The sequence below is a fragment of the Cuculus canorus genome, chromosome 6, assembly GCF_017976375.1.
Source record: "Cuculus canorus isolate bCucCan1 chromosome 6, bCucCan1.pri, whole genome shotgun sequence".
Classification (NCBI taxonomy): Eukaryota; Metazoa; Chordata; class Aves; order Cuculiformes; family Cuculidae; genus Cuculus; species Cuculus canorus.
In genome coordinates this window covers 42,160,353-42,282,913 of record NC_071406.1, presented here as the reverse complement: position 1 = coordinate 42,282,913, position 122,561 = coordinate 42,160,353, and the positions used below count along the sequence as shown (strand labels likewise).

The 122,561-nt window shown below is 45.7% G+C and overlaps 1 protein-coding gene and 1 long non-coding RNA gene across 5 annotated transcripts; one reads left to right on the top strand and one right to left on the bottom strand.

The window, feature by feature from the left end:
• The first annotated feature begins 33,041 nt into the window (after positions 1-33,041).
• On the top strand, positions 33,042-91,015 carry LOC128852601 (uncharacterized). 4 transcript variants are annotated; one of them, XR_008450580.1, is made up of 10 exons: positions 33,042-33,162; positions 35,072-35,227; positions 46,032-46,181; positions 48,521-48,670; positions 49,097-49,312; positions 76,874-77,028; positions 77,318-77,600; positions 84,539-84,733; positions 89,483-89,644; positions 89,772-91,015. It is a non-coding gene; the product is annotated as an uncharacterized LOC128852601 (long non-coding RNA). The 4 variants fall into 4 exon arrangements; XR_008450578.1 differs by having other exon boundaries at positions 43,299-46,181; XR_008450579.1 differs by lacking the exon at positions 84,539-84,733 and having other exon boundaries at positions 43,299-46,181.
• On the bottom strand, positions 33,276-35,517 carry LOC128852600 (helix-loop-helix protein 13-like). Its single transcript, XM_054070716.1, has 2 exons — positions 35,058-35,517; positions 33,276-33,313 (listed from the first exon to the last, which is right to left on the bottom strand). The coding sequence occupies exons 1-2, from the start codon at positions 35,515-35,517 to the stop codon at positions 33,276-33,278; spliced, it is 498 nt and encodes a 165-aa protein (XP_053926691.1).
• Positions 91,016-122,561: the final 31,546 nt, after the last annotated feature.

The following is a 122,561-nucleotide window of genomic DNA, read 5'->3' as shown; positions in this document are numbered from 1 at the left end:
AGCAAAGATCGTGTTTTCAGTATGGAGCAGGAAAATAAAATAAAACAGTAATAGTAAAAATAAGACAAAAGAAACTCATAAAATATAGCTGGTGTATCAGAAGAATTATTTTGGAGTGGATTTCTTTGCAAAGTTTTCCAGTAGGTATCAACACTCATTAATGGAAAAAATAATGTCTGGTTTGATTGGAAAGTGTTCCCTGGTAGGAGAAGGAATTTTGGCTTGCCTGGGGCTGACTCCACTACTGGTAGGTAATGTTTATAGTGGAAAGACTTCCCCAGGCAGCCCCTGGGGAAAGCCTGTGTTTGCTTTCAAAAGGAAAGGTTTTCAGGTGCAGCACAGAAGTCGGAAAACGAGGCAGTTCTGCAAATAGATTTTTAATCCAATTTAAGACCCCAGCGAGTCAGATAGGACGGGTACCTCCGCTGCTCCCACCCCAAGGCCAGGTTTGCAGAGGGGCTCAGGGCTGGCAGCTGCTCTGCATCTGTGACCCGGAGGTCCCCGAGTGGAGGCAGCTGGGACGGTGCCCCCACGAGCGCGAAGGCAGATGCCACCCTCGGCTGAGCTAGGACAAGCGACAGTTCTGCTAGGGAAACCTGAGCAGCAGCCTCTTGCTTGTCCTGTAAGTGAAATAAACTGTCGATTGTGATGCTGTTGTGAAACTGCGCCTCAGAAGGCAAAACACCCCTTGGAAAAGGGGTATACAGTTTGTACTTGAGGTGTTTAAAGTCTCCTCTTCTTAGTGTGTGGGATCACTTCCAAGTATTAAGAAAATCCATTACGACAGACTGGAGGGGCACCTCTGCTTTCCAGCTGCAAAGAGCACAGTTTTCCCAGCAAACAGGTTCCCTGTTAATGGCACTGGGGCTTCTGTGCTTGCACGGCACTTATGGTGGTGAGCTGCTGTGGATTCGCAGGGATGCCTGGAGCATGGGAGCGCTGAGCACCCACGTGCACTGCCCAAAGGTGCTGTAGGTGCTTGCAAAAGGCTGCTTCGGGAGGGAGCAGGGCTGCGTTTTGGGCTGTTTGAGAGCACCTGGAGCAAGGGGAGCGGACACAAGCTTGTGAGATTGAGCAGAGTTCTGCTCGTTGCTGCCTCTTCTCTCTCCCTGCCTTGCTGACGTGTGCTAATACTTATTCTGCATCTTCCTTTTGCCCTGCTGTGACCACCAAAGTCAGGACTTTTTTTCTTGGAAAACAAGGTGTTTCCCTGGGATGGGATTTGGTCCTGTCAAGAGTGGGGGACAGAGGGATTTGGGGGGCAGATTGTGTCTCAAAATGCCCACTTCTCAGCTGTCGTGAGCTTTTTGCCTTTGGGATAACCACTGGGCCCATCCCATACAAGTGTGGCGGGAGGCGCGGAGCTCCTGGTTATCGTGCCTGAGCTGTAGTGGCATACGGATATGGGTGCGTGGTGCAGCCGTGGTCCAGGCGAGCAGCTGCTGGTCCTGGTGCTCTCAGACGTGCCTCTCCGGGCTGCCCCGTGCAGAGCAGCCCCTCGCTCTTCCGCATGCCGTGGCTTTATTAAATAAATAAATGAACAGCCACGGCCCCCTGCCTGGCTTCTGCAAACGAGCCAGAAGGAGTGTTTGCACGACAAAGCGAGGCAGGTTTTCCCCCTGAGGGGGCTGTTGCTGTGTGTAACCTCTAAATGTGCGAAGCTTTTTAGTATCAGGCAGGCTTCATTAGGGGAAATTTATGGTGAAACTTGTCTGTGTCATAATTATCAAGTTAATAAGGCCAGCTCCAACTCGAACTGCTCCAGAGCTGCTGTGTATGTGTGTACTCTTTACGGCTGCTGAGTCCCTTAGCAGCACTTAGTGCCAGAGCTAAGTACAGTGTTGACAATACTGCAAATATCGACTCTTGGAGAGGACTGAAGGCACGGTCTGCCTGTACGCACACCCGGGTGAAATGTGATCTGGCTCTCCTGAAGGAAAAGGGAGCTTGCGAGGTTTGTGGGGGAGCCACATGGTACAAAGGTACCATTGGTTAAGGGGGACAGGTGGGTGCATCCTTCCTGCTACCACAGCAGGGTGGGAAAGAGGCTGTGGAAGAGAAACTGCAATATAAAAGGATAGTTTTGGTGAAAGTTTAATGCTCTATTTAAATGTGACATCTACTACGATGCTGTTGCTGTTTCACTGCCATTACTGGGTTGCTAAAACCTCTAAATTAGAGGAAAACACTGAACACAGCCTTACTTTGGGGGCAGAGCTTATTCTCCATAGGAAGCCTGTTGTCTGGTTGCCCCCCCGGTAGGGCTTGGCCAGTAGATCACCCTTCATCCCTCTGCGCTGCAGAGGAGAGCATTTGGACTTCCACCTCTTTGTCACCGTTCCCTCTGACCGCAGCAGGAAGCAAGGAAAGGTTGGGTGCCCTGGCAGTAAGGGCAGTAACATTTCGATGTGCTCAGACTGCTCTTCCGAGCTCCTTTCTGCTGGGAGGGCTGCAGGGGACAGTAATTTTTTTTGAACAAACTGAAAGAAGAAAAAATTCCGTTGTGCTTACTGCTGTTCTCCTCGCTGCCTACTGCTGTAAAGCAAAAGCATCTCTCCTTTCTGAAACATCTCTCTTGCAAATTGCAGCCAACAGTGAATGGCATCTACTATAGCCAAGTGTAGTTAAGCTGACTTTTCCCTTCCTGCTTTCAGTGTGATTTAAGGAATAATTCCTTAGTGCTTTTGTGCATCTTCCATGTGCTGTCGTTGCAAAGGCAGTCGTGTTTTGCCTTGTACTTCTGCTTTGTGGGCTTTGTTTCCTTATTCCTCGTGCTGCACCACGCCAGTGGCCGGACGTGGCAAGAGGATGTTTCCCAAAGCATTGACTCTGCAGTGACGAGTTCATAATCGAAAGCAAAGGAGCAGTGAGTGAGCAGGGCAGAGATGAGGCAAGAGGTAAGGAGAGTGAGGCTTTAGGGATAAGACAGAGCAGAGCATGATTTCCAAGTAACTGGATACGCTAACATCGAAGTTTTGTGCTGGAATGTACATCTGTTTCTGAGCTGCTACACGCTGAAGTGCCCTCTCTTCCTTTCTGCTTCCTCAGATGTAAACCCTCAGCACAGCAGACATAAGCAAAGGAGAGGCTGACCTGGGGACAGGGAGTCCTGTTGCTTGCTAATCCTGCCGATGAATGCAGTCAAGGTCAAGACATGGTTTTGATTTGCAGAAGTGTTGGTGGGTCAGCTGGGTGCGCCGTTGCCTGCCCTGGGGGGAGCAAGGTGGCACCTTCTCCCTGTGCATGGTTTGATGGCTCCATCTGGTTTCCTCAGCTTGGTGTTTGAGGAGGTTGGAAATACAGGTCTTTTTATGGGAGGCTTCACGGGAGAACTATGGAAAAGAGAGAAGTACCTGCAGATTTTCCAAGTGGACACCTCTTCCTCCTGAGGAAGCCCTGCAGGCCTTTTGTCTCTCTCCTTTATACAGGTGGCAACTCTCTCCAAGCTTTGACCAAGGGAGGTGTGAATTGCAAGAGCTGTTTTTCCAGAACTTTATTTTTGCAGTGTATAGGGCCAGGACAAACTGTGTAATAATGATAAATGCAAATCTTAAATAACTTTCAAAAAAATCCCAGGGCGAGTCAGATGATAGAAGTGCACTGTAGTCGCTGACTTTCTAACCGAATCCTAAATGCTCCGATGTGCCTTGGAGAAGAGAGATGCATCTGAGACCCTCTAACTTCCGCAGGATATAGGCAGAATAAAGTTACATATATGCTAAACACAGGCTTGAATTTCTGACCTGACCCTTCTCTGAAATAAGAAGAGATCTTCAGTGGCTTCAACAGGTATTGGAATGAGTTCTCAAGCATTAAGCTGTTGGAGGACCTGATCACATCTTCTAGTTGTCCAAGCTCTGATGCAGTAGGAAAAGGATAGTGTAGACCAGACATGCTTCTGCCTTGAATGCTGGGTGCAGTATCTCAGGTCTAATCACCGATTGCTGACAAGGTTAGAAATGCAATTTCTCACGTCAGTAGTGTAGAGAAGATAGCATGTGTCTTGCTGTAGGAAGAAACCAAAAGGCAGTGGAATTGCAATTGTGGATTCTATTTTTAATGATACTGCAAAGCAAAAAGAAGAACTGGCTATTGGAGGAGTAAAAAGTAGTAGCTATCGTGGTTCCAAAAATAACATTTCTATTTTAGATCGTTTACCCGAAGCCACCACTAATTACAGATCGGAGCAGAATGTCTCCCTGGGAATCCGCAGGGAAAACAGATTTTTTTTCTCTCTTTTTGGAAGGTGAAATATTAATTGCGGCTGCAGCAGTAGTAACTGTAGCTTAAAACCTGGGCAAGGAAAAATGAAAATATTGTTTCGTGAGCTGGAAAATCAAAGCATGTGAAGTATTTTCTTCTCCTTGCCTTTTCCTCTCCCATCTCCAGCTACATTAAGCAGGGGTGGAAAGGCTTCCCACCAACATCAAGGAGAATCCAAAACCAGCCTGGCTATTCCAACAGCACTTGGGAACATTTGGGAAGGATGGGCTTCTGCTCATTTTTTGGACAGCAACACGCACTTCAAAACAACATCAAGTTTGGTTTCCAGCTTTTAGCATTGCTTGACAGCCTCTCCATCTCCAGAAGACTGAGTGCTGCTTCCACTGAGGAGCGAGAGCTTGCTTTTGAGGTAAAATTTTGGTTGACTTTAGCAGTGCAAGTGCACTCTGTGGTCTGGGAAGGATTTGGTCAGGCTGATGCTAGTGAGACTGACCTCATCTCCGGGATAGACCACAGATCCAGAGACTGTCCTTACTAGGTGGTCCTCATGGTGGACCCTCTCCCTGTGGATTATGAAACAGGCCTGCAGAAGCTGATGGATGGACTCAGGTCAGTGGTTTGTTGCTGTCTGTGATCTGTGAAACCCTGGAAAAAATGTGAGGGAAGGCACCGATATCCCATAAAGCAGATTTCAGACTTGTAACTCACTTGTCTTAGCCATCTTCCGCTGCTCTCTTTGAGGGTACCAGCAGGATCCCAGGGTCAGAAATTCTTGCTGGGCACTGGTTGCCTTTGTGAACACCATGCTGCTTTGTCCATCTCCTGTTTTGGATCCAACCACTGTCTGTAGTGGTGTTTTCTTGAGCACAGTCTGTGGTACAATTACCCTTTTTACAAGTCTTGAAGCCCACAGTTACACTGAATTCACATGGCTGAAAAGCCATGAAGAAAAAGTCTGAAGTATTGTTGCTTGTATTCCTGCATCTCATTATGTTTGAGGATTAACCAAGACCCTCGAGAGTTAACGCAGCCTTATAGTTAACTGTTTTGTCAGGTGAAAAGATAGCAACAAGGTAGTGGAAAGCACAGCCCTGAGTAGTTACACCGCTATTGAAATAAATTGCTTTCCCCATGGGTTCACAAGCTTTCTCAAAGCATGTTACAAGTCCTCTTTCTCCATTTATTTCAAATTAAATCACTTTGAAGGCTGTGTCAGATGAGTGCGTAGCCCTGGTGATGTGTATCCTTGTTGCTGGCTGGAGAAATGCCTCCTGACTGTACAGGTGCAACCTGAAGAATTGCGTGAGTGCAAGTGCAGATCCAGAAGCAGCTTTGTTTGCCTGTGTCACACGATCAATGTGTCCAGCGAGGAGGCGTTCTAGTGGGAGTGCAGTGGTAGGGTAAGAGGTAACAGAGGGAAGAGGGGAGATTTAGACGAGCTATTGGGAAGAAATATTTCCCTGTGAGGGTAGTGAGGCCCTGGCCCAGGTTGCCCAGGGAAGTCGCGTCTGCCCCATTCCTGGAGGTGTTCAAGGCCAGGTTGGATAAGGCTTTGAGCAACCTCATCCAGTGGGAGGTGTCCCTGCCCATGGCGGGGGGGTTGGAACTGTAATGTCTTTAAAGACCCTTCCAAACCATTCTATGATTCATTGCCCTGAGCTTTAAGTTCTGGCCATTGAGGCTATCTCTAGAACTTAATCACCACGGTTAATTCTCGCAGTTCAGATATTGGGTAGAGAGGAAGCCAAAATGATGGAGTTAGACACAGATTGCTTTAAGATAGCTCTTCCAGGAGAAGAGAAAAACCCCACCTAGGAAATGGGCAAACATGCTGGTGGTCACAGCACAGCTCCAAGAACAGGTGTAGTGGAGCACACTAGTATTTTTGAAATTGTGTGAATTTGGAAAAATCACAATTTTGAATGCCAGGGTAAAACAAAGGGACACTTTTGAAGTTTTCTGAAGTGAGAAAATCTGAATTTTCTAGGGTAAAAGGATGGGGTCAGTTAAAATAAACTATTTGTAGTTTCTTTGGTCAGCTGTAAACTTTACTTTGGTTTTGCATGATAGCTGAGCTGCTCGTAGTTTGCAGATTCTAGAGCCCTTTTAGCCCAGATAAAAGTGAGCAATATCTGTCCTCATTTGTTATCCCACAGCATGGTAATTATCTGATCATTTCTTCAAGGGTTTAAGCCCTAGTTGCATATGCATGATGCATAGCCATGGTGTTGCATATGCCTTCTGGTTAAGGGAGACTGGAGAGCTCATTAGCAGCACTTGTTGATGGGTCACTGCTGAGTGACAGGTCATTCATCATGGTTCCCATGGGTGAAAAGTCCTGCCTTTGAAGTGTTCCCGTTCCTCATCAGTCTGATAGCAGGATTCTAGAGAAAAGAACATGGTTTCCTGTACCAGAAAGGAAGAGTTCTACTGGTTGGGCCTTTGTCACTGTTGGCCCAACTCGAGTAATTGTACTAAACCTTTCCTAATATTCATCTTAAAACAAGGAGTTACGCTTTCTTCCTCGAAGGCTATAGAGCTGCTAATGAGCAGAATCACAGCTGTTCTCCCATGCCTTGATGGAAAAAACAAATGTCTATCACTTGTTTTCCCTTTCTTGGAAACAGTGCTCAAAAATCATAGCCACTCTTCCTTTCCTATCCATCTTTTTAAACATGTTTTAACTTTTTATTAAGTTCTTTCCTAACAGTACTTTTCCATGCTCTCTGTGTGCCTTTAGACATTACTGATGTTCCCACAACTGCAGTGCAAAGTACAGAATCCTAGCCTGGTTATTGCTTTTGGTTTGAAGAATATGGGACTAATCCACAGACCCAGGAGAGCTGTGGCTCCAGTTCTGTGGAGGTTGATGGTGCTCTTTAATGTCTTCTGTCGTCTAGCATCTTTGTAGGAGGGTGGGACCTGGTGTTTATCCCTTGGATATCAACCGAGAAGTGGGCTGGTTTAGATCCTTTTTGCCTTGCTTTTCTTTATTTAAATGCTCTAGAAGAGGGATGGAGTATTGCTTTGGAGAACCTCCTCAACAAATGGTGAACCCCTCTCCAAGTAGATAAAAACCTGACAGAATTAGTTATTGAGGAAAGTTGTTTTCTAAATGGAACAGTGTTTTATGAAACTTGCCAGTGTTCCTAGGAATACAATTTTTTTTTGGAAAACGAGGAACTCTGGCTGTTTTACCACTGTGTGTTAGTTTACTTGTGTGTCCAGGTACTTTAGTTGCCTGTTTGCCCTACTCCGGACATCCCTGACAGACCATGGCAGCTGAGCAGGGACTCGCTCACCATGTCCCAGATTGCCTGGCCATGAGTGGAGTGGACACAGAAAGGCAGTGCCTGGCTTGGAATTTTGCTGCAGCAATGGGCTGATACTTCCTGGTTAAAAATCGGCTGATTTGGTTTCACTGTGATATTTAATTTGATGCTGAAAGGTTGAAATCCTCCATTTATAAAGAATAAAAGAAAATTTGCTGAGTAGCGATGCTTACAGCATCGGAAGGGACTGGTCAGCCAGCTGAGAGAGGAAATTATTTTTCTTAGACTGATTAAAACTTTTGTTGTTTCCTTTGTCTTTACCAACAACACCTGTTTTGCTCAAGCACCTGAATAAACTTTGAGGAGAAAAGATAGCTTTGTTAAAAACTCAACTGGGCTCTGAAAGATCAGCTTCCATTTCTGGCGCCCTCAGCAAATCCAGGGGAAACCAGGCTTGACGTTCCTAGTGAGACCTGGGGAGAAAAAGCAGGAAAGGCCCATCAAATTTTCTTTCAAAATCAATTAGGTAAAACAGCTCCAACCCAAATAAATAATTTCTCAAAAAATAAGGTTGGTAAAATTTAAAAGAAGTGACCGTAAAACCTCATAAATCACTATCATTGGCTTTGGACTGTCGTTCCAGAAATATTAAGTGAGCTGATGGTTTTCTCAAGAGTAACAACCTTTCCCTGTGTAGACCTTGTTTTTTGATGGGATATCATGAGCAGTAGCACGAGTCGTCTTGACGTAGATTTGGTTGTAAATACACTGCTGTGTAGGCACCAAAGCTGGTGTAAAGAAATGCTCGTGTAGTAGCTGAACACTGGAAATTAAATTACTGGGGAAACAGCTGCTCAAAGGCACAGGAAGAGCATTCCTGCAAAACATCTGTGGATATGCAGTATGGATATTTTAACCTCCCAAGCCTACTGCATCCAGGAGTTAGGGTATCTTTCTCCCATTCCGCTGATGGCCTCCCACTACAGCCATCCCCTGATGCCCTTCTCCGGGATATGACATGATGTGACTTACTCAATATTATCGTGAGCCTTACTGTGTTGGGATTGGATGGTGGGAAGCAGTATTCCAGCAGTATTACAAGAAACTGTGCTCTGATTTGTCTGGCCCAACCGCCCACATCTTATTTCAGCATCACAGATAAGTGGCTTTGAGAAAAGTGTTGTACAGGGCTGTGCTACCACTGCACTCTTCACGGTGGGACACATTTTGGTCTCTGTGGGACAGAACAACATCCTTTATAGTCAAATTTGAGCATGTTAATTATAGGATGGTTTGTCTTGGAAGGGACCTTAGAGACATTCCTGTTCCAATCTCCCCTGCCATGGGCAGGGACACCTCCCACTGGATCAGGTTTCTCGAAGCCTCATCCAACCTGGTCTTGAACACCCCTAGAATGGAGCAGCCACGACTTCTTTGGGCAACCTGAGCCAGTGCCTCACCGCCTGTACAGGAAAGAATTTCTTCCTAAGATCTTATCTAAATCTCCCCTCTTTCAGCTTAAAACCATTCACCCTTGTCCTGCCCCTGCAATCCCTGATCAAGAGCCCCTCCCCAGCTTTCTTGAAGCCCCTTTCAGTACTGGAGGCTGATCTTCCTGGAGCCTTGTCTTCTCCAGGCTGAACAACCCCAGCTCTCTCAGCCTGTCCTCATATGGGAGGTGCTCCAGCCTTCGGATCATCTTTGTGGCCTCCTCTGAACTCAATCCAACAGATCCATGTCCTTCTTGTGTTGAGGACTCCAGAAATGAACATAGGGCTCCAGCTGAGGTCTCATCAGAGCAGAGTGAAGAATCCCCTCCCTTGCCCTGCTGGTCACACTTTGGATGCAGCCCAGGATACAGGTGGCTTTCTGGGCTGCAAGCGCACATTGCTGGCTCGTGTCGAACTTCTCGTCCGTCAGCACCCCAAGTCCTTCTCTTCAGGGCAGCTCTTTATCCATTCTCTGCCCAGCCTATATTTGTGCTTAGCACTGCCCCGACTCAGGTGCAGACCCTTGCACTTGGCCTTGTTGAACTTCACGAGACTCTCACAGGCTCACTTCTTAAGCCTGTCAAGGTCTCTCTGGATGTGATCCCTTATTGCACTGAAGTTACGAGGTGATGCGTGTGCTCAAACCTTCTCCAGGGGGTGACATGGGCAGCAGCCGCAGCCCAGGGATGTGGTCTAGCTTCCTGGTTATCCAGTCCTTGATTTAAAACAATAGTAGTAGCTCTCTTTGCTACGTGGATGAATTCCACAACCTGTAGTGGTCTGCGAAGTATTGAATTTTTGTGTATTTTAGCTCAAGAGGTGTTTTAACTTGCATTTAATTGTTGAAGGAGGAGAGCTATAAAGCATACCTACCCACAGCCGGAGCCTCCCTCCCGCATTTTCATTATCAGTTGAGCTTTGAGATTTATTTTTTTTTTCTGGCACCAATACTACTGTGATGTTTCATTTCCTTCTCTTTTGCACTTTGGCAAAGATAAAGTTTACTATTGGTTCCAGTGTATACTCTATCAGGTGACCCGGAGTCTGATCCACAACTTGCAAAGTCAGCAGAAAAGGTTATGTTGCTCTCAGCAGGCTTTACAGCAACCTTTAATAATTTTGCTCTCCCAAGGGGGCTGAAGTACGGATCCAGTAGGCATTTGTCATGTCTCAGGCTCCTAAAGGGCCAGCAATTTCTTGCAATATTTTTGTAGGCCTTTGATCCATCACTGTTACTGATTGTGCTTTGAAGACTTAATAGCGCCCCATATCCCGCACTTATTAAATTCAAATTCTCCGGTTAAATTTCCCTGGAAGATACATAAAAATAACACATGGAGGAAATATAACTGGAAGATGCTTTGTATGAGCTGGATTATATTTTGTATGTGCGGAAGACACTGGGACCGTTGCTTTTGCACTCGTGACAACCATCTGTATAATTTTGATGTAGCGGAGTATATCTGAAAAAGCAGTAATAGGTCGGGGAGCGGTGTGCTGGCTTCAAAGGCTTAGTTTTCAGTATGCCGCCAGGCAGCCTTCCATTTAGGAAGAATTAGCATTGGAGGCACCTCACTGTAGAAGTTGCCATGGGCTCTGACAGCAGAGGCATCTAGTGGGATTCCAGTGCAGCACTACCATTGATGAGCGGTAGTTTTTTTCCGGATTAGGATAAGAATGACATTGAAGGCTCCCAGAATCATTCAACTGACTGAAAGGGAAGGGTAGAGCAGTGTGATAAGACATTCTCTGGAGGATGGCAGATGCAACCACCAGTTTTGGGTGGAAATACTCTTACATCAAGCAGAAGGGCAGATGATCTGCTAACTACTAAAAGGACTGGGGACAGGATCCCCTCCCCGTTCAGGAGAACCCTTTACCATCCCGCTTGTCTAGAAGAGCTTACGCTCAAGAGTGACATCCTGGGGACAGCAGAGATCCACAGTGAAACTGGGAAATACATCCAGTCACTTTCTGTTTTCTGAGCTTGCACCAGGAGGCGGGTGGGACGCTTGACAAATTTCAGTAAAGCCACCTGATTTGCACACAAGGTTCCTTGCGAGTATCAAGCTATTCACAGGCACAGGAACAGCCATTTACTCGGGCCTCATCTCCATCAAACTGTGCTCTCCATTAGAAAGCTCTTCTCTCTCTCCATTGGGAAAGAAGCCTGAGGAGAACAGAGCATTTGTTTGCACTGAAAATAAAATGGGTGAGGAGCAGGCTTGGGCAAGGAGGTGGAAACGCCTCCATTTGCTTTGATTTGCCCTGTATCAGCTCCATTGACTTCGATTTGCCCTGTATCGGCTCCGCTTTGGGAACTGTGAAATTTGGGTGGCTAATAAAAAAGCCAAGGTCTCCAGTTAAGCGCTACATAAGCGCAAACAGCGCTCTCTGAACCTTTGGCGGGGCTGGCGGGACACATACCTTCTAGCTTACGAGGCAAAGCCTAAATTAAAAGTTAGAAACGTCAGCGTCTCACGGCATGTTGTGCAACCGGAGCTCGGTGATATTTTGTAATTAGAGTTGTTTTTTTTCAGTGGGATCTGACTTGTTTTTTTTTTTTACAGGAACACATGCTGAAAAATCTGATTCAGAAAGCAAAGGGGAGAAACATTATTTGATCGGAAACAAGTAAATATTTTCGAGGAAGTGGAGAACTTTCTAAAGGAACTTTTCCAAAGCATGAAATTTTATTTGGGGGAAATGGAGAAGCCTATAGGCAGCAGTGCTTTCTACAAGTATTACAAAAGATGAATCTTCAGCCTGACCTCATTGATAGAACAATTTTGAAAGCCCCAAAGCATGACTGCCCTTTTAATTTAGGCGTCTTTCTCTATACAAAAATACTTCTATGGACAAGGATGGAGGGAGGTTTTAACCTGAGATTTTTGCAAGGTCGTGTGGTCTGGCCAAGGTGCGCAGATAGGTAACGTGCAATTAAGGAAATGAGAGGGACCGTGGAGGAAACTGCTTTTGTGTGTTTTCTTGTGATGAAGGGAGTGGGTTTGTTTAGTTTTTGGGTCCGTCAACAAGTAAGATGTGCTCAGTCCGTCGATGCTGATGGTCCAGTTGTCAATCCTGATACTCCCAGACCATTCCTCCCAGCCCTTGGTCATCAGATGTGGGCTTCACGCAGGAGCTTTCCAGCGTGGGCACTTCTCTGCTTTGGCATCTTCGTTCTGCTTTGTGGCAGAAGACCATGAATGGAATGAGGAATGAGATAGGATGGGGTTTTTTTTTCCTCCCAGCGCGTGTTCCCAGCATTGTGTCTCACAGCTGCTGTAGGGGTTTCTCCCCCTGCAGCAGGAGAGGAGCGGGCAGACAGCATTGTTCCCCATACTCAACGGGGTAAAAAGCCCGGTGAACGCAGTGGGAGCAAAGCGAGGCTGGTGCAGACTGATTTAGAAATTTGCAAGCAAACATCTGTCAGGCACTCAGCACAGATGAATAACAAAATCAGACTGAAGCAGACATATGATGAAATCCTTCCATGTGGGGGGAAGGGGGAAGGCAGTCCAATGTGTACTAATATTTTCATTATAATGCAAGGCGTATCGGTAACATGCGCATGTGAAGCTATGGAAATGCAGAGTATGCTGTTGTGCCATATGTTTTAAATATCATTAAATAGGCCATATTTGCAGTATATTTGATATTCTGGCTGTTGTCGCTATGACCGGACCAACTAACTCATATGGAATATGAATTGGCCTTGAACACAGTCTAATCACTGACCCAAAGAGTTTTGCAAAATGCATTTTTAACCTGAGGAATGATAGGCTGAGTCTTACACTGTGGGAGGAGGGCGATTGGTTGCACACTTGACCTAGATACAAATCTCTGGGGTTAAAAATAAAGAGGCTGTTGGATAGCGGGGACCAAAATATGTCACTGATAAGATTTGTTTTCGTTTTTTTTATTTATGCTGGAAAACACATCTCAGACAAAATTCATGGTCATAGTTTTTTGGAAGTTACAGTTTTCATTGTTTTTCTCTGTGTTTCACAGCAAGGAGGAAGTAATGAAATGTTGATATGTCTACGATTTTAATTTGAAAATTACTGTAAATCTCCCACTTTCTTTCAGTTTCCCTGCATTTTTTTTTCAGGGAACAATTGAACGTGGAAGAAATCTTACTTCTTGTATTTTTATTTCTTACCCCTTAAAAAGAAGGGAGCCGTATACAAACCCTCATTTTGAAGTTATCCTATGAAAGTCTCCTGAGTTTAGAATAAAACCAGATAAATATTTCTGGGTACAAGTTCTTCCACTCCTTTACTTTGCTCCTTTTTGCTTTTCCTTTGGGGTGAATGATCTCTGTCAGCAGAAAGGGGGTAGAGTTGAGAAAGTCAAGGTGGGGAGAAACAAATGTTTTAATTATATTATCAAGCAATTCCTGATTATTTCCCATTTTTCCTCACTTTTGAGAAAAAAGAGGGATAAAAGAGTTGGTGAGAGGGTTAGCATGGAGCACCCGTGCGTGACAGATCATCTTCCTTCTTACCCCTGCCTCTTTGACAGAAAAATTGAATTCACGGTGTTTTTCAAACTAAAGTACCATGCTAAGGCGTTTTTTTTAGAGGGTGGGAAAAATCTACTCTCTTGTCTGGGCAGCCCTGGTGCTGCTTCGCAGGACGTGGGCTGGGACCCGAACATCTCGCAGGGCTCCTTCCTGTTCTCATGTCCGTGCCAGGAATCAGACTCCGCGGGAAGATTTCGGATAACGTGTCCTGGGAAGACGGGAGCCAGAGGGGGATGGAGCTCCCTCTCGCAGAGCCAGCCTGAATCTGCAGCTCCAAGACACCCAAGAGCACGAAAACTGATTGTCTTGCTGGAGTTGGCAGATATGTGTGCAGGGATCACAGCTGATGACTCAGAAGGTGGTGTTTTTACAGACAGTTTACTGATAACAAAGCCACTCAGAGTTTGCTTTTATCCCGTAAAACTCGTATGTAGAATTTGTTGCCTTTCTCCAAGAGAAAAGTGCCTGCTTTCAGACTTACTGTTCTCTGGTGCCTTGGTAAATACAGAATTGGCTCATCGGTGAAGTCTTAATTCTTTCAGAAACATGAAGATTTGCTAGTTCCCTGCATGTTTGTTGGTTTTTTCTCACCAGCTCCTGCTCAGGGAAATTGGTGCAAGGCAGTGGATGCAGTGGATGTGTATGGTTATGCTTAGACTGTAACTCAGTCTGCAAAAATGGCCTTCTCAGTGATGCACAACGGAAAGGGAGATGAAAGTATCCCTCATCCTGATTTTTGGATTGATCTGCTGCTTTGGATTGATCGCTTGGGCTACTTAATAACAATATTTGCTGCTGGTCACCTTGGTCGTGACTGCTTGCGTTTCGTTTCACGGGATAGTGTTGGGTGCGGAAAGCAGCACCGAGAGGCAGAGTTTATAGGCACTTCTTTGTACAACAGCCTTCTTTTGAGCAAAACTGGGGAAATATGGGGTCGGCCAAATCACGGTGATTGGAGAAAATTCAGGCTGGCCCCAGGGAGCCACTGGAGCTCTTCACTGATTTAATCAAATGTTCAGAAGCTTAATGCAAAAAGAGGACTGTCTGATGGTTTTGACCTCCTGTTCATGGCAGCATGGAGCACTTTGGCCAGTCACCTAGGTTGAGCCCAATGATGTGTTTGCCTAAAATTTGTCACTCCCTAAGTCTGTCTTTCATCTTTTCTTTTCAATTTTATCCATTGATTTTTTTCCTGTGTATTTTTTCCTTTGAGTTCTCACCTCTGTAAGGTCCATAGCAAACGATGGCATCCCTGCCATGGCAGAGATGTTTCACCCAACCCCATCCTGAGCCACTGCACAGTCTGCGACTGCGTTTCAGTCCAGTTACCAAATGTGACAAGAGCAGTCCTGGCTCCTTCACTGCAGTGACTCATAAGGACAAGTTATTAAGATATTAAGCCCCAGGACCAGTGCCAAGAGGGTTCAGACACTGCCTGCACCACTGTTGCTGTCTCCGTCCTTCTCCATGGCGTGTTTACTTATCAGCTGGAAATTTCCTAAATAAGCTTATTCTAACCGTCAACAAATACTGTTCAGATAATGTGTATTTCATGGATGTTTCCAGTATCCTGCCTACAGGAGGATATAAAACCTTCTTTTGTTATAATATAGCCTCCTTGGCAGCTTGTAACTCAGTGGGAAAGGCTCTGGATTCCTGGAGGAGGACACTGTGTCAGCGAATTTGGGTACTTCAGGGAGCGTGAGGCCTCACCGGGGAAAAAAAGGAAAGCCCGAGAAAACCTCTGCTCTCCTTTTAAGATGACTCAGTAATCAAATTAGGTCGGAAATCAAGAAGTGTGAGTAATGGGTGTGAAAAGGCGTTCTCTGTCTCGCGGTGGATCAGGTGACCACTCCTAGGAAGCAGAAGTGCTTCCAGCCATCTACTGAATGTGTGTCTGCGTCATATTTCATTTCAAAATGAAAATGCGAGAGAATGAAGGTTTCCACACACACTCGTCCCGGTGCTTTTGTCACCTTAGCGAGGTGGCAGCAGCCTCCAGCGCTGGGCAGACCCACCCTGACAGGGGGTGCCCAGCAGCATCCATCACTTGGGGGGCAGAGACACTTTGGGGACATCTGTGTTCTACCTCCTCTCTGAGACAGGCGGAAAGGTGTCCCCAGCTGTTCTTCCAGGTGCCCTTCCATCTAGGGGGTCTCCGGTTCTCCATTTTCCTGAAGAAACTTTCTATTTTCAATGGTGATTTTTTTTTTTCTGGATAGAAGCGATCCAACAAAAAGGTTGAAATAGGTTAAAGTCTCCTATCAAAGTTAGTTTCCCCCACCCAGCTGATGTTTTTGCACTGAACAGTTTTTCTGAAAAGGGTCTGCTTCCCTTAGAAATTTGGGTTTGTCCTTAAAAATAACTCGGGAGGTAAAAACTTTTAAAGTTAAAAACCATTGCAAACTTACTATTTTCACTGCAAAAATAACCCTCAACGAATCACAGGTCTTGGCTGCAAAGTTTTGACTGGGGGCGGTTTGGGAGCTTTTTTCTTTTTCTTTCTTTTTATTTTTCTTTAATCTTTAAATTGTAAATCCACACAGAGCTTTGTTTTCTGCCTTATTTACTCTCACCACCTCTGTAAAAAATATACAGTTCATGTACCCAGTCATAAAATGCATCGTATTTTTTTCTAATGATTTTCAAACAGAATGGCTTAAATTTTAGTATCTCGATGGAAAAAAAAAATACCAAAAAAACCCCGACAAAAAAGACCCCAAAACACAAAAGCAATGATACAATGACCTCTCAATCTTCCTCGTTTTCCCCTTCTGTGGCTCTAGACTGAAAAAATGTCTTTTCAGACCAAAGCCAGAGGTTTGTTGCACAGGTGTTGTGTGTGTTCACCAAAGAAAATGGTGTCAAAGTAGAAAACCTTTCATAAAACCAGAGCAGTAAGGTTTGGTTGGTTTTTTAATCACCTTTTATGCTTTTTCTTGAACCTATTTAGGTTGCACCTGGCATGATGTGCTCTTTGCTCTGAGATACACAGCTCTTCCATGTCATGCGTCTAAGTGGCGAAGGGGCAGGTGATCCCTACTCCAAGTATCAAGTTCAGATCAAGTTTGAAATGGCTTTAAAAGGCAGAAGAATGGGGTGATGAATTTAAGGTGAAGCTCCATCCATGGGTCTTCCCAGCCCCTGCTTTGGGAAGCACTGCAAAAGATAGGCTTGGGAACAAGTTGTTGTTGTTTTTTAGCCATCATATTAGAAATTAAAGAGAGAGATTGTCCAAAATGTTGGGTTTGGTTTTTTTTTTTTCAATAAAGGGCCTTCCTTCAGCAACAAAAAAAGACAATTCAAAGGAATTTTTTAGGCAGCTGGTTTTAATTAACTCATGTGATCATCTGGTGGAAGAATTAAATTAGAGTTGCTTGATTTTATTATGGGTGCATTTTATCTACAGACCAACAAAGGTAAGAGGCAAAGCCTCCATGGAGGGGCCTCGTCCAGAGCATGCTCTAGGCTCAGAAACATTCCCTCTGATTCCCGGCGTCTTTCAGCTGGGCTCATTGGTAATTTGAAATAATCTGCCTCTACATTATCAGCTCCGTATCTTGAACAAGTCTATTCTACGTGAATTTATTTTTAATCGTGTGCTGTGGTGCAATGGGCTGTTGGGCGAAGAGGCTTTATAGACCCAACGTGTGTGCTTTTTTGGGAAGATAATTACACGAGTTCAAAGTCTCGTCAGCCAATCGTATTTTGGTATTCATGCAAGCTGTTTCATAATGCCGTTTTGAACCCTGTTGGTGGCATAATTAAGATTTAATTAAATACAGGAATAGAAACATGTTGTTCATTTGACCATCTGCGAGTCAATGACTGCAGTGGTTTTCTAAGTTTCTATGTTACATGCTGTTAGTGAGTGTTCCATATTATTTTCCATCTCCTCAACCATACTTGCACGTTTTTCAGAGCCACCGAAGAGCCAAAGCTGATATTATAATCTTGTGTTGATGATTATCTCTTTCTTCTCTTCTTAGCTATTGATCGTATCTAGCAAAGTCAAACCTTGCGAGTGTAGCAAGAGCCGCTAAGATGATAGGGAATAGGAATGCTGAAGAAACAATGGCTTAATCCAAAGATAAAAAGAAAAGGGTGCAATTTTTTGGCAGTTGAACGTCCGAACCAGTGACACCCAGGATCCCATAATAGTAACAACAGCAACAGTAATGATGATGATAATATTAAACAAACAAACCCAATAATAATGCAGAAAGTCGGATTTGTTTTTCAGAGCATTCCTATAGTACGTAGCACAAAGCAGCCTTGTTCTCAGTTGCAGGACAGACACGACGGTGATGTTCAAGTTGTGGCAATGGTCAAATACCAAAAGCACACAGCAGGGCCCCAGAGTACCAGCTTCCATGCACACCAGGGCTCGGAACATGTTTAGCTGATGTGCTCAAAAAATGCATTTTTGGTTTGACGAAAACCGTTTGTGAGTTGGTGTTGAATGTAAGTTAGATTTAATTGAAAAGGGTGGGGTATTCTCTAATGAAAACTGTTTTCTTGCTGAAATTTTAGAAGGGAAATGTTTTTGTTTCAACAAGATATTATTAGACTAAATTTGGTTAAATGTTGCGGTTTTAAATAGTGCAAAATTCCCCCTAAGCCAAACCTGCAATATTTTGTTTCAGATATAATGAAATGCAGTTATTGATCTGAACATTTCTTTCCCAACTGTTTTCTGGTTTAAGGGATAAAAGAAAAAAAAATCTTGAATTGATTCAAATAATATTTATTCTTTCTGAGATTTTTCTAGGGAGGGGGGAGAAAGAGATGGAGTCAACTACCAACCCCCAAAATAAATGCTTTGCAAAGCTCTTAATTACCTAGAAAAGCATAGAAGAGGGATTTGCTTTTGCTCTTGTTGATTTCTTGTTTTACAAACTACCAAAAAAAGGTTGTACAGTTTCTATTCCTCACAATACAGCTTTTAATATCAGAACTTTAATACAGTGAATTAATCCCTCTTTCTATATTTGCATGCCTTTTATTTCTTATTTTCACTGGCTTTTTTGTCCTCTGCTTTGAGGCACAGACCGAAGTGACGTGTCAGGTCAACAACAGCAGGAAGATGCTTTCAAAAATTTTAAAAAATGCTTCAGAAAGAGAACGTTTTTCAGCAGGAGGAGAGGGAAATGCGTGGAAAAATACTAGTGGCTTTATTTCAGCTTCAGCAGGAAAGAACTCATGCTTTCACCATCGCGGTCTTGATAGACTCAAGAGTTTGTTTCAATGCTTTACAGGGGCATTCTTGCTAGCGATGTTCTCTCACGTACGTGTAAGGCACATGTCCATACCATCTCCTCTGACCCTTAATTTATTGCAGTTTCAATGACTTTTCAGAACTCTGGAAATTACTGTTAATTGCCAGATCACCAGTGATCCTGGTGCTTCAAAGCTCTCTGATGGGCATCTTGGTCCTCACCGTTATCAGAGAGTGACAGCAGCCCTGTGATCCCCCTTCTCAAACCAACCCTACTCTCCTCTTGCTAAAATAAGCCCCAACCATCTCTGGCTCTGCTGCTGTTCTTTATGCCGTTATCACTATCCACATCGCGGTGCGCAGAGCTCATGGCGAGGTGCATCAGCGGTGTTTCGACAGTGGTAAGGGGACGCTCCAGAGAGCTGCGGGGAAGGGGTTAGTAACGCTTGTCTGCTCTTGAGACTCAAGGGCATCGCTGAAGGAAGGATCTGATGGAACAAGGAATTTCTTTCGTTCTTGTGCCCGTCTCGTATTTTAAGGATGTTTGAAAGTCCCTGCTGAGTTCTGTTCCACTCCAAGGGAAGCCTTGAGGTTTTGCAGGTGTTGGGACAGCAGGAGTTTTTAAATGCTCTGCACGTTGTCTCTGCTCCTGTTGAAATCACCAGAGCTAACATTGCACAGCGCTTCGGAAAAATCCCACCTTTCTTTCAATGAATACAGGGTGCACTAAAAACGAGCAGAAAAAGTCTTTTTTTTGCAGCCGAGTTGTGTTTGCTTTGTAGCTGATAGTAGATGGCGCGTTGTCCGCCTCCAATTTCCAGCAGACGGGGATTTGGCTCAGCGCGCTGTGCTGAGCGGTGCTCCCGGCCTTGTGCTGAGGGATGGGAGTCAAGAGCTCTTACCCCCTTGGCCCCGCAGTGCTACCTCCTCTCCAAAGTGCCCCAGGAATGAGCAAACCTATGCAAAATGCAGAAGCTTATAAATACCTGAAGTCATTTTCAAAGAGCAGATCTGTAAACTGACGTGCTACTCTTGCACAGGGATATCTGTAGTTGGTTTCATGTGGTCAGCCTACAATTTGAATATTATTTGAATTTTGACTATCTTTTCATTTAAAAAACAAAAGCAAAATAATGTGTGATTATTTCTTACGATAGCTAAGCTCAAAGTAGAGTTTTGCTACGTTTCGTTAATTGGTATTTAAGTTTTCTCTGGCAGTGTGCATTTACAATGAAAACTATACACAACGTGTATTGCCATGGCTGTGATACAAAACTTCCTCCGGTAGAATTTGCCTCTGGACAGATGTGGTTAAAGTCACCTTTCTGGCTGCCGGAGCAGCTGGGCTCCCGCCGTCTCTGGCTTCCCTCGACAATGCAGGACATGATAAGAAAGGCAGAAATGGGACACGTGTTTCTGCGCTCCTCAACTTTGTATCCTCTCGCAGTTTCTGTTAGAAATGGCTGATCAATATTTAAAGATTTTTTCTGTTGTTTTAAAATTAAATTTTCCACGAGGAGATGTGGAGTTTTTTCCCCCCCTGCGTTTTGATTCCAAAATTAGGAAGATAAAAGCAGAAAACACTGTCTGTTGGAAACAAAAACAACCTCGGCTCCTATTGAATATTTTCTGTTTATTGTTTAATCAGCGTTTGACTTCTGAAAATCCAGGTGGGGAGAAGGAAAGCAGTGCATTTATTTTTGGGGCAGGTACACTCAATTGTTTTTTGTGAATAGCCTGACACCAGCAATTAAAATAGGAAAGATGATTCACATTTCTCTTGCAAAAGCTGCGATTTTCAATCAAGCAGCTCAGCTCAGTTTTGAAGTTGTTGCTTAATCTTTGACCCAATGGAGGGACACATTTAAGCCTGGCTTTATTTAGGGTTCCACTTAATCCTGCACTGAGCAGAGAGCTGCGTTCCTGGGGTGACAGGGACCTCGCTGAGGTTTTTCTCTCTAACTGCACGCTGCAAGGAGTTTCCCTGAGCTCAGAAGAGCTGCCTAAAGGGAGTAAAACGGAGCACATCAAATGAATCGCCGCAGGATTGGGCTCGCTGTGCATAAAGCACTGGTGTAAGCGGTAATGCTTTCCAGGCTCGTGGCCTCAGCTCGCCGCAGCTCTCTGCTGAACATCTTTTTAACCTGTTTTGACTCCCGCAGTATTGACAGCGTCGCTTCTAAAACAGAGTATTTTGGGAGAAATATTTTCTTCTAAAGTTTTCCTCCTCCTTGCAGTTTCTAAGTGGAAGGGACAGATGTTTAATTGCAAACTGGTGAAGATTACTGTGGTATTTTCCTTTTTTCTTTTTTTTTTCTTTCCCCAGCATGTTTTTTTGGCACAGACATGAAGTAGTTTTGAAAAAAGATATAATAGTCACAAATGCTTAAAATTCTGCTGGTGCTGTGGCTCCCAGAGGGACGTCTCCCAACTGCAGCCCCCGTGTGCTGTTACCATGACAATCTCACATTTTCCTCTAAACTCTCGCACACTGCATTCCATTTAATTTGCACAAAAAGTGTCTTTATTATAAGCAAAATCTCGTCAGTCAGGTACTTAATGTCCTGTGTCAATAAACACGCCTGTAGAGCTGACTTTCCTTTCTCAGGGACAGCTGGAGGATTGTTTTGAATGTATCTACGGAAGATCCTGAGGGCTGGTTTGCAATGGAAGTAGGAAAGGAGGGAGAGAGCATTTAGCTATTTGTTGTCTCTGCAAGGAGATATGTGGTATGTACACATCCAAACAGGCTTATATCCGTGCGCCTCTGTTTCTCTGGGCTTCCTCTCGCGGATGTGAAACTTCTGGATTGCAGCAATCCACTAACCTCACGTTGAAATGTTATATCTTTATCTCCGCTGATAAGAGCGTTTCCTGCATTTAGGCACACTTTAAAACGAGTTTTCGATGTGAGATAGATGGTTATTTCGTAGGGATATGGTTCTTATGTCACAATAAAGCTCATTTGCAGAATATACTATCCCATGTCCAAACAGCCAAAACTTAATTCCAGTTTCAGGCGTTTTCTTGAATGCCAAAAAAGCGGGTCCAGCCACGATAGTTACAGCAATACACTGACCGGAACGTGTGGGGAAACCAAAATGTACTGAAACCTCTATTTATGCCTGACCTATCATTTTGGATAAATTCTCAGAGTGGCAGGTATGTTAATCCACTACTGTCTTATGTTTATTCTTTATAAAACATTTTTAAGCGTTCGGTTTTCTTCTAGTGAAAGTTTGTTGCGAAAGTGCAAAGCATTATGGTTATATTGAATGTGAAAGAAAAATAAAGGGTGTTGAATTTTGGCTTTTCCTTGCGTGAGGCAGGGAGAGGAGGGTATTTTTATGTAAAAAATAATTTGTAGCATAAAAATGATGCTCTGTAGCAGCATAACAAAACAAAATTCCCTTGCAACCTTCCCAGTAGAATATATATTTTTTTAATTTAATGGAGTTAATCCTTGTTTGTTTACCTTCTTGATTATATTAACCAGCAAGTTAGTGATTAAAGGCAGGAGTGTAGCTCATGCTAATTATATTTGTACCCGCTGAACCTGTTTCTTTTTAGCGAGAGATGATTGCAATAAACACACCTGCACTATTTTACAAGCAGGCTTGGGGGTACCACGCTGCTGGGAAAAGCCAGGACTTACCCCTGCTTGCGGATGCCTTTGTACAAAGCGTTTTTGCACCGCAATCCGGGAGCTGCTGCGAGCACCTAGGAGGGTGCTGGCTGCGGGAGGAGGACGGGAGGTAACGGAACGAGCTGCTCGTTGGGTCTTGATTCAAAACTGATTAAATGTTACAATTGGATTCTCTCTCTCCCTCAGTGTGTAAAGCGAAGGTGCTCATGTGTGAGTTTGCTTGTGTTATCATCTGCGTTGAGTTATGTGATCTGATCAACCGACTCTAAAGGACCCATTTTGGTGTTAGGCTAAACCAGTACAAACCATTGGCCCTGCCAGTTTATACACTCGGGAGATGCCGTCTTGTTGTCTTGGAGCATATCAATATTCTTGTAGAAACTAAATTCTCTTTCTGTGTGCCGGCTTCAGGCTGATATGTGATGGATTTAAAAACAAAATACGAGCAAAAGTTAATTCACCACGGCAGAGTGGTTTGGGGAGATAACATCTTATGTTCCTGCTGTTTAATTAAACCCAGATTTTTATTTGCTATACCTTTTAATTAAAGAGGAAGAAGATATTTGCCCTTCTATGGCATCTGGTTGAGTTTATGAAATCTGTTTGTTTTTTTTTCGTTGTTGTTCTTTTTAGTTTGAGATTCTGATGCAGTGATTCGCTCCCCCGCAGTTTTTATGTAGGGGAGGATAGACAGATTTCTCCTCAACTCTGGAGGTAAGGAGACAGCCACAACCGTGAAATTCCCCTCCAGATTGAAGCTGATCTGCTCACAAAGCAGGAAAAAAAAACCCAAAAGCTCTCCCTGCAGCTGCGAACTTGAGCTAGCAATAAGTAGCAAGGTAACAGAAATCACAGAGAAAAAGAAGGGGGGGGGGAATTCGAGTAAGCCAAAAATCACTTCCATTGCTGTTTGTTCGGGGTCTTCAATTTATTCAAGCAGTGTGAGTGGATATTTAAAATAGTATTTTATTTTGCATTTAGGTGCTAGAGAAGAATATTTTTAAATCCCTGAATAATTATTTAATGCATTTTTTAACTACTTTTTAGTGCTCTGAAAAGATCAGTATTTAGATTAATTAGGACTTTGGTCTCACTCCTAACTAGTTGTGCTAAACACCTTCGGAAGAGATGTTGCTCAGCAATTCCTTAGATAACATTTGGTTATCTCAAACGATAAGGGTGAAGCACATTTTAACACCAAAATAACCAAGGTTAAGATCACTACAGATTTCACTTGAATTAGATGAAGTTTCAGGATCAAGTTATTTCGATAGGGTGCAATTCTTCCTCCGCAATTTTTAAGATACCTTGAAAGTTGGTATTTCTACTTTTTTTTTTTTAATCAGCAAAACTTTAACAGGTTTGCCAACATCCTTCTTTGATTTAATGTTGCAGTTTTATAGGATTAAGTTCCTATTGATTTTTAACATTATTAATTCAATTCACTGGGAAGATACCAACCACATATTACTTTCACTTTGTGAAGCAGTTTAGTTTCAGGCGCTGGCTCAGAGTCGTGTGTTTTGCTGATGTTTTCCCCCATAGAGAATATCTTGGCTGTTGAAGAGCTGTGCCGGGATCGGTTCATGAAGATGTAGGAGTCGGTAGAAGAATATAATGTGGAAAAGGAAAATAAAGTTATTAAAAGACCTTTTCTGGGGTTTTTTTTTTTTTGTTTGGCTTGAGGGTTTTTCAACCCCTGGAAGCAGATTAATCATTCTGCCGGGGCAGCGTAACGTTTCTAAGCCAGAAGTTTGTGTCACGATGTTGCAGAAATCCTCGCCCGCGGTGTGCGAAGGGAAGTTGGGTGTTGTCTATTGAAAATGTACTGATAATATGGAATTACCTTCCTGGGGAAGGGTGATTTAAGAGTGCAGCGTAGTTTTCAATAGCAGAAAAGAAAACTTATAAGCTACTCAATGTAAGGTGTCAATCCATCAAAACAGAGGGAGCCTATCCTTTCTACTCATCACACGTTTACCCCGCCGAAACCAGCTCAATCCAAGCACCTGCTTATAGCAATGGTTTCCTGGACTTCTAGGGTGGGACTTAAAGAGCGAAAATGCTGCAGACCAGCCTGCTGTGTGGGCAAAAATCTGTGCAAAACTTGCAATAGCTGGGAAAGTCCGCCTCGCTATTGCAAGTTTGCTGTTGCAGGCTTGTCTTGCTGCATCACCCAAAGCTTTGGGTGGGTTAGTGCGTACCTCCACAGAAGCAGGAAAACATGGGATGGGACAAATAAATAATAGAAATATCAGCTGTGATTTAGACAGTGTGAGGACAGAGGTGCTTGCAGCAGGGACGGTGTGTTACCAAACCCCTGGCAATCGTGGATCTGAAAGGCAGGTATCTGAATAGCGAGAGGATTTGATGTTTGTTGAAAACCAGGTCTCTGATTAGCTCACGAGCTGAGTCTAGCGCTGCAACATCCAATAGTGTTTGCTACAGTTCATATAACTTTATTGTACTCCAGAGAACTGTGCAAAGGTTAGCTTGGGAAATCTCTCCTGTGCACTCGAGCAGGATGTGTGCGTGGGTACACGCCTGCCTGGGCTTCACCCTCCAGGGTATCAGGTTCAGGTTGCTTTCTGAGGAGCTTTGTGGCCATTTATCAGAAGTCCCTCTCTGGGAATTCCAACTTAAATCTCGCGCTGTGACTGAGGAAATGGGGTTTTGATAAGCCTCGCCTGCGAGTAGGACTTGTTGCTGGAGGGGCAGGCAAGAGGGAAACCTGCCGGGCACCGAAATGCTGTGAAAACGCTTGCTATGAGAAAGGGTCAACAAGGCTGGTTTTACTTTGTGACGGATAATAAGAGCTGATCTCTGTATATGAAGTTTTATTATTCCCTCTTCTTCTGCCTCACATTTCCTGGAGACACGGACACACACGAGTGTGCGTGTGCGCTCCGGAGAGCCGAGCCTGTCCTTGCCTGTCCCATTGCTCCGCTCCATTTTCTAGCGGGAACTGCTTGGGCTGAAATTTTCCATTTGGTGTCTGCCTCGGCTCGATTATTTTTGGAAAGTGCTTTGAGAGGAGATGGCTTAGCCATTCGTGAGACTGTGATGAGGGAAAGAGGCGTCTCATTGCAGTGCGGGCAGCCTTCGGGATGAGAGCAGGGTGTGCAGAGGATGGTGTGCTGCTTCCCTTGGGCATTCACGATCAGCGGATGCTCTGCCTGTAGGCTGTGTGTGCCAGCTTGTGTCATCTTGGCTCTCCCAGGCGCAGTGCAAGTACTATATTGCTATTCCTGAGCAGTTAGATGCTGCAGATGGGAACATTGTGAGGCTAAGTAGTATTTCAGGCTCTTCCTGGGTGCAAGGTGTGCAAACAAGGACTTGAGAGAGGGCAGAAAGATGCATAAAAATGGGTTCAGAAAGATAAAACGTGGATTTGGGCATGAACGGGCATGAAATGTAATTTAATTGCAGAGATGGATAGCTGTGCATACGCTTTTTAAATTTTTTCAACAGCCGTTTCTATTCACTGCTTTCCTTGAGGTGATCCGCTTTGCTTGGGGCTGAGCTGGAGGAAGAAGGATGCTCGCAGGAGTCATCCTCTGCTCCGGAAGGGCGAGATTTTAGCCCTGCACCACGAGAGGGCAGTGCCTGCAGCTGGATTCCCCTCAAACACCCTCCACTAAATTAATATCTTGGTTTTATTCCCTCCTCCACTTCCCCCCTTTTCCACTCTCCGGGCAAGAAATCACCTTTGAGATTGGAATCGCGTTGGCTCTGGTAGTTCCCTGTTCAAATGTACTGGGACTTAAGCAAACAATACTGGGTACGGGTCAGAGTTGTCTAAAATTAGTGAAATTGATTGCAATTGCACTTCATTCCCACAAAAGGAGCTGATGCAGCTTGGGAGGCTGTTCCCAAAGGTCAGTGCTTGCTGGTAATCCCCAGGGCAATATTCTGGATCAATACACATGGATTTATTGAGACTATCCAATTGGGAAAGGAGGGCAGTATGTCAGATGGCTGCAAGGGGAATTCTGCAAGGCATTTTGGATGCTGACTATATATATTCAGCTTCCTCTTGAAAGCCAATACAGGCTGCTTGTTCACATCCTTATTTGTACAAAACAACCATCTTGCTCCAAGCAGTAAGGTCTGGCATTGACCAAGGAGTTGGCCCTGGCCAGGCTGCTCTCTGGCCATGCAAAGGGAGCAGACTCCTCGACTCCCTCCTGAAGTCTGACCTAAGAGAAAACAACTTCTGAGGTACACAGAATATTTATTCTCCTCTCTAACTGGAAGGCAGTGAAGAAGGGACTGCTTGGGAGCTTCTTTATTGAGTCTCCTGCTTTCAAGGTACTAAATGTTCCCATTGTGTTTCCAGACCAAGCAATGCTCAGTGTCCAAAACTGCACTGATGTGAAGACGCGGTGCTTGGTGTTTGGCTCGGGGCAGGTTTTAACACGACTGCTCCTTCAGTTTTCTCCTCCTAAAAAGTTCTAGTGGGATTTGTATGGTTCTATGAGCAGAAACGGCGACAGCCCGGGATAATTCATCATCATGGCGACAGCTGCAGAGCCGTGTTTGACCTTCAAAGATTGTTATCCGTATGCAAACTGGAAGCAGCCACTGTGGCTGATCCTGCATGGCTGAACTGAGGTTTGGAAAGACAGCCATGGAGTGCAGCAGGATGATGTGCAGGACTGTGCACAAAGCCAGTGTAAGGCCATCTCCTCTCATCCACCGGGAATGGGGCTGTGTTCTTCAGACGATGTTATAGGATGTAGTTAACACTGTAGTGTCTCCTCGGCATGAAATTGTGCCTGGCTCCTGGAATGTGATAAAAACCATCAATGTGCAGTTGAGCTGTTTCTTCGTGCTGAGAGACTTCTGCCTCTTTAGGACCATGTCTTCCTTCATAACAAAATGTGCCACAACGTTTGGCTGTTGAGGTCGAGCCTCCTTTCCAAACTCCCTGTTCCAACCATTTCAGGACAGTAGACCAGACACGTGAAGAGCACATTACAAAGTGTCCAGGAAATACAGGAGTGACTGAATCAGGGCTGGGGGTTACTGGAAGGAAGGTCTGCCTCATTAATTTTCAGATCTTGAACACCACACAGCTTATGAATAACAAGATCTTCAGTAGCCAAGCTCTGGCACCACTTGAGAAGCAATATGAAGCTGTCCAATTATTTGTCCAACCTTGTTCCAGGTGAAACATGAAAGCCTTTTTTCCGTGCTGGCCTAGTAGGGCCTTTGGAAATGGACCTTGCTACTACTGTGGGTCTGTGGCAAAAAAAAGGAAAAAGCAAATCGTCCCTTCGCCTCTGGATCTGTCCTTTAAAGAAACTACCAATACCTTCTCGAAAGAGCAGCACCTTTCTTTACAACGGGGATGTGATTTCTTTTGTTCCAGAGTTTCCAAGCTGATGAAGGAGAAATCTCGTGGTGTATTGTTTCAGAAAGGGTCGATAGTTTAGTTCTGGAGGAAGGAAGGTGTAACAAATCATTCTTACTTTCCTTGGCAAGGATCCTAGTGAGCTGGAAGCAGGGACCATATTTCAAGTGAACAATTCTTCTGCTGTTGATGGACCCGTAAGCTAGTCTTCAGAGGCTGCAATACGAGGGTGAAGCTCTTCAGCACCTCCTCGCTTTCTTCCATTGGAGGTTTGGCCATTGAATTTCTGGTGAGAGAATCTCACTTCTTTTTTTAGAGGACAAGTGAAAAGCACAGCTGATCTGTGCTGCATTGCAAAGGAAGCAGAGAAGAAAAGACCAGGAAGGGGGAGCCTTACTCTCAAACCAGGATGGTCATTGAGAGCTGCTTTGAAAGTCAGTGTGTTCCTTTGGGAACGTTCTGACGGAACTGAGGAGCCTTGCATAGGTCTCCATCTTCATAAAGTCATCTTAAAATGTTGACCTCTGCTAGGATGTAATTGACTGTGTATGGGCTGCAGTATGATTAGGTTGTGTGTGTGTGTGTGTAAGAGAATATGTATAGTATATAGGAATGTATAGTTTTAATGTATAGTTGTTCCTGGAATAAAATTTCAGGATTCAGGAGGTGAAATGAAGAATCAGAAAAATTAGGGTAAAAATTAGAAGTACTTCCCTGGCAGAGAACCACACTGTGCTGCCAATCAAGCCTGTTGACAGGAGTCCAGAAAACTGGGCAATCTGCTGTCAAGCATGGCAAAGGGAATGAGCCAGAACCGGCAGGAGAGAAGATGGGGGCACATGGAGCATCTCTGCATGCGGCAGTTACCCTCGATTGATATGGAGTGTAAATGTAATGCGCAGAAATCATTATCCCCCTGGGAATTTCTGCCTTATAGTTCATTTTCAGGAGCTGAAGTTCAGTCACAAAAAGGAAGGGTTTATTTAAGAACCGATGTACCTCAACCTGGAACTATTCAGGAATGGCTGCCCTGGAAAAAAAATCTCTGAAGAGCCAATTTGCCATTGTACCATTCAGCAGGAAGAAGGCCACGGCACTGGTGTGGCTTCCTGCAGCTGCAGAGAGCCGATAACCTCTTCATTTGTTTTTGTTCATCCTGAATGAATGGGATTATCTGAGAGGATTAAATAGACACTGATCTGATGGCATGATAGAGTAACCATTTCAACAGCCATTTGTATCTACGTGACTTAAAAAGAAGCATCCTTTGGGCTTGTGTGACAGCTGTAACAGCCTGTCAGGCTCCAGATAGGATGTGGGTTGTCCCCTCCGGCCAGCACAAATCAAATGTGGCTCCGCTGAAGGCAATGGAATGACACCAGTGTCAAAGCAGAGTGTGCGTGAGGAGAAACAGCTTCATCACTTTTAATGGTGGCAATAAATGTATTGACTCCTACTTACTGACTCAAGAGCCCAGGATTACAGTTTTAACTCCCGAAAGGAACATTTTCATTTCTGGTTTTGACTTCAACCCAAACCCCAATCCTTACATATCCTGCTGCAGGATTTATTTGCTACAGTTTTTCCAAGCTTAGAGTCATCATCAAATTCCAGCAGCCTGTTCCTCAAAGTCATGGCTTGTGGAATGATTCCTTGACAGCAGCAGTGATAGACCAGAGTGCCTCTGCAGCAAAGCATTTTGCAGAGCTTGCCAGCCTGCAGACCGCAGGCCAGCTGTGCTCAAATAGCTACCAAGTCCCCTAGGAGCTCCATGGTGGTGTTGGTGGAATTGGGCTGCAGAAAGCTCGGCAGATATCTCTGCCTTTCCTGGCATTGCTGCTTGAGCATTCATCAGTGGTGGGTGTCTGCATCCCAGAGGACTTCAGGTTTAGCTTCTTTTCTTAGCAGGAGTCACCACATGGAGGAGGAACGCTTTGTTCCAGAACTGTTCTTCCTGATTTTGTCATTAGGATGCTTTTGGTGCTAATGTAGTCTCCAGATTAGTTGTCCATCCATGGCAAGCGGTGCATGAACCTGAGAGGTTGACTGACGTTACATTTATATGCATGTGCTTTCGTGCTGCTACTGCATACACTCAGCCTGCTTCAATACTCGGGATTTCTAGGCTGGAGCAAAGGGCAAAGAAGGAGATTTCTGCTTGTAAATAACTGTCTGCAGCAAATATTTATTTGATAATGTGGCATTACTGTCTTGTATCCAGCACAAATCTCTCCTGAAATGAAAAGTAAGGCAGATGGTCCAGTCTTTGATAGCATTGAAACGGGGATATCTGGAGCCAGGGATTTTGGACACTCAAAATTATCTTGGTGTGAGGACCTTTTACAACAGATATGTTTGCAATTGGAGGCTATTCCACCACTAGACATGACAACGCTAGAGAGGCACTTCCTGCTCCCTGCTAACCACGGTGCATGACCTGTGGGGTCTGACTGAAAGCATCTTGGGTGGATGAGTCACCTGTCCCTGTTGCCATCAGTAAGGACCTTGGAGAAATATACACCCTGTTGAAAACTTGGAGAAAGCCCCATTGGGTCAATGTGGGCACCTTCTAGATGGCTGGCTTGATTCATCCCTCCCCTTCCCATGTTGACACAGAGAGTGTGATTTTTGCAGACGTGGGATTGTAGTGTTGACTCAGGAGGTGGGGACCTGCAGACTTTGAATTTCTCCTTGTTGCAGGGCTGTAGGATGGCAACAGAGCTGCACAGGTGGCTGAGCATCATATCTTGGGCCTCTGGAAGGGCTTCCTCTGACCTAAGGTGCTGGGGGCTGTGGAATTTGGACAGCCTGCCACCCTTAGTCTCCTGTGGGAAGACTTGTACATCTTTGGAAAAAGGACATGTCTCAGTGAGAGCGTGGATCCCAGGTGACTTAGTGTGATTCTGAGACGGGTATGGAGGTCACTCAGCCCTGAGAGGTTGGCTGTGGTCTCACTAATGAGGCCAAGCTTGCCTTAGGCTCACCAGGAATGTAGTGATGTGACCACAGTTCCAGTGTGTTGCGGAGTTCAGAGGCAATGGGCTCGATGGTTTCATTTCATTTAACTCCCTGCGAGGTGCTTGGGGATTCTGGACCCAAGACTGAGCTGTCGTGGACCACCCTTCACTGTTACCCTGTGACACTTGTGTCATCTTCAGTGAAAAACAGGAAAAAGACTTGCGAGTTAGAAGCTAAAGCTACAGCTTTAATGAAATTATAATAATAATAATGATGAAAATAATTAGAAAGTAATTAAATATGTACAAATTTGAGGTCATGTCCGCACTCCTCAATGACTGTGCATCACCACAAATGCTGCAGAGCAGACACACGAGAATGCGTCCATGGCCAGGAGGGAGCTGGGCTCAGGAACTGAATTCGGGAACACACAGATCTGGGATCAGGAGCAACAGACAGATGAGGTCCTCACTGGACATCGGCCATCACAAAAGAGAGGTGAGATCCTCATGGTCTCTCCTCAATTTTTATACCAAGTATGACATATATGGGATGGGATGGAGTACCCTGTTGGTTAGTTTGAGGTTACCTGTCCTGTCTGCCTCTCCCTGCAGGTGCAGCCCTTTCCCACCAACTTGAGTATGGCCTTGGTTACTGTAGTGATGAGTACAAGCATTGGCCTTTTTGCATGCCAGTGCCCTGTTTGTTATCACTTTAGAGAAGAACACTGTCTCAAAAACATGCAGTTAGCTTTCAGAGAATGAAGTTACTTAAAGCAACTGAGTTAGTCACAAAACTGACTCCAGTTTAGCTCAAACCACAACAAGGACCTGGTGCATTTCTAGCAAAGGAGAGTGACGTATTTGGACAAAACCAATGATGTCATATTTTAGAGATTGTAGAGCTATGTATCATTTACTTCAGTAGCTATTGTCGTTGTGGATTTTTTGTCTGTTTGGACTTTTAAAACCAAAATGAGCAGAGGAGTAGGTAAAAAATGGAAAATTGCATTTTCAGGTGGTCTTTTTTCTTTTTAAAGTATCACATTTCAGGCACTGTCTCCTTTAAAACTTCACCCAAGCATCTTAAGTAGGTGAAAAAACAAAGAGAGCCAGAAGTTTGAGGTGAAGTGTTTTATTCTAAATTGACTAAAACACACTGTTGCATCTGAGTTGAAGCTCTCCCTTCTGTTTTGACGGAAACATTGAAAAAGTAAAGAGATTCTTTTCAGTTTTCCCCTCTAAGGCCCCTATTCGTTTTCACTTCTGCCCAAAACCATCAGAGCTCAACCAGAGCAATCCCTGACCTGGTTTTGCTTAGAGAAGAACTAATCAGTACACCAAAATAAATAGATTCTCTTTTATCTAGATCTAGCATCCTACCTGCTAAGAAATACCATGATACGGATTAAGATAGAAAGGTTTGAGATCTCCAGGTGCACTAGCAGAGTGTTACACAGGTATGTAAGATGTACAATGGCTCTTCTTTACCAAACAGTTGATTCGGAGCCCTTACAGTATAGGACTGGCAAGGAAAAAAATGCATTCAATAGGTAAACACAACGTTAACTTCAGGATACACTCAGGTTTTACCCTATAATTATGAAAGAGAATGAGATAAAAGCTATAGGCTGTTCTTAATGGTTCCATTTTTGCTAATCTTAAAACCTTTATTGTTACCACGGGCTGAGGAATGGGCTGGCTATTCCACAGAAACACCTCTTTGGCGATCACATACCAAGTGTGAACACACTGCTTCTCCACTCTGTTTTGTTGCAGGGGGAATGTGAGTGACATTTTGTGCTGGAAGAGTCTATCAGCCTTCCCAATGTTTGGGAAAGTCAGTGGCGTTTGTGTAAAGAAATCATAATCCAGAAACATTACTGTAAAAATGTCAAAAGCCAGCTGCTGTCTTTGCGTTTAGGCTGACGTGTGGGAGGGATGTAGAGGAGATGGTGCCTAAGTGCTTACAGTTATCAGCCTTTCCATACCAAAATGCCTTGGACTCAGCCCTCTTGAAGTTGTTGTGTTGGGAGAGAGGCATGAGAAATTTTGGGGGGTGGCACACAGACAGAAAGACCTCTGTCTCATCTCCTGAGAACTGTGCCTTTCAGGGTCTCTGTGCTTTAAGTCACTGCTGACTTTTGCAGTTACAGCCCTGGATGTCTTAAGATAAGCAATGGGTTGCAGCAGGTGGTGCGTAGTTTTCCCTTGTGGTCAGGATTAGGTTCTCCTGCGCGCGGGAAATGTGATTTGAATATAGTTCACATTCAATGGAAGAGAAAATGGCATTGCTGTTATTGTAGTGACACTAAGTTTTAATCCGTTTTGTTATTTTCATGCGAGAGCAGTCCATAAGTGTGTGAGAAACTAGAAGAAAGAGAAGCAGAAGGTCCTGCACAATGAAGTAACACCAAAAGAGGCTGGATGCTGGACACGTGGAGAGAAAGCAATCTGCGACAAGAAGGAACATTGTAAGTGCTGTGCTTTTTCTTGCAGTACTGAGAATTTAACAGCCGGTGCCCAGCAGTCAGATCATCAGGTATTGCAATATGCTCCCTTTAAAGATGTTTGTTTTGTGTACCACTTAATCCCACTTTACCCAAGACAGACGGGCTGTCAGATCTGCACAGAGAAAAAAAAGAAAGAAAGGAAAACAAAGTAAAGACATAGCACATGAATTTAAAAACATTTAAATTAGCCTTTAACAAGTACTCAGCCTCTCCAGAAAAGCAGCCTCATTCATTTAGATCTTTACAAGTGGGGCTCTTCAGAAATGCTAGTTAACTAGAAGCCTGACAATAGAGGTGACACCTGCGAAAGCAAATTGTGTTGTTTTAAAACCTGTTTATCTATTAAAGATGGAGGCAGCTGGAAAATAAAATATAAATGTTCTCAGTACTTGAGAGAATTGTGGTCGGAGTATATCTGATTCACTTTCCTAGTCATGTACGTAATGGAAATTAGTAGGAAAGGAGAAAAGACTTAATTAACTTCTCCTTTAAAGAAACTGATTGCTTTTCCCCTACAGGCGCTGTCTGTTTGACACTTCCCTGTGAAATGAAAAGGGAATATTCTTTTGCAATCACTTCTGTTCCTATGCTGTACTTTTTGAAGGCTGATATGCTTCAAGACCCATTTCCAAAAAGTGATAAAATCCAAAAGAACTGCTACTGCAAGGAGATGGGATTTGAAAGGGGGTTAATTAACTTATAATGCAAAGTGCCAAGAACTACTGGAAATACCACTCTGCTCATCCCTACACTACTTAGTAACGCAAGACCTATTGCTTTCCATCTGAGACCTGAAGCCCTGTGTTAGGAACTTTGGTTATTTCCCATCTTCACCGTACAGTGGACTGATGAAGCAACATATTGTGGTGGAAACAAGCACAAAGTTCAATCCCCCACAAGTCAGGTTTGAGTAAAAGGCAGAGAGAAAACCAAATAACACTCCTTCACTTGAGGATATAAATAATTACATAGAATGTGAATTGAAAATTGTTCCCCTATACTTTGAAACAAACCTAAAATTGGAGTGAACTGTCTTGCATATCCTGGTTCTTAGCGTTAAACTGTAATATCTCTGAGAAACCTTTGGTTACTTGAACCTACGCATTTTAAGAACTAAAATTCTGTTTGTGTTCAAAGCCGGGTGTTTTTCTCAGTCAGGTACAGGAAAATGTAAAGTAAGTAAAGAAAATATCTACATGCTCCATCATCTTGCATTAAAAAAGAACAACTTTACAGATTAAAAAAAAAATCTAAAATACACTCTGAAAATAAACAAATTCTTTAATCTTGTTTGTAAAAGGAATTATAGAATCATAGAATGGTTTGGGTTGGAAGGGATTTTAAAGCCCATTCACTTCCAATCACTCTTCCATGGGCAGGGACACCTCCCACTGCATCAGGTTGCCCAAAGCCCCATCCAACCTGGTCTTGAACACTCCCAGGGCTGGGGCATCCATGACATCTCTGGGAAACTTGTGCCAGTGCCTCACCCCCCCTTACAGTGAAAAAAACCTTCACAGAATCTAATCTAAATCTACCCTTTTTCTGTTTAAAACCATTGCCCCATATCCTATCCCTGCCCTCCCTGAATAATTCCTATGAGCTTAGTAAGTTGATTTTTTCTTGCTTGCTTGCTTTTTAAGAAAAGGTTCCCTAAAAGAAATTTTTTTAAAAGAATTTTTGTTTTAATTGTGAAATTACTCAGCGACTATTTTTCGAAGGTAAGTTGTGTGTTGTCAGAATATGACATTTGAATATGACAAGTGGATGATCAAAAGCAATCAGACCAATTCACACCCACTGGCAATCCAAAGCATTGCAGTGATCCCTGAAAATACAACCCTTCACTCACTCACCACTTGTATTCCAGGTTGCCTGATGTTGACTTTGCAAACCGTTCTTCAGGCATTGCTCCACGTAGGATTTGGGATCGGACCCGGAAAGAAGGATGTCACCAAGGAGCGCGATGTAGGCAATGGCCAACCGGAGCGTGTCGATCTTGGAGAGGCGTTTCTCGTACGGGAAGGTGGGTACGCGGCACCGGAGCTGGTCGAAGGCTGAGTTGATGTTGAGCATCCTCTTCCTCTCGCGGACGTTGGCCGCGTGGCGCTGGGGCGGCGGGGGCGGGGAGGAGCTGTCCACTTCAGCACCCCCCGCCTGCGGGGCGGCGGCCACCGGCCAAGGGGACGGCGGGGCGGCCAAGGAGGAGCAGTCCAGGAGAAGGTTGTCCAGCTGAGCACTGGGGTCCACCTGGTCCCACAAGAGAAATTCAGGTATGGATTCCTCCAGCTCGAAGCCGTAACAAAGTTCCTCCATCCTCTGTAGCACGCAAGCTAAGAGAAATGTTTGCAACTTCAGACTAAACGGCTTATCAGGAAAATCATAGAGTGACAGAATGGTTTGGGTTGGAAGGGACCTTAAAGGCCATCCAGTTCTAGCCCCCCTGCCATGGGCAGGGACACTTCCCACTGGATCAGGCTGTTCAAGGCCCCATCCACCCTGTCCTTGAACACTTCAAGGGAGGGGGCATCCGCAACTTCCCTTGGCAACCTGTTCCGTTGTCTCACCACCCTCATTGTGAAGAATTTTTTCCTAACGTCTAGCCTAAATCCTTTCCCCTCCAATTTAAAGCCATTCCTCCTCATCCTATTACTACGTGCCCTTGTAAAAAGTCCCTCCCCAGCTGTCTTGTAGACCCCCTTCAGATGCTCGAAGGCTGCTATAAGGTCTCCTCAGAGCCTTCTCTTCTCCAGGCTGAGATTCTAATTTCATTAACACCCTCTCTCACCGTAAAAAGAGGAAAAGTCTTGTTTGTGTCCTTGAGGAAGACTATTGTGAAAGTTTCCCCAGTTGCAAATCCAAGTGGGAGTCATGGTTTAAATACTTCATGGCTCCTCAGCAGGAGAATGATCCTATTCTTCTCTGCTCAACCCTAATTAGTACACGTGCTTCTCTTTTTAATAGCTGTTGACTACAAAACAATATGAATGAATGTAATGAGAGAATGAATTTTCTATTAACTTTCTCCAGGAAAAACCCATTGAAACACTTATTGAGTTCTTCCACAAGTTCAGTCTCTCCACTTGCTATTTAGAGTAGGATTCACACAGGGATTTTGTTGTTATTGCTGTTGGTCTTGGTTAGGAGTGTCTGGAGTAAAAAAAAACCAAAATAGTCCTTTATCTTTTTGGCAAAGTGTTAATAGTCTCACATTCTCCTGTGCCTGGACAAACAAAATGCTATTATAATGCTGTCAGAAGCACATGATTCTGCCCTCTTTAACAGAAGAAGCTAGTGGCATCTTCTGTACTTCTGGCAAGAGAATGGTTGGGGTAAGAGAATGGTTGGGTGTGCTGCTGTGTTAAATTAGAACACGGTGGTACCTCATATGAAGTAAGCCAATGTCACTTTGTTTGGTTACTGTAGTTTTTGTATTCACACTTAAATTGCACGTTTTGTGGGCAATACAGAAATTCAGTGCCCACCTCAGACCATCCTAATCACTGGAAATTAACAGCAGCTGTAAAAACCACAGTGGAGGCAGCAGTCCTGGAATGGCTGACCAGATGGGCCACATCTTGAGAAGTGCTGGAAACTGGGAGAGTGACAGGTGTCCAGAATCCCTGTGATGCTGGATAAATGGGGCGGAAGGTGTTAAGCATCACCAGAACTTTTAAAGCAAATGCATGATATAAGTGGGTGCTTCAGTCTCTTTGAAATTTCCACGATGCTTAAGCCAATCTTTAAGTTCATTCAGAAACAGTTTGTGTGCTATTTTAGGGACTTAAATTAACGTAATGGAAACATGTTTGAAGTTAGAGAAAGCTTAAATGCTTTTCGTGAAGCATGTCGTGAAGAACTTTTATCAAGATATTTAATCAAATGCTTGACTTCATGTGCAGATTCATGTCCTGCTGCTGTGTGAAGTTTCAAGAGATGTCTACTGATAAGTTTATGATCCACAGACAGCTTCCTGACAGGACAGCTGAAAGCACAAACCTAAATAGCTTTAGAGAAAGAGGCAGAGAACAGAAAATGACGTGCATTTTCAATGGATACAAACAGATGGTCAGGTCCTCCATCTAACAGTGAGTTAGGACACATTCCTGGTAGCTTTGCCCTGTGAACAGAAGGATTTATTTTAGGACAAGGTTTAGTCTATTAATCATGCTTCTTAGTAATCTGGGATTTTGCCTTGTGGCAATTCTACCTGCTCCAGGAAATTTAAGGCAAGAGAAAACAGGCTGCGGGAAAGATTGTTGTGAAGAGTAAATGTGAGAGGATTGCAGTGTACGAAACACTAGGACTGGCTTTTTCTCTTCTTATCGTGCAGATTGAACAAGTAACCTTTATCCATAAATCTGCTTGGCAAAGGAGAAAACCAAGTCCAAAAATGTAGGGCTGATAACAAATAGTGAGAATATGTCTTGCTTTCTCTGGTCAGCTCAGGGCACAAATTTTGTACTGGTTTTGTACAAGATAAATAATTTGTCATGATACCAACACACCCAACAACAAAATATTGGTGTTGTGAAAGTCTGTAGTGATGGACAGCTTCTGCTCCAGGTGGATCCCAACAAGGAACCTGGTTGCAGGGCAGGAGATGATGCAGGAGGGGCAAAAAAAGAATTGCCACAGTCACACATGGCAGAGCTGAGGCTTGAACTTGGGCCAATGACTGTGGAGTTCGTTCTGCAACGGTTTCTTTAAGAACATATCAGCGTAAGTTTCCCAGTGTCACGTACCAAAAGTGATCCCGAAAAAAAAAGCTTATTACAGTCCCCATGCTTGGCAGCGGGACTGCATGTTAGATCCCAGCGGTCCCTTCTACACACTTACAAGCAGATTTGGGCTCAGCTATGCAGAGAACAGGCCCACAAAAGCCTTCCTGCCTCAACTCCCTACCTCTGCGCACTGCACCACTGCTACCCAAAACACCTCTGAATCGTTGCTGCTGTATCGTTGGCCCCCAGTGCTTGCTTTGCAGTTCCCAGATTTCAGATTCCCCTTTAGGTATCCCTAAGGCTTCTCCGTCACTGTTTAACTGAGCACTTGGTAGTGCTGATTTGGCCACCTTACACACGAATGCAAGAGATTTGAAAATACTGAAATCAGCAAGAGAACAGCAGATCTTCTGAACGGGGCTCTGGAGAAGTCAGTTGTCCACTGGGAGTAATGGGCAGAGACAAAGCTGCTCAGCAAATAACATCATTAGTTTTATGTTCTGGGTTCCTCTTTCTCAGCAGATGCTTCTTCAGTGCCTAATGTTCCCTTCCAGATCCATCATTGCTAATAGTGTTGCCTGCGGATATGTCTGGCTTCACAGATGGAGAGCAGATGTTCCAGCAAGCCTACTTTTAGTGTGTTCAAGGGAAATCTGGCTCTCTTGGAGAGACTCTGGACAAAGCAGAAGGGGGGAGGGTAGGGGAAGAAAGAGAGAAAAGCAAGAAAAGATTTCCCTTTAGCAAGATGGCTATGAGAGAGGTCAAGTCTCAGGAAAGAAGCTTGAGATTCCCATCCCTCATATGAACCAAAAGCCCTTACCCTAACTTCAGACCTGTTACGCTCCCGGTGTTTCTACAACTCAGTTCAACAGGGAGGGACGGAATGTACAACTAATTGGGCTGATTCTCCACCTGTCTGGAAAATGTGGGTGAAGGAGTCCCCCACAAGGAATGAGGTAGCATGGGCACCACACTAAGTGGCCATTGTTGATTATGACATGTTGGTATCATTTCAAGATCTATTCAAGCACCATTTCCCCTAAAACCTCTTCAGACCCAGTAGCACACAGAGATAATATTTGGTTGCCAGTCATTTTTAATCAGTAGTATCTAATAAAAGCAAATTCTTGAGTCGCAAACTTTGGCCTGGGTTTGTTTATAATAGGCAATGGAACCATGGGCATTTGGGATTGAATTCTTCCAAACCTAAATATCTACATCTCCCCTTATAATTTTCCCTATTCACGCGGGGAACTACTTTCCTCAGTCCTGTCCTGCTTTCTCTGTCATCTAAATGAATCCACCCAGAGCAGACTATGTGATTTTGCCTATTTCATAGAATTTTGGGTAAAAGCAAGCTTTTGGGGGATGTTTCCAATGCAGTTCTTTATCATGCCAGTGCTTTAGCAACAGAAAACTGTTACTCTGTGGCTGCATCGCAAAGATAACAGGGTCTCCTGAGGTTATTCTGAAGGTTATTTTCTCCTCTTGACCCATTGGTCTTATTTCACCTTGGGGTACCTTCTCGGTGATTTTTTTTAGTGGAGTCAGCGAAACCTCCCAGTTCTGGCAAAATGGCTTCCTTCCTTCCTTCCTTCCTTCCTTCCTTCCTTCCTTCTTTCTTTCTTTCTTTCTTTCTTTCTTTCTTTCTTTCTTTCTTTCTTTCTTTCTTTCTTTCTTTCTTTCTTTCTTTCTTTCTTTCTTTCTTTTTCTTTCTTTCTTTTTCTTTCTTTCTCTTTCTTTCTTTCTCTTTCTTTCTTTCTCTTTCTTTCTTTTTCTTTCTTTCTTTTTCTTTCTTTCTTTTTCTTTCTTTCTTTTTCTTTCTTTCTTTTTCTTTCTTTCTTTTTCTTTCTTTCTTTCTTTCTTTTTCTTTCTCTCTCTCTCTCTCTCTCTCTCTCTCTCCTGGGAATTTAGTTTGAGCATACTTCCGTCATCTTTAATTGCTTAATAAATGGACTCAGTCCTTGGCCTGGACAAAGAACAGATGTAGAAAGGACCAGATGCTTTACTTTCAAGTCAGACAACTCCAAAGTACAAGAAGGCCATCATATCATTGCTGTTAATCCAATGTTTTGCTGTACAGCTCATCATCAGAGCTGGAAATTGGTTCTGCGATGAACAGAGAAGACTAGATGAAAGATACAAAAAAACTTGGGGAATGCTTTATCTAGGTAGGAGAGTGCAGGTCTTGGTGGCGTGGTTCACTCAGCTTGTGTTAGTAGTGGCACTGCCAAACTTACAGCTACACAAAAGGATGTTGAGGAGCTCAGCTGGCCTTGTATTTGGCAGGTTGAGCTCCTTACAGCCACAGCTAAAGGGTGGACCTGCAAGCTTCCATAACTTCTTTTGAGCTAGGTAGCATGCCTGGGATACTTGAACTACTGTTTGTGAAGTGCTGGGAGCAAGAAAAGTGCAAGTATTATCATTTAACAGTGGAATGTGCTTCTTTTTATCCTAAAACAATAGCACATGTAATGATGTAATGAAAAGCAGAACGAGCATTTCCAGTGCAAGAGAATTTCAAAGGGATAATGACTGTTTTTGAGATGCTCAAATAATTGTGAAATGGAACCTTCACAGCATAATCAGGATGTTGATCTTACGTGAAAAAGGTAACAGGACCTTTATTATTCCCAGGGTAGAAACATCAGATGTCAAAGTATGTGGAGAAAGGCACCAGTGAATCTTTGTTCATATAACTCTGATTTACTTTGTTATTAGTATAAACTAGTCAAGAAAGTATTTGCTTTAAAAGTCTTTGGTGTTTAAACGTGAACACAATCACATTAACCTTTCTGCTGGGTGTTTGCGAAGTCAGAGAAAATTAATCCCAGTCTCTAAGAGAAGGAAGGTATTTTTCCTATTAAAAACACTCACTCATGGTTTCCCCCTTTTCACAGAGCTTTTTATGAGCTGGGGGGTGACCTCTGGACTGTTACTGTCAGATAATTGCTCATTCAAGTCACTTCTGAAGAGTCTGTGACTGAGTGTATGGTCGTCTTTGGGAGACGACGTACATCAGCTGTAAAGTTTTGATCTGAGGGGGATGGAAGTGCTTATGGGAACTTCTGAAAGGAAAGTCGTGTTTCTCATGTAACGGCCTTAGGGAAGGCTGCTTGTGGTGTATTTCACTATCTTCTTCATCCACTTGAAACACACCCCTAGCAAGGTTAACATAAGCACTGCCTCCGGGGGTTACAGGTAGTGCCCGTGAATAACCCTGTCTCCATAACCAGTGAGAAATATCTGCAGGGATAGGAAGGCTCTGCAAAGGGATCTGAACAGGCTGGACCGCTGGGCCGAGACCAATGGGATGAGGTTTAACAAGGCCAAATGCCGGGTCCTGCGCTTGGGGCACAACAACCCTATGCAGCGCTACAGACTGGGGGAAGAATGGCTGGAGAGCTGCACAGAAGAGAAGGACCTGGGGGTGCTGGTTGACAGCCGACTGACCATGAGCCAGCAGTGTGCCCAGGTGGCCAAGAAGGCCAACGGCATTTTGGCTTGTATCACAAATGGGGTCACCAGCAGGTCCAGGGAGGTTATTCTCCCTCTGTACTCGGCACTGGTGAGACCGCACCTTGAATACTGTGTTCAGTTCTGGACCCCTCACCACAAGAAGGATGTTGAGGCTCTGGAGCGTGTCCAGAGAAGAGCAACGAAGCTGGTGAGGGGTCTGGAGAACGTCTGACGAGGAGCGGCTGAGAGAGCTGGGGTTGTTTAGCCTGGAGAAGAGGAGGCTGAGGGGAGACCTTATTGCTCTCTACAACTGTCTGAAAGGAGGTTGTGGAGAGGAGGGACCTGGGCTCTTCTCCCAAGGGACAGGGGACAGAACAAGAGGGAATGGCCTGAAGCTCCGCCAGGGGAGGTTCAGGTTGGATATCAGAAAAAAATTCTTCACAGTAAGAGTCATTGGGCACTGGAACAGCTGCCCAGGGAGGGGGTCGAGTCGCCTTCCCTGGAGGTGTTTAAGGAACGGGTGGATGAAGTGCTGAGGGACATGGTGTAGGGAGTGTTAGGAATGGTTGGACTCGATGATCCAATGGGTCCTTTCCAACCTTGTGATTCTGTGACTGTTATTTGCGTCACGTCTAGTGCTGTTATTAGGCATCTTACGTGGCTATCTCAAGGCAGTATCTTTGGATACCTTAATCCCCTTCGTGGGTAAGTGCCATCTAGTTAGCATCAGAGCAGTGATTCAGTCAGTACTCAGCCAATCAGTGGCTCAGGGGCTGAGAAAACCGTTCTGCCACTTTCTTCTTCAGGAAGACAAAGATCAACCCCTTTGCAAAGCCGTTGTAGATGCTGTGTTCTGCAAGGTGCATGAGCAGTTTTAAAAGGGAGGGGGCTGTCCGTTCCTGTTGGCCGGCTGCCCTTTCTATGGGTGCAAGCAGTCCCGAATATGTGCATTTTTTGTGGTCTTGACTTAATTAAAAAAAAAAAAAAAGACAACAAATTCTGTCTCCCACACCTGCGCTGGGGCTGATTTCTTCATTAACCTTTATCCTAACAGATAGGAGAGACCCACGCTTGCGCAGCTCCGGCTTGCACTGCTGTCAGAAATCTCATGATGTTTCTCATTAATGTGTCATCTTTGTGGGATTCTGGAGCCTGAGGAACCCACTGTGCAGGAGAGCAGAAAGCAGAGCCTGAAGTCCAAGCTGGCGTGTCTGGTGACAGGGCTCTGGCCAGGCTGGGACCTGCTCCCTGGCTCCCCCCCGGCCCCTTCCCTTTCCGCTTACTGCACCTGCGCAGCGGTCCTTGGGACTTGTTAATCGTGCAGGTGACACCTCATAAACCTGCTTGGAGACCTTGGGTTTGGAAACAGCATCCCCCAGGCAGATTTACAGAGTGATGTCTGTTTGACTGACAGCTCTTGCCACTTTATGGGAAGCCAGAACACGTTCGCGCTATAAACCAGGAACAATACCTTGGGAAAACCTCCATCTGCGTGAGATGCTAGAGCACCACTCTCCACCTGGGCGTTGGTTCCTCCTGGCTTGTACCAACCATCTTAGACGCGCTCTTGATGCAGTTCAGTCCCTCGTAACCTTGGCTGACTCAGGCAGAAGCTAAGAAGGCACTGGAGCGTGGGAGCATCGTCGTGCCATTGCGAAAGGTGCATTTGTTACTGGTCAGGCTGTGGAGATAAACAAACCTGTCAGAAATTACCACTTCGGGCAGTCTTCTCAGAAAAACACACTTTGGCTCCACAGCCTTTTCCAAGGACACAGTGACATGACTGAGCAAGCACAAAACCTGCTTCTAATAGACAGCTGTCACACCGTGTTGTCACAATGCTGCACTGCAGAAGAGTTTTTGGGTTTTGTGTTTTGTCTTTTATTTTTTAGAGTTGGCAGTTTTGTGTTGCAGAAACGTCTCTAAGAAATCACGAGAGAAAAATCAGAAACCTGGGAGCAAGATCAAATGCCACCCATGACAACAAACTGGTCTGCAAGAAAAAGTCTCTCCTCATCTGCATGGGAACAAAGACAGAAGTAGATGGGGACAACTAAAGGACTGTGTACTGCTGTACTCCATGAAAAATGCAAGGACTGAGTCTTAAATAGCAATTTTGGAACCACTCGGGTGAGTTGTTTACTGAGTGTGATCGGTGAGGACACAGCTCTGCAGTTGAATCCCGCACCAGCACGCCCTGCCCCAGAGGCTTGGGAAGACCAGCATCATGGTCCCCTTCCAGGGACGCTGAGCTGATGATGATCTCACTTTATTTTTTGGTGTTTCTTCTTTTTAACTGCTAGCAGGTGATTGCTGGATCAAAGAAAGAAGCCCGTGGTCTCTCTGTGAAAGATGAGTGCCTCACAGCAGTAAGGAGGGAGCCCAGGGAAGAGTTGGATCAGATGAATCATCCTGAGTAAAAGATGTTTAGTTCCACCATCTCCCATCCTTCCCTCCCTGCTCTGAGTCAGTGATCTGCAGTGACACCGTTTTCTGAGGCTGGTCTGTAGAAAAGCAAGGTCGTGATTAATGGAGTGCATGAGAGAAAGAGGCAGCGGCAAACAAGTGAGCATCAAATCAGGAGAGCTGAGAGCTCATCGCCAGTAGCACGAATGCAGTCTCTCACCATTAAAACATTAACGCGTTTAGATCATTGCGGTGGCTGACGGTCATCTTGGGTACAGTCCCAAGTGTGAGTTCCTGCTCTATGAATTCAGCATTAACAAGAAGCAAGTTTTCATAGGATTTAAAGCCAGAAGGGAATAATTAAAGTCCTTTAGTCTGATTGCTGTGATAACGCACGCCTTTGGTTGTTACCCAGCAGTTTTGGCCCCATGCCAGGTGGGATATTCTTGTTGTAGTTGGATACTTATTTTTTAAAAGCATACATCCAATCTTGACTCGAAGTCCCCACGTGACAGACCACCAAAGGATCTACAAAAGCTGGCAGGACATTTGCTGAAAGCACGCGTGTGATTTGCTGGTTATAGGCTGGTTACCGTGCCTGCGTCTACTGCCGTGGTCGAAAGGGCAGTAAATGCCCTGAGCAAAAATGTCAGATTTGAAGCACGGCTCGGCACTGGGGGACAAATTAGCAAATCTTCTGGAGACAGAGAGCGCCGTCACCAGAAACAAAACCACTGGGAAGAGCCAGACCACAGGCAGGAGCAGAGGCACTGCTGAGCTTCACAGCAGGAGTCATAGGAGCAAGCAAATGGAGACAGACCAGGGAAACACAGTCCAGTTTTCTTTCCCCAGTGAGGCTCCTAATTCCCACTGCCTCTTATCTAGGGACGTGTTTGGGGAAGCTGGATAGCAAAGTCTCTTTTAAAGCTAACTTTAGCTGCCTGTGAAGGAGGTGTTGACACCTGAATAAGCTGAATGGACTCTCTTCACTGATGCTGGCAGGAAATTGGAAGCAGGCAATGAGGAGGATGAATTGGCTATGAATGGAAGAAGGAGACTTCTACGCCATCTTCCAAGCTGGCATACAGGATTCTAAGCTGATGCTGTTTTGTTGCTTGAGTTGTGCAAACCTACAAGCAAATCTATTTACCGAAGCCTTGGGCATGGGGGTTTCTGCGAATGCGTGGTTCCTGCTACATGCCACGGGCGTCTCCTTTGCTGCCCAGATATTCAGGTTGCGTCTCAAACCCATGATGAAAGAAGCCCTTACTTTTCAAATAGTTGCAACCTCGGTATGAACCAGCTGCAACCCCAGGAGTCCCTAAATTGCAGGTCGTTGGAAGCTAGGGGAGGATGCCAGGGAAATTATTATCATGACCTGTACTGTTTCTACGAGGGTGCAGTGCTGGCTACATGAAAGCCAAGGGAGTGTTTATCTCCTGACCAGGCAGCTACTGCCTAGCAGAACTGGTCAACTAGGTAACGACATTAGCTTAAAAAGCCTTCCTCTCTTTTCCATCTGAATGTATTTGTGGGAGGCTACTTGTCTTTAGATTCTTTTTTTCCCACTAAAAAGGAAAGATAACTGAGCTTTTCATGAAATCTTCTGCTTCCAGAACTTGACACTCAGAGGAGACTCTCAAGTGCTGTTAGCTCTGCATGAATATTTGAGTCAGTCTTCAAGGAATGTGTTTGAAATTTCTAGCTATAGTGAGGAAGACTTAAATGGGAAATCTCTTGAGAAACCAGTGTGCTCTGGGGAGTTCTGCTGCTGCGCAGTTCGAGGCAGCCAGAGGATTGTGATGAGAGCAGCTCTTTGCAAACTCTGCCCCCACTGTCAGCTGGAACTGTGAGTTGCACAAGCCACGGACATGAATAATAGCGCACGGGAAGATGTTGCACAATACTTTGAGACCTCAAAGGCCATGCAGTTCATGCCATTCATGGGCAAAGGCTGGGTCCATTCCTTGTTTTAGCTGGGAAGATACTTCTAATTGTGGCTGCAGCATGAAGACAAAAGCATGTGGCTGAGATGTTTGTGGGAGGTAGATCATTAAATGGTGTAGCTGTGGCTGCAGAATAGAGTGCTGCAGCTCCCAGGGGGTCGGTTGGCAGTGTGCAGTTCCCCTAAAGGGTTTATCTGTATGCTATGTGTGGGCCACATAACATTCAGCTGTTACGGAGAACTTCTGAAACACACAACATTATTTTAAAGGTGCGGCATGAGAGTCTCATTTTCAGGAGGAGAAACCGAGGCACACCATGGGCATCAGCTCAGCAGGTCAGCAAATCTGCTGCGTGGAGGAAGGATTAAATCTCACCAGGCTCAGTCTCACAGGAAATACCATTGCCCCCACTCCAACAGCTGAGCTCGTTGTGGATGCCCAGAAGGTACGGACTGGTTTCTATCTTACTCTTGTGTTCTCTGCTTAATATATTTGTTTCCAGGAAAATGCCATTGATTTAAATTAGTAAACCCATTTTTAAACCTGTTTTGTGTTTTGAGTGCAGGTCAAATAGCAGATACTTTTGATTAATGCAACATCAGGATATTGCAAAAAAAATATCACATGCCCCGGTGGGAAAAAGGTATAAAGGACAAACATTCATTGCTGTTCAACATTCTGGGGAGGTGGGGATCATACCTAAACAGAAAGCCGAAGCCAATGCTTGCAACTGCCAAGGCATCAGCCAAAAGGAAAACACAACTGTGATGGCAGTAAAATTATGTATGAGTCATGATAGGCCAAGAACAAGTTTGCTTTCTTTTCCCCCTCATTGAATAGATGATGATTAAAAGATAAATCATGCTTTGAGTCAAATCAAGTGATTGGATTAAAGTTTAGTTGAGTATTTAGAGACTGTTTGGGACACAATGGAAAGCTAATTGAAAACTTACATTTGTGAGACCCTTGAACTCTCCAGCTCTTAATAAAATACTACTGCAAAGTACACAACAGTTCCCTGTGGGAGAGATTCCTCTCCACAAGTGCTTTTATTCCTCAGGTATGTGGAAAAAATGGTATTCATTTTCTCTACAAGTTCACCAAAGAAATGTATGTTCATGATTGTAATTCAACTGTTGTTCATGATGCAGTAACTTAGTCTGTTCAGCTCACTGAAAACCAGTGAAGCCAGAGACAGAAACGTTACTTCTTTAAAAAATGAAATTTTAAACACTTCATTCTTTTATCTGGCCTTTGCTTTTCTGAGTATTTCTTTGCTTTTCTGGTATTCCAGAGTGACTTGTTGCCTTGCATTGGGCTGAAGTGACTCTGGAGCCTTAAAAACTACGTAAAAATTCCTTCTGGATGTGCTGTAGTAGGAAATGCCACGCTTTATTTCTACTAATAATGTAATTGCATTCTGGAATCACCCCCAGTTCTTAAGAAACGTACCCAGGCTCCAGCTTCAAAGCACCATCCTTTTCTGATGGAAATGCCAGTGAAACCCACAAATAAAGAGAATAAGCTTCCCAGTGTCCACACACACATGGACACACAGAAATGAAAAACCTGGTTCTTCGTTTGGCCTCTGTGTAACCAGGCACGTGTATTTCTTGGTAGTCCTTAGCTTTGAAGTGGAGCTGCAGAAGCTCGGTAGTCGGGTTCTTTTGCCCTCTTGCACTCTTAGATTCTTCATCTGACTTTTTACTGCCCTGCAGAGGGACTCTCTTAGGTGGCAACAAGGCGTGGTGCAGCCACAGCCTGCGTGCTGTAGGGCATTATAAGATTGCAGTGTGGCTTTCGCAAAATCTACCCCTATTTAAGCTACTCCCAGTAGAATAGAGAAGCAAGGTCATTCAATAGCCCTCAGAATTTGCTGGTCAGATGGGAACCCACACCAGGCAAGCTCATTTCTGGAGGAAGAAAGTGCCTGTTCTCAGTCTTTATGACTGTGGGACGTGGGCAGGCTGTTGAATTTCATGGCCTGTTTGTTGGTGCAAAAATGGGTGATGAATGAGTCCTCTAAGAGGAGCACGGTAAACTTTTCTTCTCCTCTGTGTGCGAGATTTTGTATTTCTCTAATTAGCTTGACCGTTATTACAGCTTTTCTGCAAAAGAATGTGTGCCCAGAGACCACGGGTGGAAAGCTTAAGTACAGAAGGTTTGTGGGAGAATGGGAATAAGTTACGCTTATTTCAAATGTTGACTATAAATTACTTCTCAGACACGATTTTCAGATTGATACAGATGAATCTAAGGTAAACCTGATCAGGTGGTTTAGTAGGTGTGATCCCCCTGTGATCGGCATGATGCTTTAAACCTACGGGGTTTAGTGTTGGTCCTGGTCCTGTAGTTCAGCCGGAAGCAACGCAGTACGACCAGAGAATCAAGTATGTTGCAAAAGCAAAAATCCTAAAAAAATCCCCAATTCCCAAATCCAAAAATATGATGTTTACTTTGTATGCCTTCCTGTTAGACAGTGTGGCTGCACAGGATGTCAGGAAGTCATGCGAGACCTCTTCTTTCCCCTGCGCATGACCAATGGCACCTTTTCAGTCCTAACGGACATGTCTTACCTGTTCTTAGAGGCTGGCTGTGATTGCAGCCTCACTTAGTGCTCACTCATCCTTAGTAATAGAAGGCACTTCTGAATGTTCAAACTGATTTTTCTCTTCCTTCCACTGATCTCTATGACTCCCCCGTCTTCCCCTACGTTTTGTCTTCCTATTTGCCTTTTACTTGGTTGATGGTCTTAGCATGTTTCCCTTTGGCATTTGCACACAGGTCACGTGTCCTAGACCTCCTGCCGTTCCTTTTCCTGGGCTATATTTCAGACCAGCAGTTCATGTAGTCGCGGCAGAGCAAGATGGTATGAAGAACAATCTTAACTCCAGCAACTCTGGGCTCTACGTGATCCATCTCACCTTCACTAAGGTAAGCATGGATACCTCTTTAGTACTTTGCTTTTTGTAGTTTGTCCATATCTGCTGTAGACAACTGGGACAGAGGTGAAGACAAAGCATTTGGGTTAATGTTTTGGGACTAATTCAGGTTACCAATCTGGGTTCAAATTCTAGTCTCTTGAGTTTGTCTTACTGCCTTGCTACTGCCTCCCACTGACTTCAGTGGAGCTTTCATTGAGTGTGTTGCTCTTTAGCATCTGTGTCTCGTATACATCAAACAAAATGAAAATATTAAAACAGTCATAAAGTGAAGTTTTCATTTGTACTAATCCATGTCAATTGCATGTATTAAAATAGGAAGTTCACTATAGTCGCGTTGCTATCTGATAAACCCACAAAAAGCAGCCTGGCATTTGTGTCTTTTTTCTTTTCTTTTTTTCTGTTCCTTTTTCATCAGAAAACTTTATGATGACTTGGAGTGATTAATGTGTTTGGGAGGACTGAGTAATAAGTCAACAGTCACAAGCTATAGGACACCTCTTTGTGAATTAGAGGAAGATGGCTCAGAGAAATGACTTTGTATCCAGTATTGCAGGTTCTGAGATGTTTCGTCTCAGAGCTGAAGAATGTGGGATGGACGCAGCGCTGGAGGTGACACCGTGTCTTACTCAAGGTCAGTTGTATGCGCATGACTTCTGTGTGTGGAGCTGCCAAGAACATGTTAGAGTGAGGAACATTTTGAAGATGGAGGAACAGATGCTTTGGAGGTGATGGTGGTGCTTGCCTACCATTGGGAGGAAGTGAGAAGGTTACATTTTGTGATGCCTGAGATGGCATCCATGCGAATGGACATCCTTTCATTTGGGAACCCTATGGTTTATACTGAATTCTGATCTGAAGTACGATGGGCAGGTACGATGATGTGAGATCATCTCAGCTTGTGTTTGTCTGTACTAGGAAACTGGAACACTTTGTACCAATGTTGGCTGGGTGATGTGACAGGCTGAACTAGCGCTCCTTGGAATCAAAATAGTAGTCTGAGAAATCCTGTGTCTTCCTCATAGAATGACAAGTTATGTTTTTGCTGTGCCTGCTTCAGCCATGAGCAGATGTTCATTCTGCCTACCCTGACTCTTCTTGCTGCCAAAGATCTTCTCCCCTTGGCTCTTCCAGCAGAAGGTATGAGTCACTGCTCTCAAACCCATATCCCTGCAAGAGCCAACAGTGGGAACGAACCAGAGTGAGTTTTGGTGTGCAGCCTCTAGCTTCATGCTTTCGTTTCGGCATCCATCAGGTTTATTTAGTGGAATAGATGCCCCAGGTAAAGAAGTAGTTGATCTGAGGGTAGAATATTTGAACTGACTGAACTCATGGTACCAAAAGCACTGTCTTACGTGGGAAAAATGCTTTGCTTTTCCCTGTTGTTGTGGGGAAACGAAGAGTTGAGGGGTGTTTTGATCCGGTCTTGAACAAAAAGGCCACTTAGCCATTTTCTTCAAAATGGGCAGCATTTTCTGAGTTTGGAGAGCACCTCCTGGGGCTCTGAAATAACAATTTGAAAGCGGACCGAAATGCAGCAGCTCTGTGTAACAGCCAAAGCTGGGAGCAGCTTTGAAGTTTTCTGTGGTTGTGGTACCTCACAGTGGGGTATTTTATCAAATAATTTGTAGGTCTCTTTTCACTCTTCCTGCTGGATTTCGTGAGCTAGGCTGACTGGGTCCTTTGGCTACAACCACTGTTCGTATTGGGTGTTGTAAGAAAGGTATTCGTGATTTCAGGCTCTCCTCCCTTTATGGATCCCTCTTCTTCTCTACTTTAATGAAAGTAGCAATAATTATAACAATAAGATGATATGCATTATCGTAAGGCCTGTACTGAGTGGTAAGCCAGGAGCCTTTGTGTCCCCCTTGAGAACTCTTCTGTCAACTGTTCTTAATATTTCTGCGCTCTTTGCAACGCTTATGGTTAGCAAACCTTCATGAGCGGGAAAACCCTCCAACTACACGCAAAAACTATGACAAGAGACTGAACAATATCACATTAGGCACGGAGTCTGGGGACACAGGGTCCTGGATGGATGCTACGAGGACGGCACGAATCTCTTCCTCCTTGCCTTTGAGAACAACTGTGTTCGATTACATGTTGCGCAAACTTGTTCTGGTTTGGTTTTCCCCTCTAAAGGCAAGGGCAGATGTTGTCTTATGAGGCTGCGGTGGGGTTCCAGCTAACGACCCTGGGCTGCGTTTCAGGTCTAAATCTTCCACTTTATGACACTTCTTTTGGGAGCGGGCGGGCAGCTGAACAAAAAAATGTATTAAAGCTCTTGGACATCTTTGCTACCCACTGAACACGCTACGCTTTGCACCTACGGACTCGTAATTTGCAGAAGCAAAGGCAGTTTGAGAGACATGGAATATGAGACACCAGTGGGATATGGAACCAAGGGACGTGGAGCCTCCAAGTTAGCTGTGGACAACAGGGTGAGAACCGGTATGGATATGCTGAGCACTCTGTGGCATCTCGAAGGGCAACAGGAGAGACAAGAGTGTTGCAGGGTACTGATATGTGTTTGCCTTTGGATAAAAAGTCTCCTAACTGCGGGAGTACAGAGTTTGTGCTGTATTGATGGGAGTCCTTTGAGAAAGCAAAGCACGTGTGCTGGCCATTTCCTCAAAGAAAATATTCTTTGTGAAAGCTAATAATTTTAGCAAGGATTCCTTTCTTCCTCTTGAGGAGAGTTAAATGAAGTTGTGGGTCAGTGAGAGGGCATCTGTACAACACGGAGGAAGAATTTCCAAAGCTTGAATGTAGTCCCTTCATTGGGAGAAGACCTGGTCAAATTGGCTTTCTAAAACATTTTCTTTATTAAAGATTTTATGGGTGCTATTTGCTGTTTTGCAGAGGCTGTTAAGCCACTCTGAATTTGTAGGACTCCGTAGATGGAACTGACAGAAAGCTTAAGAAAGCTTTAAAAATTTTCCTTCCACAAAGCTAAACTTCCCAGTAGTCTCCCCATGCTTGTGCAGATTTTTTCATACAAATATCCTGTAGTTTCCAGTTGTGAGTGGCGTTGTTTCTCCTTCCAGCTGATAAAAGGTCATTGACATTTAGGCTCATGAAATGCCAGGACAAGTTTGGTATGTGGAGGTCCTTCTGCATTTATTTTCTCAGACTCTCCCCAAATTCCTTTTCTTCTGGGATATGAGATTGGAAGCTCTTTGAGCGGCTTCACTGGTAACATTCAGACCTCCTGTGCGTAGGAACTGGGCAGCCAACATCTCTCTTTTGGGCTGTAATTTCCTCACTCAGAAATCACTTTAAATCAGAAATGAAGGTCGATGAGGACTGTACCGTCACAAGTGAAATTCATGACTGGCTGTTGAGTTTGTAGTTCCCTTGAATGAGGGAACCCTTGGAAAGACCTTGGGTAAAAGCACTGACTCTTGATGGGAAAGCAGGGGCCAGAAGCTGAAACTAATCTTAATGAAAAAGAGCATCTAACAAGCGGCTGCAGGGCGGTAAAGCCTGCCTGCTCAAATCTCCGCTGGACCATGCTGCTTTGTATCCTGATTTTGAAACTCCAGTTTCCTGAGAGATTGCATGATTATTATTTTTTAATCTAAAATGTATGGCTGAAAGAAAAAAGCATTTAAAAAAAAAAAAAACCCAAACCCTTGGCAATGCAAATGAGATCATTGAGCGGTTTGCTGGAAATGCCGTACATTGTGTTGCCCAAAACTTGGCATTTATGGAAGTGACCAACGGGGAGGAAATGGGATTGTTCTCATGGCCAGTGTCAACTTGGATCATCAAGCCACACTGCAGATTTGGCATCTCTGATGGAAAAGAGATGCTTTCCAGTCCGGTACAATCCCACTTTCCAGCGTCAATGATTGCGTAGGTTGGGGTCGGTGAGGATTGACAACTGGGTGGGACAGTTTTGTATAAGTCTGGCTCTTTCTTGTCCCAGATTAATGATCTTCAAGTCTGGTTTTCAGGGACACAGACCACTCGCATGTAAATAAAAAACAGAGCAAAGTTTTTAAGAGACTCAGACGCTTGCTATTCCAAGCAACAGCTAATGCGGTGCCTTGCTAAGACATCCCGTTGACTGAGAGCATAGCAGCCCTTCTAATGCCTTACCTTTTCCCTAGAATACCTCTCTGGAGCGATTCAAAGCTGCTTTTCACGGTGAGCTCTTGATCCTAATTTCCTAGCCAGCCTCAACTAAAATTTTAGCGTCCCTTTAGCAGGCTCCTGCAAAAGATAGATGTCTCTGGGAGGTGATACAGCCAGCTTGAGGTCTGACTCAAACCCTTGAGGGGTCTCTTTATTGACAGATGAAATCTAAGGCCCCTTCTTTTACTTAACTGCTGTAGAGAGGCGCTCATAGCAGGGGAGGATGGACCCAAGGGCAACTTCATGCAGGTCTGAGGAGTTGTGGTCCAGGAGGACACACCCCTGCACAGATGCAGTAGGCTGAAGCTCGTGCAGCCAAGGTAAAGAAGGTGAAATTTTTGTCATGTGGCCCCTTTTGTGTTTCACGAGCCTTTGTTGGAGCAACCCCACCTGGTCTGGTCAGCCTGTGCAAGCACTGCGGGCCAAGATTCAATAAAGTTGTTGTTTCTAATTAAAAAGAAACACGCTACAGCTATTGAAACTGAAAAGCCCCCATCTTGGCAGAGAACGGGCTTGAACACAATTTCAATGCAGTAACAACATTAAACCCTGATCCTGTTCCCATTGAAGCTGGTGGCAAAGCTCCCATTGACCTCAGTGGGAGTAGAATGAGGTCCCCATATGTAAGCATGGTTGGGATAGGTTCACGAGACCCTTACTCCCAATCTGGGGTCTGTGGATGTTGGTGGTGATTCCACTGAGGCAATGCCGATGGAGCAGTGGCATAGGTCAGGACCAGAATTGCATCTAATCAGTGCCCTGTGGCTCTTGGTGCATTTATCAAATGGAATTTCAGTCCGAAAACAAAGGGATTGAGAGGTTGAAAAACAACAAAGGAATGCGCACTTGGCAGCTTTGCTAACCAGATGTTTGTTTCTTTTTCCTTGTTCTTAACAATGACTAAAAAACTCGTGAACAGTCTCAAGCCCAGCTCAAGGTCAGCCTGAAACTAGGTAAGAGGTGTCGCAACAAGGCGGAACAGACATCTGGGAATGGAAAATGTTAATTTATACCAGGATTTTTGTGGCTCAGAAAACACGGTTGAACCTTCAGAAGGCTGGGTACATGTGCGCTTTCCCTTCCTACAGCAAACCCCATCGGTCGTGCAAAGCTCGCACAGAAGTTTGTATTACTCCCTTTGTGCTGTTGTGTGAACTGCTTCCAAGAGCAGTTGAGCTGTTGTACTGGAGTCAGAGCAGAAAGAAGATGACGTTAAAGCAAATATACTCATACATATAAATATATGCACCTATTTTCTGGAAAAAGCCTACCTAAATATTAGAGCAGCAAATAGTGTATTGCCCTTTGCATGGCTTTCAAGGGAGAGAATCATAGAATCCTAGAAAGGTTTGGGTTGGAAGGGACCTTAAAGACCATCCAGTTCCAACCCCCTGCCATGGGCAGGAACACCTCCCACTGGATCAGGCTGCTCAAAGCTCCATCCAACCTGGCCTGGAACACCTCCAGGGATGGGACAGCCACAGCCTCCCTGGGCAACCTGGGCCAGAGCTTCACCACCCTCACAGGAAAACATTTCTTCCTAAAATCTAATCTAAATCTTCCTTCTTTCAGCTTAAAACCATTCCTTCTTGTCCTATCCCTGCACTCCTTGATAAAAAGCCCCTTGACAGGTTTTCTGTAGCCCCTTTGATTACTGGAAGGCTGCACTAAGGTCTCCCCAGAGTCTTCTCTTCTCCAGGTTGATAGTCCTTAGGGAGTCAGTCTTATTAAATATCATTTTTATTATGTTGCAAGAGGTGCTTGTCTGAAGAATCCTTACTTATTTTTGATAAATCAAAAAGGGAAAATTACCATATGGGAAGTAGCAGTATAATGTCCTGAGGCTGCAGAGCAGTAAACTGAATCTCGGTCCTCTCTGCTGTACCACTGTTGACAATATGCACTTCTTCAATGGCATCTTCACAAGACTGTTCCAGGGACCAGCATCCTTTTGCCTTGTTTCACAGAAAAACACCTCATTAATCAGTCTACAGAATGTTACAGTGACATAGATAAATTTAAAAAGAGGAAAAAATAAAAGGTTACTCCTTTTTATTAATAGGGAAACTAAGCCAGAGATGTAGAAGTGACTCATTTGTGATTTACTTGTTCATTAATGATGGGATTAAGAGCTGAGCTCTTGTTATCCGACCAACTGGCTTTTTTTTCACATCACATCTGTCTAGTAGCCACTCCACAGCCAAACCACACTCTTGGCCAAGAAGCAGTGTTCTACTAAACCTGTGTATTTGAGATTGTGATTGTCTGACCTTACTCTTAAATCAATGTCGCAAACAAATAATCTTTTAACAACTGGTTGCATCAGGTATGGTCATGTCTAGGGGAAAAAAGATATTTGATATATTTAAGCGAAAGTACTTAAACATTGGCAGTACATGATGGTGAATCAGTTTAATTTGTTTAGATCCATGGGAAAATATTACTATCGCCGGGATCAGGATTGGGGCCAGCAGGTGTTCATCGATACAACTGACACAAAGCTATGCAGCTCGATGCATATGAGAATGATAATAATTAATCTGTGAGTAAAGCCAGACTGCGCTGCCTGAGGAGGATAACCCCGGACAAAAACCAAGCTGTGGTCTTCAGAAGAATGTGCAATTAGGGGGATTCCAAAGTGTCAGGAGCTTGGATAAGGGCAGTGAGGGTGCTTTAGCAACAGCAATAGTCCCAGCAGCTCTTAGGAGGAAGGAGAGGAGGAAACTATTTTATGAAGCAGTTTCTTCCTGAACACATAGTAGCTTGTGTGTCTGCTTAGAGCCTCCAGCTGGGAAAGCCTGCCTTAACCTGGGGACTGGAGCTCCCACAAAGGAGGTTACCTGGTGCTCTCTCATCTGCATCCTCGGCCTTAACAGCAGCCGAGTGGCCTCCCAAACTCAGCCTTCACTCGTTCCTGAGCTGATCCCTTTCTGTCTTATAGGCTCAGCGTGACAGACACGTGGGGCAGCACAGACTCTCCGTATGCCACCCTTTCGCTCAGGGACATAATGAACATACTCAGCAAAGAGCAGCTATTGTCTGGGCCATTTCCATACGTAGAGGGTTAACGGATCATATTTCCTTCTACAAGAGCTCCTGTGCAAGAGCCCAAGTTGTTCCATTTTCATCCATGACCCAGCAGGGATGCTGGATGTAGCTCCACACCTGGAAAAGCACTTCCCTGATCTTCTGTGGTGTCCCTCTTTCCTGCGCTCAAAGCAGCGTGTTTCGTCAGCCTGCCAGCGCTGTGTAATACCCTTGGGCGAGGCAGACCATCAAGCAAGTAGATTTGCGATCTCTCTCTCCCTCACAATTGAAGCATCTCGCTATCCAAGCTGGATGTCACACCGGTGTGGGGTGCAGGAGAGGCGCAGGCTCATTTTCGTTCTGTGTTTGCGAGAAGCAATCACTGATGCTGAGGCTGTAATCCTTCCTCCTCCTTCTGCTCCCCAGATATTTGGCTCTCTTCAGAACCGCATTGAAAAGAAATCTTTGTTTATTTATGGAGTCTCTGGGAGCCTCAGGTTTGTTTTCCTCCCTCGTGCTTTCTGGCAACACTGGAAGTGGCAAGAGAGGCATTTCTCTTGAAGTTCCCTGCCATGGTTGGAAGGAGGAGTGCCAGAAATCTCAGGAGAAATCTGCTCCTGATCTTTCCAGCACAGTCTCGCAGAGTGGAGCAATGGGAGAGTTCAGCAAAGCATCTGGGCTGCTAGATGCCAGCGCAGCCTGCATTCCAGCTGGGGATATGTCATTACTCCTTTCAATAAGGACAGTGGCACGTGAAGTCAAGGCAAGAGGAAGGACTGCTGAACGCTCCAGAGGTGGGATCCATCTGCGTGCAGGCTTTCTGTGCGTGAAAGCATCAGTTTGTTGTGTGTTTAGTGCAGATGTTGTAGCCGAAGCCTCCAGATGCACATTTCAGTGGCACCGTGGGCTTCAGTGATGGGCTGCCTTTTTGCTGCAATGTGTGGTCTTAACCAAGTCCCCCTTTACCACCTGAGTAGGATGTTTCACCATACCCAAAAGCCACATTGCAAGCAAAGTTTCAGTCCCACCTTTGAGGATCCGAGGAATGGCAGTGAACCAAACAAGTTTGATTCTGCCTTACCGTGCTTCCAGGGTGGAGTTAAGCCTCCTTGTTCCCAAAGAGATGGTGGGAACCAGTGGGATAGCCAAGGGAGGGTGTTGAGTCCTTCCAGGAGACTTGTGTCCAAGCTTATACTGTGCTGAGGTACTAAAGGTCCCATCAGAGAACCATAATGCAGGGAAGAACTGAATTTTCTTGCTGTCCAGTGCAGATGGCCACTAAAGGCCTTGGACTTTAACCTGGGAGTCATGGGTGGGACCAGTTTGAATTAAGCATCTCGCAAGCCAAAAGGCAGACTTTTGCTCTTGCTTTGGTGTGCATCTTACTCTGGTGGGTGGGAATGGTACTGTGCGGATAAGGGAGCTCCAGCCTCCGGCGTCAAGGTTATCTGTGAGCCCAGGAGATCCTGCATGGGAAAAAAATCTACTTTGGGTAACTAAAGACTTAAAAGAATCAAACAAGAGATGAGGTTTTATCAGTATGTTGCTTGTGTATCCAAGAAGGAAGATGCTGGGAAGACTCTGTAAGCTGGTGGCAGCTCAGGGTAGCATGGTCTTCCCATGTCCACCAACTGCTTTGACCTGTTGCTAAAGGCAGCCGGAAGCTGGATAGATTTTGTGCTGTCTGTGGATCTTTACTTGATGGCACTCTCTTTCCTGTTGCTATTATCTCATTTCATGGCTTTTCTTGGCTGTGGTCCCAGCACAATTTAACAGAAGAGGTCTTTAAATAAGTTGAGAGAGGGACACTGTCTTTAAAGATGGGTGTTTGGAGGGATTTTCTCTGTGTTGCTCCCTTAGAGCATTAAAGATCTGTCAGGATTGGACTTCTGCCTGACTTTCTTCCTCTGCTCTCTAACCTTCCTGCTACCCGTCCCACCAGAGAAAGAGACTGCTATCTTTAAGCCATTTTTCAGAAGACTCAGAAAGCCATGGGTCAAGACCTAGATTATCTTTTCTTCTTAACCAGTACGCAAGTAACTTCACTGAGCTGTCCTCCTGCAAGCTTCCAATCCTGTGGAAGAAGTAGGGTGAAAAGTTCAGCAAACCACAATCCATTTTACAGCAGACTTGCAGAGCACAAATATTAATACCAATAAAACTAGGAAGGGGTGATGGTGGAATTCAGTTGCCGGTGGCTGATAGACCTTCAAATATTTAAACTGTGAGCAAGGCTTTTAATCCACACACAATAAACTGTCCTACCTCCAGCATCAGAAGAAAAAAATGCTTTTTGGGGTTTTTTTGTTTGGTTTTTTTTTTTTAAGCTGGATTATCCCCCCCAAAAACCTTGGCGTTTCTGAGCTTTCCTGTAAACCAACGCTCTGGATATATTTTATGATGTGATTTATAGACAGTTTGTTTCTTAAGACTCAAAGCAACATTGCTATAAAAGAAGAATGTTTTGGTAGTGGATGGATGCCATTGCCTTTTTTCCCCAGCTGGGAACCTGCTGAGTGGGTTAACGCCACTTGGAAAGATTAATTCTTCATGTGTGGGCATTCACTGGCAGCCTTGAAGCAGTGCGGATTACAATGCCATCATCCTGATCAAAAGCAATACCACAGCAGCTACTCAAGCTAAAAGATTAATTAATGAGTTGGTAGCCAAGGGGAATGTCCTTTCGTGGACTTCCAGCACTGGTTTTGCTGATTCTTTCTTCTGCAGGCACTTTCACATCACTTTTGCAGCGTAGTTTTAATGTTGCTGTTTTCTGTTCAAGTCATGGAATAGATTAGATAATCCCTAGGCCTTTTCCACCTCTAACACTTGTGGTTCTGGTTAAATAGCTGTCAAGTTCTGAATTTAAAAGAGCAGGGCAAGCCAAGGCTTTTGAGGTTCTGCTGGGAGGATTACAACTTGTAACACATTCCTTAGCCTTCCAAAAGCTGCCTGCACTTTCAGGTTTCCGGATAAAAATTGTTATTCAGCTTTCTGCAGAACTTCTTTGTAGTTGACCACTCACTCCAACTTTTCTTTCTGCGGGAGGATATCGCTAGCCTACTAAGGCTGGCTTCAGTGGAAATCTACCCTTCCTTTCACTGTTTATGACTGAAGATATTTGCCTGCTGCTGAAGCAAAACAAATTTCCTTGCAATAAAAAATTGCATCTGCCAATTCACTTTCAAACGTGGCTCTTGGAATTTACAGGAAAGTAGAAGACTGCAAGAAATGAATTGCTGTCTTGCAGCCTTGCCAAGCGTGCATAAAAGAGCTGATAGTTGCTTTTATTGTAATCTATAAGCTGCACGTAAATATTGTGTCTCAGATGGTGCAGTTTAGGGGTGTGGAGTTTTCAAAATAGGTGAAGCAGCTTTTCACTTCCAAATCATTTCTCTGAATCTGGCTGGCCGCTGCGTTTTGTGGTGAGTCTTCACAGTGGAGAAGCGACTGATTTGTGGTCTTAATGGAAATGCCAAGGAATTATCAGGGCATGAGATGCTCATCGGCGTGGCGTCACTGTGTTCAACAGTATTGCACCGATGTAGACAGAGAGTGTGATCTTTCACCTGGAGAGGCTCTCCCGGTGGAATCGTCTGGGGAGGCGTATACTCCCTTCCCTTCATCTGCAAGAGATGGCTTATTTTGGTCTCTCTTCTGCTAGGGAGCAAGTAATAGCAAACAGAGCATTGCAGAGGGGCAAGAAACCACGTCCCGGTGGTGTTTGGTGTCGCAAACAAGTGTAGCATCTCAGAAATCTGAAAACAGACTTGGTGGTGATGGTGCTCATGCCTCAAGAGGCCAACTCCCACTGAGGTCGTGGTCTGGCATCAGAAGACACTTTGAATTCACTGGGATCTGAGATGTTAATCTGCTCTGTGACCTTGGGTACCTCAGTTTGGCTGGGATTCAGTTTAGTTATTTAAAAGTTAAGCCTCTGGTCGAAGCTGGACCTCTAGGTTTCATCCCAGTGTAAAAATCTGTCTTATGACGTAACGCAGAGGTCAAGTCTTTCAGCTGAGGTGGTTTCTCAGCTGCGCTTGGTGGCCACCAATGCGGGAATGTGTTTTAGGACTGCTTTTATTATCCCCACCAGTATAACCATTTTGCCATCCACGCAGCCTAACGGTGCCTCGATCTCTGTGCCACTGTAGTACACGTAGAAAGAGTCGAGCTTTAAAGCCTCATTATTGTAGTGACACCATTTTTATTGTTACTGTGGTAGGATGGTGTTATTTAACAGCTGCGTGTATTTTCAGCTGTTCATACAGAATCTGACACTGATTTATAGGCAAAATCAGTTGCTTTCTCCATATGGAAGAAACACAGAACGCTTTCTGTTCAGCCTGATATGTAGGTGTTGGGCTCGCTTTTCTCAAGAAGATTCTGATCTCCTTCACTTTTTTTGCCATTGGCCAAGTGTTAAAGTTTTTATTTTCCAGTCCATTCTTATTTTCCTGATGCTGTTTGTTTATAGCGCAGGAAATCCAGCTTTGTCCTTTTGAGAGCATCCTCTATGCTACTAGATGTTTGCATATCTTCGTTAGAACTGGTTGCACCTCTTCCTGTGTATTATCTCCGATGCTACATCCCAATTTCATTAGGTGCAGTATAAACACTCCCCCAGGGCAAAAGGTGTGTGTCTGCCTCCCTTGGGAAGAAGGTGGCAGAAAACTCATCTCTGGGAGAAAAGAGGTCTCTTCTGAAAGAGCCCGGCACTTGTTTAGGTTCAAGCTTGGAAGCAATTGGTGACTGTTAACTCAGCAGAAATAGGATGAGTTTCTCTGTCGTAGGTGAGTGGCTTTAGCAAGCTGTTGTCATCAAATCCTTCTCCTCTATAAGGAAAACATGTGAAGAATTTGGTGGTGAGGCTTGCTCTTTGAAATTGTACGTGTCTGGGGAAACGCTTATTAACTTGGCATCTGGATTTGAGGTTGTTAAAGCACCAGAGGCTGTAGCCGAAGAGTGTGGGTTTGGGAAGGGGAAGGTTGTTGGTTTTGTGTTAGCTATGCACCATATTAATTAATACAGAACATATTAATGTTAATTATAGTATTTGTACTGTATTCTACTATTATTCTTCCTTAGCGCTGTTGTGGGCAGTTTGTCTGCCTGCCGCTATAACCACATGCTGTTTGCGTGCTGTGGGACTGCTTTGCAGTAAGTAGCTTGTGTCTGCGTTGAAAACTGGCCTCTGCGTGTCTTCTTCTGTGCCCTGGGCAGTTGTGGTGCAAGTGATGGGGATCAGCAACGTTTGGGGACACTGTGGGAAAGAGACTGGTGTACTTACTGCCTCCGCATGACAGCATTTACCATATGTATTCCTTAAGTTTTCACCTGAGCTGGCCTTGCAAAAACCATGCACTGGACGACCCTAGGACAGCCCGGACCATATTTCTATGCCAGTCATGAAAGTCCTTGGCTTTGGTTGCAAACCAGAGTAGTTCAGGACACTTCACGTAACACAGGAAACAGATAGGAGAGCTGTCAGCTCGCAAACCGTGACTCTTTCCTGAGGTAGCCAAGGGCAGCATAAATCTGCTTTTACCTTGCATTTCCTTGCTTATATTTTGATAATGTTTTTCATTGACTTTAAGGAATGATGCTGATTTGTTGCTTGGTCAGAAATATTTGGCTTCTTCCTTCGTCCTTTATTCAGCAATCCACATGCATCACAGGGGTGGAGGGGAAATAATTGGCCTATAACTTTGCACAGCTCAGGGAAAACACACAATTAGCATTGCTGCAAATTGTTCCCGGATGAAATTGGTGAGCTGAAAAGTAGAAAAGCCAAAGAGCCCTTGAAGTTGTAAAATTTCCCTGTTCGCCTTAGGATGTTTATGATCTTGAGACATCAGCTGTATCTCTGCGTCTTGTTTCCGTAAAGAAGTATCTCTTGAGATTTCTTCCACCGGTATTGTCAGTGTTAGTGTGGGAGACATCAAAGCAAAGTGAGATAACTGCCAACTGGCGTGGCAGCGTGGGGTAAAAGGTGAACGCTTTGTGAAATGATGCCTGCAGGCTGTATATTCCACATCAAATGCAGGCTCTCCTGAGCTTAAAAACCAGAGCACCATAAAACTCTAGGTGACTCCCTTAATGGGTTTAAAAATAACTCTCCCGAGCTTGTTCCCCATTGTTTCCATAGCCTCTCACCTGCGATGGAGAGCAGTGGCGGGCGGCAATGAAGGGGTGAGAGGAGGCACAGAGCAGGAAGGAGCCAGAGGCAGCTGGTAGCCTCCCAGGATAAAATAACTGCTCCGGTGCTCCCCAGGGCCAGGGGCCAGGTGCAGGGGTGGATGTTCAAAGGAGGCTGAGGGAGGGAGGTGCCCGAATCTTACATAAAATAATTGCAAATTGGGCAACTATTTGCCTTAGCCTTCCATGCTTTGTAGTAATCACTATGAGGGGGGGAAAAAAGGAGCGTTCATATCTTAGGCATTAAAAGGTATTTGACCATCTCTGTCCCTCCTGTGCAGTTTGGTGTGCCCACCTCTCTCCCTTACGTGGCATTTTCTCACGTGTGTAAAGTCTGAAGCTGTTCAACCAGCAGAAGGGGAGAATGGCATTTGAGACACAGAGAGTTGTATAGGCTTCTTGAGGTCAGAGGGCTGGGGGAGAAGCAGTCCCAAGGGATCAAAAATATTTATCCATTTGGTTCTCCATTTGTACCCCAATTTGGTGGGGAGATGCCAGCCCTGATCCACCTCGTGGCAGGGAATAAACCATTCCCTAACCTTAACCTGTAACCTTGTGTCACTAGAATATGCCCAAAACAGTTGAAACATCCCTCGTTGTCACTGAATGCTGCCAAAGGTCTCCCAAGAACAACAACCACAGGAGGCTGTGACATCACATTTCTAACAGAAACAGAGGTCTGGGAAAACTGAGGATCCGCTCACAGTTGGAGTGGACTGTCAGGCCAGATGTACCTGAACCGTCCACCACTGGAAAGCATCCCGAAGTAAAATGTTTGGTTTTTAACTCCTTTATATTTTCTCTCTCACAAATGAATTCACCTCATGGTGGTTGGAGCTATTTCACGGCACAGTATTTTTTCTATCATGGTTGAGTTGTCCTCTCCTTACTGAAAGCAGGAATGACCATCACAGGTAGTTTCCATGCACTCTGACACCAGGTCTTGCTGTGTCTAGCCTAAAGCCCTGCCACCAGCTCCCCAGGGATTTTCCCTGTCAAAGGAGCCACAATTGATTCTCTGCTGCCAAAAGGCTTTTCTGCTTAGGAGCACTTTGTAGGCAGAAGGTTACGTACCTCTGGATAAACAAGGAGTTAGTGAGGACCGTGTCTGGAGTGGGAGTGCTGGTGAGGATGGAACTGATTCTGTGGTGTTGTGGGAATAGATGCTTTAAGAAAATCTGATTTCACAGCCCCAACAAATGCTAACTCTGAGGAAACGGTTTTACGATCGGGCTAATTTGGGGGTGTGAGTAAGTGAACTGTGAGTGTGGTGGGTCCTGGACACTCAGAGTTAGAGGTGATACTAATGACAGGGAGCCAGAGTCAGGCTTGTAATGGGAGCAAGAAGGTGTGTGATACACATGGCTCTGAGGCAAAAATGAGAGCAGGGTAATTGGCACAAGGATCGGGTGTGAAAACCCTGGAGACATTATCCTAAAACGGCCACAGCCACTCAAAAATCAAATCCCAGCCACCCTCGGAAGCGTTTCTCGGCTTGAAGCTCTGCTTAGAGCTTCCTTGGGAGGGAACAGCCCTGCTGTGCTGCACAGGCATCTCGGTGGGATCTGAGACGGCTCTTTTCAGAAGAGCCAAACCAAGAAGGAGCGATTTCCTGGGGACTCTGCTGGGAAATGAGAACCCCTGTGAGATGGTTCTGGGCTGCCTTAGCAGCTCTGGGAGCGGGGGCAGAAGTAGAAGGAGCTCTTGTAAAACACGTAAAAATGGTCACCTGGAGACGGCAGCCACTGAAGAGAGGTGAGATTTTGTTTTATTTCCAAGCTGTTATTATTTCCAAGCTGTCAGAGTCTTAAAGCTGAATGTCGTGTGCGAGCGGTGTGGCATTCTCTTGAAGCAGATGGGAGGTACTTAAAAGGTCATTATAGGGAAAACCAGCCTGTGTGTAAAGCCAGGAATATGGCCCCAAAGAGAGGGCTATCCAGTGGCAGCATTGCCTGGAACTAATGACCAGGACAGCCTTCGTAGACAGCAATACCTTGTGCTGCATCGTAAGACCTGTCTCTGGGGGGCTGTGGCTGTGAACAGATGCAAGTGAAGGACTACAGTCTCCATGGAAGGAAGGAAGGCAGATGGAGGTGTCTGATAGCTGCAGGGACCTCTTCCCGTGCGATCTCAGTCGATGTTGGATCTGTGTAGCAGAGACTGAGGGGCTGCTCAAGGTCACAGCAGAAGCTTGAGGATGGGTCCTGGACTGCCTCATTATAAAAGCACTCAGACCTGCGTCCTTCCAGGTTGGAGGGCGGGAGGGTCAAAGCTGATAACGCCTCTCAGTCCTTTCCTTGAAGCGGGTTTATTCTATACAGCAGAGGTATGATGCTGGGCTTTGAGCAGCTGGGCTTTCTCTCCACCCCATAAGAGGCATGCAGCATCAGTTAATTTTCTTCAAACCCTCCCAGTTATTTCCTCTTCTTTGCAATGCTCAAAAGAGTCTGAAAGCCTGTTGAAACAGAATCATAGAATATCTCAAGTTGGAAAGGATTCACAAGGACCATCAAGTCCAACTCCCTGCTCCTCACAGACCAGCTAAAACTGAACTATAGCTCCAGATTGGCATGATTCTGCCCTAAAAAATGTATGACATTATGTCGTGTTTTAGGAATAGTGGGTTTGGAAGTGCTGAAGGCTCCTGCCTCTGTCTCCTCTGGTGTCCACTGGCTGGAATGGACCACAGCAACCAACCTGAATACAGCATGCTGCCTCCTCTGGGCGAGAGCAGGCGTGTCCTACAGAGCAAGTAGCATGAGGTGTCCAAATTGAGGCCAACTGGAGTTCATGTGTTGATGATGATAAGAGCTTCTAGCACACCGTGGCTTTTGTTTATTATGTTCTCCTCCCTCCTCCTCCCTCCACCACAGAAGAAGCTTAGGAAACTGTTTAAATTTTTGTAGGTGAAGCCAAGCATTCAAATGGTAGGAAATGCCAGATTTATAGTTGCCACTGTAATCTCACACATGTGTTTTGATACAGTCTTTAGTAACCTGACTCCCTGCATTTCCCTAGAAGACTGCATAGTGAGCTGAATTACAGATAAGCTTGTATCGGGCATTTCCAGCTTCCGAGTACCTAACTCTGCCACCAGTGCAGGTCTTTGAAACCGTGTGATATAAGCATGCACGATGGCACAATGCGTTGTGTTTTGTATGCGGGGTAACTCGGGGTGGTGCAAGGTGAGAGTGCACAGGTCATCCTGGTGTTGTATGGCCTTGAAGGGGCTACACCTGAGAGGTTACCGCGATCGTCGCTGCTCCTAGAGCACTTAACAAATGTTGTCGGCTTTCTGCTGCGGTGATTTTACTTTGACAGGCAGCTTTGAAACGTGGTGGCCTCTGACCTCCGCTGAAACCAAAAGCATGACAGTTGACTGCTCAGTATCACCCAGAGCAGCTGCTCCAGGAACCTCCAGAGGTGCATTCTCCTCTGACCCCAACTGTGTTACTGGATGATAGAAAGCCAAATACTTTTTCTGAGAGGATGGAGTTAATATCTTGTTCGTTAATGACTCTGTTTAGGAATTCGTATTATAAATGTTATCTCACCAGAGTGCAGTACCAGCATCTCATGAGCAGGTTTTTGTTGAGATAAGCCGCCAGGGCGCAGCCTGAATCGTAAGGCACAGAGGACTGGGAAATCAAGTTGCTGGATGGGAAATTCCAACTGACTTTTGGTTTCAGGATAACGGTGAGACCTGTCCGTGTCTCCCTCTTCACGGTGTGTGGCACTGGATACAAGCAAGGGTTAAGGTCATTAACAGTAGTTTCTAGAGGTCTGTCTTACTGCAGACTGGGACTCTGGGGTTCAGTGGTCTCCATCTGCGTGGTCTGCATCTGCATGGTCTCAGTTTACAATGTTGTGCTGAAAGTATGTGTGAGTTAGACAGGAAGCAGAGCCACAGAAGTCCAAATCCACACATGGACTGAGGTGATGGATTGCGTTGGAGTGGCTCCTCAGAGACAAACTCAAGGGCACGCATACCAGCATCACAAACCCAGAATAAGTCTCCTGTGGCACCTTTCAGGCCTCTCAGCTGCACAGTAATACAGTTGTTCCTTTTATCTCTCTCCTATTTCTCTGCAAAAAAAAAAAACCAACCAAAATCTATTCCATATCTTCCTTTTTTGTTGCTTTTGTGTCAGAGTGGATCTTTGATTGGAGACCTTCCCACATCTTAATCAAGTTTGGTCCTTTCTTGTTCACACACTGCTGGAGATAATAAATCCTCAGTAAAATGCACTTTGCTAACACAGGACACATCCAGGTGTTTCTCCTGTAGCTGTGCAGAATGTGTCATGGCAGACAATGTAAGGAATATTTTTGTTATAACTCTACCCTGTTGCCTTTCTGATGCTCACCACACTTGCAGGTACTCTGCAAAGCAATCTAGATAAAGACCAGGAGACTTTGTTTCTCTTGGTGGCTTCAGTTTCCTTCATCCTCCTGCAAAACCTTTAGATTTTATCTGTCCATGGAGGACTTTGATGGGAAGATTAGAGAAATTATGTCGTGAGATTAAGGGTGGCAGACGAAGAGCTTGCTTTAATTTCCCTGTGGTGTACACAGGTTCAAGGACTGCAAACATTTTTTTTTTTTTTGCAGGTGTTGTCCCAGAAGCAGAATTAAATTATGGTAGGGCTGGAGTTAGCTCACATGAATATCCACGGTGAACTCCACCGCTGCCCCGTGAGCAGCATCATGCCTGCTACACCCTGCTGCGGGGGCTCTACAACAGTATCGATCCCTTGTTTTGGTAAAACCAAGCTCTGAATCACCTAGTAGAGATGCTTAACATGAAAGCACCAGACAATACCTTGGGTGATGTGCCAGGACGGTGGGGGGTTGCTCTGGGCTTGTGGTCCTGGCTAAGTCTCCGGTTTGCATGCAGTGGGCTCTAACCACAGCCCAAGGTAGGGGTGCTCTCCCGAGAAGAGGGCACAGAAATATTCTTTATAGGGTAAGTTTGAATCACCCCTGTGGATGCTAGAAGAGAATGATGACTCCGCTTGCCTGACTGACTTTTATAACAGAAGAGTTTCAGCAAACACTGGAGTTGCTCTGACCTGTGCTTCATTTCCAAGCCCCAGGTAGAGGTAGAGTTTTGCCAACAAAAAGCTCCAGTGTGTTTTCCCCTCCTGTGTCGAGCTTCCAGTATTCTTCTTAAAGAAGCTGTGATTAGAGTCAGTCCAGAGGATTCATAGCCTGTCCCCCTCCTCTTCCTCCCGAAATCCAAACCTGAACTGAACTGTCTTCATCACTGTGCAGATGCTGTACAGTAATTTACAGTAGGCAGTGTGATTCTGAGAAGCTGCGCCGATTCATATCCTTTGAAAGGAGAAATGACACATCTATTTCTTGAGAGATGGACTGTATCCCAGTAGCTCAAGGAACTGGACACGGGAGTGAATCAGATAGATGAATCATGGGTTTGCTTTAAAAATTGGTCAATTAAAGCAAGTTGTCAGAAGATCAGCTGAAACTGATATAACCGTGCGTTGTGTTAGATCTGAAGGGAATAATTGTGTTGTTGACCTAATAATACAAAAATGTTAACATAAATGATGAATAGAAATTCCTCACTTAAAGAAAACAGCTGCGTGTTGTAAAAATCAAATGTTTGGAGATTCCCAGTTAAGATCATCTCTGAAAAACAGTTTCCCTGAATTCAGAAATTTCTTGGTCTCTAACAAGGATTTACATTACAGCTGGTGTTTATCTAAGCATGCTTCCTTTTAAGCAATCTGGTGGGATCCAGTTCAGGCCATGTTGGAGGACTTCTGTCTATCTTAACCTGCTATTTACAAATGGTGCCCTTGACTAATCCTTTTACAGAATATCAGCAGTAAGATTCCAGCCTTCAATTGAAGACACAGTAAAAGGGAGAGGGTACTGGAAGGCAGATGGAATACAGGCTTGCCTTGGAAGGAAAGCAAGTGTTGAATCAATCCCAGTCAGTAAACAGCTCTTTGGGGAGACAATTTTGGATATGAAGGAGTTTAATCCAGAAGGTGAAGACATAGGGATGTATTACCTCAGGAAAATATGTCGAAAGTCCACTGTTTCTACAGCAAGGAAGGTAATTCCCATTCTCACGATTCTCATGCTGCTGCTGGATTTCAGTAAAATTCCTTTATTTCTGTGTGGGATGCTGTATACCTTGCTCTTTTCCAGATTAATTGTAGTGCGCTTCAGCTCTAGATGAGCTTTCCATAGAGAGAGAAGAGAGGAGGGAGAGCATTACTCAAATGAAAGATGGAACTCTTGACTTCAGATTTGAAAGCAGTTACAGGGAGTAGCCATCATCAAGATAGTGCAGACTTTAAAATGCATCTGATGTGGCTCCTTGCCAGCCAGACGGGCAGCAGCCGCAGGAACCATCAGTGAAGCTCAGTTGTGTCTTAGGGATTGGTTTCGTTCTCCGTTGCATTTACGCTTTGTTAGTATGGCGGTCTTTGTTGAGCTGTAGCTTTGGGTGAGCTGCTTTGCATCTGTTCAGGAGCTCTTGGCACACGCACGAGACAATTTAAGATTGCTTACCCTGTTGGTGCCTAGAGAGGACTCCCCACGTGCTGGACCATTCACTCTTCTGTCTTGTCTTTTGAGGAGTCTGATAAATCCCAATGGAAAACATCCACTGCAATATTTTCATTTCACGTATCATTAGGTATTTTTCCGCTGTGTTGCAGTTCCGTTTGCCCATAATTTACTAGCATCGTTCAGAGACCGCATGTGATGAACCAATGTGCTCTGCTTGCATTTGTGGTGGTGTATCTCTGATGCCTTCCCGAGTTGTATGCAGCAGTCAGATGTAAACTATTGCGCGTGATCCAGGGAAGTCCTCTGGATTGTGTGAAGCATGAGGTTGCCACAGTGGTCTGTTTGGTTATGAGCTACGAAACAATGACATTTTCCAAATGAAAGGCCTAAAATGGAAATTTGTAACCAAAAGGGGAGACAGCAGAAGTCCTTGCGTACTGATATCTTTGAGATCACAGTGACAATGGGACGCGGTGGGTAAGGGTTAAAAGCATGGACACGTAAGTGCTCCATCAAAATGTTCTCACAGAGCTAGGAAGCAAAGTGCATGTCTTAAGCCTGTCTGAAGTTGGAACAAAAGAGATTTGATGGGGTGAGCACAGCTGTTTACCCAAAGCACGTGAGTCAACCATGAGCAGGACTGATGCCACAGGCAGGTGTGGCCACGAGGAACAGAGGAAGGAAGACTTGGTGTGTGGAGGCAGAGCACTCCTTCTTAGCACTAAAACCCTCATTCTTGGTCACTCTGACATGGCCAAAACCCTGCACACCAAGTTATTTGGGAGTGAATTTCAGACCTCTCCATGTATTTGCATAACCTGAAGTGGTAAGAAGACATGAGGCAACTAAAGCAGAACTGCTGCTGTAGCCCATCCGTAACACGTGAGATAGGAGTCAGCAAACTCAAATGACCCTTTGGTCACGCAAACTGCAGGACATCTCTGAGCAAAGGGCCTGGGTCATACGCTCAGGTGCTGATTATTTACCTATGCTGTGGCAGAGAAGGAAAGACGAAAGCAAATGAGGGCTACAGGATGGTGGAAACCATTGGATGCCCCAGGGGACAAACTGAGATCAGGAAATATATTGACAACCCATGGATGGAAGGGTATGAATCCAAGTTCCCAAATAAAGGGGTGATTATGCGAACAGTTAAGGAGGGATTAGAACCGTAGGTGATAATAGTAAGCAGCTGGAAAGGGAGGCCATAAAGAGCCAGAAATTAAATAAAAGGCAGGTGGAAAAAAAAGCGCAAATGACAGAGGCACGATGAGAATAGTACCCCACTTAAAAATATGAAATTAAGTGCTTTCATGCACCTCATTTTCATATAGAAGTATGAAATGGGGTACTCTGTGAGGTGCTCGGACTCCAGCTGATGCCTTGGGTTCTTCCACGTCTTCCTGCCTTCTGATTTGCACAGGAGAATATATTCCCTGGAGAATGGATCCTCTTAAGAGGTGTCTCTGTGATAAGCACAGTCTTTGATGTCTTACTGAAAGGACAGTCCTGCCTCATACGACTGTGCTTGGGTAAACAACCATTCTAGATGCCTCTCGTGTTTCCTTCCATAGATGGTGTTTCTTAGCCAGATACTGGAGGCTTAGAGTAGCCTGCTGGGAATTTGGGAAACAAGAATGTTACTGTGCTGATCTGGAGGGGAAAAGCTATTGTCAGAAGCACTGAACGCCCTGTGCCAGGATCTGTTTTCAAACTTTGCTGCAGGCTTGTAGTTTTGGGATTGAACGGAGACTTTACTGCTCATACCAACAGTTGTGTTTTCTTGCTCATCATTGTCCTTCAGTGCACTTCAGGCCCACAGACCTCTGTTTGGTTTCACTTGCCCTGTCCGGGTCTGTCATCCCTCAGAGGTGAATGCACAGGCTGCAGCGATGTTGCGTATTGCCACGCAGCAGCTGCCTCCTCCACCAGCTCCCTAGCTGGATTCAAGGGGTTGTAAGCCAAAAATGGAGGCAAACATTACAGCCACTTGTCCTGCACTGCAGGAGGAGCTTTTCTTGCTTTCCTGCAGTTCTTCAGTCTGTCCAGTGATCACAACCCTCTGCAAGGACACGTTGGTCAGTCTCATCAGAGAAACACATAGGCAGAGTTACAGTGAACGGCAATTTCATGCAGGGAGAGGGAAAATTATGCTAGAAGGGTGATTCGGAGCAGAGCAGGACTGTGAGGAATAAAAGCAGGGGCTAAGGGTCAGGCTTGATCAGTCATGAAACGTATCCTCCATTTTTCTCATGCTTCATCCATATGGTTCCAGTTTGACTCCCTGCTGGAAGTGGTACGATTCTCACCTTGCAGCCCCAGCTCTGCCAGTCCCTTCCAATGGCAACAGCAAGCGAAGCAGCTGTCAGCATACATTCAGGCTTGTTAAAGTGAATAAAAACAGGTACATCTCTCTTTTTGGCAGTTGAAAGGAGAAGCGTGGGGAGAAGGCACTTAGTGCAGGTTCTGAGCTGTGAGAACTTGGGACCAGTCAGCTTCATATCCGTGGCACGTGCTGAAACCATTTTCCCCCGGTGGTGAGGTAGATAGCACCTGATGGGCTGTAGCCCGCCCTCTCGGTTTTGTTTTATACTCTGTTTTTAAAAGAGTGGTGACTGAGAGTGCGTGTGTATGTGCATCAGATAGGACACCTGGTGTCTCCACTGGGGAACCCTTAGGTGCAAACAGCTGGAGAAGCTGTCAGAGGGAGTCTTGCTTTACTGTGGTTGAGGTGCATGGAGCAAATGGCATTTAGGCATCTGCTGACCTAATTTCTTCACTTCCCTGCCTCCAGTCCGGGGGACGTATGAAGCATATTGCTGTGAGGTTTTAAAATCCTTAGTAGTGGGGGAATTGTTGTGTGAAAGATAAAGCTAGAGGTACCTTTTCTTGTGGTGTGAGCCAAAGATTGTTGCAGGTTTGGAGTTCTTGGGTAAGGATTTTGCAAGAGAGTCTGTTTTGCAACTTTTTTTATTGTTTCCTCTGTAGACAACATGCTTAGTTGGCTCATTACAGCATTTACCAAGAATTTGTTCTAGGACAGCACTAATTAATTTGACTGTCATCATGCCAGTTTTCCACCACAGCTCTGTTTCATGGTCTCCCTGGGGAAAATGACATCTGCCCAGAGGCGAACGTTTACAGTCATGGGCAGGCTGCAGTTCCCTTTTCCTCAGAAGCTACAATTGTTTTAGGGATGAAAAGGTATTTCCAGTGCATTTACATGGTTTAATGTGCAATGCTTTCACCTAGAACATTTTGGAAGTGGTTGCAGTTTAGGACACTTGCATATGCCAGCAGCAGATGTCATTTTGGTTACCTTTACTTCTGGCTTGAAAGAGGATCCAGGGAGGTGGCTGGAGAAGGTATTTGAGAGAAAGCAGTAGAGGTTGTTCAGCTTTGATCATATTTTCAAGTGTGGTGGCTGAGAATAAACCGAGGCACAGAAAAATGCAACAGTCAGCATCTGGGAAAGGGAATAGCCTTGGGTCAGCTGTCAAGGCTTTGATGGGATTGACCAAGGAGTCATGAGAAAGACAGCATTTCTCTTTTCGTGGATCAGAGACAAAGTCAAATGCAGGACATAGGAAGTCTGTGGGTTTGATTTTAGCTTCCTGCACCTCTGCAAAGACAGAGAATCAGAACAGTGGCAAAAGAAGGGCCACGTGTGTCATCCCTGCTGGACTCTGTGCATACACCAGTAGGTAGGCTCCTCAGGAGGATGATACAACACAGTCAAAGTGGTGTGAGGAAGTAGGAAAGCGAGTCTTTGCTTTGCTCCTGCCTTCTTGTGTGACTGCAATCAAGGATTTTTCAAACCTCTCCTTGCCAGGTTCTTGTAGCTGGGTCCTTCCAGAAATCCTACTCCTAATGTGTCTGCTGTTGCTCCCTATGTACAAATGGAAGTATACTTTGCCTCTGGTCTTGAATTGAAGCTCTTTGCACTTTCAGAGTATTCTTGTTCTGCATCCGGGCAGCTCCCAAACACACGGGTCCTTGTCAGAACTCGGGCTTCCCTGTGATTTTCTTGCTGTTATCTGCTGGTTTTCTTCAGCTGTGTTGAGGAGAAGGTGCAGCTCAGCATGTTTGTGACTCGTGGTCTTGCCTGCATTTAGGTCTGATACCGTGGATGAGTGGGTCTTTGAGGATACTGCCCGTTTTAGGCTGTCGTGCTAGAGTGCCCTAGACGTGCTGTGGCTGTGTACAGATGTTGCATGCAAGTCTGGATATGTTTTTGAACCTGACAGATGCCCGGTAGCAGCTGTCCTGGTGATGGGACCAGTGGAAGCTTTGAAATCTGGAATGAAAGGCTAGTAGTCACTAATTCTACCCAGTCTAAACTTTGTGAAGGGGAAAGAGGACATTTCAGAATTTCCTCACGCTGGTGAGTAGCCCTGCATTGATCAAACTTGCTGTCCTTCTGCAAATTTTCTCCCTAAGATAAGTCCTTGCCACGATACCGGTGAAGATGGTACGTGTGTATGTTACTTGTTGAGTTTTTCTGGCCACTGTTGTTTCTGCCACCTTTTCCCCTCCGTTTTTCTTTCATGTCTTGGACTACAAACACCCTGGGGCAGGAAGCAATTTAGGTGTTTCTACACCTTCCACACCGTGGGCTAAGTTTCCAGATATCACCAACTAGAGGTGGCACATAATGATTATGTGTTGACCAGGACACGGATGGAGAAGGGGAGTGCATTAAATGTTTGCTGTACTGTCGAGTTCCTCACCCATAACCTAGAAGCTGTGGGACATCTGTCAGAAAAGCTTTATTTAACCTAAAGGTCATCCAATCCCAGTATTTACCCTAGTATCCCACTTCTTTTTTTGCTGCACATGCTTTTTAATCCAGCTCTTCTGAAGTGTACTCTCATGCCACATATGCCTTGCATTAGCTTTAATGAGAACTATCCATGCAAATCTCCCACTCAGCTCACAGTGACAGTTCCTACTTGACAAGCTAATCTCATCCATGTGGAGAGCTTTGCAATTAGGTGGCTTTATAGCTCAGTAAAATTAAAACTCATCAATTCTTAACAAAAATATATAGTTTAATACCTTATTTGCGGACAGCAGACCCGGCACTTGCACGTGGTAACTGCTGCACGGTGTTTGGTGGCCCAGAACAGACCTGTCAGTAGAGACAGGTGGAGTAGTTATGGAAGATCTTAGAGCTGACATTCAGAAATGCACTGATATCTTCCTTTATGGGTATGTTTGCACAGATTCCTTTCATCTCCTGCTGCATGCAGTAGCATAATGATCAGATGTGGTCCTTAGGGATGCTGCACTCAATACTCAGGACAGGCTGGAAGGCTCAGGGTTGAAAGCAAGATTCAGAATCAGATATATGATTGGCAAGATGTTCTCCAGGATGTGGGGGAAAAAAAAAGAGGTGTTTAATATTGCACAGAAGGCCACAGTTCCTGTCTTCAGCAGATTTTCTGTTCTTGGACACTATGGCATGGAAGTTGTAAAGGACCATGTAAGCAAGCAAGCAGAAACCATGCTGGGAACTGCTGTAAGACTAATAAGTAGATGTACCCCAGGACGTGTATGTGTTCACCTTTATTATCGCTGCACACCTATGGGCGTTTTCCTCTTTTCCTTATAGATGGTGAATGGAAACTTGGAGCTTTAGGTCAGAATTGAGTTCTGAATTCAGGTGTTCTGAACCCAAAATCACTCTTTTCCCAATCATTGCACAGCTACAGACAATGCATGAAGTACCTTTTCAGATTCCTCTTGCACCCAAATTTTCCTTTTTGGTGGCCTTGCAGCCATAACTATTTGACAAGGCTATGCAGCTGGGTGCTCAACTTACTCCTTTAACGGGTAGAAATGTGGGAAGAGGGTATTGCTGAAAAGAGTCGCTGAGCAATGTCAGGCCAAATGTCCACTTCTTCCCCAGCTCTATAGCCAACAGTGCTAGAGCTCAGCCAGGCACAAGAACCTGTTTGCAATGGTAGCGTGTGAGATGCCCAACTCCTGCCAGGTGAAGACTGAGAAAATGCAACAGGAATGCAGCCCAACTTGTACCACAAGCCTCCCCTTGCACTGCTGTTGAGCCTCTGTTGGTGTGTTGCCGTTCCAATCCATCTATGGTCCACTGAACCTATCTGAAAAGCCTGCTTGGTCCCTGGCAAAGGGATGTTCCCAGACTCGCTGCAGAGACTTTGACTGTCATGTGATGTGTACAGCATTTTCCCCCCTTTGTTCCAGAGAGAACCATTTCGCCTATGACAACTTGGATACATTGCGAGAAAATAAAGTATTGCATTATGAGAAAGGGAGGCACTCATTTAAAAAAAATATGCAAAAAGTCATGTAAAATGTGAAATATATATAAAAGAAAAGAAACTCTGTACGAGAGCCAGCTGCATGAAAGTCCCCATAAATTGTGAAGATTTCAGCGCTGGGATGAGGTCATACGATCAGGAAGATTGCGGTGTCTTGAGGAATGACGCAGCCTGAGTTGCAGTCCACGCGTAGTTTCCCTGCCCTCTGTCACGGCAGCACAACAGGCTGGGTGAGATCCTGCTGCCATCAGATGGCCCCAGGCTGAGCCCCTCACTCCGCTTCTGGGCTGCCCATAACACGTAGGTCCGGGGATGCAGCTGAATGCGGTCAGGCAGGAGAAGGAAGGCAAAGCTGGGCAGGCAGGGCTGTCCTGACGGTTTTACTGAGAATAGAAAGAGCAGTTCAAGTTTATTGCATTGTTTCTTGCCCCAGCACTCCCCATGGGTAATTAAGATTACAGCTCTGATTATGACCCTGCAGCTTTGACCTTGTAGTGCAGAGAAAGACTCTGCACGCTTTTCACCCCCACCCTCTTTCAAGCAGAGGAGCCCAAGAAAGAGTGGCAGGAAGGGACCTTGTCAGTCCCTTGGCATCCCTGAGAATCCGTCTGTGCCTGCACAGCACCAGGACTTTGACCCAAGATGTTCTGTCTGAAGAACTGCAGATGCTTTGGATGCCCCAGGAGAGGCCTTCTCGTGTGTTCACCTGTATGTTGTGCCACATTGCTTACTGAAAAGTCAGATGTGGCTCCTACAACCATAGAGGGCTTCAGGGAGGGCTATAGATATGCCGATCTGCATCGAACCTCGGTCCGAGAGGCCACCGAGGCTGTTGGAAGCTAGCAGAGATGGTGCCAAGCGGTGGGGACAGGGTACCGCGAGGGAACAGTGTGACACCATCAGAAGGTAAGACCCAGCTGCTTCCCAGCCACCTCCTCACAGTGATCTGAATAACATTTTAAATTTTGTTTAAATTCCATTTTAACAAAACTCCAGATTTCTTCGCGGAAGATTTTTGCCGTGTCAGATAACTGCAGCTCCTGGGCAGAGGGCTGTGCGTTGTTTGCTTTGATTTGTTTGTGGTTTTCGCGTGGTGGAGGCTCACTGCCTGCTCAGAGGTCTGGCTCGATGATCTTCATAGTTTCCAAAACCGCTTGACCTTAGCTGCAGTTAATTAGTGGGGCGAGGCTGATCATCATCAGGCCGCTGACTGCTGTCCTCAGTCCGTGAGGAACAGGGACAGAACCCTCCTCTCACTCAGCAAGGTGTGAGCCGGTGCCCAGCAGACCCGTGAGGCTCATGGAAGCAGGAATCTGGTACTGCACCACCATGGATGAGGAATAGAGCCTTTTTCCCCAGAAATATCCATACACTTAGCTAGCTCAATGCTTCTGATGCAGTAAGATTCCACAGCAACTAAAACAGCTCTTGCAGGAGTTGGTTTAGCATTTCTAAGCCCCACGTAACGAAAGGCACTTCGGTGCAGAAGAGTTTCAGCCTCCTGTATGGCCGCAGTGCCCGGGTGGGGTGAAACCTCTCCGCCTTACAAAACAAAGGGAAGGGAACTGTGAAGGAGCTCAAAGGTATTCTTTGCACTTCTGATGCCTGAAGGCAACAATAAACCAACCATTGCATGTTAATCCTTACCCGTGTCTGATAAACTGTGTCATGTCAAACATGATAAAAAAATCATGGTTTTATTCTCCTCCTAATGGTGTAAGTTTTATTCTCCTCCTGATGGTGAAAGTTTTATTCTGTCTCCTGACTCCCCCTTACATCGCAGGCAGAAAGGCTGATGTGTTGTGCTAATTGCTGATGTGCTGATGCAGAAAATTGTCATTGCTGTTGCAGAACTGCTGCAAGACCTGTAGCGATTATCTTGTCTGTGTTGATCTACAGTGTATTAAAATCAGTAAAGAGTCTGCTTCACTTCAGTTTGTATTTGCACCCCTGATCATTCTGAATTAGGTTTTTATTCTGTTTAGGGAAGACTGAAGAACAATCTCACCTTTAAAAGTGCGTGGTGAACCCTTTTGGGATACGGAAGCATCCTAAACCATGTGAAATTTATGGAGGATTACATGAGAATTGGTGTGCTGCATGAAATTCACCTCAGAGGGAAGCTGATAACGCTGTTCTGGTAACGGTCTTCCTGAATACCTGTACATTTTAGGTGGTTCAGCAGGTCCCGGGCCTTTTTTCACTGCCTCTTTAGCCACAGGGCAGTAGACTTTGCTACTGGTATTGCTGTGGAAATGCTATGACTTTGCTCACTCAGTGCTCATGTTTTGCATCATTGTTGTTTTTCAGGGTTGGGGGCGGGGGGGGGGGGGGTGTAGGAAATTGCTTTCCATCCCCTGGATGCTATTAAGAAAAATCATGAGCTGTCTGATTATTATTTTTCTCTTCTTTTTTTTTTTTTTCCTCAGTCCTCAGAGTAATGAATGTGCTAAACCTCACACCACCAGAAATCCAAGGAAACAGAACATCTATTTTTAAAAATACAACCACAAACTGCCCCCAGCATTCACGCATCATTAGAAAGCTAAACCACAGCCCAGAAATCAACCCCTTCAGTCTGAACATGTGCTCCCAGCGCGGGGAGGGATGGACCGACACAAAGCCGCTCTGTGAGGAGCAGCCGGGGCACTGCTGAACCGCTGCAGCGTGAAAAACCCGGGGGGTGAACCAGTCCCACCGAGACCAGGAAAGGTAATTAAGCACAAAATAGATGTTTGGGGGAAATCTTCCAGTTTTAGTCACTGGTGTTTGCACAGATAATCTGGGGCAAAGGGAAGGAGGATGGTGAATGGAGGGCAAGCTCTGGTGCAGGCTGCCTGGAGCCCCTAAGAACCTCCCTGGGAATTTGCTGGATCCTGTGCTGGATCCCACCTTGGACCAGCATCAGCCTGTTTTGAGGGATGGTGGGAGTTTGCTCTCAGCTCAGCCTCCCAGCACTCCTCCCTGACTCAAGCCGTCACTCACAAAAAAGGGAGGATGCAGTTCTCACGTGCTATGGGGTGCCACTCGTTTTGCTCCCCCCAAATCAACTTGTGGTCAAGCGCAAGCAGAAGAGTTTCATCTGGCTGTGCGTCGGAAACGTAATTCAGATCAATCAGGCCTTTAAAAATACAGCCCCTTCTGAGCGCTTCTGTTTGTTAGTGACAGAAGATTATACGTGGTAATTAGGAAACGAATATAGCCTAAGCAGATATCCCTTTTCTTGTGCCTAATGAAGCTCTTTGATGTGTTTTCAAAAGGATCCTCTACGAAGGGAAGAGCCACACCTGCTGAACGTGGCAGCAAGACAAAGGGGGTGGCAGAAGAAATAAAACAAGAGCTCTCGAGGCTGCATCTGGTTCAGGCACAGCACTGTCAGTTGGGTCCCAGGAGCCTGAGCTCTTCAGCGGGCTGTAAAGCTGTCTGGACAGTGAAGCTGTCAGGTGTGGTAGGATCACAGCAGCTTCTTCTTCCATAAAGATGAAAGGAGAAAATAGACACGCATATCAAGAGAGCAGATGATTGCATCCAGTGGCCAGCACAGGCTGCTGCTTTCTTTGCTTTGCAAAGCATGCCAAGATACAATTAATTGTTTAATGACAATTAGACCCCAGCAGTAGTAAAAGAAGTAGGATTAATTCTCTGCTAGAAACTGCACCTAAAATGGTATTAGATCTTCCCCGGAAACAATACCTTCTTTCCTTTCACTCTTCTTGTTTTTATTTTTGTTTTACCAGACTTAAAGAGAGTTTACTGTTTTATTGATGGAAAGATGGACTTCTCTGCTCTTCAGTAAACCCACAAAAAGGAAATTGAAAACTGTCATTTCTGCGAAAACTGTCTCGGGGGCAGGGTGGGAGGAAAGATGTTTTTCATTAAAAGTTGTGAATGAGAATTTTTTACCCTCTCCCTTCAAATGCTGTGGTCTCCTTCCTGATAGGGGTAGAGTAAATATATTCTTTGCCTTTCCCAGCTTGGTTGTCTTCTTCACCATGCCAGGAGCTTTGCATCAATACCCAGGATGAGAAATCCAGGGTTTGCTGAGCTCACAGAGAGCATTTAGACCGAAGTGAAGCACTTTGAGAACACCATCCACAAGAGATACAGTTCATGTGGATTTGCAGTAGATCAGAGCAGGTCCTCACGCCTGTCTGTCAGCGTGGTCTGCTGATGTCCACTCTGGCTCCAGAGGTGCTTTTAAGATCGGTATGCTAATGTGTTTGCAAAGGAAAAGGACCAAGAAATGCTGAGCATCCCTCTTCATATGGTTACTGGTCACTGCTGCGATGGCATCAGTGAAGCTCTGTCCCCACCAAGTGAGTGCAGCCCTGTGATATATGGTCCTAAACCTGCCCAGCATGGGGGCAGCAAGGCCAGCAGCCGCCAGTTCACCATGGGGTAACTAGGAGGGAAGAGCCAAAGTGATGACTTTGTGTCCAGCAAATTTACAGTGTGGTTGGTTTCCAGATGTTTGTAAAGTGCTTAGTGCTGCGCCCGGTGCTGCAATGTGAGGTTAAAATGCAGATGTAGTGACGAGAACTAGCTTTGAGGGGCAGACAGTCACATCCCACCGCGTGCAGGCCAGTGCCGTGGATGACTCTGCTGCTTGACCATTCCTCCCTGTGCCTCTCACTGCCCCCAGGTCCTGCTGGGACACGCAGAAGGGCGAGAAAAGGGTCCCGTTAAATCCATCCCACCACAAACCTCCTGACTGCAGAGCAACCAGACGAAACCACAGCTAAGCTGCAGGAGCAGCAAACTGCTCTGTGCCCCGTGCACGCCCAGGAAGCTTAAAATCCACAGGCGTTGTGAGAGAGGTGCTCTGACTCTCTTCAGCAGCCAGCCCACACCTTCTTTATCTGTTTTCCTCCAGTTTTGACATCATGAAATGCTTTGGTCCTACCCTTCTCCAGCAGAGTTCTCATGCCCCGTCCAAGAAGGGATGCATGTTTCTAGTCTTAAGGGGGATTTGCAGGTTGAGGTGGCTGTGGGCAGCTCCAACCATCTCTGCACCTGACTGCAGGGACAGTAGGGAAACCCTCACCTCTCTGGTGGAGCTGAAGACTGTCTGCTTGGAAAGCCCATGGTTTGCAGGTGGAAGGTGGTGGTGAGCCAGAAAGCGCCGTTGTTTACTCATCCGTCTCTTCATTTCAGCCTGTTTACGGTAGAACTAATCCATGCTTACAAAGTGAAGGCAGGACGCTCCAAGCTGTCAGCACACACAGTTCCCAAACCCATGAATCAATCATCGCGAGTCCCAAACACAATCATAAAATATCTCAGACAAACTCAATTTTCCAGCTTTGAAACAAGGACCTCTTTTCTTTTTTTTTTTTCTCCTTTCTTTTTCATTTTACCATTTTAAGTCTAAGATTTAGTGTTAAACTGACAGGCTTAACTTGTAAAGTAACTGGCAAATCTTGAAAGAATTGTGGTTTTCCCCTTCCCAAAGGACATTGCAAGTGACATGGTTTTTCGCTTTAGTGATAGATGGTACTTGCAGGCAAGTATTTAGATATCTAAGTACTAAAGCAGCCACAGGTCTGGTTCCTATCAATAATACATTTTGTCACAGAGAAATTGAAACAGCATGGATACCACACATAGAAATGGAAGGGAGAATTATACATAAAATTAATTTTCCCCATAAAGGCATATAGTTTCAGCTGTCTCAGTTCACAGGAGATTCGGTGGATGCTCATTTCCTGAGGACTGCCTGCCCCTAAGTTTTACCTTTGATTTCAGGTACCGGTGAACAATGTCTCAAAGCAGCACAGGAGTGGAGCAATGCAATCGCAATGATATTAGGAAAAAAATACAAAAAAAACCCCGAAACAAAAACAATGCAAAAAAAACCCAAACAAACCACCAACCCCCTGTCCCCACAAAGCCAAACTAATGGAGCTGATTTGATTAAAATGTTCTTAATCCAAAGCCGGACACCAAGATGAGTAATGAGATGGAAAGCAGGGAAGTGGCACGTGCACATGAGTGGCAGGGAAAATGTTTCACCCACCTCAAGGTACCATTGAGACCTTCCTCCCCCAGCCAGTAGCAGGAGTTACCAGTCCCCTAACTATCCACTTGGCAGTGGCAAAGCAGCGATTGCTTTTCATCTCAGAGGGGATTATCAAGGTCTAGGACTGGTCTCAGGTCCCTCCCTTTGCCAGTCTTTCTGGAGTCCACGAAGTAAGAGTAGTTTTAATCGTCTGGGCAGAAAGCACAGAACTGCTCTGTTCTGAAAAACCCGTCCAAAGCAGCTGTTTCCCTGAATAATTGGATCTACAGGACGAACAGCATCTGCCCTCTGCACAAACATCCAAGAGGTATGTAGTGGGCTACTGGACCTATCTGAAGTCCCAGTGAACCAGGGCTTCTGGGATGAGCATCCAACCAAGGTCAAATGTTTTGCCAGGGAAACACCTATTTTTTCCAATGCATCAAGAGAAGCCGGCAGACCCCAGAGAAGAGGTGTCATTTTGCCGACCCTTTGTGTCCAAGCTGTGGTGGAGCTTCTTTAAGTCCTCCCAGAAGGTCCCTGGGAAGACCCATCACAGCAGCAGGATGTTAGCCCTTCTTCCCTAGGGGAAGGGAGGTCCAAACCGTGCCAGAAACGCCCATAGGTAGGAAGAGAAAGCTCATAGTATTGGGCACAGAAAGGCAGCATTGTGGTTTATGACACCTTGGATGGCTCCTGCAGCACCGTGCAGCTCTCACATCCTTATATCCCCTCTGTTTTTTCACTCAAAATGCTTCATGCCCATGATCTTCCTCTGTTACTAAATGCTCACTCCTCGGTGGGACCATGAGTCTGGTGTGGTGTGAACTCATCACGCTCCGGGTGTGCCTGAAGGAATGAACCTTTCCAGGAATTTTTGGATGAACTCTTGGGACCCGCCTGGCTTTTGTGAGGAGATTTCTGTGCACACTGAAAACCGAGCCAGGTGGTACAAGGAGCTGCCGAGTCAGGTGATGAGGCACTCCGTGGTTTTAGGCAGCATCTGAGGCTTTGTGCTCCGACGATTTAGAGTTGAGCATCTCAGTGGGCTGAGTCCTAAGCAACTTGGTAGCTGACGTAAAAGGTGCTGGAAATACATCTCCCTCTTGCCTAGCTGGGAAGGCTCTGCCTTTATACTGTCAAGCATAGCACAGACATGGACATTTCACAGAATCACAGAATCACAGAATCACAAGGTTGGAAAGGACCCATTGGATCATGGAGTCCAACCATTCCTAACACTCCCTAAACCATGTCCCTCAGCACTTCATCCACCCGTTCCTTAAACACCTCCAGGGAAGGCGACTCGACCCCCTCCCTGGGCAGCTGTTCCAGTACCCAATGACTCTTACTGTGAAGAATTTTTTTCTGATATCCAACCTGAACCTTCCCTGACGGAGCTTCAGGCCATTCCCCCTTGTCCTGTCCTCTGTCACCAGGGAGAAGAGCCCAGCTCCCTCCTCTCCACAACCTCCTTTCAGGTAGTTGTAGAGAGTAATAAGGTCTCCCCTCAGCCTCCTCTTCTCCAGGCTAAACAACCCCAGCTCTCTCAGCCGCTCCTCGTCAGACGTTCTCCAGCCCCTCACCAGCTTCGTTGCTCTTCTCTGGACACACTCCAGAGCCTCAACATCCTTCTTGTGGTGAGGGGCCCAGAACTGAACACAGTATTCGAGGTGCGGTCTCACCAGTGCCGAGTACAGAGGGAGAATAACCTCCCTGGACCTGATGGTGTCAACCATTTTCCAAAGTTCCGTTGTGTTTGGTGATCCGTTTGCAGGTTTTCCCATGCTCAGTCTTATTCCACGGGGGGTTTCTTAGAGCAGTAACTGAATCCTCTTTCTTGGCTTGAAAGACCAGAACTATGTCACCATTTCCCTGATAGTAATTCCCCAAAAAGGCTCTGTCTCATTGGTAACACAGAAACTTCCTTCACTGATTCTCAGAGGCATTTAGATGCTGAGCAGGCTGGAAAGTGGTGTTCACCAACCAAAATGTAGCGCTGCACTTTCATTGAAATTTGTTTTCTTAATGAACAGTAAATCTCTTACGCGAAGAAGCAATGCTTGATTTGACGAACCATCAGGGTTAGAAGTGTTAACTGGCTCTGTTGAGGACAGGTGTGGCCAGTATTTGCCTACCTACGCCTAGTGAACAAGAAGTGCTTCAAGAGGCATCGCCCTTCCTAACTCTTCGGACACCTTTTTGTGCCATATTTAGAAAAAAAATCTTTTTTTTTAAAACGCTTTCAACTCCTTTAAATTTCATTTACTCGTGCAGTTATCTCGTGGCTGCTCTGGGTCTGAGGCTTTTCTGCCTTTAGTTTGGAAGCAGCTGTTGCTAAGGGACCTTTATAAAGCTGATGCGATGGTTTCCCTTCAGACAAAGGCATTACAGGGGGACCAGAGCCGGGCAGAGGCACTCAGTGCTGTGCTCATGTTGTGGGAAGAAAAATAACACTAGGAAGGCCAGCAGCTGCGGTCCGGCTTTTAAGAATAAATTTAAGTCCTGCTCCTGCTACGCAACCTTGAGCCAATTCCATGCCATGTGCCATTGCTCCCGTAGCCTGGAGTGGTGGTCAGAGGACAAAGAGGGCTGATGAGGTTAAAAACAGCAAGAACCCCCTTGCACCCCAGCGCTGGAAATAAACGTACGTGCTTTATAACTCATTTTTGGGTTATAGGGTTTGATTCCTCGGAACAATTCCCAATTGCCAACCTCAGTTGCCTGCTGTCACTGGACCATAAAGGTCAAAACCCAGTTCCAGCCTTCTCCTTTTTAGCACACATTGATTTTGTTCTGTCTGGCTCTGCAAAGACCCAATTCTGTGCCGAGGGCAGATAACACCAGGCGTTTTGTTGGCCTTACAGGATTGCAGCTCGCCTGTGAAAGTTGGCCAAGTGAAAAGTAGCCAATAATGCCTTTTTTTGATTGGCTTAAGTCAGTATTTTTAGCATTTCTATTTAAAAGAAAGCTCAAAAATCAGAGCAGGTAATCACAAATTTCAGCATGAAGTAAATTATTATAGCCAAGCTATAAACCCGTAGGGATTTGGGGAACAAAGTTATAACTAATTGTGTGCCAGAGCCGGAATAAGGAGCCCTGGGCTTGCCTTTAGAAAAGCATAAGCTGGGCACTGCTCTAAAAAACAGCAACTAGCATGGAACAAATTAAAAAGGGAAGCGGCAAACTCCTCTGGGATTCCATAATAATTTAAACATTCCTCTGGGACATCTGAAGTTTGGAGGAAAAAGGGGGGTGGTGGTGAAAAAATGTTGCTAACGTATAAGGAATGTTAGCAATAAAAAGGGACCCATACGGGTGTGCCATACCCTGAATTAGTCAGAAAGCAGATGTGTGCAGCCTCAACTTTTTCCCCTTGTTTTCTCTTCTGTTTCCTTCCTCTCTCTGCCCTCTCTCCCTCACTTTTACAGCAGTTACACCTGCGTGATGGAAGGAGCAGGGAGGGAGCTGCAAAGCTCGAAGCGTTTGGTGCGTTGGGTCAGAGCACAGAACAATAGCACCATAAATCAGTTTGGGGGTGGGGGAGAACTAACCCAAAATAAACCCTTTTATTTAGCTCTGTTGTTGCTGAAGGGGCTTCACACCAGGGTAGAAATAACACAGTTTGTGCCTCTTTCTCTCCCCTCTCCAGCATCATGAGCCACGGCTCCTCCTTTTGGGGCGCAAAGGGTCCTCGCCTGGCACTGACCTTTCCCTCTCGGTGATGCTTGGGGATGCTTGGAGAAGCCGCCGGGGGATACCAAGGGATCCTGGTTGTCTGCTTTGGCCCAGACCAGCGTTTAGCTGACTCCTTCCCGTGAAATTCACTTGGACTCCACCGAATGGGGTGGGTCGGCTGCTGAAAGGCCCAAATAACGCAGGAATGCCAATTCCTTCTGCCTGTGAGCCGTTAACGTAGCCTTGGCTCTCACAGCTTGGGCGGGAGGCTGCAGGTACCCACAGCACGCGTGCACCTACGCGTGTGCGTTTGGGGGACGAAGGTGAAGGATCTTTTCAGCCTCGTAACACCAAAACAAAGAACGCCAGGTTTTGGTTTATTAATGGAAGAAAAAGGGAAGAAATAAAAAAAACCAACCTCCCAAAGACCGAGTGTGACATAAGGAGCCTCAAGGCAACTTTCATCGTGTTTTTAATGTGGTTTCCTTCATCTCCTGGGCTCGCCTGTTTGCTGGAGCAGATTGTATTTAGATGATGCATTTACCAGATCAACAGGAGGATGGTTCCTCCACCAGATCCCCCACCCCGTAGCTGAACCTAACAACAACAATAAGATCCAATTTGTTGTTTAAAAACACATCTCAGTGTCATTTTGTCCTCACGCTAATTTCAAAAAAAAGCATTTGTCCTCGTTACTCATCTCTGGAGGGACTGGAGATGACGCTGGTTTGATGCCTAAAAGATGTCCCAAGCCCTCAGGAGCGTGAAATTTCAATTTCAGCTTCAGAAGATTGCATGTCATTCCCTGAAAGAAAAAAAAAAAATGCCTCTTCATGCTGGAGCAGTGTTGATGTTTTCCAGGTCAGGTTTTTGTCTGAAAACCAAATACAGCAGAGCAATCTTTCCAAGCATTACCTGGAGCTGCCTGGTTCCCGTGTCTGGTGTGTGCAGCATCCGTCCCAGATCTCGGCAGCCACCATCGAGCTCTCCCTGCAAAAGGCGGTTGTGGACACGCATGCAGATTATTTTTTCTTTTCCCCTCATTAAGAAACAGTGATGAATTTGCAAACCATTCCCGTTCAAACTGGGGTTTTTATGTTGCGCACCTCGTCAGAGAGGGAATCCAGGGGCAGCAGCTGCAGCCTTACCCGTACGCTGGTCTCCAAATTTTGTTAAATCTCTTACGATCCTTATGAAGTTATGGACCAGTATATCCTATGGAACAAAAATGTCTCAGACTTCTCTTTCAGACCGCTCAGTGTCAGTTATAAAGCAGTTTTGGGGCATTATCTTGATTTTGCAGATAGGAAAACAGAGTTACGGAGGTGGGGAGGGAAGAGCCCAAGGAAAAGCATCTGAAGCCAAAACCAAGCTGTTCTCAGCACTGATGCTGGAAAGTATTGTGAAGTAAATCACAGCTCGGAGGAGTTAAATACAGGTTCCCCGTGGCCCAAGATGGAATTCCCTTGCCATTAAATCCCAGTAGGGACTCTATGCGTAGCTGCAGTGCTTTTTGCCCATCGTAAGACGTCAAGTGGAAAGCCAATGAGCTGGCCAGGGGTGCAGCAGAGCTTTCCTGTGTCTGTGGTCCAAGTGGGGCATTTTCAATTTGTGCTGGTTCGGGATTCTATGGGTCCTCTCCAAAGGTTTTCAAATCCAAGATTTAATTTTCCACGGACTCTCCAGGATCTGGTGGACCTAGGGTAAAGCAGGGAGCTTTGTTTCTGCAGAAAGTGAGGGGAAAAGCTTGCCACTTGCCATGGCTAATTCTTTTTTCTTTTTTCTTTTTTCTTTTTTCTTTTTTCTTTTTTTCTTTTTTCTTTTTTCTTTTTTCTTTTTTCTTTTTTCTTTTTTCTTTTTTCTTTTTTCTAATGTACAAAGGCTATGTCAACACTTAAATGGGTTGATCTGGCCAGATTGCAAGGCATGAGCAGAAATGTTTGCTAATCTTTCAAAGGCATCGTGAGTCAGTGGTTCACCTCAGCTTGGTAGATAAAACCTCAGAGGAGATTGGGGTGGGGTGTACATTCAGAAGGTCAGACAAGAGTGCGTAAGAGCAACCTGTTTCATTTGGATGAGACAGTCCAGATGTTTACTTCCCTGTGTTTGTTAACAGAGAGACTGTTATTCAAGTATGAGTAGGAAGAGGAGGAATTTGGGATAGTTAGGTCTTATTTGAGCAGTTACACAGTATGGGACAGTTCTGGCTTTGTAAGATCTTGAGAACAGGTGTTTGTCCTGCTTTGAGTCCAGCTGTGCTTTGCGAAGTCAGTGGCTTGGCTGAAGCTTATGGACGAATTACTTCACCTAAGCTCGTGTTTCGTCCAAGATCTCTTCATCTTCACCTCTTAGCCTTGCAGCCAGAAAGCTTTGCCTTCGCTTTTTTTGAAGTGAGGAGCTTAAGATAAGCCTATGAGTAGAAGTATTTTCTTTATTGTATATGTGGGAATTTGTAAGTTTGGTGTCACCCACTCCTCTTTGTCCCAAGGGTTCTTCAAGCTCATGTACTTCATCTGCCTCCCGGGGAACTGTCGTGCACCTCCTGCTCCACCACATTCCCCGTGCCCTTGCTTTGCTAGGGAGGTCTTCTCCTTGCAGCCATCATCTTGGCTTCCCTGTGCTGCTCTGTCCTACAGCAGTTGGCCCTCCTCAGGCACCACAGCCCCACTCCGTGGTGCCTCTCACCATTGGATGATCCTGATAAGTACAGGCTAGTGATTGCTTGAGATCCTCTGTGCTCAATGCAAACTGCAATAAGCCATGGATGAAAAAAGTTGCAGGGAAGTAGAGGGTGTCCCAAAAGTCATGTTAGAAGAGATTTTGAAAGCGGAATAAAGGGAATGTCCAGAGAGAGGAATACAGGTGTCCATCTGCCCGAGCCTACGTGAGCAGTCACCACGTCAGGAAAATGCACGGCCAGGTTGCAGTACAATTGGAGGTCTCTTGGGTTAGAAGCAAAGCTTTGCTCCATAACCACTAAAAAGAGACGTACTCAAGAGTGCCAAAAACCCCAAGGAAAGCTCTGAAGCTCCGGTAATGATGGCAGTAGTGGGTGTGTAGCATTTCAAGGCAGCGCAGTGACCTCTAAAATGAGGAGCACACAGCCCCAATGATGTCTGAAATGATGAACACAGTGTCAGACACTATAGGCCTGCCTGCTGCTGAGACAAAAGTGTTGGAATCTCCAGGCACATTCGTCCCGTGTAAAGGTAATCGTCTGCAATAAATTAAAGAGAGTTGTTATTTTTTAAATAGAAAGCAGGTTATGATGTATGAGGCGCCAACTGTCACCGCAGTTGTGGCCCAAGTGTTGGAAATGCCATTATGGAAGTGCTCGTAAAAGTTTGGTGGGGTTGGAAAACTCTACCTGCTGTTGCTATCTGCCTTCAAAGTCCCCTCCTTCTGCACATTAAACCTGTTCTGCTATAAAACATAACAAGAAATACCTCGATGACTGAATAGGAAATCTCGAATGCAGCAGAGTTAGATGTTCACAGTCCCCGTCTGCTGTAGCTGCTCACCGGAGCTTAACCAGCGGCGTCCAAAGGTGGAGGAACTGCAAACTCCAGATGCAGGCCTGAGGGAGAAATGTCACTGCAAATGTTGGCCAGAGAAACTAGTGGGGCGAATCCTTGTGCTCTTCTCTCGAGAGAAAGTTTCAGCAGCTTACTCTGTTCTCTCACGCTGGGCATCTCTCTGAGTGCAGTGAGCCAACATCCACTCCCTGAATCTCCTCCTCCTGAGTGTTCATGGGGATGTGCTCTCCACCACAGCGTTGTCTGGAGGCATCACAGGGCTGTGGAGAGCTAGACTGAGCTCTCCTGTCTGACTGAGGGAGCAAGGAGTCATTGCCCAGTGCTCACCTTGCACATCTCTGCACAGTGACATATAAATCCCGGCCCCTTCTGCAAGCAGCTTTTTGTTGCCAGGCCAGATGGCACACAGAGATCCTTCGTAATTGTCAGTACACCTTGGTCTGTAGCTCCTTTTGCAGTGTCTGTGATGAATTTTGGAGGATCTAAATGTTACCCCAGCGCTGCCAGCAAAGACAGCGACTGTCACATTAACGGGCACAGTTTTCTGGGTCCACTCATCAAAATAACCCAGTGCGCAGTGTGTCCCTCTGCATTTTTTTAGGCTGCTTTAAATCATACTTCTAGAGTCAAATTATGCTTGAGCTTGCAAATTATAAGCCCAGCTTTCAGAGGTTTTTGTTTTGTTTCTCTCTGAGTGCAGGTCTAGCGTCTTGACTTTCAGACTGGCCATTGCCTGTAATTGAGTGAGTGCCTTTTCTACCTTATCAGCCAATCTGAGCCTTCAAAACATGCAATTCAAATGTCTGATTAAGGCCCTCGTGGCTGAATTCTGGGCTTTCAGTTCAAAAGTGGAATACTGTCTATAAAACTTTTTATATCATCTGCAGTAATATTAGAATCATATTCCCTTGACCATCTTTAGAGAAACAGTTCTTGACACACTACTGGGATAAAAGAGGGAGAACACATGGTATCAGTAAAAACTAAGTTAACATACCATTCCAAGCAATAACATTACACTATATAGTGTAGCAACAAGCCAAGAAGTAATAATTATTGGGAATAAGTGGAATCAAGAATTGCCCCCAGTGTTGCATTGCACTCCTTTCAGTGGAAGAACCTCAGGCACACAGTATATAATAACCGGTCCCATTGTCAATATAAAAAGGTCGATACAACCTTATTTAAAATCTCTCTTTTCCCCGTGAAGCAGAGCAGAGCAATGATTTGTGCCAGAACTGCTGAGCGGTTTTGAATGTGTCAGTGAAGTCAAGACCAGCAGGTCCTCTGCATTTCACATGGTGCTTTCTTGTGATGGCAGTTCTGTTTGCTGGCTGAGGTCCTCATTTCAGGCTCTGTTCCCTCTTTCTTGTGCATACCAGGGACTTGTCCTGATCTTCTGCTGGCTTCCTCCACCAGGACCAGCCTGGAGCAAGAGGTAAGTATCACCGTGCCCTTCAAGGAGGAGTGCTGCTCTTCGCTGAAGTTCAGGATGGATTAAATCAGCAGAGAACACACCCTGAAGATGCTGCCTTGGACTTCAGGTGGGAACCAGGAGTACTTGACTCTCTCCTGGCGTGCAGCAGTGAGCACATCTGTGTTGCCCCTATCCCATCACCATCAGCCCAGTTCCCCCAGTTCCTCCCTCATTCTTTGCCTCCCCCTCCGCAGGGCTCCCATCCTCGACTGGCCGCCCTGCAGACCTCATCCATCTCCATGAGAAGCAGCCCAACAAGCCCCTCGGTGACCCCCCGGAGCTGGGGATAGGCAGCCGTGGCGCACCGCTGCAGGATGATTCAAGCAGCACCCTCCTCCGCTGCTGCTCCCTCCCACGAATCACGATTTCCCCAAAGCCTCCGAGCTGTGAGAGTGGATGATCCTCTCGTGCTGCCCGTTCCCCAGCACAGCCTTCCTTGTGCCTCACCCCTGCTCTCCAGGGCCAAGGAGTACCCCAAAACACATCCTTCTTCGATAGTCATGATGGATATCTGAGGTTCATTCTCCACTCTCACCTGCCTGCATCTGTCCTTGCTCTAATTTACGTGGGTTTAAGCTCTGATGATGTTTTTCCCCCCTTGAAAAGCAGCAGGGTTGGGCGGCAAATGGCTGAGGGAGACCAACACGCACGCTAGGAATGCAGGGTCAGTTTTTGCAGGGTACAGCTTCAACCACTTGGCAAAACCCCTTCCTCCTCTTCTTCTCCTCCCCTCCTCCTCCTCATCATCCCTCTTCTGATTTGAGCAATGAAAAACAACTTCCTGTCAATAAACATGAACAAAAGCTTGGACGCGTCTTCAAAGTGATGAGTTATGTCTAAAATATGTCTCAGAGCACTTTGAATGTTCCTGTAAACTGGAGGGAAATTATTATTCATGGTGCTTTGGCGTTGAAGGAGAGTTTATAAATAACCGCCACAGGTCTGCATGAGTTACTTTTGCCATGAGAAAAAATGAAAGGGGACGTGGAGAGAGAGAGAGAGGGATGAGAAAGGCCTAAAAGGGGGAAAAAAAAATCGTGTTCAAAATCTGGGGAATAGCATGACTTTTAAATGTTTAAAAGTAGTTGGTAAATGTGGAATCATCCCCGTGCCAGGCATGAAGTGGGTCTGACTTTGGGAGAGCATCGTGTCCCAGAGCATGGTCATGCCTGTAGGGGCTGGGCTGTCTGCTGCCATTGCTGCATGGGACATGGAAGAAGAAAGAAAGCATACGGTTCCCATTGGTTTCCAAAAGTGAAAACATGTGCTGGAATCACAGCCAGACACGCTTCTTGTTATTTTAATGAGAAATTCCATAATTAGTGGCAAAAAAAATAAAAAGAAGCTACGCTGCAAGTGAAAGAAAACCCCTCTTTCTCCTCTCCAGCACATGATAGACGCATCAAAAAGACTTGGTGTCTTTACAAACATGCGTTACTTGACAGGCTGTGATGTTCCTTAATCTGTTTGGTTGAGGGAATTAAAAAGAAACATTAAAAAAAAAAAAAAAAAAAAAGAAACCAAATAAAAATGACAGATTTTTTTAGTTAAACAATCCTTGTCTTAGATGGGCAATGCGCGCCCCACCTGTAATTCATTTGTCAGCAGTTAAAGATCATTACAACATTAACAGCCAATCTGAATGCAGAAGAGCTGGGCTTTGTACGGCTATAAACTACAGGACATCAAACTGTACTTTATGGAGTAGAGGCCAGTCAGAAGTGACCTCTTCTAAACTTTTACAGTTCTCCGCATTCTTCCGATTATAGTAAAGATTTATTTGAACTTTGATATATATATGTATATAAAAAAAAAAAAAAGGAGTGTTTTATTAAAAACATTTCATTCTGGTTCTTTAGTGAAAACGGAGAGAGAAGAAATAAGGCAAGACGTCTTAAGCTGGTAGGTTTTATTCACCTTGCAAAGCGGCCATGGATGGATTTGCTTGGATTCCTGTTCAGAAATAAACACGTAGTATTGCATTACATCCCGCTTACACTCTTTGTTCTCCAAACATCTTTGACATCTAATTGCACAACTCCTTGGCTCGCTGGTGTAACACGGAAAGTCCTCGTAAGGGATTTGCTTTTTGGAGGAGGAAAGGTGCTCCGGCAGCTGAGCGCTGATGCATGCTGTCTCTCACCTACCCTCTGTCTGCAGCTTCCCTGGAGCATCCCTTGGTGCTGTTTGGGACAGCGTTCGGGAATTCTTGTCTTCTGCTCTCAGAAAATCCTCTGAATATCTAATTTATCATTTCCCTACATTTCAGCTTGCTGCAGAGGACATGGGGCTAATAACCGTGCACCATTTTCCAGGCAGCGTCAGAGCAGCTATGGGAAAGATATTAAAGAGGTGCTGCAAACAGAGCTGTGCAGTCAAGAAAAAGGAAAGCACCTTAGATCTTCCTCCTCTTTTCCAGGACACTCGCGTGTTGCTGTCCTGCCTGGCTCAGTGCAGGCAGCTGCAGTCCAGTACTCAGCCACGGAGCAGAGAAAATGGCCTAATGGAGTCCTGCCTCACCTGCTCCCGGAGGATGCTGCTCCCGGAGATGGTGGTGCCTTCTACCAACAAAATGGGATTTTACACATTCACACACAAATGTGTACAGACCGGGAGGTATTTATACCCGTACATTATTTTTTGGGAAATGCAAGAACAAGAAAAGGGACAGGAAGGTCAGTGTTTTGGTGGAATCCAGCACATGACGGCCACGGAGCTGTTGGATCAAGTCCAGAGAGGGCCACGAAGGTGATCAGAGGGCTGAAACGCCTCCTATACAGGACAGGCTGAGAGAGTAAGATTTGTTCAGCCTGGAGAAGAGAAGGCTCTGGGAAGACCTTAGACCATCCATCCAGTACTGAGAGGGACTACAGGACAGCTGAGGAGGGGTTCTTGATCAGGGAGTGCAGGGATAGGATGAGAGGAAATGGCTTTAAGCTGAAAAATGAGAGATTTAGATGAGATATTAGGAAAAAATGTTTTCCTGTGCGGGTGGTGAGGCCCTGGCCCAGGGTGCCCAGGGAAGCTGTGGCTGCCCCATCCCTGGAGGGGTTCAAGGCCAGGTTGGGTGGAGCTTGAAGCAGCCTGGTCCAGTGGGAGGTGTCCCTGCCCATGGCAGAGAGGGGCACTGGAGATGGATGATCTTCAACGTCGCTTCCAACCCAAACTATTCTGTGATTCTAGGATTTGTAACAGGTACGCTGTGTCAGGTTCATGATCTCCAAGGACGGCCATCACGCTGTTGTCTGCAGTGGATTTGGGGACACATCCTCTGAGCAGAGAGCTTGACTTGGGGACAGACACAAGAGGCACCCGAGCTGCAGTTACTGGGAAACACTGATCGGAGCAATGGGCTTTCGGGAGTTTGTGCACAGTGGAGAAGTGCTGATGAGAAAGATTTTTCCAAGGAAACTTGCCACTTTCACAGATTTGCTCTTTCCCTTGGGGAAGAAATGTGGTTGGGATGAAAACTTTCACTGTTCTTCTTTTTGTATTTTTTTATTTTATTTTGAAGGGTGGGGAAGAAGAACCTGAAATGAAACACTTCATTTTGGTCAGCTTGACCTGATTGTGGAATATTTCATTCTTTTGACTGGATTAGTTTCAAATCAAATCGGCACACATTCCCCTCAGGGAAAGTGCAGCTCTGGCTCGGTTTTTTTTATAGTGGCTTTACTCTTGGGAGGACCTCAGTGCTCACGAGGCAAAGAGCAACTTCTGAGTCCATGGGAACAGTGTTAATGTAGGGGCATGGTTGCATGGTCTAAAGAAGAGCATCCAATCGTTGTAAGATAAAAATGGCCCATCTAGCCTGTGTTTCAGACTAGTTATGTGGGGTACACGAGGGACTATGACAAAGAGAGAAACTATGTTCTCCCAGGTCTCTCTGCTGCCATGCATCAGCAAGGTAGAGGTCACGCATTCTCTCCGTAAGACAAGGCATGCAGGGAAATAATAATGTAATGATAACGATAATGAAACCATGCAGGTTTAATAATGTAATGACTTGAAAGCAAGCGTTCTGCAGTCGTTTCAGTTCCTGTTCTAATCTTCAGCATCCCAAAACACCTACATGCCACATCAACTCTGACATTTCTAAGTAACAGAATAGGTTTTTTTTCAGGATGGTCGTCCTGGAGCCTTATTTGGAATTTCAAAGCACAGTGCAGACACTGAAATGTCAGACATTCCCCAGCGACAGAAGTTCAGAGTACTATTTCCCTCTGGTTAACGTCTGAGCCACTTTGTGGCGGAGATAGGAAAGACAAAGGAAAGCTGGAACCGGCCAACAGTTGCTGATGTTTTGGTGCTGAAGACCTCAGTCGTCTCTACTTTGAATAGCTGGATGTTTTTCAGTTTGTTTGCCAGATCCTTCTCTATTTCTTTAGTTGCTTTCTTTAAAATGGTTCTGTTTTCCTCAGTAAAATTTAAAGCACAGACCAAATGGAGCAGTTTGCCTTTCTTCTGTTCACGTTTCTTTAAAAAGAACTGGTGTATTTTGAAATGGAAATGTCTCATCCTGAAAATGATGAAACCCAACATATTTTCACAATCACCGTTCTCCTGTCTTTTTGTAGTCCAAACAGCTGAGAGGATGCTCCAAGTGGTGCTGGTGAGAGCAAAACACATTATGGTTTAGCAAAATAAAGTGACAAAAGAGGGAGTCATGGACTTTTATTATTGTAAGTGAATAGGGCAGGCTGGGGAACGTCACCTTGTTTCTTCCAAGTTCCCTGGTCACCTGTGGAGATTCTACAAGACGCATTACAATTGCACAACAGAAAAGACGGTTCTTCTACCAAAGGATCTATGACATGGATGAGAGGAAGTGGCCTCAAGTTGCACCAGGGGAGGTTTAGACTGGATATTAGGAAAAAATTCTTCACCAAAAGGGAACAGGCTGCCCAGGGAAGCAGTGGAGTCACCATCGCTGGAGGTACGGAAGAGCCATGAAGGTGTGGCACTTAGGGACGTGGTTTAGTGGTGGGGTTGGCAGTGTTGGGTTTACAGTTGGACACAATGACCCTAAAGGGCTTTTCCAACCTGAACAATCCTGTGATTTTATACAGTCCTGTGATTTTCTTGGTCTGCCTTCTGCCCTATCTCAGAGCAGGCATTGCTTTCTCACAGCAGGTAAGCTGTGTACATGGACTTTGCAATAAAGCCCCCAAAAGGCGTAGCACACCTGGTTTCAACATTTGTTCTGAACCTCGTTGTTGAACCTTGGCAAATCTTTCTGCAAACCTGGTCCAAGTGTAGAGCAACCTCTGAGAGGAAAGATTTATTGCTTTGGACCAAAACCAGGCAGCATGTCATTGTTTTGGAGCCCCTGATCTTCCTGCATGTTGGGCTGGAGTTGCTGTGGGGTTTAGTATTGTAAACCCAGAGGATCCTGCAGGGTGGAACAGACCTCCAGATGACATCTGCTATAGGTTCCCCACACAAAGTCTCAGGTACAATTTCTCTAGAGGTACAGGCTAGCGTCTCCCTCCTTCCTACTGAGCCTCTGTTCATTTGTGCAAGCTTTCTTCTTTCCTCTCTCTTTTAATGCTCTTACCAGTCATGCAACAAATAAGTTCTAAAGTCCTGAGGTTTTTCAATGTTTACTGTAAGCTGGATTGAAGCCTTCAGGACTGTGATGCGTATAAAAGACCAGAGGAAACAAGGAATAACAAGTTACGTTGCCATAACAAAGGATGATCCAATACCTTCTGGTCTAAAAATAGTTTCTCCCTCTTAACCTCTCCATGGTATCTGCTCAAGGATTGCTGCTATTCATTTTTAAGCATCATCAAGCGGAAGAAAGGAAGAATTGATTCGTGCTACAGAGAGCAGAGTTTTGTCCTGAATGCCAGCTGGAGTGGTGAGCACAGCACACAGGGTGAGAAGCTGGGCTGAGGAGTGGAAGGGTGGTTTTGTAGTTAAATATCTGGGCTAAGATTTGGGAAGGTTCAGTTCTGTCCCTGGCTTTGCCCCTTGCTCCTCGCATGGCGTAGGACTGGTTCTCTCTGCTCCTATTCCTTGGGCTCTTTCTCCTCTAAATGTTTAGCAGAGGGCTGAGGGCATCTCTGTGCATAAGACTCTTCCCAAAATACTCTTCCAAAGTGTAGTCCTAGTCCAGTCTTGCAAGCCTTAGAAACAAAAATTCAAGGAAACGCTTCTTGGGACCTCTGACCCCACAGCCTGCTTGGCCTCATGCTCTCTGCAATGTTCTCCACCCTTTCTCGATGGCCTGGAAATAGTTGAGGGTTTCTTCCTCTCCTGAAAGTTTTCACCAAAACCAATGACAGATCTCAATCTGTTGTGCTGTGTCCCTATTCCACAGCAGGAATTTGGTTCCCTTCTTTTTTTTCCCTTCTGGCAGAACACACAAAGTTGGTAAGGAAATGAAGATCTAAACGGGTTAAAATTTCAGTTTCAGGAAAGGACTGACTGCATCTGGACCTCTCCAGGGGTGCCCCGACTGAGAGTTTGCTGGACCAGTGTCCACAAGAATTAGCATAGAGTGGCTGAGAAGGTAACGGATAGTCCTTCCCTGGGCTGAGTGGCAGATAATGATGTTTGCAGGCCACAGGGCTCTTGAGAAGCTGCTTTGGAAGATGCCACATCTCGATCTCACTGCTTTAGCACACACACAGTGCTCAGGAGATTTGTGTTTTAAAGAACAAGCCTCCCTTTCTCCCTCTCTTACGAATATATTGATTAGATGGCTCGCTGCTCCATTTTCTTCCAACTTACAATTTTCTTTCCTCTCTATTTACACTGTAAACACACAGAAAACTGGCAGAAGTTCTGCTGGCATCATATAATCATTGTCAATAATAGCGTGCTCTTGAAACCCCGTCTCAGTTTGCAAAGCTTCCTCTAAGATTAAAAAGGGAAGATTTAGATGAGATATCAGGAAGAAATATTTTCCTCTGAGGGTGGGGAGGCCCTGGCCCAGGCTGCCCAGAGAAGTCGTGGCTGCCCCATCCCTGGAGGGGTTCCAGGCCAGGTTGGATGGGGCTTTCAGCAACCTGATCAGTGGGAGGTGCCCCTGCCCACGGCAGGGGGGTTGGAACTGGATGGGCTTTGAGTTCTCTTCCAACCCAATCCATTCGATGATTCAACCACTGAACTAGCAAAGGGGTGGTCTGTTGGGTCCCCAAGAGGCGACCGGAGCATCCCCTTCCAGACTAGAGCACATGGAGCAGGTCTGGGGTATCTGCACTTACTTTGGGTATAGCTGCTCAAGATCCCATCAGTTCCTGTCTGAGGTTCCTACCATAGTGTAGCAGCCTCCAGACCTCCAGAAAGTTTATTTGGAGCACAGAAGGGCCTCTGGATCTGGAACCACTATAAACCCGAAGATTTCTTTTAGCAATAATCTGGAAATTCTCATGAATTTTGCCTGCCAGTTTGAACTTTTGGGGTATCCTAGTGTCTGCCCCTGTGAGGAGTAGACACCTTGTTTCTGTGAAGACTGGGGCTCTTTCCCAACCATAAAAGACAGAGGTTATTTTTAGTGGAGCATGAACTTACCGGGGTCACGAGGAAACCGAGGAAGATGGCAAACATTGGTTAAACAGCTCTTACGGAAAACTTGAAGATGAACCCTACCTGCTCGTATTTTGTAGGTCTGCATACTCCTGGTCTCTTTAGCTGTAAGTGCTTTGGATTTAGTGTTCCTGTGTGTGGAGCCAGTGGGAATTACCTTGTTCATGAACTCACCCACTGTGATCGAGGACCATCAAAAAGGCTGAAGCATCACCAGCCTGCACTGCTGTCTGTCCCCTCTCTGGGAAGGACTCCCAGACCTCTCCGACCTATTTCCAAGAGGCACTGTGCTCTGCTGATGGGGTCTAAATAGATTGACGGAAAAGAATACTCTCATATCGATATTTCTGCTCATGCGTTGCATTTTGTGTAGCATTTTAAATGGATATAGTCATATTACAGCTGAAATTTCTGCTTTTTCCTTGAAATGAAAGCTCTGTTTTGCCTTTTGCGTTAAACTGCATATGGATTCCCTTCTGTGTTGAAGTAAAAGGAGGAGATAAATTTCACATGACAGAGTAGAGGTTGGAAATCAAACAGGGAAACCCCTTGTTCCATTCACTTAGGCAGGACCCTGAAGGCTGCTCCTGGGACGCTCTGCAGCTCTCTCAGCTCCCAACAGCAGGTATCTGCGCACGTGCACACAGTCACTGTCATACCACAAAGAGGTAGGAGGTCACCCGAGAGAGAGCTGCAGTCTGGCTACAACCGCCGAGAGTGGGAAATCCACATCCCCTTATACATTGGCATGAAGTTGGCGGGACCTGTGCCACGGTCTCACTTCTGCTCCAGCAAGAAGGGCTCCTCGGGTAGGACTGCAGGCGGTTGGCAGATGTTAGAGGCACATCCACAACGTTCTGGACTTCAGCGCTGAAGCAAGAGCTTGCTGAAACCTGCCAGGTCTGCCAGGAAACAGCTGCCTTCATCCCTTCTCTGTTTATTAAGCTCTTTTCCTAGGAATCTCCTCTGTAATGATGGCAATCTGCATTTAGACCACTCTTAGGCATTTCTTCTACATGGAGCGTATATTAGCATAGATGGGAATTGGGCTGCTTTGAGCTTCTTTTACTGAAAACGGAGCTCCTGCCACTGAGTAACATTGCCCTGTAGCAGAGTCATGTTGAATTTCCCTGTTTGGAGGCAACAGGACACACCGAAACTGAGCAACGGGGTATGCTTTGCATGCTTTTCACAGAATCACAGAATCACCAGGTTGGAAAGGACCCACTGGATCATCGAGTCCAACCATTCCTAACACTCCCTAAACCATGCCCCTCAGCACTTCATCCACCCGTTCCTTAAACACCTCCAGGGAAGGCGACTCGACCCCCTCCCTGGGCAGCTGTTCCAGTGCCCGATGACTCTTTCTGTGAAGAATTTTTTTCTGATATCCAACCTGAACCTCCCCTGGCGGAGCTTCAGGCCATTCCCCCTTGTCCTGTCCTCTGTCCCTTGGGAGAAGAGCCCAGCTCCCTCCTCTCCACAACCTCCTTTTAGGTAGTTGTAAAGAGTAATAAGGTCTCCCCTCAGCCTCCTCTTCTCCTCTTTTTTTGAGTGGGGCAGTCCAGGCAGGCAACGCTGGGCTGCGGTGCAACCCAGAGCACCAGGGGGTTGCCCAGCTTGGGTGTTCAAAAGCTACTGCATCACTTCCCCGGTGGTTTTACTCTGTGGCTTTTCTTGTTGAAGGGTTCTATTGTGTGGAACCACATCCTCATCTCTCTAGCAATGATGTAGACACGTCTCGAATACGGTTTGGCTGACACCTCCTTTGCGAGGAACCCCACAGGTCTACAGCAAAGCAAGTTGGACAGCAGAAATCTCCACCACCTCAACGTGCGTTCCAGGTAGACAGACCATGTCTGTGTCTATCCACAGCTCCCTCCACAACTCCTGGATCCCACTTCTGAAAAAAGAAGTTTGTGGTTTTCAGTGACACTGGAAAGCCCTCAGTGTGTCAGTGACTGGAAGTGAGTCCTCCAAGACCAGCACGGTCCCTGGAGTCCACGCTCCCCAAATATCATCTGATACGTGGATGCAAAGAGAGGTCTATGGTAGAAGTGAAGAACACATCGCCACGGGCTTCTCCCGTTATCTTCAAAACCGAGCTTTCGCCCAGTGGGTCCTGTGCCATGGCATGGAATAATGATTCCTTGGGAAAAGTGTGCAATTGTTGGCTGAAGAATAGAAAAACATCTTTCAGATATTTTATAATCCAAAAAAACACGGTTCTCAAGTGGGCCTTTTCCAAGCACATTAGTGCTGCAGCCATTAATAATCATAAACTCAAAGAAAAAAAAGATCAGCTGGAAAAGACTTGAAAGGGAAACCTAATAAAATCTTTTAAAAATCCATTTCCCCAAAATATATACAGTTTTGTTTCCAATTTTTTATTGGGTTTTATTTATTTTTTTGCTGAACTAAAACTTCCAGTGACCTAATAATCCTTTCAAAAGACAGCTGCACGGAATAAAAATGGGCCATTTTGTTCTTCTTGCATTGTTCCTAACAGCAGGACCCATTCTTCCTTCTCCTGATTGAATGTTTCCCAGAGTGTCTAGACATGTTGACACCACCACCGAAGAGCTCAAAGATACCAGGGCTCACCCGAGGAGCTGTAAAGGCCAGTTATCTGTTCTCCTCCTCCCTGCAGAGCCCAGGCCTTGGGTGAAAATCAGGTTTATGAGCAATGAGATTACTAAAAATAAGTTGGAGTTGTTAGTTTTTAGGTTTTGATGGAGTTATATTTCACCCCCACGGGTTTTTGGTTTTTTTTTTTCAGCTGTAGGAAACTGAGATTCCCACAGCGTAACAGTGTTTTCTGAGGAGGTCTTTAGACAGCAGCACCAAATGTTCCAAGCCTGGTCGCCACATATCAGAAGTTCACAGGGCAAACTGGCTCCTGCTTCCCCAGCTGCTCACCTCTCCCTCTCCTCAACAAAGCCTGAGATGGCTCTGCCTGCCCTCCAGGAGGGCTCCAGGTGCACATACCTGGCCTAATGCTCCACATATTCCCAACTTTCACCCTGTGTGAGGTGTTTCACTGCAGTTCCCACCACTTCTGCTCCCACCTCGCAGCCCTCATTAGCAGCCGCTCCTCGGTAAGAGGCGTATTGCAGTTGCTGAGTTTGGTGTGTCTCCAGTCGGGACGAACCCATGGTCCGGTTCCTCCCTTCACACCAGATGAGCGTTAGCTTATCCATCCCTCAGCTCATAGCTCATCTCCAGTCACGCCCTTGGATCCCAATGATCCTGTGTGCTAGGGGCAGGAATCATCATGCCGGCAATTCAGAGAGCACTTTAGACAATAGGAGTGCTACTCCAATAATAAATAGCAGTACTAATAATAGCCCTTATCCTTGCATCCCCCTGCAAAGCGCTCTCTCTAATTCTCTAGGACTTGGCCAGGGTCTCGTAATCAGTCAGTTATAATCTATTTCAGCCCTGTGTAGAGGGATCTGGCCGGGTTTCCAGGGCTTGGGCTGCTAACATGACTCATTCCCAGCTGATCGTTTAGTGGCTTCAGCCAGGTGCTTCTGGGACTCTGCGTCCTCGGCTCCGCTGCTTTCCATAACGGATTGATGCTTCGGGGCCAGGAAGCAGAAAGGAAAGGGTGGTGAGGAGCACACCCAGCAGGAGGCTTCTCTGTTGAGAAAGAAGCCTCTGTCGGGGCTTGAGAGGGTATTCCGGAGGTAAGGGTAGGAAAGAGGGGGTGAAAGTCTCTAAACTGGTTTTCTGCGGTGCTGAGGGGAAAGTGGAGTCATGAAAACTTTGGGGTTGTGCAAGAAGTAGAGGAAGGATGAGGTTGTGGAATGATACCCGTGGCAGGGAGTAGATGATGCGGTTAGCTGTAGCCAAGCTGCAGGGTGCAGGTCTGGGACCCCCTCCCCTCCCCGGGCGGTGCGTAACCGCGACGTGGCGACGAGCAGCTGGGCGCGGGCAGCCGTGCCTGCGCTGGTGCGGGGTGGAAGCAGCGTAGAGAGGCTGAGCCTGTTTATGCAAACCACTTTTCCCATCAAAACATAGACCTGGAACATGGCCAAGCCCTTGGAGGGATGAAGGTGGAAGAGGTGTCTTCCTGCATGTTTGTCCTGACAGTGTGAACCGCTCAGCTTAGTGCCCTGTGCAGACTTATGGTGGGGAGAGAGCGGACGAAGCCCTGGAGGTGCTCCCTGACGGAGCGCGACACCTCCAGGAGGAAGGACTTGTGAGGCCACTGCACATACAGATCTCTCCTGCCAGAGGCAGCATTAGCATCCGTAGGCTCATCTCCAGCACAGAGATGCTGCAAGCGCTGGCGCTTGTAGAGCTGTGATCATCCAGGCTTGGAAGAGCAGATCCGTGATCATAAAGTGGGGGGAAAAAAACGTGAGATCATGGGCCGGGGGGTGGGGGAGTGGCTCCGGCTCATGGCTGCAGCCCAGGACCCTCCGTCCAAGGGGAGCACGGAGGCAGGGAGGGGTATTCTCCTTCCTGTCCAAAGCACTCTGCACACCACGATGGGATTCCAGCCCCACCGGTGTCCAAGGGAGCTGTGCTTTCCAAGGCAGCCTGGAGCAGAGGAGCAGAGGGCTTTGAAATGCAGTCCGGCGGGGGCTTCAGCCCCGCGCCAGGCTCCAGGAGCACAGCAGAGCCAGGTACTCAAGCGTGTTTTCCAAGCCCTGTGGTAATCCCCGCCTCACAGAGGACCATATGGGGCTTTAGTTTTATATAGCAGCAGATTTTTCCAAGAGCTTCACTCCTGGCCATGGGAGAGGAGTCCTGGAGAGTCCTTTCAACTGTAGCTGTCTCATCAGTGGTGGGGGAGAGAGGCACCACTGCTCCCATCGCGCAGAGGATGGAAAACGGGGAAGCCTTCCCTGGCACCTCTCCCAACTCAGGTCCTCTCATGTTTTTGCACACGAAACAAATGCTACGGGTTAAAAATGCCATCTGAGCCAAAAGGCAAGGAGAACGGAGGACCAGCACCGTCCGAAAAGCTGGTGCTCGTGTTCGTCTGTGAAAGACAAAGGTGAAGTGAAGCTGAAGGTGAACTGAGACCATAGCGCAGAGCTCCAGGCAGGGAGAGAAAGGAAATGTGGTCCTAATTACTTGATAACTATCCCACATTTCACAAGTCATTTTAGTGGCCCAAATGGATTGCTTTCAAGCTCAGAGCTAATGCTGGAGTGATACGGATAGAGTTCCCTCACAGAGGGACATATGGTGCCAGAAAGCCCACTTTGAGAAGAATATTATTATCTAAAATGACGTTAATACATCCTGTTATTCCCTTGCGCCGTATCATATGCAGGGAAGGGACCACACTGTTAAAATGTCAGCATTCAGGCAGCGTCTCGGTGCGCGCTGAGCACAGTAGCTGATGCCGCGGAGTCAGTCCAGCAGCCCTTGAACCAATCCCCATTTCCCTGGGAAAATCCTGATCCTTCACAGGAGTCGGATGCTCCATCGGAGGGCACGACCCGGAGCTGCTCTGCTTCCAGGTGAACTGGAGGAGGGATGGGTGGTACTGGGTGTTGGTTTGTTCCATGGTTTCTCCCCTCTCTGCTGTAACACCTCTGTAGCAGCTGCGCTGCTTTACAGGTGATGTCAACATTCCAGGCACTGGAAGATTATTGCCGTGTTGCCATAGCTTCTGGACATCTTACAATAATTGGAAACAAGCTATGGAAAGCTCAATAAACAGCGGCTGCTGAAGCTCACTGAGTGCCTTTAAAAAAAAGTAATATTTTTTCTTCCCCTTTCCCTTATGTTTTATTGGACTTTCAGCGGGGAGGTGAGAAACCGGGTCGATGTTATCCCAGCTTTGCCCACCTAATGAGTGTCTCTGCTCTGATCGTGTGGCTTAGCTGCTAAGGAAATCAGAACAGGGAAAGGAAACACCAGCTTTGGGCTTTCCTTTGCTAATTATGGGGGAAAAAAAACCCAAACAAACAAAAAATCCCCCTTGTTTATTACACACAACACTGGGATGTGGGAAACCAATGAAAGGCACGACGATCTTTACTGCTCAGATACCTGGCCCGCACTGCAGAAAATCTTGGGGTGCTTTGAGCAGGACCCCAAAGTACTTGTCCCCTCTCATTGTTTTAGTTTCTCATGAGCAAACCCATACCTGGTGCAACAAGGCTGACGGCAACGGGGTTGCAGCAGAGGAGGATTTGGCCCCTGGAAGGCTCCAGGCCAGATGTTGCTCTTTCAATGCAATAACTGGAAGAACAAGTCTCGTTACCAGTTGGAAGCTTGTTCAATAAAGTCAATGGCTCTGTTCACTGCTCTAATGTGAGTACCTAACATACTGCCGATGTAGATGACCTCATATCCCCCTCCGCACTCCCCCGTTCTGCTTTTCTGACATATCTCCTCAGCCTGGGTTGGCTTGTATCTCCTAGTGCCGTTTGTACTGAAGTCAAGCGGCAGTACGAACGTGGATGACCTCATGGATGTCAAGAGTGAGCTTTTTCTAACACGCTTGCCTTGGTAGCACAAACCAGCATGTGCTGAATCCATTTCCTTTCCCAAGCAGCAGGCTTGCACACATCAGTTTTAAAGGTTTGTACTTCAAGCCTAAAAGCTGACGTGGAAGGAGATGCACCAATTTTGCTTCGCTTCGTTTTTCCTTGCTTATAGATGGAAGCTGATATTTTCAGTCCCAACCTGCCTAAACACAGAGGATGCTGTAACATCGCATGTGTTGCTGCTACGAAGAGGCAGCATCGCTGTTCCATGCTGTGCCTTGGCTGTTCTCGTTTCCAACCGCTGCTCGCTGTAATGACTATCAGTGGTAAATTTCAAACGTGTTGGGATCCAGTTAACAGGGAGTTTTCCTGGCCCATGCTGAGAGAGTTTGTTGTTTCAGTTGGGTCTCTTCACCAGTTCCTGAGATCTGATTGTTGACGCCCAGCAGTCGAGGGAGGTGGCTCTTGACTACGGGATAACATCTTAATTTAGGAATGGAAAGTGCTGCTTGCAGCGTTACCCTGGGATGGATGGTGCTCACAGGGACACAGATAATGTAGTTTGTACTCAACAGCAGTCCATCGTGAACTGTGTCATCTCAAATTTGCCCTACAGCTGTGCCGAAGTGGTAGCCCTGCTCCCAAACCTCACTGCAACAGCTTTTCCACCCGGGGCAGAAGCACGTGTGTTACATCTAATGCCAGAGAGAAACACAGTGTATCTGAAACATCTCAATTCAGCCCTCTCATGCTTCCCAGGAAGCTCCTGTCTCTGGATATGGTGATGATGGATATGAGATATGGTGGATATGAGATGTGTCACGTGTTAGGACTGTCCTTCCAGAGCTTCAAATCAAGTCCCTCTCTCTTGCTCACGAGTTTCATCAAGAAATCATCGAGAAAAAGCTCAGAAAGCTCTTTTGGTGGCCAAATACGGACTCCCAAGTAGAGGGCTACAAAACTGTGTATTACTTGCCAGATGTATTGACAAAATGCATGATCATATGGAATCAAACTCCTTTCTGGACTCTGCGTAGGAGAGGGATCGCTTCTGGGGAAAAATATTACTTTCAAAGATATCTGAATGAAACAAAACCTCTACCTGAAAAGTTTGGAGCCAAAGTCCGTTGGACGAGTTTGAATCAGATTTCTCTGCGTAAGGTTAGGTTCGGTTTTAAAAATCAGCTCTCAAATTCCAGAGCAAGAGAAGGAAAGGTCTGGGATTCATTTGCCATAGATTTCTTGCAGAACTACCGAGCAACTTGACGTGCAGCGAACCAGATGTCCCCTGCAGAGTGCATGTGCAGAGTACGAAGCCAAATTAAATTGAGCTGTTCTCCAAAAGTCCAACCATGACGGAAAAGGTACCACAAGATGCAACTCAACAGGATGTTCCACTTGCAAGCTGATAAATGCAAACAGTGTACAGCTGTGTGCTTTGCTCCTAACTATACGGTCTAGTTCTTTACTGAGAGTTCATAAATGCTAATATGTGAAAAAGTTTAAAGATTAACTTCAGAGTCATAGATTTACGGGAGGCAGCGGTAGAAATGACCACTGGGTCTCAGAGAAGACTGCTCAGGAACAGCCTTCCTGCCTGTTCTCTGAGAATCGCTGGTATTTTTGCGGACAAGAAAGTAAACAGAGAAGTAAACAAATCATTTTTATATGGAATCAAAGTCAAATCAAATCGGAATTTGACCGAAAACATCAGCTGAAATGTGCAGGTGGAAAAAAAAGCCCATTTCAGATAAATTATGATGCTTCATCTAATTGATTTCTTTCCTTCCTTTCTTTACCAGCCTCCATCCCCGTGTAAAAAAAATGTCATTATCTCAGATTCTAAAGAAACCTGGAATAATTCTTTCTAAAACGAGAAATGGAACAGCTCAGCAATTTGAAAACATTAAATAACAGGCATCCAGATCCTCATTTTAAAAATATTTTATGGAAAACTGTTTCATTTTCAACAAATCAGTTAACAACAAGCAAACAGTGTTTTCTGGAGGAAAAGAAAAAATGCATTTCTCCAACACTCAATACATAACCTGTTTTCCTGCTAATCTGACGTGAAATCCCTGCTCTATCAGCTGTTTGTTGGTCTCCGATGGGCAATGATCCTGTAGGTGTTTGAAAGGATGCCTTGCCTTGCAGCGTTCAGATCCAGCCCCACAGATCACTTCCAGCGCTACATGCCTAATTCAAACACGTCCAGAAATTTTTTTGCATCCGGTTCCAGAGCTGCATTGCTCCTTTGATCTCGTCCAGATTAGTGTGATGGCTCTTCCACCCATTTCTAATACTGACTGCTGGTGGGAAGCAGCAGACTGGGACCACTGTAACCCCTTTCTGATGCCAGTTCTCCACTGTAAACTTTCATCTCCTGTTCCCCATCACAGTTCCTTTTTTTACAATTTACCCAATTTAGGCATGTTTCCCACCGAAGCACCTGAGAAGTCATCGGCAGGTAGAATAACTCTTATCAGATACATCCTTGGTGTCTCTGCCGTCTACCCTGGTCGGCCACAAGTATCTGGTTCAGCTCACGTCTGGTGACACCGGTGGCAGAGCGGGGCAGCTCTCACGTGGCAGACTGGCCAACATAACCAGATGTTCAAAGCTTGGAGGCTTAAACTTTTAATAGCGATCTCTCTCTCTCTCTCAATCTCAATCCAATACACACACACCCCCAGTAAAAACAATTCTGGAAATACAAATCAATTATTCCCAGGTTTCAAATGCTGGCACCGCTCCTTCTGCAGCTGCGAGCACAGCACTTAACCTCTTCAGTACTTCAGTGCAAAGGACTGCAATGAGGCAATAGGTGGGGTTTGATTTCATCTGCGTGCCCAGGCTCGAGCTCGGTAGCATCACTGTCACATCCATGAGCATCCTGCTCTGAGCCTGCGCCGGGCTCGTCTTTCTGCAGAGGGCTGAGCCAAAACTCCAGGGCACAATACCCTGAAGATTTCAGGAATGTTCAGTACTGAACTCGAACCTCTCAACTTCTGTTTAATTTTTTTTTCTCTCGTTTCATGCTAGCGGAATAGAGTGGGAAAAGGTTTTATAGTCCCTCAAGGTTTTATAGTCCCTCAGAGAGAAAAAAGTTACCTGAGAGTGAAAAAATGTGATTGCTCCACTTGAGGATCAAAGTTTCGTGTTTTCTTGATGGCTGCAAAGAAAAATGAGCATCCAAAGTGCTGAGCTGTCAGGACACCATGAGGGACCTGAGAACTGGATGTCCGTCACTGTCCAGGCAGGGATCTCAGCCAGGATTCACCTGATCTAGTATGTCCTAGAATGGCCAAGGGCTTTTCTGGGGAAGACACCTTTGGTGTTGGCTTGAATTTGTGTGATTTGTATCAAAACAAGGTGCTACGGGCTTTTCTATTATTGGTTGAAGAGAAGAGAGGTCCCACATGCCCCTTCGCCACCGGAATGCAGGTTCCCAGACTGAGGCACCACAGGGAACCACAGGCTGTGGGTTTCATTTTCTCTTCGGCTAATAAATAATCACCTTCTCCAACTTTCAGATCTGTAGCTTGGCAGGAAAAGGCAAAAATGAGATCTTTTTGGCAGGAGATAGAAATCAGCAGAGCGTTGAAAATAAAGCATTGATGTTTGAGGGAGAGCAGTTCATCACCAGGGACACGTCATGGGAGGAGCTGGTCAAGTCCCTCTTCTCCTGAGCTCACTTTCTGTCACGCGATGCGGCGCTGTGCGAGGCTCCGACAGCCACGTCGGGGTAAGTCAAGATGTCTCGGTAGTTTGCTCCAGCTGCTGCAGAGACAGGAGATGGGTGGCCTTCTCTTACCTGCCTCTTGTAGATCAGGTGAACATCATCTTCTGGCCTTCAAGCCTACAATTTGGAAAGGAGAGGCAAATTTTCTTACGCGTTGTTTGCTTGGCTGTCTTCGATAAACACGTCAGAATTCCGTCACGTCAGAACAAACACATGAATATGCCCAAATACATGGAGTACAAGTGACACTTGTTGGCTTTACTTGAGAGATCACTGTTATCTCAGCAGTAAATGGGCTTCCTCTTCATTAATGCTGCCATCTTGGGAATGCTGACTTTGAAGACAATGCCATCGCCTCCTCTGGACACCAGAGGACTTTTTACAAAGACATTAAAAAAGTATGTCCTAGATCCTTTCACTTTGGAAAACTTATCAAGCAGACATAGAATGGGAGAGAGGGTGAATTTCTCCATCAGCTACTTGCTGTTATTTAATTATTTTCCAATTGGTCCCAGGTTGGCAGGTTGATTGATTAATTGCTGGGGGAGAACAAAAGAAGAAGGAATAGCCTGCAAATTTGAGAATTCACTAAAGAATTTGGGGAGGGAAAGGAGGAAATATGATCCACATTGCAAAGACAACGAGGGGAATTTGCCCAATGACTAAGTAACGGTGGATGGTGGAGTTGTGAGAGTCTGAGGAAGAACAGGGAGAATCAGATCTACAGCCAAGTCAGCCACAAAAGGGAGCAGAAAGAAGGGATCAGAGTGATCTGTGGGGAAGAACTAAATGAAAACTGTAAGTTTCAGCTGGAAGGAGAGGAACAAGAAATGTCTGAAGAAAAGACAGGCTGAAAGACTGGGAATTGGGAAAAAAAACCCAAAACCAAAAAACCCCAAAACCAGCCAATGAGAAATTGTGAGTGATGCAGTGGAAAGGATCACAGAAGCTCACAGACTTGGCTGTAGAAAGAAAAATATCAGCAGGAAGTATCGGGTATTGTGGATCAATCTGAGCCCTCAGCAGGGCAGAGCCACACTCCCACCCAGCCAACGTGGTTGAGAAGCCATTCTTAGGAGAAAGGGGAGATTCAACAAGGAACTTTCCCCCAGGTCATGGCATATACTTAATCCCAAAGTTTGGAACCAAGTCTACAAAACTCTTAAAGACCAAGGGAAAAATCATGAGCCTGAACAGACCAATTTTTTCTTAGTCTTTCTCTCGCTCTCCTGGTATTTACCCAAAAAAAATGACACTCTAATCTGGCCTTTCTTAGAAATAACTTCTACAGATGCAGGGGGACAAGCCGTGCAATGATGGTTGGCTGTCCTGGTGACATTAAAAGAGTCAAAAAAAAAAAAGACAGAGCTGTATGAAAGGGAGTTTTTCCTCCTTCACTGCTCATCTGATGGCAATCAATTGATACTCCCATTTCCAGGGGGTTGGAGATGTTCTTGACGGGCTAACCCTTGATCGAAAGGTAGTCTGGAACGATGGGGTCAAGGACAGTGTCTTCCTATTGTACCAGCCCATCAGCAGAGGCTGGGCAGGGCTTGCCCTTCGAGGCAGAGGTTGTGCCCAACAGCTTCGTGCCCAGAGGAACTCCGTGTCAGAGGCAGCTTTGATCTGGTTGAAAATGTGCCTGAAGGGAAACAGTCAGTGCACGAGCAGGTCTGTGTGTCTTGACCCTTATTTCAGCATCACGGTGAGGTTAGGACATGTCCAGGCTGGGGACCACTGCCCTGGAAACTTGCCCCGGGCTGAGAAGGGATCCCTGCGGCAAACCACGCTGTCTGTTTGAGCTCTTGCAAAAATGAATGTGTAATGAATGCCCCATTGTGAATCCCCCTGAAAGGCACAGAACGTCTTAAAACCTGAGTCAACAAACACACGCAAGTCTTGATGGAAATGCATCCCGGTCAGACAGGTCTGGATCCCATAACTATAAAGGTGTTTTATTTCCTGGAATTCTGACATCAAAGGGTGGATTTTCAAGACAAATAGCTGCTATTTTCATTTCTCTGGAGAAATCATATGATGTGATTGACAATTAAGATCAGAAAAAGGTTTGATGGGCAAAAGATCAGGAAATAAATCTCCCCACACCACCAAATCCAGGGCTGTTATCAAAAGCTATTCACCCCCGCTCAGTGCTATAAGGATCACAGGAATTTGGGACCTAATTTAGGGGTATTTTTTTAGTAACACAAACGGAGGATTGAGGAACTTTGGCTTAGTTTTACTCGCCACAAAGCCCTGTAAGTGCTAGAGTGAAGGAATACCTATTGAGGTAGATGCCCTGAAGATGGCCCAGTGGAGACAGGGGCTTAAAGCATCCCCTCGCTGGGCATTTTAAGCCTTTAGGATCAAGAGGTTTTCCCATGTAGTGGAAAACATCGCCACCTTCCTCCATCTGAATTTTACAGTGGATGGAATAGTTACAATATGGGGGGGGAAATGCCCCATATTTACTGTATTAGTAAATCGTAGTGACAAACATGCCGAGGCGTGTGGTTGTTAGGCGTGACCTGCTCAGGGATGGCAGGAGGGAAGAAGTGGGGGTGATATTAGTCACTGTCACCCCAAAAAATTGGAAGGGTTAGCAGGCCTACGTTTCTATAGTCGAACCTTGCTTCCACCCGCCTCTGACCATTGGGGAGCGTGGGCTAGATTTGACATTGATTGACCATTTTACTCCAGAGAAAGAACATTTTATTTCCTGAGACCATTACATCTGTGTGTCACAACCGCATAGTCGAGACTTCTCTGGTAACAGGCAAAGGCATATGGTTTTATTTCTCCAGTAAGCCTAATGGTGTGCAGGAGGCAAGGTTATGATGCTGTGTTGGTTTCCCCCCAAAGGAACCCACGGACAGTTCTGAGTCCTGAGGTGTGGCGCAAGCTCAGCTCAAAGTTGGGTTTGGGTCCTCTGTCCTACTTCAGTCCTGTCTTTAAGGGTCTTCAAGAACCAACATCAAAACGTATCATGATGGAGGAGGCGTGACTGACGACGTTCCTGCTGGCTGCTCTAATTCAGGTCTTGGTTAGGGAAGGGAAGATGACCTTCTCAGTCCCATGACCAATTGACTGTGGCATCTGTATTGAAATCCAACTATGCATGAGATCAGATAAAGGGCTGAGAAGCCCTTCCTCCCTATTGCATCATCCCTCCCTCCACATCGAGCTGCTGATGGTGGTCCTCCTGCCAAGCAAAGGGCGCTCTCCTGATGTACCATCACCCACCACTCTTCTGTGGCCCTTTGGCGTGTCCGGATCCTGCGGTGACATGGGGACGATCGCATTGCTCTACAGCCCAGAGCACTGTCAGTTATACATTGCAGTAACAGGATTTATGGGAGTACCAAACAGACTTATCTTCCCTTTCTGTTTACCGTTCATGGTCTGGTCAGAGGTAGATAAAAGTACTTTCAGGTGAAAGATTCTGCCACTGTCAGAATAAGCAGATGACTTTCTTTTTTTCCATTTATTTTTTTTTTTTTTCCCCAAACATGCCCAAAGACAGCATCATTGTTTCCCAATTATTCCAGCCTGAATGCAGGAAAGCACCTTAAGCACATGCTTAACTTTTGGTATGTGAGTAATCCTGCTCCTCTTTGGCAAAGCACTTAAGCACATGCTTAATTTTAAATTTGTTCTTGAGCACAGTGAAATGTAAGCTGGTGTTTGAGTGCTCTGCTGGAGGGGAGCCAGAGCGCTCAGCACCTTCCATGGCTCAGGCCCTCAAAGAAAGGTGCTGTGATTCAAGAAAGCTGTTCGCTTTAAATACTCACTTAACTTTCAGGTGTAACGTGGTATAAAGTCTTAACCTGTGAAGCCGTAAGTGAGTAATGTGGACAAATGCCAACCAGAGCTGGTAAAAGAATGAAGAAAAGTTCCCTCATTGTTTTTCACCGGTACGTCTCTTTCTCTCTTTTTGCTGGTACTCCACCTTTTTTGAACTATTGGCAGCTCTCTGTGTGAGTTTAAAGTAGCCAAACTTTAATCATAAAGACAAAGCTAGTCAAGAGTTCCAAAGTCTCACTTTTTCTACCCACTCAGAGGACAATGAGCTCTTCTATCACAGAATCACAGAATCACAAGGTTGGAAAGGACCCATTGGATCATCGAGTCCAACCATTCCTAACACTCCCTAAACCATGTCCCTAAGCACTTCATCCACCCGTTCCTTAAACACCTCCAGGGAAGGCGACTCGACCCCCTCCCTGGGCAGCTGTTCCAGTGCCCAATGACTCTTACTGTGAAGAATTTTGTTCTGATATCCAACCTGAACCTCCCCTGGCGGAGCTTCAGGCCATTCCCTCTTGTCCTGTCCCCTGTCCCTTGGGAGAAGAGCCCAGCTCCCTCCTCTCCACAACCTCCTTTCAGGCAGTTGTAGAGAGCAATAAGGTCTCCCCTCAGCCTCCTAACTTTGTTATGAAGTCAATATACATGCAAGTTGCAAAAAATTGATTGTGAATGTTTTTAGAGAGAGAATTAATGTGTATTATTATGCGCACACACACACATCTATGCACATGTGTTCCTCTTCTCGTAAACCCCAGACACGCGCTTAAAAAGGGATGCCACTTTGCAAAGGTGTGGAAGGGAAAACCCACTGCGGAGAGCACTTCACAAAACGTCTTTGCTCTTAAGGCTTCGCAGCCATCCCAGCATAAGGGTAGGTACCAAACTTCCCAACGTGAAAACTTGTCTTCCTGGTGGTTTTCGAGCTCCGGGGGTTTGTGAAGCATCAAACGAGTCTCTGGTTAAGATCTGAGTGTTGCCCATCTGAGCACACATGTCAGTAAAATTTTATGGGAGGGAAATTCCACGTTTTAAGGAAAAAAAAAAAGAAAAGAGGGGAGGTTTGGGTCTGGTTCTCTTTAAAAAATGGCAGCTGTTTGAAAGCTGCCTACAAGTTCAAAATGTTAGAAGATGGTATTAGGATCTCAAACCTGGTGTTAACAGAGATGAAGGAATGGATACCATATCTACGCATGTGATATTGATGCAAGAGTTGATGGGAAGTCAGAGGGAGCGCTCTCATGTAGATGTAACATACTTGTAAATTATGTTTAGGGTCCTCTTCAGTCTTTTGTCCGTAGAGGATAGCTGCCTGCCATCCCCACCACATGATAAAAGGCTTTCTCCAGGCCAAGCAGTAGGTCTGAGGTGCTGGACGGTGAAGACAGTGATGAGGGAAGAGGATTGATTACTCTCACGTGATGGCCACATAGACATGGGAGTGGCTTTGGTCTGAACTTTAAGCAAAAATTAGAGCAATTTTTTCCCCAAACCAAAACAAACTCAATGAATTAAGGTGAAACAGAACTTCTGTTTTAATTAATTCTGGTCTCTTTTGGACACCTGCCCGAGTCAGGCCACTTTTAAAAAGAAAAATAATACCCATGAATGAGTATTAACGATGGAATGAAATGTTTGAAAACTTTCCAGGTGAAACTTTTTCATTTTTAATATGTCAAAGTGTAGCATTTTGACACCTAAGAAAATTTAAACATGTATTTTTCTCCCTAAAACTTACTGTCCTGCCAAACCTTAATTTGGCACATGATTCTGCCCTCCCTGAAACACATTTTTTCTGGTAGTAACTGTTCTGGAAATTCCATTCCTACAGCAGAGACAAAGGTGGCGGATCATAGAATCATTTGGACTGGAAGAGACCTTAAAGATCATCCAGTTCCAACCCCTCTGCTGTGGACAGTGAAATGAGGTGGAAGGACTTCTGATAGCACCAGTTGCTCCAGAGATGTGACCCGTGCTGGGATATGGCCTCTCTAAGGGCATCTTCTCCTTTGAGGATGTCTGTTATCCATGTAGATATGTGGAGCTGGACCATAGCACCCCCCTTGAACACCTGCCAGCCCATTTGCTCATTCAGCTCTGCATCTCCAGCTCAGACTCTTCCAAATAACCAGCTGCCCCAGAAAAAAAAAAGGAGTTTTTCCCACATATGCTTGCTTTTAACCCCGCTTTTCGCAGGAACCCATCAGAGTAAAGGGTTAATACGTCTGCAGAACAGCCAAGGGAAAAGGGAGAGCCAGCAAGTCCAGGTCTTCGCTGGTGTCTGTCATTGCAGGATCTGTCTTTCAAAGCCTATATAAATAAACTTTCTAGTAAACTCAGCAATTTTGTCATCATAAAGGCTGGCAGCCTTTCCTGGCAATAAAATAAACTCTAATCATTTCTTCAAATAAAACACAAATAGCAGCAATGAGTTGAGCGGAGGCTGTGGCCCATTTTTCTCCTTCCCGCCGCCCCCGTGCGTGCCGTGCCAGCCCACGAGGGTGGAGAGACTCGGGGGCACTCTGCCGCTAAACGCCTAAAAGTAAACAGACCCTTCGTCTGCCACGCGAATCAGGAATGGGCAGGGAGCTCAACTAAACGGGGAAACCACTCGGATCCTCCTGCCATGTAGCTCAACCAGATCCAAAATAATCCCTGCTGAAAGGGGCTCCGGGAAAGCTGGGGAGGGGCTCTTTAACAGGGAATGCAGGGACAGGATGAGGGGGAATGGTTTTATGCTGAAAGAGGGGAGATCGAGATGAGATCTTAGGAAGAAATGTTTTCCTGTGAGGGTGGTGAGGAGGTGGCCCAAGTTGCCCAGGGAAGTCATGGATGCTCCGTCCCTGGAGGTGTTGAAGGCCAGGCTGGATGAGACTTTGAGCAACTCGATCCAGTGGGAGGTGTCCCTGCCCATGGCAGAGAGGGGTGAAACTGGATGGGCTTCAAGATTCTTTCCAACCCAAACCATTCAATGATTCTATGATTCAGATATTTCACAGTGCTGATAACGACTACGGTGCAGTAAGACGCACTGACTTAAAAAGCCAAAGAATTCCCTCATCCTTAGGTACCCTGGGTATACTTTCATTTTGATTACGCTGCAATGAATTAGCATTGGAAGAGGGAACATGATTGATGTGATTTAAACCAAGGTTAGTTTTTCTTAGTCATGGTTATGGCACAGAGAACCAGAAGCACTTTTGGAAGCATCACCACTTTTCTCTAGAAACACAGAAACTGTGCAGAAGCCAAACTCGGACCCAGGAACCACTGTGCTGGTTGTGCCTGGTACTGTCTTGCATTTACGGCAGGACATTGTCCCAGGGAAAAGGCAATCATAATTTATATGGGCTTTTTCTTCTTGACAGGTGGGTTTAAAGACATGGGTTAAGCAACGTAAATCATAGCTTTGGCGAATATTTTGATAGGCCTGAGCATAGTCATTTTTTTGTGGTGAAAGCCATGGCCGCTGCAGCACTTCATGGGGCAATATGAGATAACTGTGAACAAAAAAAATGATGTTTTGTCTTCCTGCCTTTGCAATAGTCTCCTGGGCTAAGCAGATCCACCACCAGGAGCTCTCCCAGACCTCCCTAAGTTAGGGGGTGGAAGGGGCTGGTACCGAGGATACCCAATGGTAATGTCCCCGCAGCAACACTGCTTTCACCACACCCAAAAATGCCAACGCAACAGACACCGACAGACTGCAGGGATACCCAAAGTATGCCCCCCGAGGCAGCTCAGCACTGAGAGATCACCACAGACTCATTTTCTTCAGATCTCGGCAGTCTCTGAAGTTTTCTTGACAGTGTAAATTAGTCAGTGTTGAGTTCCACGGCTAAACTCCTTCCAGGATCTGAGTGCATTTAAAGCTAAGGTACGTCCACGCTAGAGAACACAGAAACCCTGTAACAGTGCTGTTGGGTGGAGAGAAGTTGAACCCCATTTAGAGCTGGGGTACACCACACAGTCAACATCTTCCCCACTGCTAAACAAAGGCTGAAAGGCCATTAGGATAAAAAGGGTGAAGGTTTCTGTGGTTTTTATTGCATCCCTTGGAGGCTGAAGGGAAACACTGTTCAGAACGGCCACCCACCGGACGAGGATGAACATAGCCTCACTAGCACAGCCGAACTTCCCATCAACCAGGCGGGATGTCCTCCGGAGTCTCACCAGGAAAACATGCACCTTCTCAGGGTCATTTCCGCACGTCTCTGCTCTCCTCTTCCTTACCCATCATCTCCTTTTCAACTCTTCCCTTCAATTTTGCACAACCCCACCACATCTTCATCTCTACCAGCGCCCGTAACAAAAAGGCGTCCCCGACACATTGCCGCTCATGTCAGAGAAGTAAGAGGACATCCAAGAAGGAAAGATGCCACCCCGAAGAATCTGGTTGTGTCACACGTGGCCATTCTTGTCATACCTGGGATGCTGTCACCTGCCTGAAAATATTCAGAGTAAAGATAACAACACACTCCGACTGAACAGTCATACAACTTCATGGAATCAACCATAGTCTGAAGTGCTAATTGGATTCTTCATTCTAGGAATTAAGAAACATAGACTCTGTAAATCTTCCTTTGGCTCATAACACTGTTTTATAGTTATTTGTTGTATCGGCTTGGGGTTTCTTGTTGGGGGTTGTTGGTTTTTTTCTGGTATATTCCCAGCTCTTCTCCTGGACAGCCGTTCCCACTTCCTGGCTCATATTGCATAAACTTTTTTTTTTTTTATAATACTTCTTTCATCTGATTTTAAAAATGCTTTGATCAAAATCTCCCTTCTGAAAACTGAATGTGGTTTGAATCATCAAGCCATGGCTATTTCTAATAAAAGGAAAGAACTGACTTTAAATTACTTTGTTGGTATTTGTATGATCCAAAAAAGAAATCGCTGAGAATATACCTGCAATTATCAGAGGCCCTTCGCTGCTTATTTTGCATGAATTGTTTTTCCAAGCTGTTGAGGGTTTTTTTTTTGTGCTGTAGTTAGAATTCTTCTGGAGTCATCCAAGAAACTTTGCTTGTTTTAATTTTTTAAAAAAATACAAATTTGTTTGACTTTTGCTATTTTCTCTGGGGATATCTTGTGTGAAACAAAGATTTTTTTCGCTGCAAGTCTGTTTGTAGAAAACAATCTGTTCCACGGACACTCACATTTTGAAGTGGCTCCAGAGCAGTAAACACATGGTGGTACTTGCTAATGAGCGTTTTCACCTTTCAGCCTATAGATATCCTTTTTCTCTCTCCAAAACTTACCTGGCAGGGATCAACACAACACCTCTCATCTACACCGCGCCCTCAGGCCACTGTCTGGTGGTGGGACCCTCCCAAGATGCTTTAATTCCCATAGAAAAGAGACAGCCAAGGAAGGTCGATGTGCAACGTGAAACCCACCACAACTAAGAGAGCCTCCTGCCCCTCTCCAACATGCTCAGCGCCACACGCATCAAACACCAGGGCTGGAAGCTGAGAACCAGAGTCCTACAAGGCTGAGGGCAATCTGCTTTGTGTTTCCTTATGTGGTGGAAGTACACAGGCATCTGCTCTTCATTAAAGCAACTACTCTGGCTAGTTACAGGTAGCGTGTTTTCACTCGGTAGCTCTGGCACTAAAATCTTATCTTGTGATTTACTAATTTTAGGGGAGAAAATGTCAAATCTTCACTTGCAGATGTCTTGTGTTGAAGAACCCATCAAATCTGTAGCCAGGATGGCTGACAGCTTCCCTTTGTCCATATATCTGCCCTGCAGCCTCAACTGGTCATGCATCAACAGCTCAAACTCTTTACGCCTCTGCCTGCTCAACCAGAGAGTTGTCTGCTCTTAGAAGTGCTCCTGACCTAAGGCATTGTAACCTACTCTCTTAATGACCTTCAAATACACAGTTTGGTTCCCGATCTCAGGTTGTGCCCATCCCATCTCTTTTCTGCACTTCTTTGGGCACCTTCATTTCACAGATCCACCTCCCATCCATCCATTACACCCCCGTTCTAGACCTTGACAAAGCAACCCCTCTGGATCTAGCCATGGGGGAAAACTAATATTTTATGCTTTCTTTTCTTCTTAAGACACCATCCACTGCATCCAGTTCTGCAGCTTTCCAACCATTTGGTTCTACCCTCGAAAAATATTGCAATTAACTAAGTGTGGGAATGACGCTGTGGCTCATTTGAGGTTTTGTTTCCACTCAGATGAGAGTTAATCTCCCTTGTGAATTCGAACATTTCTTTTTCTGATGAATTGTTTATTTTTTTATTCTGGACGATTTCTAAGAATAGCAGTTTGGATTCCATAAAAATTTACTCTTGTGCTTTGATTCATTGCACTTAAAGACGCTGTTGTCATTCTCCCAAGTGTTGGCATGCAGTATTTGACAATCTTCAATGGAGAAAATTCCTAGAATATAAGAACAAGACCTTATGCTTTGACTTCATTTTCTTTTCCTTTCTCTGCAGATGCAAAATGGATGTTTATTTTACATTAGCAACGCCACGGGATTTTTTTTTTAAGGCATATTCCCTTCAGTTCTTAGACTGACTGTTTCCGGCGCTGGGTTTGCCCAAGCTTTTAGCCTTTGTTCTCTGTGGATGTTATTCTGGTGGGCCAGTGCTCCCGTAGGAAAGACAACCATGGCCTTGATGTGTTGTGTGTTTTCCACCGTGGTATGAGTTTGCTGGACTAGAAGAATTGGCTTGGGACGAGGCAGTAGGCAGTGACTTGACAGCTACAGTGGCTGCCTTGAGGGTAAGTGTTGAATGCCATTGTGGGGTCAGAAGACAACAGAACATCCAGAGCAAGCCCACAGATGAGGGTGGCATCTGCAGTGGGTCTCTTCATGGTTCCAGGTCCTCTACCACGGCAGAGCTCTTCCCAAACCTATGCAGGCTGGGGCAGGACACATCGTGAAGCAGAGGCTCAGGGTAGGAGGCTGGAAGGATCAACCGGTGCTCAGCATTGCCCTCATGGTAGTCCGTTGAGGCGCTCTGGTGGGTTTGCAATGACCTCTGAAGTCGGCCATTGTCACTGGAGTTGGCCCTGGCTCCGGCACCTGCACAGCAAACCAAGGACATGTTAAAACAGGGGTGGCATCGGCTCCTGCTTGCGCTTTGGTGGCAGAACATACAAGTGGGAGTGCCCCAGCGCAGCCTCCAGATGAATAGTGACATTCATTGCCATAGTGGTTTATAAGCTGAATCCTGCAGATTTCCCCATATCTGATGTAAATTTCTGGCTCGTCTGCTTCCGACTTCCAATACGAGAGACACCTCTGCCATGAGATTTACCACACAGCATTACCTCTGCCCACTCATTTGTTTTAATGCCTTTCGACCCAGGTACCTTTGTAAGAACCCCAAATCACCCACGCTGTTTTGGCTGTCACCATCTCATGTGAATCACCCCAGCTCCAAAGGTTTGGTTTTTATTTCATTTTTAAGATAAGCTTTCCTCCTCTTTCACCCCACTGGGGTAACATCAGGTTCTTGCAAGTGCTAGAGAGCTTCCTGGTGGCCCGGAGCTCCAAGCCAGCATCCACCCACATTTGTGGTGCCTTTGAACCACTTATAAATAGATCGCACTCATGCGGCTGTTTCATGTGCAACCCTGGGACCGAGGGGAAGCGGCTCAGATCTCCGGCACAATGTACGGGCTCTGGTGTCATCCCAGCCATCCATCAATGCTGAAACCCTTATGAAATCCAGAAGAGATTCTGACATGCGATTTGCTCGCTCCATCACAGGGGGCTGGGGATGGGGAGACAATCTTTTTAGGAAAGCGAGCGAGCAAGAGAGCAAGCAAACTGGCAGAATTCCTGCCACAAGGAATGAATTTGCACACACACTTTGATCCCTTTATGATTTTTTTATTTGTGTTAGCCACATCCTCTTCGCTGCACCACTCAGCAAAAGATGCTTTAAATTAGATGAGGCTTGGAAAACACTCTCTTTGTGGCTCCCTCCCTGCTAGCCTTGCCTGCCCCCAAGGCTCAGCACTGGTCTGGTAGCCAGAGCCTTGCCTAACATGAAACTGGCACGAATGAAAAGGCGGATAAATAAACGTCCAGGAATCTTGTTTGTCATATTTAATCCATCACGTTTCCGAAACAGCTTGGTCAAAAATTTCTGCAACAGTGTTTACATCATCCTGATTGAAAGCTATATCCGTGCCTACAAATACCATTCCTGGATGTAGCTCCAGTTTCACATGAAGGCAGTCATCGTCCTGTCTGGTCTCACCACTGTAAAAAAAAAAACCACTCATTTTCATTTCTTCCTTCTCTAATTCCTGCCCAAGTCAGCTTCCAGCATTTACACACTCATTTATTTTTTTCCCTTTTCCTTTTCTCAAGTCTTCTGGTGAGCATTGCTTAATACCATGATTCCCTGGCATACACAATGCGTGATAAGCAAGTGGAACTCTTGAGATTGCGAGGAGGTGGTTAGTCACCACTCTAGGTGAAAATGGCACAACGCAAGCCCTTAGACATCAGCCTGGCTTTGCATCACCACAAGTCATGTATCCGATACTACGCACCGAGGCCAGGAGCAGCAACCCCGCTTCGAGGTGGGGAGAACCACCAGGAACACCTCAAGCCAGTGCAAATGAGTCCATTTGAGTGACTGGAAGGCACAGCTGGAAGAGGAAAGAAGTAATTTCAACGCTAGATTAAGGAGTGGGAGATGGTCACGGACCCCACATCCAAGCAGTCAAGAGAAAGCCATTGTGATGGTGAAGTTTAAAAAGAACTACAGGGAGTCCAACACTGCTCAACGCCATGGATACAAAACACTTCTCCAACAGCTTCAGCTCCTCAACAGATTGAACAGCTAAGGAAAAAAGTAGAAAAAGGAAACTCCAACTTGCTTGAGATCGGGTGGTACATTTTATCTCCTCCAAAACAAAGTTTGTTTCATGGGCTTCTTCCAATAAAAGAAAACTAACTAAAACTATCTTTTTCCATTCTCACCTTTCCCCCCACACACACTTCAACGTTTTTTCCCATGGCCAAAATTATTCATCCCACTGGACGCAGATCTGCTGTAAATTGCATTTTTCTGTGGTAAATGATTTCACCGCAAAATATCACACTACGTTGCCTCCAGTGGTTCTTATTCCGCTCAGATACACACATTTCTATACAATACTTCAACCACTCAGCTCTCCTTGTAGATTAAGTCTGATATTGCAATGCACTTTAGCACTGCCGCACAGTTAAACAGCCTCGGTTTTTAAGCCCCACCACGATTCGGTGGCATGATTTTTAATCACTTATATTGGAGGTATTATCCGGAGGCTGGATTTTGCAAAAGGATTGGAAACGGCATAGAAATGTAAGGCTTTGAAAAACTGGGCTGTAGCTTGGGCATCCCCTTGGGTTTCAGATGTTTTCCGAGCTCTTATCATTGAAAATCTCCAGCCCTAAAAGGGGAATAACACCTGTTTTATTCAGCAATTTTATTCGGCACGGATATTTCCGAAGTGCCTCTTAACACCTCTTGGAGTAAAAACAAGGCTGTCAGATGATGCATCACAGATAAATCAGTATTTTGACTATCAGGAAATACCCACCTCTTTATTTATCAGTGCTCTTAGCATCCCTACTTCCGAAATTAGGGCCTTCTGGAGGACTAAGACAGGCTCTGCTGTCTGAACTAACAGCAAATCGTATCACTTTATATGAAATTTTTAATCCCAGTAAAAAATAAGAGACTGTAAACCCACTTTTACCCTTCCTCCTTCACCTCTTGCCTACTCAAAAGCAAGAGCTGCTTCTGGCCTCCAGATGTTGAATCCACGAGCTCTTCCCCTTTTGCTATTTTTGCCGTGCGCTTTGATCTTTTCCTACGGCTGCCCAGGCGGGACGCACACCGGGCTGGAGGCAGTGGATGTTGCCATGCTTCCTCCAAGCCCACCAGCTTCACCCCCCCACTTCCTATTGCCCTTCCGATGGAGGGGAGGGAAATTCACCAAAAGGTGGGGTGAAAAAAGGGGAGAGAGGCGCGGGAACGGCAGTGGGAAGAGAGGAACCAGGGGGAAAGAGTGATGGGCAGGAAGGGAGCTTCTGGGTGGGCACGGCTGAGCAGAAGTGAGCAGGAGGGCACCGGCCGTGGACTCAGCACTGAGCTCAGAGTGGAGATGAGTCTTGTGTGGAGAGGGAAGGGGTTTGCACCTTACAGCTTAGGCCAAAAAAGAGATGCACGACCTGATAACAATCTGCCATCGCAAGCAGCCGAAGGTGCAAAAGGCAGCACGCCTTAGCCACTGCCTGTCTTTCTCCCACCCTCAGTAAATCTCACCTACGTGATGGCCCTGGACTTCTGCTTTTCCTGCATTAAAACCAGGTAAATGTGCTGCAGATAGCAGTATAAGTACGGTGACATGAATCACTCCCTACCACCAGGGTGCCTGACCTCCAGGCGTCCCCTAAAGAGATGGGATTCCCTTTCAAAGGCAGGTGAGCCATGCCCAGAGCAGTGTCTCTGTTATAACTCATTGGATGATTCATGGGCTGCATCACCCCGTAGTGCCTTAGACTGACTGAGACCTTGAAACACACCCTCTCTCCAACAAATGATAAAAAATAAATCTTTCTCATGTAATGTCATACAAGGAAAATGAAATTATACTATCAGTGGGACTCATTCCTGGAGAAGAGGAAGTAATATTACAGCTGGAGAATCAATGTCCACTTTGAGAGTCATGAATACCTTCTTTTTATTCCCTGCCAACTTTTTATTAGAATCGTAGAATGGTTTGGGTTGGAAGGGACCCCAAAGCCCATCCAGTTTCACCCCTCTCTGCCATGGGCAGGGACATCTCCCATGGGATCAGGGGCTCCAAGCCCCATCCAACCTGGCCTGGAACCCCTCCAGGGATGGGACAGCCACAGCATCCCTGGGCAACCTGGGCCAGGGCCTCCCCATTTTCCCCAGGAAAACATTTTTTCCTAAGATCTGATCTAAATCTCCCCTCTTTCAGCTTAAAACCACACTCCCCTCATCGCGTCCCTGCACTCCTGCAGTGGGTAATGTAGGAAAGCCTTCCCATAGCTCAGCTTGCCTTGAGAGACTCACTCAGCAACTTCAAGCCGGCGATAGCGCTGAGAGGATCGCCTGCCTCGATGCTTTTGTTGCCAAAAAAGACAAAGGAAAAACTGGTGGGTTTAAAAGCCGAGGGGAGCGAGGGAGGGTGTGAGGGTGGAAATTGATGTTTGCGACCGAAACGAATCACATCAGGTATTTGCCCAACCTCCACATCCCACACGCTTCCTGCTGGGAGCTTGGGGTGAGGAAATATTCAGGCATATTGCATAGACCGAAGCGGGCAAAGACGGATTAACCCACACTGACAAGCTGCTGAGACACAGGTAAAGTGCTGGCGAGGGCAAATCCTGGTGCTTTAGTTGCTCTGGCTTTAAAATGGGAGTCGGAAGAGAAGTTTCATT

What these genes read in the sequence shown, in the direction of transcription:
- LOC128852600 (XM_054070716.1), bottom strand. Translation starts at nt 35,517, where the DNA reads ATGGAGGAACTTTGTTACGGCTTCGAGCTGGAGGAATCCATACCTGAA. An exon ending in GGCAACCTGGAATACAAGTG is followed by an intron (nt 33,314 to 35,057) that starts GTGAGTGAGTGA and finishes TTCTCTGTGCAG; the next exon opens with ATCTGACAGCCCGTCTGTCT.